Source organism: Odocoileus virginianus, chromosome 2 (genome assembly GCF_023699985.2).
Source record: "Odocoileus virginianus isolate 20LAN1187 ecotype Illinois chromosome 2, Ovbor_1.2, whole genome shotgun sequence".
Taxonomy (NCBI): domain Eukaryota; kingdom Metazoa; phylum Chordata; class Mammalia; order Artiodactyla; family Cervidae; genus Odocoileus; species Odocoileus virginianus.
Window position 1 is genome coordinate 95,097,742 of NC_069675.1, and position 129,257 is coordinate 95,226,998.

Consider the following 129,257-nt stretch of genomic DNA (forward strand, 5'->3'; position numbering starts at 1 on the left):
CACAGGAGGGATCCCCAAGGAGGAAGGAGGGGTGCCTGAGGACTGGAGGGGCTTAACTAAGGGCAGAGTGACTGGTGGAGGGAGCAGGAATGGCGTGCTTGTGGGTCCCAAGGGCACAAGGGCTCAAGAGAGCATTAGGGTGGCCGACCATAGCCCTTGTCCTAGAGGCGGCCTGAAGCTTCAGAAGTTTTACAGAGCAGAGAGGGGAGACCAGGGCTTTCCCGGTGGTACAGTATAAAGAATCTGCTTGCCCATGCAGTGGACATAAAAGTAGGTTCTATTCCTGGGTTGGGAAGATCCCCTGGAGTAAGAAATGGCAACGTGCTCCAGTATTCCTGCCTGGAAAATCCCATGGACAGAGAAGCCTGGCGGGCTACAGTCCGTGGGTTCACAAAGAGTCAGACACAACTGAGGATTGAGCATGTACACACTGAGAGGAGACCAGATCCACAAAATTCACCTGGGCTCTAGGGAACAAAAGACACCGGAGAGGTCCCAAGTTCCCAGGAGAGTGGTGGCAGCCTGGCCCGGGGCAGTGACCTCTGAGACGGAGGGGAGGCTGGCCTTGGACACAACTGGGGAGGTCCAGAGGACAGGAGCTGGTGGTCATGGTGTGGCGGTAAAGGAGGCCGAGGAGGGAAGTGCCAGAAAAGTTCCAGGCTCTGGCTTCTGCAAGGAGGGCAGCTGGGGCTGTCCCCTAAGACAGGGCAGCCAAGGGAGCAGGTTCACAAGAGGTCAGGTGTTTGTGTTGGGCCAGGGTGGGGACAGACTGCAGGAACAACAGCCTGAGCAAAGGCGCAGAGAGGAGAAGGGCAAAGGAAACCACACGAGGACCCGTGGAATATGCTGGAATCTTCCAGAAAGTGGGACTGTGGCTGGTCTTGGCGGCCTTGACTGCAGGCAGAGAGGTCTGAAACCAAGTTATAGGCAGTGGGGAGCATAAGAAGGCATGTTCCAATGCTGGACATGGGGAGGGCACCCAGCAGTGACCAGCAGGGGCAGGGACTGAGCCAATGACAGCTGGTGCCTACACCCCAAGGCTGGAGGTGGGGATGTGAATGACTGGGGTGTGTCACGAGCACACCTCTGGGACAGCCTGTAGGGTGGGTGAGTAAGAGTAACTGTGCGTCTGTCCCTTGCACAGAGTGTCCTAACCTTCACTTGAGGCAGGCCCTGGGGGACACCTCGGAATCCTCCAAGACCAGAGAGTGGTCTGACCAGGCCAGACAAGCTCAAGGGAGATGATTGATGGAGGAGGCCCTCAGCCACCAGTCACAGCTCTGGAAGTCTTGGACGGATACACACACACACACACACACACGAAACCACTGTGGAACCCAGAAGCAGCATCTGACCCCCTCCCCAAAGGAGCTGGGGCAGGTAGTGCTGGGTTATTGGGTTATTGACTGGGGCGGGGGCAATGTCTGTATGTTTTCAACTACTTCAGGGGGCCGAGGAAGCTTTGCTGAAGCAACCCAGGGTCACCCATGCCCACTTCCCACCTTGGGTCCCAGTTGGTCCTCTCCCAGGGTGGGAGGGCAGGTCTGCTTAGCCTGGGGCTGCCCTTAATACAAGGGTCCAGTGGCTCAGCTGAGGCCTGATTCCAGATAGTGGCTGGGGTTGTGGCCTGACCACCTGCAGCTCTGACCTCACCTTGAGAGTCTTGGACCATGTGGATCTGTGGCTTTCCTATCAGTCCTGCTACCTACCATTAGCACACAACCCTCCAGGGTGAGTGCATATCATAAAGTCATGGTGAAGCTGAATGAACAAACTTGAATCCAAACTCGTTGCCTGGCTGGCTGTGAGCACGGGCCTCTTGAGCCTCAGTTTCTTCATCTGAAAAATGGGCATAATAATGGCAGAGGCAAAGAAATGATGGAGGTAAGGCCCTTAGAAAGGAAAAGGGCTTGTCCCAGGTCACCTGTGGCCCTGAAGCTTCCCCATCCGTATGGGCCACAGGTCTTCAAGGTGGAGAAGGATTGGGCTTACCACTATGTCCCACCATGGGGTTGGGTGATGGTATTGCTCCTATCTGCATGTGAGAAGAGAAAGGCTCAGAGAAGTTGGTAACTGGCCCTGCAGGACAGGAAGGGTACAAATTCTCAGGCCTGCTGTCTCCCTGGGATCTGGGATTCCATTCCCACCGCCCTCCTCCAGATTGAAAAACTCAAGTGCAAAATGCATTTCCCCTGCAGGACATCCTCCTCCCTCTCCCCCAAACCCACACAGTGACCCTGGCCTGGCCCTCTGCGCCCAGGAGGAGCAGGGTCCCTATCACGCATCTCGGAGCTGGCTTTCACATCGATGGAGCACAAAGGGGGGTAGCCGGGCAGAGAAAGAGCCCGACAGGCCAGGAGCCGGCTCCGCAGGCGCTTTTCTCCCTGCTTTCTTCCTCTCCCGGCTCTTTGTTAAGCTCCCTTTCAGCTGAGCCGGCAGAGCCTGGGTGTTCCGAGCTGACAATAATTGCTGCGTCTAGACAGTGTCTGGTATGAGGCCTCCCTCTCCCGCGCCTCCCCAAGGCTCGCTTTCCCAGCGCTGCCGGCCCTGCCCCATGCCCTGCGGTTCCCACACCCCTTCCCTTCTTTCTGGCTGCCCAGGGTCCCCGTCCTGCCTCCCTCCTGCTCAGACCCTACACCTCTCTCTCCTTCTCCTCCTTCGGTCTTCAGACACACTCACCCCATTGGGTCCCCAGCCTGAAATCCAGGGAACAAAAGTGGATTTGCATGGACAGAGGAGCCTGGCAGGCTACAGTCCATGGGGTCACAAAGAATTGGACATGACTGGGGAACTGAGCATACCTTCCCTGAGACAAGCATCGTACAGAGTCTGTATGCATATTCATTTATTTAATTTTCTCAACAGCCCTATGAGAAAGAGTGAAAACAAGCCTGTACTTTGTTCCATTTTACAGATGAGGAAACTGAGGTCCAGAGAGGTTAAATAACTTGCCCAAAGTAACAAAGCCAAGGAAGTGGAGGAGCCTGGATTTGAAGCCTCGGAGGATGGCTCCAGAGCCCCAACAATGAATAGCAATAGGAGTATTAAATGCTTACTGAATACTTGAGGCTGAGATTAACATTTTACATGTGCTGTTTCCTTTATCCTCACAACAGTGTTAGATAGGATCCAGGGTTATGCCCATTATACGCATTAAAGGAGAATAGCCCAGGGCTGCTGGGTGTGGCCAGATGGTGACCTAACTCTGTTAGAAAGGCCCAGTAATCCCTGAGCTGCCTGTGAAAAGCTTGCCCTGGAGTAGGAGCTCAATAAGTGTTGCTATTTCATTTCCCACTTCTTCCTTCTGGGCTTTCATGAGCCCCAGCCAGGCTGGAGAAGACAGTGTGGGACTCATGAGATCGTGGCCTAGAAGAGGGACCTGGCAAACCAGTTACTTTCAGTGTGGAGGGGAAATTATGATGATGTGAGTGATGCAGGACCTCTGGGAGACAAGAGGAGGGACCCTGAATCCAAGAAGGCTTCCTGGAGGAGGTTAAATCAACACTGTCTAGGAGAATGAGTAAGAGTTGGGCAGGTTAAGTGACTTCCCTGGTGGTCCAGTGGCTAAGACTCCATGCTCCCAATGCAGGGGGTCCAGGTTCGGTCCTTGGTTAGGGAACTAGATCCCACATGCTGCAAACAAGATCCGGAGAAGCCAAATAAATAAATTTATAATTGGTCAGGTTAAGGGGGAGGGAAAGGGGCTCCTAGCAGAGGGACCCACATGTAAGAAGGTCTCGAAGTCCAGGGTTACCCCAGAGAACCCGAGATCTCTAAGCAGCTTTGTTGGGCTGAACAGATACAGGAGCCAAGGACGGAGCCAAGTGAGCCAAGGCCGCAGCTGCGATTAGGAAGGGCCTCAACAGCCAGGCCACTGAGCACTGGGACAGAACCCAATGCTGGGAGGCCAGTTAGGAGACTTCAGGAGTCTGGGCAAGCAGCGCTGGGATAACTAGGAAGGTGTGGAATGGGGCAGGCTGAGTGAAGGAGACAGAGGCCTAAGGAGTTTTAGAAAGATGGCCTCCTGTGATATAGGGGACTGGCCTGTGAGTTCGCCTTCAATGCCGTTCCAGACAAGGACGCAGCAAAGATGAAGGCGTGGAGGTAGGGGGAGCCAGGTGTATGTCTGGGAGGGAGACAGTGGGGCCTTCATAATTAAGGTTTGGAGGATTAACTGGGAAGATTCATCTAGAACCTTGGTAGGATGGATTAAAGGGGCAAACCTGGAGGCAGGGAGGCTGGGGAAGAGGCCATAAGGAGGCCGCTGCTGAGTGGATTTTCCTTCCCTAGCAGATCGGTCCTCATCTTCAACTGCTCTTCCCTTCTGCAGAGTCATTTTGATTCTGCACCGACTCCCTCCCCACGGGCTGCTCACACCTTCCACCACCAGCTGGAGATGGAAGGAGGACACTCACCATTCAGTCCCCACCCAGGCCATCGACAGAAATGTCAGACGGCGCATCCACGCCTGATCACCTCTCTCGGCCACTGCAGGGGCCAACACCGGCAGGCGCATCGATGAGCTCCCGGCCTGCCACCTCTGGGCCTGCCTCCGACCGATGCAGCTGAGTGGTGGCTTCTCTGGACTTGACTTGGAAGGCGTAGCCTGGACCTCGTCAGGAGCCATGGGTGCTGGCCTCTATCCTGAAACACTGGACTGTGGATCTGATGCCGGGAGTTCAGACTGGAAAAGGAGAAAAATAGGAACCAGCAGGTGATATAAGGCCAGCGGGGATGGTCTGGGAGCACTAACAGTGAAGACCACAGAGGCCCCCCATCCTGGACTCCAAATACCTGGGTACATAGGTTCAGAACTCAGAATTTTCCCAGTTGTAGGAGGAAAGGATTACACGTAGACCACGTATATCCTAATACCCCCAGTGAAGTGTGGGGCAGCCCCTGTAATCAGACACGTTAACAGGTCTGCAGCAAAGCCTATGAACAAAGATATAACCCCCCTTTGAAGCTCACTTTTCTCATCTCTAACATGGAGCAATGGCTGTAGTAGGCTCCCAGGGTTGCCCTGAAAATTTGATGATTTCCATGATACCGGCCAGCCCGCAGGAGACACAGGTTCTTGGCCTGCCCCGAGCCCTTTGGGGTATGTGCTGCTCCTTCCTGGAATATCCATCCCTAAACATCTCAGGAGATCCCTCTCTCACTTCCTTTAGGACTCGCCCCAGCAAGACTTGCCCTGTCTATCCCCATCTCCTCCAGCCCCTCTGTTCTCTTCTCTCCCTTCCCAACCTCTATCATCTGACATATCACTTAATCGATTACCCCTTGTTAATTGCCTGCCCTCCTGCAGTAGATTCCAAGCTCCGTGTAGTCAGGACTCTGCTGTCACCCACTTTGCCCCAGCACTTAGGAAAGAGCTGGCACAGATGGGCACTCTGATTTCTGTTGAATGAGTGACAGTCTGTTAAATGTGCCTTGCGCATCGAAAAGGCTCAATGAGGCCCAGCCCTGTATCATCACCCTTGTTATTATTGATGCTGCTGTTATTATTTATTTTTTTAGTTGCCCTATGGCATGTGGGATCTTCCTGGACTGGGGATTGAACCCATATCCCCTGCACTGGCGGTGGATTCTTAACCACTCCACCACCAGGGAAGTCCCACTATTATGAATATTATTATTAGCATCATTCCTATGTTCCTCAGCTGATCCCAGTCCTTGGTTCTCCAGCCTCTGAAATGAGCATCCTGGGGACTGAGGCATCAGCCGCCAGAAGCAGAAACAGGTCCTTGCTGGAGAGACAAAGAAGGCTGCCCACCCCCCTGGGGGAGCCTGCGCCCCTCACTGGAGAGAGAGGCCTGGGAGAAGCTTGGAGAAGGCACACAGCCCCATTGAACAGGGCTGCCAGAAGGCCATACATAATTCATTGCCAAATGGGGCGGCGGGCGGCTGTGCGCTGGGGGCTCACTCCGCGCCTGGCACTTTGCTGACTGCTCCTCACACGTTGCCTCATTGCATCTTCTTGGATTTGCAGGGTGCGAACCTTCCCCCCACCTCTCCCTTTTCCCCGGGGGGTGGGGGGGAGCCTGAGGTTTAGAAAATGGGGCCATCGTGCAAGACATGCAGCTTCTCAGCGGCCAAGCGGGATCCATGCTCCTGGCCTCTCTGTGGAGGAAAGAGACCTACCCCAGACGGGGCAGCGGAGGAAGGGTCAGGTCACAGCAGGGCAAAAGGAAGGGGGGCGGGGAACCCACAGCCCAAGCCTCCTGCTCTCCGGGAAGACAAGCTCCCTGCTGTGGCCGCTGAGAGTGCTGGCTCTGGAATTTCAAGGGCTCAGTTTGCTCAGCTGGAAAGTGGGAGGAACAGAACCCATCCCCTGGGGCTCCGAGGTCCTGCAGACAGGATGCTGGCTCAGAAAATGGCATCTGCCCAGGAGGAAAGCCAGTCCCCAAAAAGGTTACATCCTCTACGATTCCCTTCAGATAGCATATTTGAAGTCACACAATGATAGTGCGATGGAAGACAGATTAGGGACACGGCGGATGGAGGTGGAGTCGGGGCGTGGTTATGAAAGAGCCCCAGGAGGGATCCTTGTGCCGTTGGAAATGTCCTGCATCCTGCCTGTGACGGAGGATCCACAAACCTGTGATGAAATTGTGTGGAACGAGACACACACACAAAAGCCTGAAAGGGAAACTGGGGAATCGGAGTAAGACTGGGGGGCTGCGTCAATGTCTATATCCCAGCCCTGACACTGTCCTATTCTGCTCGATGCTTCCACTGGGGGAAACTGGGTGAAGGGTGCAGGGAGTATCTCTGTACTACTTCCTACAACTGCACGTCCATCTACAGCCATCTCAATGGAGACGTCAATTTTTAAAATGTCATCTGGGGAATTCCCTGGGAGTCCAGTGGTTAGGACTCTGTACCTTTACTGCTGAGGGCCCGGTATGGTCCCTGGTCAGGGAACTTAGGATCCCTCGTGTGGCACAGCCCCCCAAAAAACAAAAAAATGTCATCTACCTCTGCCCCAGAAAGGATTACGTGAACCATCTCAATCTGTTCTTTCCTCGGCTCTGAATTGTCCTTCCTGCCTCACTCTGAGTGTCCCCAGTCTTTATTCCAGAATGTTCCTGTTGTCTCTCACTTTTGCCTAGACTGGAATTCAATACCACCCCGTGGGAATCTAGACAGACCTGAGAGGAGGACAAGAAGGCCTTTGTCATCTGTCTCCTGTCTGCATCCAGCTGGGAATCATAGCCACGCGGAGGCTCCTGGTCAGGATTACGAAAACCATGAACCCACTGGCCTTGGTCTCCCACTCCGAGAGAGTGGGCCAGTGGAGAGAACGCTGAGTGTCCAGCCCTACGGCTCCCAGACCCAGCCAACCTTCTGCTGCACCATGTGACTTCAGACAATCTCTGTCCTCTTTTCAGTTCCTGGTTTCCTCATTTGAAGCACAAACGAACTGGACTGGATTATCCTTAGGGGTCTTCCAGGCCCGTGAAGAGGCGAGCCTGGCCCCTAATGCTGCTGCCCAGGGGACTCTCCTTGACATTTGTGTGATTGGTTGAGAAGAGCAGGGCCCCAGGGCTGCCTCGGGCCCTCCCTGCCTTTCAGCATCAGTGCGGTGGGAGGTCATTAAGTCACTCAACAGACGTGCATTGAGCACTCACCAACCGCCAAGCACTGGGGAATAAAAGGTAGGGGGTGGGAGGGCAATGCTGTCCCTGCCTTTGCGGAACCTGCAGTCTAGGAGGGAAGAAAGCCACAAAGAAAGACAAAATAGCAGCTGAGATCATGCAAAGAAGCAAAGCAGCAGCTGGGTTGGTATGTTTCAGGGCCATGGTGAGGGCTTCCCTGGGAAGTGACCATTGAGCCACTGAACTGAAGTCTGAGCAAGGAATCAACTCTAAGCAAAGAAGCAGCGAGGTGGCCAAGGGTAGAGGCTTCTCCACGACAGGAGCGGCAAGAGCTGGGGGCCTGTGCAGAGAGAAGGTCTGGAGTAACAGATCATGGTCCAGGAGAGAGCAACAGCTTCAGTGGGTTACACAGGAGAGTCGGAATGAGGGGAGCCAGGCTGAGGAGCCTCGTCTCCATCCCAGACAGAAGGGATCCTGTGAGCTGCGTTAAGCAATGGATTTGTGTTTGGATTTGGATTTTGTGTTGGATTTGTGTTTTGAAAATCTCCTCCTGGTTACCACGAGGAGAGGAGACCTCATGGGTGCTCCTTGTTGCCTTATATTTTTACCATGGTGTTATTGAGGCATGTCCAAGCATTAAATGAAGCATAAGATCCTTATAGCTCTTTTTGAAAATTGTTTTATTTTATTCTCTAATTCTTTCTGTGCTGGGTCTTTGTTGCTGCATGCAGGCTTTCTCTAGTTGCGGCGAGTGGGGGCTACTCTCTGGCTGTGATGCACAGGCTTCTCATTGTGGTGGCTTCTCTTGTTGCAGAGCATAGGCTCTAGGTATGTGGGCTTCAGTAGCTGTGTTGCTTAGGCATGTGGAATCTTCCTGGACCAGAGATTGAACCTGCACTGGCAGGCAGATTCTTCACCACGAGATTGCCAGGGAAGTCTTCCTTACAGTTGTTAGAGCCATAAAACCAAGACAAATTGGTCAAGCAAATACAAAATCAAATCGGATTCGTTTCACGGGACACATCTTTCTTTGAAACTCTGTCACCACCTACAGTGCAGCTATGGCTCTGAGTCTGTGGGGCAGAGCAGATTGGCTTTATAATCCAAGAAGAAAGGGGCAGACAACTCAAGAAAAAAATGGAGGCAATGAATTAAAGTACTTCACCAGTAAATAGCCAGATAACCGGCAAACGCATGATAAAGTGCCCAGCTTCATGACTCATTAAGAGGAAACACAAATTAAGATGACAGTGAATTACCACGTCAGACACAAGAAAACTGAAAGTGAAGAAGACTGACAATGGCAAGTGTTGGTAAGCGCGAGGAGCAACTGGAACTCACACCCCGCTGGCGGGAATGTGAATTGCTACAACCGTGGTGGGAAGCCTGTGTCAGGTCTGCTCCACTTGGGTACATCGTAGTCTCTGACCTACACTTCCTCTCCAAGGCATGTGTCTGTGTGTTCTCCAAAAGATGTGATGGGAAATGTTCATAGCAGCACTATTTGCATAATAGCCCTTCAAAGAATGAATTCAAATATCCTACAATTGTAGAACAATCTAGTGCATAAATGGTCAGCTTTAAGGATGGATAAGGGCTTCCCAGTGACACAATGATAAAGAATCCACTTGCAATACAGGAGCTGCAGGAGATGCTGGTCTGATCCTGAGTCAACTTGCAAGAGGTAACCCAGGTGCTTGGGCTTGACTGATGGGAATTTGACACCAGGAATAAGAAAGGGGCTGGCTTTCCAAGCCAGAGAACAAGAGCTCCTTTGGGGAAAGAGGTCTTATCTGCAGCCCTGGGGCACTGGAGATTGGTGGAGACTTTGGCACGGGCTTCCAGGAAAGGGGAGGGTGCTGGGCAGTGTGAGGCAGCCACACAGACCATAGTCTATTGACCCCAGGCAGCCCTGGGAAAGCTAAGCTCCAGTCCTGGGTTGAGGAATCCATTTGTTTGTAACGTAACCCCTCCCTACCTCCCTCTTTTGAAGCAGGTAAAGAAGGAGGGTTATTCCTTGCCCCTGAAAAGCAGACAAGTAACCTACATGCCAATGAGAAGGGTCCTGACTGTCTGGTATACACCTGTCAGTGAAGACTGGCTGGATGAATGCTCAGCTGGGCATGATGCTATGTGAATGGCTGAGTGGCACCTCCCCATGGGAAGTTCACTGACAGGTTTCCAGGAAAGGGACTGTAAAATAAGTTGAGTGTTTTCACTTAAAAAGCACCCACCATGGGCCAGGCCCTCTGCTCAGAGCTTTGGTGCACAACCTCATTTAATTTTACGTATACACCAATAACTCAGACATGACCATTTAAAAAATCAAGTCTGACAGTATCTGCCTTTCAGCTGGAGAGTCTAGTCCTTTTACATTTAATGTACTTATAATTGCAGGTAGCTTTATGTTTGTCATCCTGCTATTTGATATCTGTCTGTCCTCTTTCTTCATTGTTCCTTTGTTCTTCTTTGACTGCCTTCTGTTGTGTTAATCAAGTATTTATAAACATTCCATTTTGTCTTTTGCTTTTTTAGTTCTGCCCGTTTATAGTTTGGGCTGCTTTAACAGGGATTACAATGTGCATTCTTAAGTTATCACAGTCTACCTGCCCATAATAATGCATTTCTTCATGTATTCTGTAAGAACTTTATAGAAATAGAATTCTACTTGATTTTCTCCTGTCCTTTGTGCTATTATGGTCATTTTACTTGTTAAAAAATTTTTATTTTTGGTTGCACTGGGTCTTTGTTGCTGCATGCAGGGTTTCTCTAGTCAATGTGAGGGGTGATTACTCTTGGTTGCAGTGAATGAAAGTGTTAGTCACTCAGTCGTGTCTGACTCTTTCTGATCCCATGGACTGTAGCCTGCCAGGCTTCTCTGTCCATGGAATTTTCCTGGCAAGAATTCTGATGTGTGTTGCCATTCCCTTCTCCAGGGGATCTTCCTAACCCAGGTCTCCTGCATTGATCAAACCCAGGTCTCCTGCATTGCAGGCGGATGCTTCACTGTCTGAGCCGCCAGGGAAGCTCATTGGTGCATTTGTTTCTCATCGAGGTGGTTTCTCTTGCAGAGCACGGGCTCTAGGTGTTCAGGCTTCAGTAGTTTCAGCACTCGGACTCAGTAGTTGTGCCTCACGGACTCTAGAGTGTGGGTTCAGTAGTTATGGTACATGGGCTTAGTTGCTCCACAGCATGTGGAATCTTCCTGGACCAGGGATTAAACCTATATCCCCTGAATTGGCAAGCGGATTCTTACCCACTGCACTGCAGGGAAGTCCCCATATATTTTACTTTTATAGGTGATATAAATTCCAGAACACACTATCATTTTTGCTTTAAGGGCTCAATTAATTTTTAAAGATGTTAAGAAAAGGAAAATAGTCTTTTGTATCTATTCACATATTCACCATTCCTGGTGCTATTTTCTCCTGTAAAAATTTCCTTGTACATTTTCTGCAATTCTGGTATCATTTTCCTTAAGCCTAAATACTTTTGTTTAGCATCTCTTATAATGCAGACCTACTGGAAACAAATTCTTTGTTTTATATATTCAGGAATGTTGTTATTTTTCCATTTTGAAATATATTTTCACTGATAGCTTTCTAAGTTAACAGATTTTAATCTCATTTGTTGTCAATTGTTCTATTGTCTTCTGACTTGCATTATTTTAATAAGAAGTCTGTTGTCTTCTGCATTATTGTTTTCCTATACATAATTATTGTATGCATTTTTATAGCTGTATTCCAGATTTTCTCTTGATCTTTAGTTTTTGGCAGTCTGTCCATGATGTGCCTGAATATGATTTTCCTTGTATTTATCCTGGTTAGGGTTCACTGAACTTCCTGGATCTGCAGGTTGATTGCTTTTCCAAACCCATTGAACATTCTCAGCCAATATTTCATTAAAAAAAAAATTTTTTTTTTTTTTTGCTGCATTATCTCTCTTTCCACCTCTTGGACTCCAGTTACATGTATATGTTAAGACTGCTTGATGTTGTCCTATAGATTATTGAGGCTCTGTTCACTTTTTCCATCATTTTTTATCTGTGTTTCAGTGGGGATAATTTCTATTGATCTGTTTTTAAACTCACTGATTCTTTTCTTATTGATCGTGTCTATGTGTTACATGTTCCTGTTTATTTCCATATCTGGTGATTTTTTATTTTATTCTGGACATTGTGATGATATACTATAGAGCTTCTGGATTGTGTTATCTTCATCTGAAGAATTTTGTATACTGTTTCTGTTTAATTGTTGGCCATTCACCTTGGTCTTGTGAAGTCCTGGTTTTAGACTTTGTTAGAGCAGGTTTATTCTGGTCCTTACTCCTAAGTAATGGTCCCCCAGGATCTCAGTGAAAAGCCTGGTGTATTTACCAAGCCGCTCTAACTTGGCGAGATTTGAACTAGAAAATCTGTATCCCTAATGCCAAGCAGCTGCAAATATCGCTGCTCAGCTTTTTCAGGCCTCCAGCTGTGTTTTCCCCTGGACTCCTTGGAGTCATGCCCCACTACAGAGCCAGCCAAGAATCTGAGGGGAGTTTTCTCCCTCTGCAGCTCTGTTTTCTGGGATTTTTTTTTTTTCTCTCTCAACTTCCAGCTGCTCGGCAGACCCCGAACTCCCAACTTCTTACTTCTCAATCAATAAGGCTTCTCTGCTTTCTCTTTGAGTCTTACCCCCTCATGTACTACATAAACTAGGAAACACTCTCAGGAGAAAATCCAGATGAATGCGTTTCTCACCAGTAGAGTTTCTTTGTTTCAAGGGTCATAGCTCCTCTAGTTTGTCTGGTTTTGGTCACTCTCCAGTAATTCCAAACAAATCTGTTCTATATATTTCTGTACAGATTTTATAATTGTTACCAGCAGAAAGTTAATCTGATATAAACTACTCCTCCACTACCAGGAGTCTATGCTTTACAAACACTATGTCATGTTGCCTAAGACTTAATTTAGTGCTCATTTTGGGTCTAATTTTAGACTTGACACTGGAAGCAATATGGTTTAGTGGAAGATGTAAGTCATTGTGTTGAGGTCTGGAGCCAGCCATCTCTGTAGTTGAGTCTTGACCCTGATACTTTGCTGTGTGACCTTGAACAAAGTTCTTCACCTCAGTGAGCCTCAGTGGCCTCACTTGGGTAACAGGAAAAACAGTCCCTGTCTTCAGGATGAGCAATGGAAGTAACCTGAGCTAAAAACCCAGCACCATATCTATACATGGCGAAGTGCTGTTATTAGCACTGTTATTAGCAGTGAATTACATAATTCTATTCTTACAAGTAAATATCCTCAATGAAAAGATAACTAGATCCAGTGTTGACCTTGAGTCAGTCCCTACTCTGTCGACATACTTTAAGATACAAGCTGATGTCTTCAAGTTTGATTTCATAGTAATGTCAGAAGCGCATCTTCTAAGTGCAGGGAGAGACCTTCATCCTCTGAGATAGCCCTAACTGTGCCTCCTTGGTGGCAGAAAATCCCCAGGTAGAAGACCAACAAAGACTCCTGTTAATTCATATCTGGGCTAAGTTAAGTCCTGGCCAAATAAGAAGGGCTGGGTTGAGCCCAGCTTGGGTGCATGAGACAAGTGCTCGGGCCTGGTGCACTGGAAAGACCCAGAGGGATAGGGTGGAGAGGGAGGTGGGAGGGGGGACCGGGATGGGGAATACATGTAAATCCATGGCTAATTCATTTCAATGTATGACAAAAACATCATTGCAGTGGCAATGATGTAAAGTAATTAGCCTCCAACTAATAAAAATAAATTGAAAAATAAATAAATAAATAAATCAGATAATGAAAATAAATAAATCAGATTTTTTTTTTTAAAAAAAAGAAGGGCTGGGTTGGGTGATACTCACCAGGCTTAAACAGCAACTCAGATAGGGAGAGTACACTTGGTATTTATGGGGCAGGTCCCCCTCTAAAGGGGCAGATGTCACTGACACAGCAGCCAAAACAATCACCTCGACAGAGGGACTCATTGTCTTCAGGTAGAGCTGTGGAAGCCAAGGCTGCATCCTGGACCAACCAATGGCCATCGGCAAGTCCCCACCCTTCTCTGGATCTCCTTCCACCATCTGTACAAAGAATTAACCTCTAAAAGCCCTCTCAATGGGGAATCAGAAATCAAGTGACTTGACCCCTACCCATGGTCTTGCCTCCAACATAAGAAGTGACGAGGTTGGGCATCTCACTTTAATCACTCTCTGCTTCAGTTTCCCCATCTGGACGTGGGGTACACATGCTCAACACTCTCTTTTGCACCAAGCTGTCATGGATCCCTTGAAAATAACAAAGTATTCTGAAAGCCAGAATAACATATATGGAAACCCAAGATCTACAGCCTTGCACTGTGCTTGGCAAACTCAACAGAGTCTTGCATTATAAGGGCAAGGAGGGGAAATGGAGCCAGCCCACCCTTGGGGGGGAAAAAAAAATGAGAGCTTTCAAAGAGAGACAAATAACTTGCAATTTAAATGCATAAGAGACCAGGCTGTGCCACCGCATATGCAGATCGATGCAAATGATATGCAAATGGCCCAGAGCAAGCCTGGGTTTGCCAATGTCTTCTGCCAAGCAGCCGGTTATGGGGTTCAGCCAGGTCTGGTATGTGCCAGAAGCTCACATCTGGGGCCCAGAGGCCTTGGGGTGAATATCAGATTGCACCTCCTCCAGAAAGCTTTCCAAGACCCAGCAGGACACAGCCCTCTCCCTCCCTTCCCAGGGCTTGGTGCCTGCCTCCAGACTCTGCCAGGGTGCTACCATCTCCCCCTCCAGACTGTGAGCTCCTAAGGGCAGGGCTTTGTCTCATTCACCACTGCACTCCTGGAAACTGCAGAGAGCCTGGCAGCAAGCGGGTGCTCGGGGGCTGCAGGCTGAGTGATCTCAGGAAGGCAGCAAGAGTGGGTAAATTCATTTATAAGTCCTCCTTGATCCAGGGAAGAGGCCACATCCTCTACAGGGGCTTTGGGTTGACCTGTCACCCAACAATAGGTGACCTTCAGCATTAATCCCCTGTTACCAGTAAAGACTAAAAAACTGAAGTTTGCAAATAACAATTTATAAATTAGGAAAGATTCCCCTTTGTTGGTACAGTGACATCCTTACCCCTCTCTTTCATTCTGCTGTCCTTTCCGGGGTGGGCAAGGGCCTGACCCAGAATCAGTGTCCAATAAATATTGACTGATGTTTGAATGAACGCATGCATGCATGAACAAAAGAATGAGGTTTCAGTTCACTTTCCAAAAGTCACCCATAAGCCATAGCCCATTCTATCAAAACACAGACCTTAAGTTGAGCTACTGACTTTGTCTATTTGTTTCTACAAATACAAATTCTTTTCGGTGCCTTTCTAGACTTCAGGGACTATAACAGACACTTCTCTGCCCCCTTATACCCTCTGGTCTCCCCTCTGATTTCAGCTGCAAGAGGTGGACCGTCCTGACTCAGCGTAACTTGTGCCACCTTAAGCAGGAGATTTTCTGCCTCCAGGCTTCTCCCAAGGCCTCCCAAAGCCACTAGACAGCTCAGGAGTGGGGGGTAAAGATCCCCTGAGCAACTTTCTGCAGTGGAAAACAGAAGCCAGCGGATGAATGCTCCCCTTCTCCCATCTTCCAGAAAACAATTCTGGGAGGCAATCTGTACGCTTCTAGAGTTCCTCTTGGAAACCAGCCTTCTCTCACCCAAAAGAGAGAAGGACACCCCTCCCCCCCACCTCGCTCCTCCTCCTTCCACTCCTTTGCTCTCCTGCCTCCTGGGGTCACCCCCAAGTCCTTAATTCAGGCTCTGCTCTCAAAGGATCCCAAAATAAGGCAGCAGTTCTCAAAATCTGGTTGCACCCACAACTGGGCATCTCATGAACATGATATACACGTGAAGGTGGAAGCCGGATCGAGAACATCTTCACAGCCACAGGAAACTATTTCATGGATAAGCCAAAGGTTCAGTGGGGTTGAACAGGAACTCATTCATTCATTCGGCCTACAGCAGGCAAGGCCCCGCCCTTATGCTGCTATAGCCCAGTGAACATTGTGATGAGGACATGAATGGGCCACTGGGAAGGGCTGTGTCTTATTCCTAAATCCTCAAAATGATTTTGTTCCCCTGTGGGCAAAACTGTCCATTTTCAGATGAGGAAATCAGGACCTGTCCCAGAGAAGGTCAGACCACTCATAGATGTTGCAGCAGATATCAAAGCAGGAGCCTGCAGATACACCTGTCTGTCCTGGAGCCCATGTTTGGTGCCCAGGGCTTTGAGAGGAGGAAGCTCTGCTTGGGAATTACGTGGCCCATGCTCTAGACCAGTGCCTCCAACAGAAATGAGATGCCAGCCACAAACACAACTCATGTAGGTAACTTGAACTGTTCTGATAGCTTCATTAAAACAAAGTCAAAAGAAGCTAGTGGAATTCATTCTAATAATATTTGTGTTTAACCTAATACATCCAAAATATTATCATTTTGACATGTCATGAATATTTTAAATTCTTAATGAGATGTTTACTTTTATTTTTTCATACAAAGTCTGTGAACCCTGGTGTGTATCTTACACTTTAGGCACCTCTAGGTTCAGAACAGCCACATCTCAAGTGCTCACTTGGTGGTGGCACCTGGCTCATGTCCACTGGATAGTGCAGCCCTGATACCCCCATCCCGGCTCCAATTCCAAGCCTCCCCCCTGCCCACCCCCACTCCACACACACACTTGCAGAATCCCTTCCCAGTGCGTCTTCATTGGAGGGAAAGTGCTTTGTAAACTAATTGTGAGGGGGTGGTCACCACGACCTTCCTTTTGTCCATGTATCTTGGCAGCAAAGGCACCCCCAGAGACAAAGCTGCTGGGGGGCCACAAATCTGGGGAGACAGGCTCCCAGTTCCCCTTGTCTTCCCAAACTTGGAGCCCCACCCGCCCATGAGAGAGGGAGGGGAGGGGCTGGGGAGAGGAGTCCCTCTTCCCCCTTCCCCCAGGATGTTACAGCCACCAGGCTGTAACAGCTGCTTTAATTTTGTAAAATCCAAACTCTGGTTCTCTGGGAATGCCTGCTCGCTCCTTCACGCATTAGACACACATTTATGGAGCGGCTTCGGTTGTTTACGCTGTTAACCGTGAAGATGCTGAAGACACAGAGAGGAAAGCACCTGGCCTCCTCCAGGGAGTGCGAGCCTGGTGGATGAGGCCGGTCAAGCGAGCAAACAGCCCCTACGAAGCTCTGTGGGCGGCGCTGCAGAGGCTCCTTGTGGGCACCCGGCCTGGGCAAGGGGCCGGGAGCACAAAGTTCAAAGAAGGATGAGACCCAGCTTGTGATCAGGTGTGTGGCTGGCAGTCAGGATGTCTAGGAGGGCTGTCTGGACATCAGACAGTACCCACGGGTTGGTTGAGTCCAGCCCAGGGTAGGTCTTGAATGTTCCCTGAGACTCCTGCTCCAAACAGCAGGACTGCCAGAGAAACTGACTCGGCTTTGCTGTGCCTTTTGCAAAATCGCCAATTAGGTGACTAGGACACCAATCATGGCAATTCAGCTCCCTTTATTCACTGTTCACCGAGGCTCTATTGATGCTCTGCTGTGGGGAATACAGAGATGCAAAAGACAGTAGAAACCAGTGGGGGCAAGGAGGGGGGAAACACCAAAAACACAGGACTTTTATTTCCAAGCAGAATTGTGAGTTACACAGCAGAAAACCACCCTGCTACAAAGCAGGACTCTGAAACGGTGGTGGCTAAAATATAACAAACATCCTTTTAAATGCATGGCTGAGCTTGCAAGAAAGGAAGGGAACTCCCCAGGGATAAAAACAAAGACAGAGCTGAAAACCAGAGCAGGAATCATGAGGGCTAGTGTTGGTGCTGTGTTGGGCGGGCACAGGCAGGGAGGGGCTGTGGGACTCGGCAACCTGGGATTGGGTTTTACAGCCCCTATGGGGACAAGAAATAAGGCTTTGGGCTCCACAAAGCCAGGAGTTGTAATTGAGAACTACCTCCAAGCCAGACTCTTCAGAGTTACATTCTTGGTGAAAAGGTGGGCAAGGATTAAAAAAAAAATGTCCACTCTCTGCTCAAACAGATCACCAGTCTACATCTGCCACAGCCAGGGCTCTGGGAATTTGTAATCATAGACGGAGCCCCAAGGGGGCTGGGATTTAAATTTACACTACCCTGCTTCCCTTGTCTTCAGGAGACTCTGAAACCAAGAAGCTAATACAAAAAGGGGTCCCTGGCTAGAGATGCCTGTGGGCACTGGACAGAAACAAATGCAAACACTCCCTAGAGGGCCATGACCTCAACTCAGGCTGCTCAGGGTTCCCACAGACAAAGGTTCCTGCAGATGAGCTCACAAGGACAAAATTACAAAACAAAAGCAGTCCTGAGACAGAGTCAGTGGGAAAACCAATGATATGCTTGCCCCACTCCCCTCACCGACCCCCACCCACCTCACTGAACCTCAGATGATAGATCCAGGTGATAGAGACCAGAGAATAGCTGTGATTGCAATGACTAAAATGTTTTGGGAAATATGAAAAAGAATTAATATAATGAAAAAAGAATAGCCAGGGTTCCTGCTATAGACAGCAGATTAATATAAGTGCTGCCACAGCAAGCACTAAAGACAGCAGATTAAACACAGGCATTTATCCCTGATCTCTCCTGAAATTTTTCAAAAAGGAGCAGAAAAGGAATTTTTTAAGTATCGCAATGATAAAAAAAAAAGGATAATTTTAAAATTGGAAAGCAGACTGATGAGTGAGAATGGACTTCATGGATGCAAAAAAATTGAGTCCTAAACTGGCAGTGAGGAAAGTCTAGAACACACTAAACCCCCAAAGGTTCAGGAACTGAGTACCAGGTACTTCCAGCAGCACAGGTAAGAAAGCAGAGGGAACCACAGCAGACTTGAAAGAGAGCTTTAAAGAGCAGCTAGTAACCAAGATTCCATTCCCCAAGATGACTGCCTCTACTATATCCCAACAGGATATTATTCCCTGGAGTGGGTAAAACCATGGGACTCTGTGCTGGGGAAGAGTAGACCCAGCTAGGGGCAGGGGCATTGCACTGAAAGTGGGGAAATTAAGTGAAGGTCCTCACAGTGAATATTAATACTCCCAGATGGCAATCAGGTTTAGTATGAACCTCCAGGCAGGAGACTGAAAGATAACTCTTGCAGATCTGAGAAACCTAGGAGGAAACACCTAAAGGCGGTGACATTAGAAGTTGCTCAATGAAAGAGCCTAGCCAGATCACCCTTCAGTGGAGTCTCTGGTGGGAAGCCAACTCTGAGCTCTGAGCTTCTGAGCAGACTATGTGTGCAGAAGCCAAGGGTGACAAAGCACACAAGAGAAGCTCCTAACTCATAGTCAAACAATAACAAACAGATGAAAAGCAACGTGGAGGGAACGCAGATGATGACAAAAAGAAAATCCAAAAAAATCATCATTAGCATCGTCAAAGACATAAGAGCACACATTAAACAAGTACAGGATGTCATTAAAAAGGAATGTTCCGAGAACAAAAAAAATATCTCTTGCATAGCACAAATTAAAAGTTTAATGGAAAGTTTAGAAGATAAAGTTGCAGATTAGGCAATTTCCCAGCAAGTAGAGCAAAAAGACAGAATACAAGACAGTAAAGATGTGAAAATTAGAGAACCAAACTGGGAGATCTCACATCCAAATAAAAAAACTCCCATAAAGAATAGAGAAAATAAAAGAGGAGGGGGTACTCATTCAATAAGTTATTCAAGTAAATGTCTCTGAATTAAATTACATGAGTTTCCAGTTTGAAGACGCCCACTAAGTACTGAACAAAATGGATGCTATTTGCACATGAAGATTTACTATTGTGAAATTTTAGATCACTGAGAACAAAAGAAAAATCATACAAACTCCAAGAGAGAGAAAAACTAGGTTTTGCACAAAGCATCAGAAATCAGAAGGGCATCAGATTTCTTAACAACACCACCAATTTAGACCACAATGCCTTCAAAATCCAGAAAAAAGTATGCATAAAAGTTAGAATTCTATACCCAACCAAACTATCAGTTGTGAGTGTTGAATAAAGATTTTCAGAAATAAACAGTCTCAAAAAGCGTAACTCCCATGCATCTGTAACAGAAGGGCTTCCCTAGTAGTTCAGACAATAAAGAATCTGCCTGCAATGCAGGAGACCCAGCTTCAATCCCTGGGTCAGGAAGATCCACTGGAAACGGAAATGGCAACCCTCTCCAGTATTCTTGCCTAGAGAATTCCATAGACAGAGGAGCCTGGATGGCTAAAGTCAGTGGGGTGGCAGAGAGTTGGACACGACTGAACAACTAACACAGCAACAGCAGAGGTCCTGTAACACAGCAGGACCCTATGGGGCCTTCCTAGAACAGAGTTCCCACTCTCCCCTGCTGCATCCTCCGCCTCCCTTTGGTCTGTAGAAAAACTTTAGTCAAAGAATAAACTTATACAACATTGCAAAGCAGCTATATTCGAATAAAAATTAATCAAAATAAAATAATAAAAAAGAATAAATTTAATCAGAGAAGTGAGAAAAGGCAGAAAGAAGGGGAAAGTCAAGCAAGACAAAATAATAATAGTTTAGCCGTGAAACAAAGCCAATGACCTTTAGTTCCTCCTCAAGGACTGCAGATAATACTCAGAGCTATATATCCTTTGAGCTGTTCTGCAGAAACTTCCAGGTGGAAGGAGTTAACTCTATGCTATCCACAAGCACTTAGACCCCAGCTCGGTTGGAACCAGAAGGTTGATGATGTTGACTCTTGATTACCTCACCACCAACCAATCAGATGAATGTCTAGGAGCTGATCACATACCGCCCCCCGCCACACACCCCACCTCACCCTATCTTTAAAGCTCTTTACCAGAATGTCCTTGGAAAGTTTAGGACTTTTAAGCATTAGTTACCTGGACTCCTTGGTTGGTGCCCCGCACTTTGCTTCCCCACATCCTAGTGTCAATAGATTGGCTTCACTGCACATAGGCAAGTGAACCCAAGTTTGGTTTGGGAATATCCTTTCTTGGGAATTTACTGGAGAATGGAAACCCACTCCAGTGTTCTTGCCTGGAGAATCCCAGGGACAGGGGACCCTGGTGGGCTGTCTCTGTGCGGTCGCACAGAGTCGGACAAGACTGAAGTGACTTAGCAGCACCAGCAGTGGTCCCTAAAACAGGGACTAAATCAAGAAGGAAGTTAAGATGGGAAACTCACGCCTAAGGGAAATATTGTGAGTCCTCAAGCTGTTGATGAAGGGAGAGCACAACAGCCTGGAGGGAATTGGAACAGACCAGGAAGGTCTGTGAAAGAAGCCTCCAAGACGATGCAATGGGAAATGGGCTTGGATGTATCAAGAGGTGGTTGGTGCTGCTGAGGAATGATTTGGGATGGTTTCGTGATAATTAGACAGAAAACGAAGCAAACAAATAAAAACTAGACAGTATCAGTGACAAGCAAAACAAAAGATTGTGAAAGAAAAGAAAAATTGCTAGTGTGTTCTATGTGGGACAAAGGTGAATAGAATTTATGTAATCATAATAATGTTAACTTTAAATTATGATTTAAACAAAACTGGAAGAACAGTGGGACAGGAAGTATGTATGCGCAAGGTAGAGGGACGGGTGTTGATGGTAAAATCCAGGTCGTTCCTCACTTTCTGGTGTGAAAAGTTGACAGATAATGTCTGAAAACTAGGGGTGGGGAATAATAAAGCATGTTATTTAGTGGTACAGAGGTAAATTCCAAAAGCAATAATAAAACAGCAGAAGTTGCCTGCCCCTGGGGAGCAGAAAGATGGACAAATTTGAGGATGGGGGACAGGAGGCTGAAATTTCCATGATAAGTCTGTGGACCTACTTGATGCTTTAAACTATATGCCTATATACAGATGAAAACTTCAGAAACAGATGAGACAGGTGGACAATACACTTCTCATATCCTCTTATGTGCCAGCTTGAATCCTCTTAGCTTCACCAGTCTACAAGAGTCTTTGCCAGTTGTTTAGTCCCAGCCAACTCTGCAAGGATGCTGATCAACTCTACATGGACACAGCCTGATGGCATTTCTGCTTCCTGCCCCCATGGGCTTCTCTATGGCTGCTGGTGCTTGAAATGCTATGGATTCACTCAATGCCCAGACAAGCGCAAGATAGTTCCAGAAGATCAAGCAATCAGTTCTGCTTAACATCAAGCAGTGGCCAGCTCAATAATGTACCTTCACATTGGTTCTCACTCCTTTCCTTTTTTGAGACTGAACTCCCTGAAACATTAAGTGGCACTTCAGCTCAGTTCAGTTCAGTTGCTTAGTGGTGTACGATTCTTTGCGTCCCCATGGACTGCAGCACGCCAGGCTTCCCTGTTCATCACCAACTCCTGGAGCTTGCTCAAATTCATGTCCATCGAGTCGGTGATGCCATCCAACTATCTCATCCTCTGTTGTCCCCTTCTCCTCCTGCCTTCAATCTTTCCCAGCATGAGGGTCTTCTCCAGTCAGTCAGTTCTTCGCATCAGGTGGCCCAAATATTGGAGTTTCAGCTTCACCATCAGTCCTTCCAATGAATATTCAGGACTGATTTCCTTTAGGATTGACTGGTTTGATCTCCTTGCTGTCCAAGGGACTCTCAAGAGTCTTCTCCAACACTACAGTTGAAAGGGATCAATTCTTCAGCGCTCAGCTTTCTTTATGGTCCAACACTCAATACATACATGACTACTGGAAAAATTATAGCTTTGACTAGACGGACCTTTGTTGCCAAAGTAATGTCTCTGCTTTTTAATATGCTGTCTAGGTTGGTCATAGCTTTTCTTCCAAGGAGCAAGTGCCTTTTGATTTCATGGCTATAGTCACCATCTGCAGTGATTTTTGGAGCCCAAGAAAAGAAAGTCTGCCACTGTTTCCATTGTTTTCCCATCTATTCGCCATGAAGTGATGGGACCGGATGCCACGATCTCAGTTTTTTGAATGTTGAGTTTTAAGCCAGCTTTTTCACTCTCTTCTTTCACTTTCATCAAGAGGCTCTTTAGTTCCTCTTTGCTTTCTGCCATAAGGGTGGTGTCATCTGCATATCTGAGATTATTGATATTTCTCTCAGCAATCTTGATTCCAGCTTGTGCTTCCTCCAGCCCAGCATTTCACATGATGTACTCTGCATATAAGTTAAACAAGCAGCGTGACAATATACAGCTTTGACCTACTCCGTTCCCAATTTAGAACCAGTCTGTTGCTCCACATCCGGTTCTGACTGTTGCTTCTTGACCTGCATACAGATTTCCCAGGAGGCAGGTAAGGTGGTCTGGTATTCCCATCTCTTGAAGAATTTTCCACAGTTTGTCGTGATTCACACAGTAAAAAGCTTTGGCGTAGTCAACAAAGCAGAACTAGATGCTTTTCTGAAATTCTCTTGATTTTTCTATGAGCCAACTAGATTCAGTCCAATCCCAGGCAAAATTCTAGCAGGCTTTTCTGTAAAAATCAACAAGCTGATTCTGTAATTTACATGGAAAGGCAAAGAAACCAAAATAACTGAAATGATTTTGAAAAATAAGAACAAAGTTTCAGGATTCACACTACTTATTTTAAGATTTTTTATAAAGCTACAGTTATTAGTGTGGAACTGGTCATGGGATAGATACATAGATCAGTGGAGTAAGGTATATAATCCAAAAATAGAATCACACAAGTTTGGCCAGTTTATTTTTTACAAAGATGCAAAGGCAATTTTATTGAGAAAGGATAACAGGTTCTTGTGTTGTTGTTTTTTCCAACAAATAGAATAATTTGGATAGCTACATTGAAAAAAAAGGGCTTCCCTCATAGCTCAGTTGGTAAAGAATCTGCCTGCAGTGCAGGAGACCTGGGTTCTATTCCTGGGTTGGGAAGATCCCCTGGAGAAGGAAATGGCAACCCATGCCAGTATTCTTGCCTGGAGAATCCCATGGATAGAGGAGCCTGGCAGGCTATAGTCCATGGGGTCTCAAAAGTTAGACACGACTTAGTGACTAAACCACCAGCACATTGAAAAAAAAAGATTATCAATCTTTATGTCACATGTTATACAAAAATTAAGTCAAAATTGATCATAGACCTAAATGATAAAAGTAAAATAATAAAACTTTTAGAAGAAAATACAGGGGAAAAATCTTTTTGGCTTGGAATAAACAAAGCATTCTTAGATATGGTATAGAAAAGTGTGAAATCAAGTGGACCTTAGGAAGCATTACTATGAACAAAGCTAGTGGATGTGATGGAATTCCAGCTGAGCTACTTCAAATCCTAAAAGATGATGCTGTTAAAGTGCTGCACTCATTATGTCAGCAAATTTGGAAAATTCAGCAGTGGCCACCAGGCTGAAAAAGTCAGTTTTCATTCCAATCACAAAGAAGGGCAATGCCAAATAATGTTCAAACTACTGGACAATTGAGCTCACTTCACATACTAGCAAGGTCATACTCAAAATCCTCCAAGCTAGGTTTCAGCAGTATGTGAACCAAGAACTTTCAGATGTACAAGCTGGGTTTAGAAAAAGCAGAGGAACCAGAGATCAAATTGCCAACATCCATTGGCTCATAGAGAAAGGAAGGGAATTCCAGAAAAACATCTACTTCTGCTTCATTGACTACACTAAAGCCTTTGACTGTGTGGATCACTATGGAAAATTCTTAAAGAGATGGGAATACCAGATCACCTTACCTGTCTCCTGAGAATCCTGTATGTGGGTCAAGAAGCAATAGTTAGAACCAGACATGGAATAACAGACTGGTTCAAAATTGGGAAAGGAGTATGACAAGGGTGTATATTGTCACCCTGTTTATTTAATTTCTATGCAGAGTACATCATGCAAAATGCCAGGTTAGATGAATCACAAGCTGGACTCAAGACTGCTGGGAAAAATATCAACAACCTCAGATACACAGATGATACCAGTCTAATGGCAGAAAGTGGAAAGGAACTAAAGAGCCTCCTGTTGAGGGTGAAAGAAGAGAGTGAAAAAGCTGGCTTGAAACTAAACATTGAACAAACTAAGATCATGACTGGAAAAAGTGGAAGCAGTGACAGATTTTATTTTCTTGGGCTCCAAAATCACTCCGGAGAGTGACCACAGCCATGAAATTAAAAGATGCTTGCTCTTTGGAAGGAAAACTATGACAAACCTAGACAGCATATTAAAAAGCAGACACATTACTTTGCCAACAATGGTTCATGTAGTCAAAGCTGTGGTTTTTCCAGTAGTCATGTATGGGTGTGAGAGTTGGGCCATAAAGAAGGCTGAGTGTCAAAGAATTGATGCTCTTGAGCTGTGGTGCTGGAGAAGACTCCTGAGAGTCTCTTGGACCGCAAGTAGATCAAACCAGTCAGTCCTAAAGGAAATCAATCCTGAATATTCGTTGGAAGAACTGATGCTGAAGCTGAAAGCTTCAATACTTTGGCCACCTGAAGATTGGAAAAGACCCTGATGCTGGAAAAGATTGAAAGCAAAAGGAGAAGCAGGCATCAGAGGGTGAGATGGTTAGATGGCATCACTGACTCAACGGATGTGAATTTGGGCAAACTCTGGGAGATAGTGAGGGACAGGGAAGCCTGGCGTGCTGCCATCCACGGGGTTGCAAAGAGTCAGACACAACTTAGCCACTGAAAAACAACAAATAAAAGAAAAAAAAGATAAATTATGTTATATCAAAAATGTTAAACTTTGCTTCTGTAAAAGACACTGTTGGGAACTTCCCTGGTGTTCTAGTGGTTAAGAATTCACCTTGCAATCCAGGGGACATGGATTTGATCCTTGGTCAGGGAGCTAAGATCACACATGTTGCTGAGCAACTAAGCCTGTGGGCCACAACTACTGGGTCTATGCACCAAAACTAGATAATCCATGCTCCACAGCGAAGGATGATACATGACACAGCGAAGATCCCGCATGCTGCAATTAAGAGCTGATGCAGCAAATAAACGAAGCTTTTAAAAGACACTGTTAGGAGAAAAGATAAACTACAGGCTGAGAGAAAGTATTTGCAAATCACATATCCAGAGGAGCGGATAAGAAGAAGATGTAGAACACATATAATGGAATATTACTTGGACATTAAAAAGAATGAAATACCACCATTTGCAGCAACATCAATGGACCTAGAGACAGTCATACTATGAGTGAAGTAAGTCAGACAGAGAAAAAGAAATATTGTATGACATCCCTTATATGCACATTCTAACAAGAAATTATTCAAATGAACTTACTTACAAAACAGAAACAGACTCACAGACTTAGACAATAAGCTTATGGTTACCAGGGGAGGAAGGATGGGGGGAAGGGACAGTTAGGGAATTCTGGATCAACATGTACACACTGCTATATTTTAAATGGATAACAACCAATGACACATTGTACATCACAGGGAACTCTGCTCAATGATACATGTGACAGCGAAGAACTGACTCACTGGAAAAGACCCTGATGCTGGGGAAGACTGAGGACAGGAGGAGGAGAAAACAGAGGATGAGATGGCTAGATGGCATCACCGACTCGATGGACATGAGTTTGAGCAGGCTCTGGGAGTTGGTGATGGACAGGGAAGTCTGGCGTGCTGCAGTCCATGGTGTCACAAAGTCGGGCACGACTGAGCAACTGAACTGAATGGAGATACATGTATACGTGTGGCTAAGGCCCTTTGCTGCCCACTTGAAACTATCACAACAATTAACTGGCTATACTCCAAGATAAAATAAAAAATTTAGGAACTTCCCTGGTGGTCCAGTGGTTAAGAATCCCCCTTGCAATGCAAAGGACTTAAGTTTGATCCCTTGTCAGGAACTAAGATCCCACATGTTACAGAGCAACTAAGCCTGCATCCCACCACAAAAGAAGCCCACAAGCCACAACTAGAGAATCCGTTCACCACGACAAAAGATCCCGCATGCTGCAGCTAAGATCTGAGGCAGCCAAATAAAAAGTTAAAAAAATTAAAATAACAGAATAAAATAGAACAAATAAGAGTAAAAAACAAACAAAACAAAAAACCAAAATGAGATGTGCTGGTAAGTATAAACTACACAGATTTCAAGATTTAGCCAGAAAATATAAGCTATTTTGTTAATAATCTTACATTGATTATACTCTGAAATACTCCTTCTGATATATTATGTTAAATAAAGCATGCTATTAAAATTAGTTTCACCTGTTTCTTTTTAACATGGCTACCAGAAAATTTTAAATAATAATAGGACTCATTATATTTCTATTAGACAGCACAGTTTTGGACATTGTTGGGAAAATATATACCTGGGTATCAATGTCAAAAGTTTAAGGGAAACCAGTTAAACAACAGAAATGCATGTATAATTTCAAAACTATCAAAGAAAAAAAGGATAATAAAGAGAACTGCAACTTTAATAGATGCCATGTGCTGTGCTTAGTCCTGCAGTCATGTCTAACTCTTTGCAACCCCATGGACTGCAGCCTGTCAGGCTCTTCTTCTGTCCATGGATGCTAACACATGAGCATTTAAACAGGTAGTGTAATGAGAACACAAAATAAAATGGTAGAAGTAAGTCTAAATATATCAACAGTCATTATGAATGTAAATTGATTTCATTTGTCTCCTTAAAGACAGAGAACGTCATATTGGATCAAAACAAAACACAATAGCCTGTTGGTTAGAAGGAACACTCTAAAGCAAAAGGAAAAGGAAAGACTGAAAATAAAATAATGGGAAAAGATATACCAGGCAAATAATAACCAAAAGAAAGCTGACGTAGAATACTAATATCAGGCAAAATACACCTAAGGCCAAGAAATACTAAAAAGAGATAAAGAGGGACATGAGAAGATGATTAAAGTCACAAATCACCAAAAAGACTCGCCAGTAATAAGCTTTTCATATGTAACTACTAACCTTGAAATAAGTAAAGCAAAAACTGAAAGAATTAGTTTGAATTGAGGAATCACAAAAGGAATGGCTTCATAGTTGTCATGAATATATGAACATTTATTTAAAAAGTTGTCCCTGTGTTGGGTCATAAATGAAAGCCTGAGCAAATTTTGAAATGGATGTAAAGCAGACCACATTCTCTACCCACAATGCAGCAAAATTAGAAGTCAACAAAAATAGCAAAGGCAGACTAACTACAACTGTAACTTTGAAAGCTAAAAAGCACACTTGTTGTAGGAACATTTCTTTCCTAGTCCTTATATTTCCTTCTTTGCGGAGGGAGCTAAATTAGTGTAGCACTCCCATTCTCTCTCTGCCCCATAGAGGAAGCGTAACACAGCTGGTCAATGTGGAGAAAATAAAATGGGCTGACTTGCTTTACCAGTGCTTTCTCTTGGCAAAACTCTGTTAGCCTTTGCCCTACTTCATTTTGTACTCCAAGGCAAATTTGCCTATTACTCCAGGTATCTCTTGACTTCCTACTTTTGTATTCCAGTCCCCTATGATGAAAAGGACATCTTTTTTGGGTGTTAGTTCTAGAAGGTCTTGTAGGTCTTCATAGAATGGTTCAACTTCAGCTTCTTCAGCATTAGTGGTTGGGGCAGACTTGGATTACTGTGATAATGAATGCTTTGCCTTGGAAATGAACAAAGATCATTCTGTCATTTTTGAGATTGCATCCAAGTACTGCATTTTGGACTCTTTTGTTGACTATGAGGGCTAGTCCATTTCTTCTAAGGGATTCTTGCCCACAGTAATAGATATAATGGTCATCTGAATTAAATTCACCCATTCCTGTCCATTTTAGTTCACTGATTACTAGAATGTCGATGTTCACTCTTGCCATCTCTTGTTTGACCACTTCTAATTTACCTCAATTCGTGGTCCTAACACTCAAGGTTCCTATGCAATATTGTTCTTTACAGCATCAGACTTTACTTCCATCACCAATCACACCTACAACTGGGAGTTGTTTTCGCTTTGGCTCCATCTCTTCATTCTTTCTGGAGTTATTTCTCCACTGATCTCCAGTAGCATATTGAGCACCTACCAACCTAGGGAGTTTATCTTTCAGTGTCCTATCTTTTTGCCTTTTCTTACTGTTCATGGGGTTGTCAAGGCAAGAATACTGAAGTGGTTTGCCATTCCCTTCTCCAGTGGACCACGTTTTGTCAGAACTCTCCACCATGACCTATCTGTCTTGGGTGGTCCTACACAGCGTGGCTCATAGTTTCATTGAGTTAGACATGGCTGTGGTCCATGTGATCAGTTTGATTAGCTTTCTATGATTGTGATTTTCATTCTGTCTGGCCTCTGAGGGATAAGGATGAGAGGCTTATGGAAGTTTCCTGATGGGAGAGACTGACTGTGGGGGAAACTGGGTCTTGTTCTGATGGGTGGGGCCATGCTCAGTAAATCTTTAATCCAATTTTCTGTTGGTGGGCAAGGCTGTGTTCCCTCCCTGTTGTTTGACCTGAGACCAAACTATGGTGGAGCTAATGAAGGTAACGATGACCTCCTTCCAAAGGTCCCATGCATGCACTGCCACACTCAGTGCCCCTGACCCTGCAGCAGGCCACCGCCAACCCACGCCTCCACCGGAGACTCCTGGACACTCATGGGCAAGTCTGGGTCAGTCTCTTGTGGGGTCACTGCTCCTTTCTCCTGGGTCCTGGTGCACACAAGGTTTTGTTTGTGCCCTCCAAGAGTCTGTTTCCCCAATCCTATGCAAATTCTGTAATCAAATCCCATTGGCCTCTGAAGTCAAATTCTCTGGGGGTTCTCAGTCCCTTTGCCAGATTCCCAGGTTGGGAAATCAGTCAAGCTATTTCAAATCCTAAAATATGATGCTGTTAGAGTGCTGCACTCAATATGTCAACAAATTTGGAAAACTCAACAGTGGCCACAGGACTGGAAAATGTCAGTTTTCACTCCAATCCCAAAGAAAGGCAAAGCCAAAGAATGCTCAAATTACCACACAATTGCACTCATTTCACATGCTAGCAAAGTAATGCTCAAAATTCTCCAAGCCAGGCTTCAACAGTACACTAACTGTGAAGTTCCAGATATTCAAGCTGGATTTAGAAAAGGCAGAGGAACCAGAGATCAAATTACAAACATCCCTTGGATCATAGAAAAGCAAGAGAATTCCAGAAAAAACATCTACTTCTGCTTTGTTGACTATGCCAAAGCCTTTGACTGTGTGGATACAACAAACTGTGGAAAATTTTTCAAGAGATGGGAATACCAGACCACCTTACCTGCCTCCTGAGAAATCTGTATGCAGGTCAAGAAGCAACAGTTAGAACCGGACATGGAACAACAGACTGGTTCCAAATTGGGAAAGGAGTATGACAAGGCTGTATAATGTCACTCTGCTTATTTAACTTCTATGCAGAGTACATCATGCAAAATGCCGGGCTGGATGAAGCACAAGCTGGAATCAAGATTGACGGGAGAAATACCAATAATCTCAGATATGCAGATGACACTACCCTATGGCAGAAAGTGAAGAGGAACTAAAGAGCCTCTTGATGAAAATGAAAGAAGAGAGTGGAAAAGCTGGTTTAAAACAAAACATTCAAAAAACTAAGATCATGGCATCTGGTCCCATCACTTCATGGCAAATACATGGGGAAACAGTGAAAACAGTGAGAGACTTTCTTGGGCTCCAAAATCACTGCAGATATTGACTGCAGTCATGAAATCAAAAGGTGCTTGCTCCTTGGAAGAAAAGTCATGACCAACCTAGAGAGCATATTAAAAAGTAGAGACATTACTTTGCCCACAAAGGTCTGTCTAGTCAAAGCTATGGTTTTTCCAGTAGTCAGGTACAGATGTGAGAGTTGGACTATAAAGTAAGCTGAGCACCAAAGAATTGATGCTTTCGAACTGTGGTGTTGGAGAAGACTCTTGAGAGTCCCTTGGACAACAAGGAGATCAAACCAGTCAATCCTAAAGGAAATCAGTCCTGAATATTCATTGGAAGGACTGATGCTGAAGCTGAAACTCCAATCCTTTGGTCACCTGAGGCCAAGAACTGACTGGAAAAGACCCTGATGTTGGGAGAGATTGAAGGCAGGAGAAGTGGGCAACAGAAGATGAGATTGTTGGATGGCATCACTGACTCGATGGACTTGATTTTGAGCAAGTTCCAGGAGCTGGTGATGGACAGGGAAGCCTGGTGTGCTGCAGTCCATGGGGATGCAGAGTCAGACATGACTGAGTGACTTAACTAGAACTAGACTAGAGGATGATTAAAGTCACAAATCACCAAAAAGACTCACCAGTAATAGCTTTTTATATGTAACTACTAACCTTGAAATAAGTAGAGCAAAGACTGGAAGATTTAGTTTGATTTGAGGAATCACAAAAGGATTAGGTTCATAGTTGTCATGAATACATGAACATTTATTTCAAAAAATTGTCCTTGCATTGGATCATAAATGAAAGCCTGAGCAAATTTTGAAGTGGATGTAAAGCAGACCACAATGCAGGTATCCACACTGCTACCCACAGTGCAGCAAAATTAGAAGTCAGCAACAATAGCAAAGGCAGGCTAACTATAGCTGTAACTTTGAAAACTAAATAGCACACTTGTAGGAACATTTCTTTCCAATCCCTATGTTTCCGTCTTGTGGAGGGTGCCAAATAGTGTAGCACTCCCAGTCTCTCTCTGCCCCATGGAGGAAGAGTAACTCAGCTGGTCAATGTGGAGAAAATAAAATGAACTTTCTTGATTTACCAACTTCCTTTCTCTTCTTGGGAGTGAGCTGCTTATAGGCAGTGTTCATTCTCTGTCCCCCATCCACCACCGACAGCATCACAGGGACTAGGGGTTTAGGTTGCCATATCCCCATTTTCAGTATTTGTTGTTATACAGTCACTAAGTCATGTCTGACTGTCTGCAGCCCCATGCACTGCAGCACACTGGGCTTCCCTGTCCTTCACTGTCTCCCGGAGTTTGCTCAAACTCGTCCATTGAGTTAGTGATGCTATGTAACCATCTCATTCTCTGCCGCCCTCTTCTCCTCCTGCCCTCAATCTTTCCCAGCATCAGGGTCTTTTCCAATGAGTTTTTTGCATCAGGTGGCCAAAGTATTGGAGCTTCAGCTGCAGCATCAGTCCTTCCAATGAACATTCAGGGTTGATTTCCTTTTGGATTGACTGGTTTGATCTACTTCCTGTTCAAGGGACTCTAGGAGTCTTCTCCAGCACCACAGTTCGAAAGTGTCAATTCTTTGGTGCTCAGACTTCTTTATGGTCCAACTCTCACATCCATACATGACTACTGGAAAAATCATAGCTTTGACTACATGGACCTTTATCAGCAAAGTAATGTCTCTGCTTTTAATATGGTGTTGAGGTTTGTCATAGCTTTCCTTCCAAAGAGCAAGCATCTTCTAATTTCATGGCTGCATCACTGGTATTAGGAAACACATTTGACTGTCATATCTACCCTCCTCCTCATCTTCCAACCTTCTCTTAATCAGTTAAAAGCAAACACAAAACCCGCCCCTCACTCTTCACCTTGGCTCTGAGTTCAGAATCTAGGCATTTGAGAGAGGAAAGGGAAGTTGTTTACCGAGCACCCCCGCCCAAAGACATCAACAGAAATTGCAATGGGAATTATGAAATATTTGGTACTGAGGATAAAGAAAAAAAATACAAAACAAGACTTGTAGAATGGAGCCACAATGACACTTGTAGAGAAATATATACTCTTAAGTACATTCACTCTAAAACAAGAATGATTTAAACATAAAGGAGTAAAGCTTTCAACTAAAGAAGCTTAGAAAAAAAAAACAACAGTTGAAGGCAGTAAACAGCACAAGTGAAAAGGAAGCAATCACAAAAATGATCAACAAAGCTAAAAGTTGTTTCTTTGAAAAGGCAGTAATACAAACATCGAGCAAAATTAATCAAGGAAAGAAGAAAAAAGGCACAAATATCTAATACCAAGAATGAAAGGAGGATGAAACTACATATATAGAAGATTAAAGAATCATACCATGAGCAACTTTATGCCACTGTGTATGAAAACATGAAATAGAGAATTTATAGAAAAATAGAGATGATTAAAGTTTACTCAAGAAGATGAAAAAATAAATACATTAGTGACCATTAAAGGAAAAAAATAACATTTTTAAAATCACCCCTATAAATTGGGGGCTGCGGTTGACATAGGAACTGTACTCAGTACTCTGAAATGGCCTATGTGGAAAAAGAATCTAAAAATGAGTGGATATACGTGTATGTATAACTGATTCGTGTTGCTGTTGTCCTGAAACTAAGAAAACATTTTAAATTAACTATACACCAATAAAAACATTTTACAAAGTCACCCCTTCCCACCTCCCCAAGGAAACCACATAGACAGTGGAGAAGAATGAGACAGGGCTCTTCTTTAGAAGCAGAAAGCAGCAGGCAGGAACAGCGAGAGACCTGGACGACCTCACTGAGGTGTGCTCTGTCCCTGCCCTTGTCACGATCTGGTTTCACACTTGAGCTCACAGGGCTTCCCAGGTGGCCCTAGCAGCAAAGAACCCGCCTGCCAACACAGGGGATATGAGAGACGAGGGTTCCATCCCCCAGTGGGGAAGATCCCCTGGAAGAGGGCATGGCTACCCACTCCAGTATTCTTGCCTGAAGAATCCCATGGACAGAGGAGCCTGGCAGGCTATAGTCCATGGGGTTGCAAAGAGTTGGACATGACTGAAGTGACTTAGCATGCATGCATGCACTGAGTTCATAAGTTTCCCATTTTTCCTGAGCAAATTCAGCCGGATTTCTGTCATAGGTGTAGCTTGAATACAAGCAGAGATACCACATGTCCCATTATATTTTGAGAAATAAAAGCTGCAAGAATACCATAGAAGTGGGGAGTTCCCTGGTGGTCTAGTGGTTAGGATTTGGTGCTTTCACTGCTGTGGCCTGGCTTCAGTGCCTGGTCAGGAAACTGAGATCCTGCAAGCCACGTGGCATGGTCAAAAAAAAGAAAGAAGTGGTGTGATGTCTTACCCAGTCTTAGGACTCCCCAGTACATACATGCTCTTCAAAATCCCACATTTGTGGCCTGACTCTCCTTCTCTGTTTTTCATTTTAAAGAACTGATTTCATAGCAAAAATTAACAAAGCTAAAAGCTGGTTTTTTGAAAAAATAAACAAAATTGACAAACCATTAGCAAGACTCATTAAGAAACAAAGGGAGAAGAACCAAATTAACAAAATTAGAAATGAAAATGGAGAGATCACAACAGACAACACTGAAATACAAAGGATCATAAGAGACTACTACCAGCAGCTCTATGCCAATAAAATGGACAACTTGGAAGAAATGGACAAGTTCTTAGAGAAGTATAACTTTCCAAAACTGAACCAGGAAGAAATAGAAGATCTTAACAAAACCATCACAAGCAAGGAAATCGAAACTGTAATCAGAAATCTTCCAGCAAACAAAAGCCCAGGACCAGATGGCTTCACAGCTGAATTCTACCAAAAATTTAGAGAAGAGCTAACACCTATCTTACTCAAACTCTTCCAGAAAATTGCAGAAGAAGGTAAACTTCCAAACTCATTCTATGAGGCCACCATCACCCTAATTCCAAAACTAGACAAAGATGCCACAAAAAAAGAAAACTACAGGCCAATATCACTGATGAACATAGATGCAAAAATCCTTAACAAAATTCTAGCAAACAGAATCCAACAACATATTAAAAAAATCATACATCATGACCAAGTGGGCTTTATCCCAGGAATGCAAGGATTCTTTAATATCCGCAAGTCAATCAATGTAATACACCACATTAACAAATTGAAAGATAAAAACCATATGATTATCTCAATAGATGCAGAAAAAGCCTTTGACAAAATTCAACATCCATTTATGATTAAAACTCTCCAGAAAGCAGGAATAGAAGGAACATACCTCAACATAATAAAAGCTATATATGACAAACCCACAGCAAGCATCACCCTCAATGGTGAAAAATTGAAAGCATTTCCCCTGAAATCAGGAACAAGACAAGGGTGCCCACTCTCACCACTACTATTCAACATAGTTTTGGAAGTGTTGGCCACAGCAATCAGGGCAGAAAAAGAAGTAAAAGGAATCCAGATAGGAAAAGAAGAAGTGAAACTCTCTCTGTTTGCAGATGACATGATCCTCTACATAGAAAACCCTAAAGACTCTACCAGAAAATTACTAGAGCTAATCAATGAATACAGTAAAGTTGCAGGATATAAAATTAACACACAGAAATCTCTTGCATTCCTATACACTAACAATGAGAAAACAGAAAGAGAAATTAAGGAAACAATACCATTCACCATTGCAACAAAAAGAATAAAATACTTAGGAGTATATCTACCTAAAGAAACAAAAGACCTATACATAGAAAACTATAAAACACTGATGAAAGAAATCAAAGAGGACACAAACAGATGGAGAAATATACCGTGTTCATGGATTGGAAGAATCAATATTGTCAAAATGGCTATACTACCCAAAGCAATCTATAGATTCAATGCAATCCCTATCAAACTACCAACGGTATTTTTCACAGAACTAGAACAAATAATTTCACAATTTGTATGGAAATACAAAAAACCTCGAATAGCCAAAGTAATCCTGAGAAAGAAGAATGGAACTGGAGGAATCAATCTGCCTGACTTCAGACTATACTACAAAGCCACAGTCATCAAGACAGTATGGTACTGGCACAAAGACAGAAGTATAGATCAATGGAACAGAATAGAAAGCCCAGAGATAAATCCACGAACCTATGGTCACCTTATCTTCGACAAAGGAGGCAAGGATAGACAATGGAACAAATACAACCTCTTTAACAAGTGGTGCTGGGAAAACTGGTCAGCCACTTGTAAAAGAATGAAACTAGAACACTTTCTAACACCATACACAAAAATAAACTCAAAATGGATTAAAGATCTAAATGTAAGACCAGAAACTATAAAACTCCTAGAGGAGAACACAGGCAAAACACTCTCCGACATAAATCACAGCAAGATCCTCTATGACCCACATCCCAGAATTTTAGAAATAAAAGCAAAAATAAACTAATGGGACCTAATGAAACTTAAAAGCTTTTGCACAACAAAGGAAACTATAAGCAAGGTGAAAAGACAGCCCTCAGATTGGGAGAAAATAATAGCAAATGAAGCAACAGACAAAGGATTAATCTCAAAAATATACAAGCAACTCCTCCAGCTCAACTCCAGAAAAATAAATGACCCAATCCAAAAATGGGCCAAAGAACTCAACAGACATTTCTCCAAGGAAGACATACAGATGGCTAACAAACACATGAAAAGATGCTCAACATCACTCATTATCAGAGAAATGCAAATCAAAACCACAATGAGGTACCATTATACGCCAGTCAGGATGGCTGCTATCCAAAAGTCTACAAGCAATAAATGCTGGAGAGGGTGTGGAGAAAAGGGAACCCTCTTACACTGTTGGTGGGAATGCAAATTAGTACAGCCACTATGGAAAACAGTGTGTAGATTTCTTAAAAAGCTGGAAATAGAACTGCCATATGACCCAGCAATCCCACTTCTGGGCATACACACCAAGGAAACCAGATCTGAAAGAGACACGTGCACCCCAATGTTCATCGCAGCACTGTTTATAATAGCCAGGACATGGAAGCAACCTAGATGCCCATCAGCAGACGAATGGATGAGGAAGCTGTGGTACATATACACCATGGAATATTACTCAGCCATTAAAAAGAATTCATTTGAATAAGTTCTAATGAGATGGATGAAACTGGAGCCCATTATACAGAGCGAAGTAAGCCAGAAAGATAAAGACCATTACACTATACTAACACATATATATGGAATTTAGAAAGATGGTAACGATAACCCTATATGCAAAACAGAAAAAGAGACTCAGATGTATAGAACAGACTTGTGGACTCTGGGAGAAGGCGAGGGTGGGATGTTTCAAAAGAACAGCATTGAAACATGTATATTATCTAGGGTGAAACAGATCACCAGCCCAGGTTGGGTGCATGAGACAAGTGCTCGGGCCTGGTGCACTGGGAAGACCCAGAGGGATCGGGTGGAGACGGAGGTGGGAGGGGGGACCAGGATGGGGAATACATGTAAATCCATGGCTAATTCATTTCAATGTATGACAAAAACTACTGTAATGATGTAAAGTAATTAGCCTCCAACTAATAAAAATAAATGGGAAAAAAAAAAGAGAACTGATTTATTTATTTAGTTTTGGCTGTGCCAGGGCTTTCTCTAGTTGCAGCTACCGTGTTCAGACTTCTCATTTCAGAGGCTTCTCTTGTGGCGGAGCACAGACTCGAGGCACAGGGTCTTCCGTAGTTGTTGCCTACGGGCTCAGCTGCCCCAAGGCACGTGGAATCCCCCCAGACCAGGGATGGAGCCCGGGTCCCCTGCATTGGCAGGTGGGGTCTCAACCACTGTACCACCAGAGAAGCCTTCTCTCTCTTCCTCTGCTTTTCAAACAGCTCCATAGGGTCCCTCACTACGAGCTGGTCCTGTTCTTTCTTTTTTGTTGCCACACCATCCCAATCCTGAACTGAAGGTCAGACTGTGGTCCCAGCAGTTCCGTCCCTGGATGAACCCAATTTTCTAACGCCCTCCCGTCATGTAGTTTGACCATGATGATAGCTGGGGTTAAGTTACAATCTGGAAACCAGTAACCAGTTGAATGTATGCAATAAGTATATTTTCAGTCAATAACGATGTAATTGGGCTTAATGAATGAAGTGAAGCTCTAACCTTCAGACTAATCCTTTATCACTGCTCCTGCCTGTGGTTCTAAGATGTGCAGAGGATCTCAGGTCTCCATGCCAACCACCCAGTCCCATTGCCCCCAACCCCCCACCATGTCCTGGGAAATGCTGACCAATGGTCCAGCCTCTGCCTGACCCATAGTTGGCCCCTGCTCAATATATGGTAGATCACCTTCCCCCCACCCCCATGCCAACACAGCATTTAGCCCAGAAGTGCCTCCTCCAGGAGGAGATTTCCCCTATTAGAAGGCAGAAGGAAGTGGAGAAGCTCTAAACGTCAGACTCATCCCTTAGAGGATTACTGAACTCAGAGTTTGAGGGGACCTCAGGGACCCACTCACTTCTCAGATGAGAAGTGTAAAGGTCAAGACTTAAGGCTGCAGGAGTGGTAACCAGGCCACTGCCCATCTTCTGGATGAGGCTGGCAGGCATGGTCCGTCTTAGTAAGTTCCCAGCATCCAAAGAAGCCACAGGACAGAGAATGGACAAGACCTGAGGACCATTTGGAGTCCTTAGAATTGATGTCCCCAGCAGACCGTGGTCCCAGCAGTTGGATGAACCCAATTTTCTAATCGCCCTCCTGTCATGTAGTTTGAACATGATGATAGCAGGGGTTAAGTCACAATCAGGAAACCAGTAACCAGTTGAATGTGTGCAATAAATATATTTTCAGTCAATAACTATTTAATTGGGGCTTAATGAATGAAATGGAGAAGCTCTAATCTTCAGACTAATCCTTTAGAAGATTACTGAACTCGAGTTTGAAGGGACCCACTCAGGGATCCACTCACTTCTCAGATGAGAAGTATAAAGGTCAAGATGGGCCTGCCTGATAGCGCAGTTGATAAAGAATCTGCCTGCAATGCAGGAGACCCCAGCTCAATCCCTGGGTCTGGCAGATCCCCTGGAGAAGGGATAGGCTACTACTCCAGTATTCTTGGGCTTCCCTGGTGGCTCAGCTGGTAAAGAGTCCACCTGCAATGCGGGAGACCTGGGTTCAATCCCTGGGTTGGGAAGATCCCCTGGAGAAGGGAAAGGCTACCTACTCCAGTATTTTGGCCTGGGCCTGGAGAATTCCATGGACTACAGTCCACGGAGTGGCAAAGAGTGGACACGGCTGAGCGACTTTCACTTAGGGAATGAATGTTCACAGGGCGTTCGGGATGCTTGGGTGAATGGCCCACTCACAGAGAAGAGTTTCTTCCCTGTTAGCACTGATATTTTAAGGCATTCATATTGATCAGTGTATGGTTCTTCTGTGTATTCTTTCTACCTCTTTTTAATTTCTTCTGCTTCTGTTAGGTCCTTGCTATTTCTGTCCTTTATTGTGCCCATCTTTACATGAAATGTTCCCTTGGTATCTCCAATTTTCTTGAAGAGATGTCTAGCCTTTCCCATTCTATTGTTTTCCTCTATTTCTTTGCATTGTTCACTTAAAAAGGCTTTCTTATAGCTCCTTGCTATTCTCTGAAACTCTGCATTCAGCTGGGTATATCTTTCCCTCTCTCCCTTACCTTTCACTTCTCTTCTTTCCTCAGCTGTTTGTAAGGCCTCTTCAGACAACCACAAATGCCTTCTTGCATTTCTTTTTCTTTGGGATGGTCTTGGTCACCGCCTCCTATACAATGCTACGAACCTTCGTCCATAGTTCTTCAGTGTGATGGTCATAGTTCTTCACTGACTGACCCGTGTGATAGATCCCAGGAGGTTAAATTTGCTGAAAGTGTACATGAAAATTAGTGTGTGATCTTGTGTGACCCCCCACCTCTCTGCACACCCCTCTTTCTTCCTCCCTTCTTCCAGGAACATCAAGGGTCTGAGAGAACCGCTCTTGTGTGAATAAGGCTCTCATGGACTCCTCACATTTGACTCAGACTGAAAACTAGGCCTTGGGACTGGGAGAGCCATGAGGCACGTTTCTCTCTTATTCGAGGCTGTACCCCACTCCCTGGTGCAGGGCTGCCTGCAACTAGAAGCCTAATAAGTTTGGTCGAACGCATGAGCGCAGAACGAGCGCAGAACGTTAGACTCACTTCAACGTCAGGGTCACAGGCGATTAGTCTCTCGGCTTCTTGGACTGGGAGACCTGGAGAGGGGAGTGGCAGCCACATCGTTCAGGTGCAAAACTGAGATGCTGGGGCTTCCAGGCTCATCCTGTGAGGACCCAGAAGACTGACCTGGGCTGACTTAGGCTTCATTCTGCCCCTCCCCCCCCCCTCCCGCCCCTCCCCCACCTTGGGAAATGCCAGCTGGAAGTTTTGACAGAGGCTACAGTCCATGGGGTCGCAGAGTCGGGCACGACTGAGCGACTAACACTTTATGTAATTGCTGTTCTCCAAGTCACCTGCCATTCCCTCTCAAAAGTTCCACGGAACTCACGTGTTGGGGGGGTCATCATTTTACTGGGGCGGGTGTGCAGCCCATGATGACTGAGAAAGAGCTTCAGCAGGTGGCTGGGCCCCAGCCCTCTTTGGACCACTGTTTCCCTGTCAGGAAGATGAGCTGTGGATTGGAAAAATCTGAGATGCCTTCCAGTTCCGGTTCCGGTATGCTAGGATTGCCTTTTATTAGGCACCCACTCCTTAGCAACAGGGTTTTGAGCAAGTCGCCAAAGCCCCTGCTAGTTCATCTATAAAATGGGTGCCTTACCGGAGGCAGCCTGTCAGCTAGAGTGGATTCTCACCCCTTGCTGGGGGTTCACTGGGTCCACCTGCGAGGTGGCCCCTGGCGCTTAGTTATGAGCTCAGACCTTGGTGTCTGGCAAGGCTGGCTTTGGTTCCAGCGTCACCAAGGACTGACTGTAAGACATCTTAAACTCTCTGACTCTCAGTCTCCTCACCTGTGAACAAACAACCTTAGCGGATCCTTACTTCCTAGCCCTGTTAGGACACCAGATCCACAAGCTTACAGCACATGCTAAGTGTCTAGTCAACGCTAACTGTCACTTCGCTAGTGGCTGAGAGCTGCAGGGGTCAAGGCAACCACACTAGCCTGGAGCAAGTCACCAGCTCAGAGACAGAGCTGGGATTCCCTTTGATTGCAGACCAGTTCTTCCTTTTCTTTTTTTTTTGGAATTTTTGACCCCAAACTACCCTTTTGGATCATTCTTTCTTCTTTTCTTTTTATAAAGTGAAGTATAGTTAATCAAACCAATCAGTTCTAAAGGAAATCAACCCTGAATATTCATTAGAAGGACTTGCTGGAATGGAATCCAATACTTTGGCCACCTGATGCTAAGAGCCAAATCACTGGAAAAGACCCTGATGCTGGGAAAGATTGAAGGCAAAAGAAGAAGGAGGCGGCAGAGAATGGTTAGATAGCATCACTGACTCAATGGACATGAATTTGAGTAAATTCTTGGACAGAGTGTAGGACAGAGGAGCCTGGTGTGCTGCAGTCCATGGTGTCAAAAAAAGGAGGACACAACTTAGTGACTGAACAACAACTAGTTAATTTACCATGTCGGGTTAGTTTCTGTTTCAGTTTTATATATATACATAACTTCCCAGGTAGCGCTAGTGTAAAGAACCCGCCTGCCAATGCAGGAAAGATAAGAGACATGGGTTTGATCCCTGGATCAGGAAGATCTCCTGGAGGTGGGCATAGCAACCCACTCCAATATTCTTGCCTGGAGAATCCCATGGGCAGAGGAGCTTGGTGAGCTACAGTTCACAGGGTGGCAGAGTGGGACACAACTGAAGTGACTTAGCATGCATGTATTTATTCTTTTTCCTATTCTTTTCCATTATGGCTTATTACAAGATATTGAATATGGTTCCCAGGCCAATTCGTGAGGCCCTGGGGAGGGCCACCAAGGCAACAGCGAGCCCAGGATGTTCTTGACCCCCGTCCTGTCCCTGCCCCACTTGCCCTTGGACCGTTTTCTAAGTCCAGGACCCCACGGGCCCCAAGCTTCTGTAAGGGTGTGATTGATCTCTGGAGGGGACCAGCCTGACAAGCCTCCATCCCACCTGATCTGTCTTCCCTCCCTGGTCTGTGCTGCTGGGTTCACAGAGGTCGGCCTCCCCGCCCTGGGAGGCAGCAGCAGGTCCTGCCCACTACTTTGCTGCTTCAGAGAAAACCCCGTTCCAGCTCGGTGGCAGGAGAGCCCTTCAGGGTAACAGCTTCCTGAGTCAAGTGGCCCAGCTTCCCCAGATCCCCTGGTTAAAGGAGAACGGCAGCCTTGAACTTGGTTGGTCCCTGTTGCGTGTGCACCTTGGAGAAGTCACGCTTTGAGTGTAGATGTGTGTACACCATGACATACGAGCCAGCCCCACCCCATATCACCCTGCCTTCTGAAATCTTGCTTAGGCTTCTGTAGTGGAGAATCTTGCCACGCACTTGAGTTATTATTGGTGGACTCCTCCAGAGCCCTAACAGTAATGAAATGTCCCACTGAGTGAGCGCCACTGTGAATGGTGCCAAGAGCTACTGGTGTCTCTCCTTCAATCCACCCAGGCAAGCCTGGGAAAGTGGCTCTTGCTGCTACCCTATCCCCGTTTGACAGCTGGGCAGACGGACCGAGGTTGTGAAAGTAGCTTGCCCAAGGACACAGACCGCCAGGAAGTGGGAAAGCAGAATTTAAACCCTAATCCACTGGACTCCAGGTTTTGACGTCCTTACTGGGCAGCCTCCACCCTGCCTGCTGGGGCCCGAGTTCCCTGAGGGCTGAGGCTGCTTCTGGTGCTGCCTCCAGGGCCCAGGGCAAGGCCCAGGAACTGGCTGACATCTAGTTGGCATCGAATTAATAGTGTCTACCGGGAGAACCAGTTCAATGAAAGAAAGAGCGTATTTCACAGGATAGATGGGTGTCTGGTCAGAAGCCCTTCAACCCCCAGACTGGCGGGACCCCAGGGGCTGGGGAGTTTTGACATCACTCCCTACCTGCGAGGCTGGATAGGACCCAGGGGTGTAAACTAGAACGTAGAGGTGGTAATAGGGAGCCACAGATGGTGTGGGAGCAGGGGAGTGGCGCACACAGTGTAGACCGACACTGCTTACCCAAGTGGGTACCGGAGAACAGCCCAGTTCTTAGAAAACTGGGCAGACTCGGCAAGCCACGAGGGAAGACGAGGACGGAACTCAAGAGGCTACCCCACTTCCCGTCACTGTGAACACGCTGGATCCATCCGGTCAGCCCTCTCCGCAAGGCCTGGCCCCAGCCACCCACTGGCCTTCTTAGGGAGACGGGGATGGTCAGCGGGAAGGCCTGGAGATTAAGATTTGGGAAAGTGGGGTTCTTTCATCTGCCTTCTAAGGCTGTGATGGAGGCTGTGAAGGTGAGTTGACGCCCCAGAGCGCAGGGGCTGGGCACGCGGAACACACAGGCTCGGGCTCCGTGCACCGGGTAGGTAGGGCACACGCTCAGGCGCACAGGCTAGGGGGCTCCAGTTGGGATGCACGGGGCTGGGGTGCAGGGACCCGGGCGCACAGGCTGGGGAGAACTAGACTGGGGCGCTCGGGCTGGAGTTCAAGGGCCTGGGCACCCGCTGGGGCGCAGCATCCGGCGCGCACCGGGGAGCCGATCCCCACGCCCTCGAGACCGGGACGCCGGGCGGCGGGCTGCTGCAGGAGGTACCGCTCGCGCCGCCGGCGTGTAACCTGATATTTTTCAACACGGCCCCCCAGAGGAATTTTTCCATTACCCAGGCAGCACCGCACGCCGCAGCCTTTCCTCTCGGCCCGCCTGGCTTGCCCGCCGCCCCCCGCCATCCCCCGCCCCGCGCAGCCCCTCCGGGCCGCGGAGCCCAGGCACTTTGTGCAAATGTAACCTTTCCGCAGGCCCCGCCTCCGCCAGGAAGCTGCGCGCCGGGTTGCCAGGAACGCGGCTCGCGCTCTCGGAGCTGGAAGGCGGCCCGTTAATCAGCGGCGGCTGACAGAAAATCAGACAGCCCGGGCGGCCGGACGGCCTCGGGCCTCTCCCTCCCGGCGCCTCCGCGCCTCGCTCGCTGCGCGCCGGCTCTTTGTTCCCCCGGCTCGCACTGCTCTTCCCGGCGAAGGGCTGCGTCTCTCCATCACGCCCCCCTTTTCTCCCCTATGCTCTGTCCTCTCCTCTCTTGCTTCCCGCTCTCTCCCCATCCTGCCAGATTGCCTCATCCTCGCTTCCTTTCCTTCTCCTGGACAGCAGCACTCCAAAGAAAAGGCGCTCACTCACCCCGTTCTTCGCCAGCCTCTTGGGGGGAGGCTGGGCTCCCCAGAGTGTGACTCTTGATAACATCTTCCCCACCATCTCCCCTGGGATCTCAGGGCTGGCCCCTGCCCCAGATAGAAAGATCTTCGCCAGAGCTTTATGAATGACCTGAAGGTAGAGGAATGCATGAAACCCTTGAAATTATATGTCCCACTCTGGGTGCTTGGCGAGGTGGCAGGTAGCGGGTGGGATGTCCAGAGGTTTCCTGGGTTTTTCAAAGTAGTCAGTGACTCAGAAAAGTTAGAAATCACAGCCCTAGAGATGCTTCCCTTGCATCTTCATTATTCAGCACATATTTATGGAGACCTGCTACAGGCCAGGTGCGTGCTAAGTCCTGCAGCTACAGCTGTGAACTCCAGAGGAGGACTCTCATATTAGATATACTACAAGTCAATGACATTACAGGTGCCCTGGAGCTACGCAGTCACCGGGGAGAGGCTGAGCGCAGTGACAGGTGAGTCCAGCCTGGGCTGGGGCAGGGGTGGTGTCTGAGGACTTCACAGGTCCCCTAGGTCCTACTCAGCCTGCACCCCAGCCTCCCCACTCGCAGAGCAGGGGCCAGGCCAAGGCAGTGCCTCTCCACCTCTGTTCCCACAGCCACCATAAGAAGTACTCAAAGCATGCAGCGGAGGATGGGGGGGAGTGGCTGGGGTGAGGGGTGGGGACCCTAGGACCTCCGCCTGTGCTCTCTTCAAGGCAGTAGAGCTGGCAGAGTGACTGACCCAAAGGTCACCATGTTCTAGGTGGACAGTCTCAAAATGTGAGTGTGGGTTTGTTTTGTTTTTAGTATTTATTTGGCTGCGCTAGGTCTTTGTTGTTGCATGCAAACTCTTAGTTGCAGCATGTGGGCCCTGGTTCCCAGACCAGGGATCAAACTCAGGCCCCCTACATTGGGAACGTGGAGTCTTAGCCCCTGGACCACCAGGGAAGTCCTTGGGTTTGTTTAGTAGTAAGAACACTTGCTAGCATCCATGGAGCGACTGCTCTGCAACAGGCGCCACGCTAAGTATTTTGCATGCATCATCTTTCATTCGATTACTCCTTTGCTTTCTAGGCACCCTGCCAGACGTTGGCAGGGGGCACTTCTTGCCCTCATGGAGCTCACAGTCTGCTAGAGCAGAGACAATAGACAATTAATAAATGTTACAGCCAGTGACAAGGGCTGGGAATGAAATACGCAAGGTAATGAGAGAGATAGCAACCAGTGTGTATGACTGGAGGCAGGTGGTAGCTACACTGTCTAGGGATAGTCAAGGAGGCCATCCCTGAGGAAGGGGCATTCAAACAGAGATAAGGGGGCGAGCAGAAGCTAGTCCCCTGAAGGGCTGGTTCCCTGAAGAGCCAGAGAGAAATTTTGCAAGCAGAAGGACCAGCCCACAAAATGTTCTACCATTCTTACAACTACCTTGGGAGATGGATGCCACTACTGCACCCATTTTACAGATGAGGAAACTGAGGCTCAAAAAATAAAATTCCTTCTGGCCGCGGGTTACCCCGCTAGGAAGAAGCAAAGCAGGTCCTGGAATCCAGGCCTTCCCCCAACACTTTCCACTTTCTCCTCCTGCTGCCCCACTCCCCACGTCCTTCCTGGTCAGCAGGCCCTCTGTAGAGGGAGCAGTGGGTAGCAGTGTTCAGTGCAAAGTGCTCTAGTCTGGACCAGGAGGCCTGAGTTCTAGTCCCTTCTCTGCCTCTTCCAGCAGGGTGACCTTGGGCAATTCACCTACTCTCTCTGGAGTTAGGTTCCCCCTCTGTGTACAAGGATAGTAAAGGCACGCCTGTCACAAGGTTGTAATCCAGTGAGGTCAAGGGCATGGAATGTTTAGCAGAAACACTGCACCCAGAATGGAGAAGAAAATGGCAACCCACTCCAGTATTCTTGCCTGGGAAATCCCATGGACCGAGGAGCCTGGCAGGCTACAGTCCATGGGGTCGCAAGAGTCGGACATGACTTTAGTGACTAAACCACCACCACCTGCACCCAGTAAGTGATCAGTGTGATCCTAGATGACACCAGATTAAATGAAGGGTTGTACTGAAGTAAGCGGTTTCAGGGACTTCCCTAGTGGCCCAGTGGCTAAGATTCTGTGCTCCCAAAGCAGGGGGCCCAGGTTTGATCCCTGGTCAGGCAACTAGATCCCACCTGCAACTAAAGATCCCACAAGCCGCAATTAAGATCTGGCTCAGCAAAATAAATAAATACTAAAAATAAAAAAAAAAAACCTGGTGAAAATTAGACAGGATTTTTTGTTGCTGTGAACGCCAATGCTAAAGGGCCCATGGTGAAGCTGCCCGATGCCCCTTCCTCACCACCTTCCCAAGCACCCAGCCTTTGTCTAACTGTCCACAAGCTGCCCCAGCGATGCTGTTTGCAGGTTTGCCCATAAGAGGTGGCAGGGAGATTTTGCTCACGGCACCCCGGCCTCTTTTTTTTTAAAAAAAGAATTTATTTTTTACAATCCCCCTCCCACTCCTGTGCTCCTGGGCTGGATACAGGAGAGATGAAGGGCAAGGAATCCCTGAGGAGGATGGGGAACTAAATTCTGAGGCTACAGAAAGAGGAATCACAGCTGGTGGTTAATTTCCAGTGTGCACTTGGAGCCAGGCAGACCTCAGGTCTGTGAATGACCTCCACCCTCTTGTCTATAAAATGAGGGTGATGAGAAGAGCAGTTCCTTTGTAGCTGATCATGTTGGAAAGGCCTTAGCGAGTTCCTGGCCCCAGAGAAGGCTCTGCTCTTGTCGGTAAACCTTTTTTATGGTGGTGTTTCTGCCCTGGGAGGTTGGGAAGACAGGATGGAGGAGGACCATGTGAGCTCAACACTGTAGGACAAAGAACTGGAGGGCTCAAAGGAAGGGAATGACATCAGGAGCTTGGGGTGAAGACATGCACACTACTGTATATAAGATAACCAATGAAACCCACTGTAACAGCCCAGGGCACTCTGCCCAAGACTGTGTGATAACCTATATGAGAAAAGACTCTTAAAAAAAAAACAAATATATGGGACTTCTCTGGTGGTCCAGTGGTTAAGAATAATAAATTAATAAAACTTTTTAAAAAAACTTTAAAAAATAAGAATGTATGTATAACTGTACCACTTTGCTGTACATCTGAAACGAACACAATTTGTAAATCAACTCTAATAAAATTAAAATATTTTAAAGCAACAACAAAAAAGAGGGACTTCCCTGGTGGTCCAATGGTTAAGAATCTACCTGACAGTGCAGGGGACATACGTTTGACCCCTGATCTGGGAAGACCCCCACATGCCGAGGAGCAACTAAGCCCATGAGCTGCAGTGACTGAGTCCACACTCTAAAGCCCATGCTCTGCAACAAGAGAAGCCACTGCAATGAGAAGCCCGTGTACCCCAACAAAGAGAAGCCCCGTCTTGCTGCAACTAGAGAGCCTGCCTAGCAATGAAGACCCAGCATAGCAAAAATAAATAATAAAAAAATTTTTTTAAAAGAAGAAGAAAGGGATTGGCAGCAGAGAAGCCCCTCGGGAATGGCAGACAGGCAAGGGGGAGCTGAGGAGGGGGGAGAGGGGTGGGACTGGATCTGAGCAGTCTCAGGGCACACTGGGCAAGCCCCCTGGACAACTGGCTGTCTTTTCCACACGCTGCTCCAGTGAGGATGCTTCTGGCTGCAGGTAACAGGCATCTTGACTCAGGCTGGCATAAGTATAAGCTAGTTTGCTAAGTCGTGCCCAACTCTTTGCAACACCTGGACAAAACATGCAGCCCAGTGTGGGGCCGGCTGCCGGGTCAGGGCTGTCCCTTCTTCACCCAGAGCTGAATCCTCAGGGAACAGTGGAGGCCACCTGGTTTCTTCCTGGAGTCCAGCAGGAGGGAAAGAGGGCCTCCCACAGCCAGAGGAGAGTGAAAATGCTAGCTTAAAACTCAACGTTCAAAAAACAAAGATCGTGGCATTTGGTCCCATCACTTCATTGCAAATAGATGGGGGAAAAAATGGAAACAGTGACAGACCTTATTTCCTGGGCTCCAAAATCACTGTGGATGGTGACTGCAGCCATGAAATTAAAAGACACTTTCTCTTTGGAAGGAAAGCTATGACAAACCTAGACAGCATATTAAAAAGCAGAGACATCACTTTGCCGACAAAGGTTCATCTAGTCAAAGCTATGGTTTTTCCAGTAGTCATGTATAGATGTGAGAGTTGGACCATAAAGAAGGCTGACGCTGAAGAATTGATGCTTTTGAACTGTGGTGCTGGAGAAGGCTGCTGAGACTCCCTTGGAAACAAGGAGATCAAACCAGTCAATCCTAAAGGAAATCAGTCCTGAATATTCTTTGGAAGGACTGATGCTGAAGCTGAAGCTCCAATACTTTGGCCACCTGATGTGAAGAGCTGACTCATTGGAAAAGACCCTGATGCTGGGAAAGACTGAGGGCAGGAAAAGGGGGCGACAGAGGATGAGATGGTTGGATGGCATCATCAACTCAGTGGAAGGAAATGGGTTTGAACAAACTCCAGGAGACAGTGAAGGACAGGGACGCCTGGGGTCTGCATGCTGCAGCCCACGGGGTCACCAAGAGTCAGACACAACTGAGCGACTGAACAGCACAGCCTAGATCTCAGACCCAAACCAGTGCTGCTACACACTGGCGAGGGTTGGGGGCACCACACACAGCAGGAAGAAGGGTCTTTTGTTTTACGAAGACCATTAACCTTGGGGTCAAGGGCTGGGAACCTGATCTCTACCCCTTGCTGGGCTCACAGCATGATGGGCTGGGTCCACCTCACCTCGATGTCCACAGTGTCCAGCCCAGGGCCTGGTATACAGTAAATGCTCCATGAGGACTTGTTAAATGAATCGTGCCCTATTTCTGTAAGTTCAGAGAATCAGGAGAGAGCAGGCATCAGTTAAATAAACAAGCCTTCAGATCAGGATTTCTCAGGACAGTGTCTGGAATCACTAGGAGGATGAGTGATAGGCTGAATAACTCCTAAAGACACCAGGTCATAGTCCCTGAAACCTGTGAATGCTTCCTGATAAAGCAAAGGGGGTGCTGCAGATGTGATTAAATGAAGGATCCTGAGATGGGGGAAGTTATCCCAGAGTGTCTGGACAGGCCCTAAATGGAATCACAATTGTCTTTATAAGAGGAAGACACAGGAGATTTGATGGGAGGAAAGGTGATCTGAAGACAGAAGCAGAGACTGGAGCGATGGGGCCACAAGCCAAGGAATGCCAGCAGCCTCCCGAAGCTGGAAGAGGCAAGGAACAGATTCTCCTCTGGGGCCTCCAGAAGGAACTATCCCTGCTGACACTTGTCTGAGCCCAGTAAGACTCAGTTTGGACTTCAGCCTCCAGAACCATGAGAGGATAAATTTCTGTTGTATTAATATTAAGCCACCCAGTCTGAGGTCAGATATTACTGCAGCCCTGGGAAACAAAGATGGGACGGCTATTAAAATGCAGATTGTTGTTGTTTAGTTGCTAAGTTGCATCAGACTCTTTGCAACCCCCATGGACTGTTGCCTGCCAGGTTCCTCTGTCCATAGGATTCTCCAGGCAAAGAATACTAGAATGGGTTGCCATTTTCTTCTCCAGGGACTCGAGCCAGGGATGGAACCCAAGTGTCCTCCACTGGCAGGTGGATTCTTTACCACTGAGCCACAAGGGAAACCCTACAATCCATGTTAAGTTCAGTCCAGTTGCTCAGTCATGTCTGACTCTTTGTGACCCCATGGACTGCAGCACGCCAGGCTTCCCTGTCTACCACCAACTCCCAGAGCTTGCTCAAACTCATGTCCATCGAGTCGGTGATGCCATCCAACCATCTCATCTTCTGTTGTCCCTTCTCCTCCTGCCTTCAGTCTTTCCCATCATCAGGGTCTTTTCCAATGAGTCAGTTCTTCACATCAGGTGGCCAAAGTATTGGAGCTTTAGCTTTACCATCAGTCCTTCCGATGAATATTCAGGACTGATTTCCCTTGGGATTGACTGACTGGATCTCCTTGCAGTCCAAGGGACTCTCGAGAGTCTTCTCCAACACCACAGTTTAAAAGCATCAATTCTTTGGCACTCAGCTTTCTTTATGATCCAACTCTCACATCTATACATAACTACTAGAAAAACCACATCTTTGACTATACAGAACTTTGTCAGTAAAGTAATGTCTCTGCTTTTTAATATACATCTAGGTTTGTCATAGCTTTTCTTCCAAGGAGCAAGGAGAATGGAAATCACAATTACAGAAAACTAACCAAACTGATCCCTTGGATCACAGCCTTGTCTAACTCAATGAAACTGTGAGCCATGCTGTGGAGGGCCACCCAAGATGGACGGGTCATGGAGAGTTCTGACAAAACGTGGTCCACTGGAGAAGGCAATGGCAAACACTTCAGTATTCTTGCCTTGAGAACCCCATGAACAGTAGGAAAAGGCAAAAAGATATGACACTGAAAGATGAGCCCCCCAGTCGGTAGGTGCCCAATATGCTACTGGAGATCAGTGGAGAAATAACTCCAGAAAGAATGAAGGGACGGAGCCAAAGCAAAAACAATGCCAAGTTGTGGATGTGACTGGTGATGGAAGTAAAGTCTGATGCTGTAAAGAACAATATTGCATAAGAACCTGGAATGTTAGGACCATGAATCAAGGTAAACTGGAAGTGGTCAAACAGGAGATTGCAAGAGTAAACATCGACATTTTAGGGATCGGAGAACTAAAATGGACTGGAATGGGTGAATTTAACTCAGATGATCATTATATCTACTACTGTGGGCAGGAATCCCTTAGAAGAAATGGAGTAGCCCTCACAGTCAACAAAAGAGTCCAAAAGTACTGCAGTACTTGGATGCAATCTCAAAAAACAACAGAATGATTTCTGTTAGTTTCCAAGGCAAAGCATTCATTATCACAGTAATCCAAGTCTATGCCCCAATCAGTAATGCTGAAGAAGCTGAAGTTGAATGGTTCTATGAAGACCTACAAGACCTTCTAGAACTAACACCAAAAATCCACATTACTGGGTTCCAAACTAGAAACATGGGATGCTGGGCCAGAGACTCTACATTTTAAGCAAGTTCTTCCTCCTTCTCCCCTGCCCTGCACACTGAAGCATGAGGAAGCTCTGCCTCGGAAGAGAAAGGTGACTGGGACTTGATTCACACAGAACACGGTCCTCTTTGGGGTCCAGAGAACCCAGTCCTGTGAAACTCACCAGCTCTCCCAGGAGCCCTGCCCCAAGGCCACAGATATGCTGGGCCTGACCTGGGCCTGCCTGGGCCCCCTCTTCTCCTCTCATTTATTGTTCCCCTCGTCTACCAGTCTTCAGCATCCCTCATCACAGATCATAGCACCAGACTGTGGTTCCCCACTAAGGGCTGCAAGCACCCCACAACCAAGGCAGGATTGGTCCTATCCTAACCATCACGGGTCCCCAAATTATTTCTGGCACACACGGAGGGCTCAGCAAACACTTGACTGTGCCCATGATGTCATTGGCCCTTCTGTACCCCCCAGACCTTCTGGTAGTTAGTGAGACAGAAGCTGGGCAAGAGCTGGGGGCTGGTTCCCTGGTCCCAGCCCCTCCTGTAGAAGCAGGCCAGACCCCCAGATGCTACAAAGGAATGCAGGCAGAGCTCCTCCATCCCCTCCCTGCCTGTACCCTGTCCCCCCACCTGCACGACCCCGTGCGGCCTGCCAGCAGGTAAACAGAAGAGTCTGGGAAGGAAGAACCCACAGCAGCCTGGCTCTTCAGGGCTGGAAGGGAAGAGAGTGGAGGGGACCCAGCACTGCCTTTCCTTTGGGACACTGTTTCTCACCTGTGCCCGCCTCTAAGTAGCTGGGGGACTGGCCGTGAGCCCACCCCCTTCCATCCCAGGTCCTCCATCCTTCAGCCAGTGGGTCTCAACACCAGGGTCCCCCAGAGTTCAGAAGCAGGATTCCTGCATTCTTTCAGAAGGCATGATGTCCAGAGTGTTTTGTTTCAGTTTTTTGGCCGTGCCAGGCAGCATATAAGTTCCCTGACCAGGGATCAAACCCGTGCCCCCTTCAGTGGAAATAGAGAGTCCTAACCACTGTACCATCAGGGAATTCCCCAAATGTCTTGTGTGGGGACATGACTACTCCCCAGTTCAAAGCAGGTCTGCTGCTCCCCGGCCGTGTTCGCTCAACCTGCGGCTTTCACTTGCTGAACTCACCCAGCTCTGAAGACTCGTGGGTCTTCCCTCACTCTATACTCGGGCCTAAAGCAACCTTGCAAATAAGTGGGGCTATTTCCCAGCCCATGGAGGGCTGATGGCAAAATGATCAAGTCTAGCCCTTCTTTCTACCAGCCCGGGATAGACGGTCGCTGCTGACTTCCTCCGTATCATTCTCTTAAATCCTCCATAGCTCCCTATTGCCTACAGCAGTCATTTCCAAACCTCCCTTTTCTATACCTGTGTTTATAAAACAGATGAAGACAGCTGCTCAGGTTGAGGCAGGAGTGGAGACAAGGCTGAACTCTGCCCCCACCCTCCTGTCTCCTGGAATGGTTTGCTTATGTTGGCAAACCATTAGCCAAGAGATAAGGCAGATACGACTGTAGCCCGCAGATCTCCCACCCCTCCTTGGCTGGCCTCTTGGGACAGGGGTCATGGTTGCCGGAAGCCTCCCCAGAAGAGGCTACACTTCTGAGGCCAGCAGAGTCCCCGCCTCCCGATGCCTACAGTTGTTGTTCTTTAGTCGCTAAGTTGCATCCCACTCTTTCAACCATGGGGACTGTGGCCCACCAGGCTCCTCTGTCCATGGGATTTCCGTGGCAAGAATACTGGAGTGGGTTGCCATTTCCTTCTCCAAGGGATCATCCCCATCCAGGGATCAAACCTGCGTCTCCTGCATTGGCAGGCGGATTCTTTACCACTGAGCCCCCGGGGAAGCAGTGCCTACAGAAGCACCCACAAATATCTGAGGGACCACCACCCCACACCAGGCCCTGTGCTAAGCGCTAGGGTACACGAGGCAGACGTGATTGCCTCCAGACAGCAGGAGCCTTTGGGTAAAGGCCTGGCATCCAAGAGACAAGTCCAGGGACAGATGGACGCAAATGGCAACAAGTGCCATAAAGACGACAGAGGCAAGAAGAGGAATGTGGCATGAGGGCTGGGGGACAACGTCAGACCAGGGGATCAGGGGAGGCCGAGATCTCTGAGAGGTCCAGGAACAGAGCGTCCAGACAGACATAACAGCGTATGCAAAGGCCCCGAGGCTCTATGTGCTTCTAGTCAGGAATCAGGGGATGAATAAAAGCGTCATATCAAGTCTCTCCCACTCCACAAAGAACAGGTAACACAGTAACCTCACTCATCAGTCAGAGACCAGAAGTTGGAATAGCCATTGACGGGAGATGGGATAAATAAATGGTGACATTCAACTGAACAACAGGTACTCATGTGCTCAGTGACATAGATGAATCCCCAAAATATGTGGAGCGAAAAAGCCAGGCATAGGGACTTCCCTGGTGGCCCAGCGGCTGAGACTCCAGGCTCCCAATGCAGGGGGCCACGGTTTGATTCCTGGTCCGGGAACCAAGTCCCACTAGCCTCAATTAATCGAAGATCCTGTGTGCAGCAACTAAGACCCACCGCAACCAAAGACATGAATACCGTTTTTTAAAGCCAGGCATAAAAGAGACCCTCCTCTGATTATGCTGCTGCTGCTGCTAAGTCACTTCAGTCGTGTTCGACTCTGCGCAACCCCATAGACAGCCCACCAGGCTCCCCCGTCCCTGTGATTCTCCAGGCAAGAATACTGGAGGGGGTTGCCATTTCCTTCTCCAATGCATGAAAGTGAAGTCGCGATCCCATAGACTGCAGCCTATCAGGCTCCTCTGTCCATGGGATTTTCCAGGCAAGAGTACTGGAGTGGGGTGCCATTGCCTTCTCCGTCCTCTGATTATACTTGTGTGTAAATGGAAAGCAAGCTGTCCTGGTGAAGGAGAGATTAGCAGATCCCTGTGGGGTGGAGCATGACGGGAACATCCCCAGGTGATGGAGCCTGGATCCTTGCCCAGGGTAGTGATCACACAGGAACAGACATGTATGAAACCGCGGAGCTGTTTGTGTAACCCGAGAGCGTTCCAGCTTCTGTAAAGTACACGGCAGGGAAGTACCGAAAGGCAGAGACACACAGTTTGCCCTGTTTGGAAAGAAAGCCTCCCGCCTCACCCCAGCCCACCTTGTGCCAATCAGGAGTCACCCTCCAGATTCTGTCTGAGATCACACCCCGGGGCAGAAAAGTCCTGGGTCCCCTCCCAGGAAAACAAAAAACCCACCCAAACCCCGTCTTGTCCCATGCGTACACGAGGACCCGGACCCCGCTACCCCCAGATTTTCCATCCTCTTCCCCGCTCCTTCCCCTCGAGGCCCGAGGGCCCCAGGGGATCCCAGGGCAGGGACCAGGTGGACCCGGAGACCAACCTTCCGGAATGTTCGGTGTCAGGCTGGGAAGGGCCCGACTCCTCCCCAGCACCTCGACTGTAACCCGAGCCTCCTCGCTTAAGCGGATTTCTCCCGGGGGCAAGACCCCCCCCCCCCCAGGTTCTGGAATGCAGCCGGGGTGTGGAGGGTGGGACCGAGCAGGGATAACAAAGGGTGAAACCGCTTTGAAACTCTGCTTCCTGCCCCCCCTCGACCAGCGGCAGAGCTGAACAAACCGGCCCTCTCCTCCCGGCTAGGCCTTTGTTGGGAGGGAGGGGGGGGTCCGTCTGATGCCCGCCCCTCCCCAGGCTGGAATTGCAGTTCCACCCCCGCCCCCACCCTCCAGGCCCAGCTGCCCCCGCCGGCTGCCTGGAGCCCGCGCCCTCCAGTTCCCCGGGGGCCAGAGCACAGATCCAGCGCTTCCTCACCAACTCGTCGGCTTCCAGCGTTGGGCCCACCCGTTGAGATGAGATTCAGCCCCACCGCTTGGAGTCCGGTGGAGGGAGGCATCAGGGCCTCCCACAGTGGTTGAGGCTTCGCGGTGAGGCCCAGACTGAGGTCGTGGGGTTAAAGGCCAGCCTGGGGGAAGCAAAACCACCCCCCAACCCCCCGCCCGGGTGGGCTTCTCCCCTTGTCCGCCTCATGAGGCCTCCATGCCTGGGTTCCGCTCCAGGATTCTTGTTCTCAAACCGGGACAGGCTGAGACAGGGGCTGTGAAGTGTCCTCAGAATGGTTTTGTTTAGTTTCAATAAGAGGAGCCACCTTGAGACTCCCCTGGAGATCCAGGGGTGAGGACTCGGTGCTTCCATTGCAGGCGGGTGCAGGTTTGATCCCTGGTCAGGGAACTAGGATTCCATCAAAAAATTTAAAAAATCAATTTAAGGGGACACACCTTTATTTCAAGGGGCTTCTCTAGTGACTCAGACGGTAGAGAGTATGCCTGCAATGCAGGAGACCTGGGTTTGATCCCTGGGTTGGGAAGATCCTTTGGAGAAGGGAAAGGCAACCCACTCCAGTATTCTTGCCTGGAGAACTCCATGGACAGAGGAGCCTGGCGGGCTACAGTCCATGTGGTTGCAAAGAGCATCACACCTTTATCTGGAGCACTTCCCTGAATCAAGTGAGGATGGGATGGGAACACAGCCCACTGGGGCCCAGTTCTCAATCTCACCAAATGAATAGGGAGGGGAAGGGGCAACAGTGAGGCTCCAGCCCCTCTCGTCCTGCCAACTTCTCCAGAGGTGATGGGGAATGGCTAGGGAGGGCCCTAGTAAGGAGACCTTACTGCGAGAGGACGGGGCCTTCAGACGGGAGCCATTTACCCAGCAGGCATGAGCAGGGGGAACCACCAGCATACATGTGCAATGACACACGCACATGAGGACACACCTAGGCACCCGGTCCCCGGCTCCCAGGCCAGTCCCAGCAACTCGATCCCCCACAGGGTCCTCCGAAAAGCCCCCATGGCTCCCACCACTCTCCCAGAAGACCCCCGCCCCACCCGCTGCCCCCACTGCGGTCTTCCCTGCTCCCCCTCTCTCTGCCCTCCCACTGCTGAGCCCAGCTTCACCTCCCAGTCCAATTTCCATCTGCACTGGTCACACAAGGCTCCTCCAAGCCCAGGCCCAGATGGTCTCTGGAGCTTCTCCGTCCTTGGAACCTCCCCTCGGACAGGATCTTCACCTCAGCTGGGCACCCATGGAACCCCAAGGGAGGACACCCTGTCCCATCCTCAGCCTGCACCTTGGCCTCCCTGGACCCCTTCCTGATTCATCTTGTCCGGGGGCATTGCCTGGGGGCCAGGCACTGGAGATGGGGCAGGAGCTGGCCAGACCACTGGAGGAAGTCCCCTGTTGTATCTCTTGGTGAAACAGCAGTGGGCTTGATGCTTCATCCCTGTCCTCAGAGATGTTACAGAAGCTGAGGGGGGTGGGGTGGGGCCGAGAACCCTACAAGGCCCCCACATCCCACAAACCAGCAGATGTGGTCTGGCCGCATGGGACCTGCCCATCTCCTCTGGGGCCTGACCCTCTCCAAGCAGCCTCAGCAACTCCACCAAGCTGGCCTGGGGGTGGGGGTCTCCTCTGCACTCCCCTGGCAGCACTGACCACTCTGGACTGCCCTTGTCTCTGCAGCTCTGCCTCTCCCGCACCGGCTGGGTTTCCAAGATTCTGCTCACTGTCAGGCACAGAGAGAGAAGTGGATTCGTGAGTGAGTGAGTGACTGAATCAATGAAGGGGTGAAAATGAATGAAAAGGGAAGAGCTTTTCCACCAATTGTTCATTTACAGGCTTCCCTGCCCTTGCAGGTCATGCCCACACTCAGGGGAAGAATTTACCCCCTCCCCAGTTAGTGTTGGTCATTAACTCAGTGCCTAGACTGCCTGGTTAATGAATAATTAAAGTGGACAAGGGCTGACCTCAGGCTGACCTTGAGCCTCCTCCTGCTCAGTTCCCACCACAGTCAGACGTGTGACCGCTTCAGAGCGACCCTCCTCCTCCGGTGCTCTACTGGTGGGATCTGAATCCTGGGGAGACACCAGGCACAGAGAAGCAAGCCCTGGTCCCAGTCCCGGAGTGCCCCAGCCCGCCCATGAGGCTGCCGTTCAGGACATGGGGAGTGGGGACTCCTTTTTCTCCACACTCCCTACCAAAGCCCAGAATCACAGAACTGAGTTGGCATGTGGGCCTCAAGCTGGACTCTGCAGATGATGCGCCAGTGATGAGAGGGTGACGGGCAGGAAGGCCAGGGGTCTCCAAACGGAGGAAATAGGCTGCAAGGGTCAGACATGTTTTCTCTCTTCCTTAAGTGGCAGGTGGAAACAAACTACAAGTGTCAGATTTTTTTTTTCCCTTCTCTATACAAAATTAAAAGGAGGTTTCTCTTAAAATTCCGTGTTGCCATGACGACACCTGGTTCCACCTGAACTTAACTTTTCTCAAACCTTGAGCTAACCCATGTATTTTTCTTATGGAAATGCTTTTCTTAAGCTATGTTAATGAAACTATGTATTTGCTTTGGAATTTGCCTTTCTTCCAAATGGTTCCACCTAAGACTAACTTTTTTTCTTTTCTCAAACCTTGGGCTGGTAATAGCTCAGCAAACCAGTATTCATATCAACTGTTTTATGGCTGGGGAATGACACGCCTCATTCCATCCTATTTCAAAAATAAATATTGTGGGAGAGGGGCCTGGTGAAACCCCCTCAGCCTGGAGGTGTCCCTCTTATCTGATTAACGGCTTTCTAACAGAGATAAAACAGCTTGCTAAAAACTAGCAAGGGGCACTCTTTCTGCTCGCTTCTGATGTCTAGGTCAGGAGGTTTGTCTATTACTTTTATACTTTAATGAAACTTTATTACACAAAAGCTCTGAGCGACCAAGCCTCGTCACTGGCCCCGGATTGAATTTCTCGCCTCTGGAAGCCAAGAATCCTGGTGTCTTTCATGGCTCAGCAACAACTTTTTAGTGACCTGAGGGTCCAGCTCTCCCCCACCACTGGGCCTCGGTTTCCCTATCAGTCAAACAAGGGGGATTGGTTCAGAATGACAGCAAATCATGCTGTGATGCTGTGGAAACAGGCAAGTGTTGCAGCTGAGCCAGAGGACCCCAGAGACCACGTCATCATGTGTAGTGAGGGCCTGCAATCACACAGCAAGTGGGCCAGTGGGGGAGGGCTAGGAGGAGGACACAGACTCTCGAGCCACAGTCCTGGTCTTCCTCCCCTTCGTGGCAGCCCTCCCTGTGGTCCATTATGCTCTTCCCTTCTTGTTATTCATTCATTCAATGGATAAGTTAGGAAGGGCTCAGCATGAGGGGCCAGGGTCTTGCCCTCAGGGAGGCCCAACCTTGGGGACACAGTCATCCCAGGCACTTACGATCCAGAGCTATTTGTGAAGGTTTGCAAAAGAGAGGGGTGGGAGGGCCTCCCAGATAAGGTGGAGGAGAAGAAGGGAAGAGGGGAGACAGGAGTAACAACAAAGGCTCCACAGGGCAAGAATGATCCCTTGGGAGAGTTGCATGCAGTTCAGTTTGGCTGTATCAAGACCCAGGGAGCCACAAGCAGGAGTTTGAAATTAACTCCAAGATGATGAGGAGTCAAAGGATTTGAACTAGGGAGCGGGATGGTCAGACTGCAGTCTGGAAAGATGGCTCTGGCTGCTGCCACGTGAAATGACAGGACAGAAAATAAAAAGCCCAGGAGGCTGTGGGTGTTATGCCAGGCAAGAGCCACTGGGGTCTGGATCCATGGCAGGGGTTGGGAGAGAAGGAAAGAGATTCAAGAGTTACTAGGAAGTAGAATCATTAAGATTTGGTAACTCACTTCTGATGAGAAGGTTGGATGGCTTCACTGACTCAATGGACATGAGTTTGACCAAACTCTGAGAGATAGTGAAGGACAGGGAAGCCTAGCATGCTGCAGTTCATGGGGTCTCAAAGAGTCAGAGCAAACTCTGGAAGATGGTGAAGGACCAGGAAGCCTGGCGTGCTGCAGTCCATGGGGTCACAAAGAGTCAGACACCACATGAGCAGCTGAAAAACAAGGACAACTGACTTCTGCTTCTGGCCAAGATGAAGTAATGGAGGCCAGATTTCCTATCCCACCTGAAACAACCAAAAACTTCAGACAGAAGAAAAAAAAAAAATAACAGTGGTTTTCAAGAAAGAACTCTATGAAAGGATTACAGGGAACTGTGTCTGATGCTCACACAGGGCTGGGAATACTGCCTGTTCCCACCAGCCAGACTGGAAAAGTCATAATTCACAGGGAAGAGGGGAGAGCACTTAGGAAGGTCTTGTCTCGAGGTGGGGAAGAGTTAGTCCTAGCAGTATTGCTAAAAACCCACCTAATAAATCTTCAAGCAAGACCCAAAAACATCAATTGGATCCCAACTAATTTAACTGTTTCCCAGAAGAAAGCTCAAGAAGATTTATAAGAATACAAAAATATCCCAAAATCACAATGTCTGGCATCCACTAAAAATTATCATGCATACAAGGAAGCTGGAAAACATAAGCCATAAAAAAAAGAATAATCAGTCAATGGCAACTGACCCAGAACTGACACAGATGTTAGAATTAGCAGAGGAGGATTCTAAAACAGCTTTTATAACTCTATTCCATATTTTCAAAATGCTAGAGACATGAAGATAGACAAAAGACCCAAATTAACTTTTAAGAGTTGAAAATTGCGATGTCTGAGGTAAAAAATACACTGAGTGGGATCTGTGGCAGATTAGATAAGGCAGAAGAAATGTTCGTGAACATGAAGGCATAGCAATAAAAACTATCCAAAATGAAACATGGAGAAAAAATGTTTTTAAAAATGAGAAGAACAACAGTCAGCTGTAGAATAATTCCAAACAGCCTAATATATGGATAATTGGAGTCCCAGAGGGAAGGGGGAAGGGGAACAGAAAAATATTGGAAGAACTCATGGAATAAAGACTTCCAAATTTAATGAAAGTATCCAAGAAGTTCAGTGAACCCTAAGCACAGATGCTTGGTGACTGACTGGATGTGGAAGGTGGGGGAGGAGAAGCAGACCAGGGCGATGTCCTGACTTCTGGCCCAGAAGACATACATGGCTGGGGTACCATTCTCTGAGGGGGAGGCCTGGAGGACGGGAGGGTGGGATTGGGGTGGGAAGGGCCTGCGTGGGCTTTAAGGACACAGAGGAGATGTCAAGGGCAGCAAACACGGTGGGTCTAGTGTTCAGAAGACAATGGATCTGGACTGGAGATAGACGTCCAGAAGGCCATGGTATTGGAGATCTAAAGTGGCAATGTGGTCACTTAGAGGTGAAGTCTGGTGAGGCTGGCTTGGCCCTACAGGGGGAACATCTCAGGACACTGCACAGAAAAGGGTAGCTGTCCTGAGGATGGTTGGGACCAGAGGGGTCTGGAAGAAGGTGGCAAGCATGAAAGACTCACAAAAGCGTGAGGGCTAGATAGGTGGGAGGTGGGGTGGAGGCAGGGATGTCTGAATTTCGGACCTCAGAAGTACAGGCATGCGAGCGATGACCAGGTCAGGGTGGACCACGGTGCAGGAGCCAAGCCAAGTGCCCCGGAAGCAACAGGATGGAGAAAGAGGGAGCCCAGCGTATTGGCCAGGGGTTCCTGGTGGTGCTGGAGGGGGACTGAGTGAGGAAAGGAGGGTTGTTGTGGGAGGCCCCAACGTCTTCTGAGAATGAAGCATTGTGCGGGGTGAGGAGGGGCCCCAGGGACCAGGGTACAGCAACCCCAAAGGGATGAGGGAGTCAGATGGGGATGGGGGGGAGAAGCAAGCTGTGGTGGGCAGAAGACCATCACAGCCCTACGTCAGGAGCCACAGAGGTTCCCATGGACAGAAAAAGCATGAACAAGCTCGTTTTCTGCACACCGGGCTTCGTCACTACCACCCAGGCCGGCAACTTAAGGAAGGATGCACTGGGACTTCCCTGGTGTCCAGTGACAAAGACTCCACACTCCCGATGCAGGAGGTCCAGGTTCGATCCCCAGTCAGGGAACTAGATCCCACATGCCACAACTAAAGACCCCACGTGCCTCAGTGAAGATGGAAGATCCTGCATGCTGCAACTAAGATCTGGCACAGTCAAATAAATAAATACTTTTTAATATTACTCATCCATAAAAAGGAACGCCTTTGACTCAGTTCTAATGAGGTGGATGAACCTAGAACCTATTATACAGAGTGAAGTAAGTCAGAAAGAGAAAGACAAATATACTCTAACGCATATATATGGAATCTAGAAAAATGGTACTGAGAAATTTATTTACAGGGGCAGCAATGGAGAAACAGACATAGAGAATAGACTTATGGACATGGGGAGAGGTGAGGAGAGGGTGAGATGTATGGAAAGAGTAACATGGAAACTTACATTGCCATGTGTAAAATAGATAGCCATGGGAATTTGCTGTATGGCTCAGGAAACTCAAACAGGGGCTCTGTATCAACCTAGAGGGGTGGGATGGGGCAGGAGATGAGAGGGAGGTTCAGAAGGGAGGGGATATGTATACCTATGGCTGATTCATGTTGAGGTTTGACAGAAAACAGTAAAATTCTGTAAAGCAATTATCCTTCAATTAATTTTTTTTTTTACTTTAAAAAAAAAAAAGGAAGGATGTTCTTGCGCATCTTGCCTTCACCAGAGGCTCCAGCTGCTTAAGAGGAGAGCCTTGATGCAGTCCCAACCTGAGCCTTGAAGCCAGGGAGATGGGATGGAGAAAAAGTCGAGAGGAGCCAGGCTCCACCGCCTGCCACTGGAGCCTATGATGCTCGCAGCAGACAGGCCGGGGCACAGGTGTGAGAGGCCTGAGCAGGGAGGTGGCAGGCGCGGCCGACCTCTCTAAACTCAAAGGCTCAGGAAAGCCTCCCTTGGCAAGGGGCCCAGGGGAGGCCTCAGCCTGCTCGGCAAGGCCACCTGCTGCGTCCTGCCCCTGCCATCCCTAGAGGCCGGGAGGAGGTGCGGGGAGGAGGCCATTTCCCTGGATCCCGGCTGGGTGCAGCAGGCAGCTGGCAGTCCTGGCCAGCTTCTACCTCCCTCTTCAGCATCTTGTACCAGGTAAGCGGCAGCCAAGCCCTGCCTGGGTCTCTCTGTCTTTTCTCGAGCTCTGCTGAAAGATGGGGAAGCACCCTCCTCCCCACAGGAGTGTGCTGTGCTCCCTAATGGATGTGGGGTGACACACACCCAGGGCGCTGTGTGCATGCTCAGAACGGGCATGCAGGCAAACACAGACACAGGCACGAACATACACAACCTCAGAAATGCACATGCACTAGGGAGGCGCTCCCTACACCGACGTGCACACACATAGAGGATTCGCATGGGCACACACAAACACAAGGAAGGCCTGAAACCACAAAGGTGTGTACCTGCCCTGCATACACCTGCATACCCATGAGTGCCATCATGCACACATCATACACTCAGAATGCAAGTACATAGCCGGTGTCCAGACACACAGCCCCTTCCGGCACATCTCTGCACCTCTGTCCATCCACAGAGATGCCCATCCTGTGTGCTTCTAAGCATTCACAGAGATGTTCAATCCCCTACACAAATGTGTGCTGAAAACCAAGTATAAACAGATGTACACAGGCACGTGCAACACACATAAAGATGCACATTTACATAAATGAACACATGCACACACATACAGTTATTCATGCCTATACGGTGCTACCCACGCTTATACATATGTGTGCACGCAGACTGAGCAGTACGTATACACGTGTACAGCCACGCCCATGTACACAATGCACAAATACACACATGGTGGGTTGGCCAAAACGTTCGGACAGGTTTTTTTGTGCCATCTTCTGGAGAAATCCAATACGGAGATGAACACATGTCCTTGTATGTCGTTGTTGTTTAGTAGCTAAGTTGTGTCCAACTCTTTGAGACCCCATGGACTGTAGCCCACCAGGCTCCTCTGTCCATGGGATTCTCCTGGCAAGAATACCAAAGTGGGTTGCCATTTCCTTCTCCAAGGCATCTTCCCAACCTAGGGATCGAACCCACGTTTCCTGCATTGGCAGGCAGATTCTTTACCACTAAGTGACCAGGGAAGCTTGTCCTCATCTGTACCTGCGTGTTTATAAAAGCCTAAGTAAAGGTGCTCAACACATTCAGGCGACACTGAAAGCGCCCCACGGGCAGGGACAGTGGGCCCTGGTTCACAGTTGCATCCCTGAAGCCCAGCTCAGGGCTTGGTGCCCAGACGGTTTGCAGGCCTGCAACATAGGGAAAAGCTCAGAGGCAGGAGGGCAACAGTCTGGGGAGTGGCCAGGGGTCCCCTGTGAATGAATGAGGCTGGGATGGGCCTGGTGGCTGGGGAGGGGGGGGTGTTCAGGACAGTTACCCTTGACTTCTTCCTCCCCTCCTTCCCCATTCGCACTCCTCTGTCCACCCTCCTGCATACTGATGGCGGGTGGGATGTCAGATGGGGTAGGAGGGAGAGGAGTGTCAGAGAAAACATAGGGCCTTGCAGCCGGGGAGACAGGTCTTGTTTCAGATCCGGTTCTGTCTTAGTGCTGGGGGACCAGGGCACTGACTGTCTCTGGGCCTCAGTTACACTCTAGGCATTCAGAACAGGATGAAAAGGCAAAAAGATATGACACTGAAAGATGAACCCCCCAGGTCAGTAGGTGTCCAATATGCTACTGGAGAAGAGTGGAGAAATAGCTCAGGATGGAAAGAGGAGGCTGAGCCAAAGTGAAAACAACGCCCAGTCGTGGGTATGACTGGTGACAGAAGTAAAGTCCAATGCTGTAAAGAACAATACTGCATAGGAACCTGGAATGTTAGCTAAGATCCCATATGCCTCCAGGCCAAAAAACAAAAATATAAAACAGGAGCAACATTGTAACAGATTCAATAAAGACTTAAAAAAAAATCCCCAAGAAGAAGAAATGCAAAAAGGCAAAATGGTTGTCTGAGGAGGCCTTACAAGTAGCTGTGAAACGAAGAGAAGCAAAGACAAAGGAGAAAAGGAAAGATACACCCATCTGAATGCAGAGATCCAAAGATAGCTAGGAGAGGTAAGAAAGCCTTCCTAAGTGATCAATGCAAAGAAGTAGAGGAAAACAATAGAATGGGAATGACTAGAGATCTCTTCAAGAAAATTGGAGATACCAAGGGAACATTTCATGCAAAATGGGCACAATAAAATACAGAAACAGTCTGGACCTAACAGAAGCAAAAGATATTAAGAAGAGGTGGTAAGAATACACAGAAGAACTGTAGAAAAAAGATCTTAATGACCCAGATAATCACGATGGTGTGATCACTCACCTAGAGCCAGATATCCTGGAGTGGGAAGTCAAGTGGGCCTTAGGAAGCATCACTCTGAACAAAGCTAGTGGAGGTGACGGAATTCCAGTCAAGCTATTTCAAATCCTAAAAGATGATGCTGTTCAATTGCTGCACTCAATATGCCAGCAAATTTGGAAAACTCAGCAGTGGCCACAGGACTGGAATCCAGTCTCAAAGAAGGGCAATGCAAAAAAAAAAAAAAGAATGTTCAATATATTTTATTTATTTGAAAGTCAATCAGTTGTGTCTGACTCTTTGTGACCCCATGGACTGCACAGTCCATGGAATTCTCCAGGCCAGAATACTGGAGTGGGTAGCCGTTCCCTTCTCCAGGGGATCTTCCCAACCCAGGGATCGAACCCAGGTCTCCTGCATTGCAGGCGGATTCTTCACCAGCTGAGCCACCAGGGGAGCCCAAGGCTGTTCAAACTACAATTGCGCTCATCCCCAGTGGCTCAGAGGTTAAAGCGTCTGCCTGCAATGCAGGAGACCCGGGGTTCGATTCCTGAGTCAGGGAAGATCCCCTGGAGAAGGGAATGGCAACCCACTCCAGTATTCTTGTGTGGAGAATCCCATGGAGGGAGGAGCCTGGTAGGCTACAGTCCATGGGGTCGCAGAGTCGGACACGACTGAGCAACTTCATTCACTAATAACATGCTAGTGCTCAAATTTCTCCAAGCTAGGCTTCAACAGTACGTGAACCAAGAACTTCCAGATGTTCAAGCTAGATTTAGAAAAGGCAGAGGAACCAGAAATCAAATTGCCAACACCAACTGGATCATAAAAAAAAAGCACGAGAATTCCAGAAAAACATCTACTTCTACTTCATTGACTACCCTAAAGCTTCTGACTGTGTGGATCACAAGAAACTGCGGAAAATTCTTCAAGAGATGGGAATACCAAACCACCTTACCTGCCTCCTAAGAAACCTGTATGCAAAAAAAAAAAAAGAAGAAAAGAAAGAAACCTGTATGCAGGTCAAGAAGCAACAGTTAGAACCGGACATGGAACAATGGATTGGTTCCAAATTGGGAAAGGAGTTGTATATTGTCACCATGTTTAACTTATAGGCAGAGTATATACTAGGGTCTTCCCTAGTAGCTCAGATGGCAAAGCATCCGCCTGCAACGCAGGAGACCTGGGTTTGATCTCTGGCTGGGGAAGATCCCTGGAGAAGGAAATGGCAACCTACTCCAGTATCCTTGCCTGGAGAATCCCGTGGACAGAGGAGCCTGGCAGGTCACAGTCCATGGGGTCGCAGAGTCGGACACGACTGAGGGACAAAACATGCACACACACAGAGTATATCATGGGAAACGCCAGGCTGGAGGAAGCACAAACTGGAGTCAAGATTGCCGGGAGAAATATCAATAACCTCAGATACACAGATGACACCACCCTTATGGCAGAAAGCGAAGAGGAACTGAAGAGCCTCTTGATGAAAGTGAAATGGGAGAGTGAAAAAGCTGCCTTAAACCTCAGTGCTCAAAAAACCAAATTCATGACATCCGATCCCATCACTTCATAGCAAATAGATGGAGAAACAATGGAAACAGTGAGAGATTTTATTTTCTTGGGCTCCAAAATCACCACAGATGGTGACTGTAGCCATGAAATTAAAAGACACTTGCTCCTTGGAAGAAAAGCTATGACCAACCTAGACAGTATATTAAAAAGCAGAGATATTACTTTGCTGACAAAATTTCATCTAGTCAAAGCTATGGTTTCTCCAGTAGTCATGTACAGATGTACATGAAAGCTGAGCGCTGAAGAATTGATGCTTTTGAACTGTGGTGTTGGAGGAGACTCTTGAGAGTTTCCCCTCTGCAAGGAGATCTAACCAGTCCATCCTAAAGGAAATCAGTCCTGAATATTCATTGGAAGGACTGATGCTGAAGCTGAAACTCCAATACTTGGGCCACCTGATGTGAAGAACTGACTCATCGGAAAAGACCCTGATGCTGGGAAAGATTTAAGGCAGGAGGAGAAGGGGATGACAGAGGATGAGGTAGTTGGATGGCATCACTGACTTGGTAGACATGAGTTTGAGTAAACTCTGGGAGTTGATGATGAACAGGGAAGCCTGGTGTGCTGCAGTCCATGGGGTGGCAAAGAGTCAGACACGACCAAGGGACTGAACTGAACAGTCACATGCTAGGTATTCAGCTGTAAGAATTTTCACTAAGTAAACCCACCTGTATAACTAACCAGCATGCAAACCAAGAAATAGAATATATCCTGCTCCCCAGCGTGGATGAGGGTCAGTTTTCATTGTTGTCGTTGTTGTTGTTTCTCTGCAACCGCATAGACAATAGCCCACCAGGTTCCTCTGTCCATGGGATTCTCCAGGCAAGAATACTGCAGTGGGTTGCCATTTCCTTCTCCAGGGGATCTTCCCCACCCAGGGATTGAACCAGGGTCTCCTGCACTGCAGGCAGCTTCTTTACCAGCTGAGCTAGCTGGGAAGCCCCCCGACCCTTTTTGTAAATGAGGGTCAGTTTTTACAGAATATAAGGCAGCCCCAGGCCCCATAGGCCAGCCTGCAGTCCCTGCTCCCCATAAGTTTCTATTTGCCCTCAAAGACAGCAAGGGGGCACTGGTCTCCTCATCTCAGGACCCCTTTGCCAAGGTCCCTGCCACCCACAGGCAGAAGAGGCAGAATCAGCCTGTTAGCCTCCAGTGGTCTGGCCTTGCGTCTCCTCCAGTATCAGGCCAGGGCTACTGTGGCCTGCGGAGGGGCCACATCCCCTTCACAGCACCACCTCTGGGGATCTCCCAACAGTCCAGTGGTTAAGACTCCTCACCTTCACTGCAGGGCGCATGGGTTCAGTCCTAGGGGTCAGGGAACTATTAAAAAGATCCCATATGCCCTGTGGCAGGGCCAAAACAAACAAAAAAGAAAAGCACCACCTCTGGAGTCCCGTTTGGCGAGCCAGGAAATCTTGGGAGAGGAAGGACAAGATGCTAGGCCACTCTGCCCCTTTGATTGAACCACGTGTTGATAGTACCCAACGGGCATGGGTGCACGCGTGCTAAGTCGCTCAGTCGTGTCTAACTCTTTGTGACCCCACGGACTGTGATCCACATGGCTCCTCTGTCCACGGGATTCTCCAGGCAAGAATACCGGAGTGGGTTGCCATGCCCTACTCCAGGGGATCTACCCAACCCAGGAATTGAACCCACATCTCTTACATCTCCTGCATTGGCAGGCAGGTTCTTTACCACTAATGCCACCTGGAAAGTCCCAGCACCTAAGGTACTGTAGCTTTAAAGGAAGACTTGAACCCAGGGCTAAACCAATCCAAAGCCACTGCCCTTCCCTTGGTGGAGATCATTATTTCCATTTTACAGGGGAGAAAATTGAGGCGCAGAGAGACCAAGAACAGAGTCAGGACTCCAATGCAGGATTTCTGCACATCAGGCTTCCAGCCATGGGAGTGAACCTGACCCTGCCATCCTCCTCCTCAATGCCCTTTGCTGGGACACTGCCAAGTTCTCCATGCTCAGACTCTGCCAACCTCTCCCTGGAGGGACATAAGGTCCAAATGCTTTTTTGTGGAAGGCCTGGGACAGGGTCAAGGGCATCCCCAAAGTCACATTCAGGTGAGTGGAGGGACAGGGTTAGGGCTCAGATACCCTGCTTCCCAGCCTGGAGCCTCCTTATCCCCACCCCTCAGCCTAGTCCTGGGAAAGAGAGAGGCCCTCCCCGGCTCCCCAGAGGCTGCGGAGCCCCAGCTGCCCTGAGCCACATGGTCTTAAAGGAATTGACCTGACCCCCCCCCCCCTTCCTCTCTTACCACCCCCTCCGCCTTTTGAATGTCAGCACCCACTGAGAAGACCCCCCACCCCCCCCCACCCCCGCCCGCCAATCTCCCCTCTGTTAGCTGGGCTCTAGTGTCATGGGGCCGCCCCATTGGCTGTATGGGGTGGACAAGGCACTTCCCCTCTCAGAGTTCAGTTTACTCATCTATAAAATGGGGACACGAGAACATGACACATGTCCTAGAGTCGCTGGGAAGAATTGGCGATATAAACGTGAAATCAACCCTCCAACACGCTTCCTTCCAGGCGACCAGCCCAGGCACTCCTTCTTGAAGCCTCCGATTTTACCCTCTCAACAAGCAAGATGTAGAACTGCCCAGCTTATAGGGGAGGAAACTGAGGCTCGGATCAAACACTTTCCCAGGCAACAGGGCTCCAAACCCTGGCTTACCGGGAACAAGCTTTCCTCCACGCCAGCTCGCTGGGGCTCTCAGGGGCGGGGGGCAGGGCCCGCCCTGGGGGTGCTCTCAGCACTCAGACCGGGCGCCGGGTGCCAAGCCCAGGAGGCGGGGCGGCCGGTGCTGGGGGCGGGGGACGCCCGTCAGCTCGGGGTCGGCTTTGGGTCGAAACCACGGCGGCGGGATGAATGGGAGAGGAGAGAGGCAGAGAGGCCGGGAGGAGGGTGCAGGGGAGGAGGAGGAGGAGGTGGTGGAGGAGCGCCGCGGGGAGACGGAGAGGGAGGGGAGAGGGCGGGGGAGGTCCCCCCTTCCCCCCATCCTTGCCCCCTCCTCGCCGCACCCGCCCGGCGGGCCGGGCTCGGGTCTGCAGCAGTCAGCGCCGAGCGCGGCCCCGCGGCCCCGCCGAGGGATCGATAACTAATTTCACCGCAGCGGCCGCCCCAGTTTTTTCCCGATAATTGTGCGCCGGCAGCTGCGAGCGAGGCCCCCAGCCCGGCGCTCGGCCCCCGCCCGCGCCCGATCAATTGACACCGCCACCGGGCGGCAGGAAAACTCATTTCTTTCTCCCTCCCCGGCTCCCGGTGGGCGCGGGCGAGGCTCCGCCTCGGGCCGGGGCTGGGGGGCGGCGCGGGCCGGTTCCCGGACTGACTCGGGTTTGGGAGGGAGGCTTCCGGGGAACCCGAGGCAGGGAGAGTACCTGGGTCTTCCCGGTCCACAAATAAGGGGCGTGGCCGGAGGCCTGGGGGCCGGACTGACCCCCGCCCCTCTGGATTGACCCTCGGCCTTGCCCTTTGGTCCCCTTTGGCAGCTGCTCCCGCCACCCCCATCCCTGCTGGGAGGGCGGACCAAGAGCGCAGGCCCTTGGGCTGGACCTGTGGGTTCGAATCCAGCCTCCACCGGTTGCCGCTGCGTGACCTTAACTCTTCCCTCCAGGCTTTCCCTCTCTGGGCCTCAGTTTCCCCATCTTCCCAAAGGGGATGGCACAGTCCTGGGCATGCAGGGCTTGCTAATCAGAGGCCGTGTGCAAGTATTACACCCTCCATAAATAGCTGCTGTCAGTAGAGAGCAGATCTTCATTCATCAGGCATCTACTGAGCACCCATTGTGTGCCGGGCGCCAGTTCCGGGCTGGGGGACCCAGCAGTGACAAGAGGCAAAAATCGCTGCCCTCGGGGAGCTGACCTTCTAACGAGGGGATGAACAGCCAACCACACCTGTATCCTTGCCTGGAGCATCCCGTGGACAGAGGCGGCTGGGGGGTTACAGTCCATAGGGTCACACAGTCGGACACGACTGAAGCGACTTAGCACACACACGCAAGTGAAGTAACTAGTGAGAAGATGAGAAAAGCCAGGGAGAAAAGGAAACTCGGGGCTTGGCGTAGGGTGTGGGGAAGGGGCCAGCAAGGACAGTGCAGCCTCCCAGGACCAAGAGAACAGGAAGGCTTCCAGTTACAGTCACCGGAGGCCCTTTTGCAAAGCTCTGAGCTGCAGGCTCCCAGCCTGCTATCTGCTCAAGGTCAGGGAAAGCTGCAGACCTGGCATTCTGAGGAGGGTGGGCAGGAGACGGGAGAGCAGAGTGGGGAGAAGGCAAGATGGGGAGGGGGAGGGTGGCATCCAGAGAGAAAGGGGGTGTGCAGGCGGAGGGAGACGGGAGAATAGAGCTCCAGTGGCCAGGAGGCCTGGAGGGTCAAGGTCAGAAGGGACTGAGAGAGCCAGCCACCCCAGCTGGGGCCACGGAGGCTTAGAGAGGGCCAGAGGCCTGCTCAAGGCCACAGTACTTGTGCCGAGTCAGAGGAGAGTTCCTGGGTCTTGACTCCAGACCCTGCAGGAGGGTGAGAAGGGCCCGAGAGGAAGACAGGAGAGACTCATCCAGGGCAGGAGGCTGGGGGCAGCCCACAGGCCCAGCCAGAGGGGTCCTGGGCGCATCTTTGGAGCAACGTGGGTTGAGTTAGGACACCTTTGGGAGGACTGGAAATGACTCAGGGAACCCAATCTGCTGACCAACCGCCCCCCATTCCCTTACTCCCCCTTCCAACCAGTTACCAAATCTGCCAGAGGAGACCTAAAGCCTTCCCATGGTGGTGGGTGAGCCAGGCAAGGGTGGGGGCCTTTGGCTGCTGGGGAGGTGGGCCGTTCCGGGGCTGAACAAACCTCAGGACCCTCCCCCTGCCTCGGTTTCCTCATCTCGAAAATGGAGCTAGTGGTGAAGTTCTGAGGTTCTGTTTCCTCCTCTCTGGATTCCTGGCACGCCCAGCCCCATCACGGGGTTGGAGAGCAATGACTCGGCAGAAATGAAAGCGGGAGACGGCTAGCAACCAAATGAGGTTAGCAAGGGGAGGGAAGGGCTGGACTGGGTGGTTGGGATTTGGAAAAAACGGAGCTAGGCCGCAGCTACCTACCTGTCTGTCCGTTTGTCCATCCATCCTTGCATTCAGTCATTCAGTCATTCAGCACGTACTTAGTAAGCACCTACTATGTGCGGGGCATTATGGAGGGGAGCGGGCATAAGGTCCCTGCCTTTCCCATCCTCTTGCTCTTCCCACAACCCCCACGCTTTCCCTTGAGGAGTGGTGGAAGGAACACTGGATTGGCAATCAAGGTGGGGCTCAGGCCCACTGGTGGCCACTCTGTGCCCTGGCTGGACTAACAACCCCGTTGAGGGCCAGGACCCCAGCATCTCGTTCAGTCCCACAGTCCTCCTGAGGCCCGATGAGGGGACAAAGACAGGACTCACCCAGGGTTGTGCATCCAGAAGGCTGTGTCTGACCCAGAGCCCAGTCCACCTGTCCTGAGCCTGGGAGGTTGTCGTTGTTGTTGTTTAGTCGCTCAGTCGTGTCCGACTCTTTTAGGACCCCATGGACTGTGGCCCACCAAGCTCCTCTGTCCAGGGGATTTCCCGAGCCAGAATACTGGAGTGAGTTGCCATTCATTTCCTTCTCCAGGGGACTTTCCTGACCAGGAATTGAACCCCCATCTCCTGCATTTGGAGACATGTTCTTTACCACTGAACCACCTGGGAAGCTGAGCCCGGGAGGAATGATGGTCTATCAAGAAGGATTTAGGGATCCTGGGCAGAAATCAGGCTTTGGGAGTTCACAGTCACCTTGTCCTCCCCCTCTGGCTGCCAGTTATTCCAGAAAGGTCTCCGTGGGTCAGCCTAGCAGCTGCCCGTTTGCCCACACCCACTGGTGGCTGTTGCCCTGGGAGGCCATGCAGGGTCACTTCGGCCTCCACACTATTCCCTGAGCCGGCCCAGGCAGAGACCAAGCCTCCCTTTTTAGGGAGATGTGTGCTCCGTCGTCTGTCACACCTCTCAGAACACCACAGCCGGTCACATCCTAGGCCTTACACAGCTCTTCATCTGGAGACATGGGACCCCATCCCCCCTGGGCCTTGGACCAAGGGCCCGACTTTATGGCAAGAGAAGGGCGGGAGCTCAGCAGCCACCATCTGTCCCTGGAGCAAGGGCCTGACGGAACGCGGGGGCAAGCAGACCCAAGTCCAGAGCCCACAGCCAGTCGGTGGTGCTGTGTTCCCAAGGACTAGGACACCCGGGCCAGAGACAAGCTGTGGAAACAGGACTGCCTGTCTGGGATGTCCCTCCGCCCACCCAAACCCCCTCAACAGTCTCAGCAGTCGTAGGAGATCAGCTGTAACACCTTCAGGGCAACCCTTGATCCCAGGGAGCAGGAGCTCTGGGATGCCTCCTCCGTGGTACATCTCATAAGGAATCTCAGATAATCCCGGGGCCTGGGCACCCAGGCAGCCTAAATGGGGAACTCCGGGAACTCGAGAATGCGGGTTTGTGTTAGTTCTCGTTTCTCTTTTATTTCACCCTCCCCTCTCCCACCCTCACTCTTTCCCCTGACAAGCTACTTATACCTCAGCCTTTGTTTTAGCCTGTGTACACGGAGCCCAGACCAAACCGGTATTAGGGGCTGAATTAAGTCCCTCCCCCTCTCCCAGGGCTTCCCTGATAGCTCAGTTGGTGAAGAATCCTCCTGCAGTGCAGGAGACCCCAGTTTGATTCCTGGATTGGGAAGATTCGCTGGAGAAGGGACAGGCTACCCACTCCAGCATTCTTGGGTTTCCCTTGTGGCTCAGCTGGTAATGAATCCCCCTGCAGTGCGGGAGACCTGGGTTCGATCCCTGGGTTGGGAAGATCCCCTGGAGAAGGGAAAGGGTACCCACTCCAGTATTCTGGCCTGAGGAATTCCATGGATTGTATTGTCTGTGGGGTCCCAAAGAGTCCCCCCAAATTTGTAGGTTGAAGTCCTAAGCCCCAGCACTTTAGCTGTGACTGTGTTTGAACATGGGGTCTTTAAAGAGGTAATTAAGTTAAAATGAGGTCACCGGGGTGGGCCCTGGTGCAGTGTCTGGTGTCCTCCTAAGAAGAGGAGATTAAGACACAGGCATGCACTGAGCAAGGACCACATGAAGACACAGCGAGAAGGCGGCCGTCTACAAGCCGGGGAGCGAGGCCTCAGAGGAAACCAGCCCTGTTGATAACTTGCTCTTGGTTTCCAGTCTCCAGAAATAGGAGAAAACTAATTTCTGTGGGTTTAAGCCACCTGGCCTGTGGCAGTTTGTTATGGTAGCCCCAGGAAATACATAGGGATATTCTATCATCATTCTCATTTTACAGCCAAAGTAAAGGAGGCTTCGAGAGGCAAAGGGCTTGCCCAGAGTCACACAGCTAGTGAGAAGCAGAGCCTGAATCAGACAGGGGCCTCTGAGCAGCAGAGTGCAAGCCCTGCACACTAGGGATGCTAGGAAGCCTGTGAGTCCTCAGACCCCCAGCCCAGAGTCCCCAGCCTCCCCTCCCAGGTCTGGGAAGCCCCTCCTTCCAGCCAGGCCCACCCCTCCTTCTCCAGCTTTGACTGCAGTGGCCTTGGGAGGCTTCTTTCAGCTCCCGCCTCTGGGCCTCTGGTTCCACTGCTGCTGCAGCGCTCAGCTCTGCCAGCTCACTCCCTCCCTCCTCTCCTCTGAAGTCTCTCCTCCAGCAGCTGTACACACACACACACACACACACACACACACACACACGTGTGCACTCAGCACTCACCCTCTTTCGGCAGCCACTCTGAGGCTCTTTCTGCCACCCTCCCCAATGCCCGCTGCAGACCAGCCACACAGCAGTTTCAGGGGCGCCCCCTGAAGACCACGCCCCTGTTGCTCCCTGTGTCCCAGTTCCCCAGTGAGCGCCCTCCTGTCCCAGCAGGGGCGCTGGGCACAGAGCGCCTCCCTAACTCCTACCCTCTGCAGCAGGGACTAGCATTGCCTCCATCTCCCATATGAGGAACTGGGGCCCAGAGAGGGGGCAGGCGCTGCCTAAGGATGCACAGCAATGAGTGGTGCCAGGATTCATCCCAACCCTGGGGACCCGGGTCTCTCCAGCTGAGGCCAAACTCAGAGAATAGGATGAAGTCCAAAATGTGGCAAGCGCAGGCCCTTCCCTGAAAGCAGGCTATGATGCCAGGCAGAAGGCAGGGACTGGGTGTGGGCACCCAGAGGCCATCCCCCTCCCGGCCACTGTCCTGATCCCCCCTCAAGGGTGCGCCCCTCCCCCAAGGTCACGCATGAACCTCCACCCAGCCCACACTATGCCCAAGTGGCCGCCTGATCTTTGGGTATGGGCACTCTGCAGCGCCCCTCAAAGACTCCTGCTATGGAAGGGAAGATGCCAGCAGTGGCCACCCTTTATCAGGCAACTCCTATGTGCCAGCCTCTTCACTGTTTTGTAGCTATGTAAGAAGGAGCCAGGCCAGGCCTGACCTCCAGGAACACACGGTCCCAGTGGGGGACACACACACACAATGATCCTGCAAGCAGGGGGAACTTTCTGATCACAACAGACGCTGGGAGAGAGATGCAGTCAATAATGGAGTGGGGACTGCGCTGGCGGCTCAGTGGTAAGAATCTGTCTGCCGATGAAGGGGACATAGGTTCGATCCCTGGTCTGGGAAGATCCCACATGCCTCAGAGCAACTAAGCCCGTGCACAACTACTGAGCCCAAGCTCTAGAGCCACGAGCTGCAACTAGCCCGTGCTCCGCAGCAAGAGAAACCACTGCAATAAGAAGGCCGTGCACCGCCACAGAGTAGCCCCTGCTCATCGCAACTACAGAAGACCCAGCAAAGCCAAAAATGAAATGAATCAGTTCAGTTCAGTCACTCAGTCATGTCTGACTCTTTGCTACCCCATGGACTGCAGCATGCTAGGCCTCCCTGTCCATCACCAACTCCTGGAGATTACTCAAACTCATGGCCATCGAGTCGGTGATGCCATCCAACCATCTCATCCTCTGTCATCCCCTTCTCCTCCCTGCCTTCAATCTTTCCCAGCATCAGGGTCTTTTCCAATGAGTCAGTTCTTCCCATCAGGTGGCCAAAGTATTGGAGCTTCAGCTTCAGCATCAGTCCTTCCAATGAATATTCAGGACTGATTTCCTTTAGGGTGGACTGGTTTGATCTCCTTGCAGTCCAAGGGACTCTCAAGAGTCTTCTCCAACACCATAGTTCAAAAGCATCAATTCTTCAATTGATGCTCAGCTTTCTTTATAGTCCAACTCTCATATCCATACATGACAATTGGAAAAACCATAGCTTTGACTGGACGGATCTTTGTTGGCAAAGTAATGTCTCTGCTTTTTAATGTGCTGTCTAGGTTGGTCAATAAATAAATATTTTTAAAGAAATAATGGGGTAATTTGATCCAGTCTCAGGAGAGGTTAAGGAGGGCTTCCCAGAGGGTGGGGCCCTAGAAAGGAGACCTGAAGACTGAGTGCCAGTCACTAGTTAAAGAGGGAGGGAACAGCATGGCAGCTTGAGGGAACAGCATGTTGTGTTCAGAGGGCCTGTACAGTGAGGACCAGGAGAGGAGGGGCAGAGAGAAGGCCTGTGTAGCAGAGCTGCTGGAGGCTTTCGACGAGGCTGGAAGGGTTCCCAGGGGCTGGCCGTGTGGGGCCCTGTGAGCACGTCACACTCCAGTCTATCACAGGCAGACGCTTGTGTTTCGAGACCCCTGCACCAGCTGCACGGGAGGGAGAACAGGGTCAAGGCACAGAAACAGGCAGAAGAGCGAGAGGCCGGCAGTGTGTCCAGAGGAGAGGGCCTGGGGATGTGTGAGCTAGCATGAATATTTTCTAAAAACGACCCAAAACTCAGCACAGCAGAGACAACGTTCCAGGAGGAACCTTGGAAAGTCTTAGTTTGTGGACTTGCAGTTTGACACATAAGGAAACTGAGACCCGCAGACAGTAAGTGCTTTACCCCACATGAGTCTGGTAGGGTTTATTCTTTTAAGATATTTTTGGAGCACCTACTTGGTGCCAGAGGTAGGGGACATAAATATGAGCCAGACAGACCTGTCCCACTGTGCCAGGGGTGTGCTGGGGCCAGACCTGCATGGCTCTCAGCGCAGGATGGCCACGGCCTGGGGCGAGGAATGGGGGGTAAGGGGGTGATGTCAATGAAGACAAAATTAAAGGCACTCAGCATCCTCCAGCACCAGACACCGTGTCAAGCCTTCTGTAAACAAGATCTCATTAATTGCTACAATGCTGCAAGGGAGGGCTGTGGTGCCATTGTGCAGATGACAGGGTCAAGGGTCAGAGAGGTGGCATGATCTGCCTCACCCAGGCATGAGGGAGGGACTCAGCAGGCAGGCGGTGGTCTAGGCTAAGAGGCCCGGCCAGCCCTCGCCCCCCGACCCCACCCCAGGTTGCCCTTCTCCTGGCCTGACCGGGTCCTCCCCAGCACCCGGACCAGAGCTGGGGGGATGGTGTGGGGGTGGGGTGGGGGCCCGCCTGGCTTGGTGTCCCCTGGGGACACTGGGAGGTCTCTGCCCTTCCCCCCATTCAGTGGAGGGCCCAGGCTGGCGGATGGAGGTCACGGGGAGGTCAGGGAGGAAGGAAGGAGCCTTTGGTGCTGAAGGCTGCAGGGGTCTGCCTTCCTTTTACCTCTCCGCTCTCTCCTCCCGCTCCCACAGCTAAGTCACCTCCCTGAGTCCAGGTCTGCGCAGGGGAGGGGACCACGAGGGAAGCGGAGCACGCTCTGGCCTTCCCCTGCTCCAGCCCCCTCCAGGGCACAGTCGTGGTCCCACCACCATCACTCCCGGCAGGAACACACATGCTGCACACCCCTCCAGCAGCGAGCAAGCACGCATGTGCACAGGTAAGTGATAGCAGCCTCCTCGCTCATGCACCCAGACCTGTGCATTCACCCACTCGTTCATTCATTCAACAAAGTTCTGAGTACCTGCTCTGGGCTAGACTCCATGCTGAGCTCCGGTGACAGGGAGAGCAAGGCATTCTAGGTTTCTGCCCTCAGAATAGGCCCTCAGAAGGAGGAAGGATGCTCACGAGCGATTATCCAACCCGGTGGTTAGTGCTGAGGCCAGGGGAGCACATAGGAAGGAGGTGCCCGTGAGGTCAAAAGTGGGATAATCATCCCATGAAGGTAGCAGTCAGGGAAGGCTACCTGGAGGAGGTCATCTTCTCAAAATCCAGACTGATTAGGAGCTAGTCAGTGAGGAGCAAAAAGAGAGACATATTCCAGACGGAGGAATACTTTGCACAGAACAGCATGTGTGAAGGCCTGGACACCCACGGGAACATGACCCACTTAAGGAACAGAGAGGAGGCAGGCAGGGCTGGATCCCCGGGTGCAAGCTGGGGAGTTGGGGAGGCAGAGAGGCTGCAGGTGCCAGACAGTGCTGGGTCCCGGAGGCCACGGTGAAGACGTGACCTTCTCCCTGGGGCAGTAGGGGGCCTACGAGCAGGGCAGAGACACGTCCAAGTTGAATTTCAGAATGCTCATCCAGGCTGCATAAATAACTGCACAAGGTCCCAGCACAGGCATACCTATCATGGGCACCTGGACACGCACACCTGCCCTCCTGGAGACATGCAGGGTTACACCTTTGTGCCTGGCCCTGTGCGGAGCTCGTCACACACACACGACATCCAGGTGGACACTGCAGGTAAGTCCCGCTGCTTCTCTGCATTTTACAGAAGAGGAAACTGAGGCTCGGAGCGGTGGGGGGACCTGCCCAGAGACCATGTGATGGCTTGGCAGGGCGGAGAAGCAGTGCCTGGGCACCCTTTTCCAGCTCGTGACTCATGGGCTTGACGGACTCGTGGTGAAGACGGGCAGCTGCAGGGAGCAGCGCAGCAGGCCCCACTTTCTGCTCTGAAAAGGCGCTCTTCTGTTTCTCCTGCTCACATTGCAGACCCCCACCCTGCCCCACCCCACCCCACCCCCAGCCAAAGCGAATGGTTTCCTTTCCTGGAGAAACTATAGATGACCCCGCGACCTCATGAAGCTCCCACCCCTGCCTCTTTGTAAAGCAGGGTCACGCATATTACTTCTTGTCTTTCTGGAACAGCAGGGCTTGCTAAGACTTGGGAGAAGAGCTGGTGCAACACTACAGTATGGGCTTCCTGTAGCTACCACTGCAAATAACCACAGATTTAGTGTGTGCGCTAAGTCACCTCAGTCATGTCAGACTCTTTGTGACCCCCATGGACTGTAGCCCGCCAGGCTCTTCTGTCCATGGGATTCCCCAGGCAAGAATATTGGAGTGAGTTGCCACGCCCTCCTCCAGGGAATCTTCCCAAGCCAGGGATTGAACCTGCATTTCTTACATCTCCTGCATTGGCAGGCAGGTTCTTTTATACTAGCGCCACCTGGGAAGGGGCAAGTGGCTTAACACAAATTCATCTCTTTCAGTCTGGGGTCAGAAACCTGAAGTTCAGGTGTCAGCAGTGCTGTGTTCCTTTTGTGGGTCTAGAGGCACTCTGTTTCCTTGCTTTTTTCCAGCTTCTAGAGGCAGCCCACATTTGTTGGCTTGTGGCCTCATCCTTCTCCTTCAAAGCCAGCAGCACAGAGGCTCGCTGATGGTCCAGTGACTGAGACTCCCGGCTCCCAGTGCAGGGCGCTTGGGTTTGATCTCTGGTCAGGGAGCTAGATCCTGAGTGCCTCAACTAAAGACCTCACAAGCTGCACAGAAGACTGAAGATCCCACGTGCTGCAACCAAGACCCAGTGCAGCCAAATAAATAAAATAAATTTTTAAAAAGCCAGCAGCACAGCACCTTCCAATATCTTCCTGATTCTGCCTTTCTCACCTTGCTTGTGATGACGATGGGCCCACCTCTCCCAGCCTGACTGTAAACCTCCGGGGGGCTCAGCAGGGCTTCTCCCACATCCTTCCTCCCCCAACCCCCACCCAAGGCCCAGGATAGACATGAGGCTTCTCACCACTGCCTATAAGACAGGGAGCCCCATCCAGGCTTCTTGGGAAGGAGTCAAGATGCTCCTGAGGACTCAAGCTCTCTGGCTTCAAACAGGAGCCCCACCTCTCCCTTGCCAGAGACAGCTGGCTAAGCAGGAGTTGCAGTTTGAGTTGGTGAGGACCCACAAGTCCTGTACGAATTCCCTTGGGCCTGACTGGTATCTCCTGCTTTGGGGAACAGTGCCAGCAGCCAATTAGCTGGGCCTCACCAGGCTCTGGGAGGCGAAGAGGGAGGGGGACTCCAAGACCTTGGACCAAGAACATTCTGGGAAACTTGGAACAAGGAGTCCTTACTCTGCCATATCCCTGCTGGGCCACCCGTGGGGAGTCTTACTCCCTCTCTGAGCCCCAGGGGTCCATTGGGAAGATGGAGCTCATCTTGGAGCCCTCCTCCTGTGTTGCGCGGGATTCAGGACAACTGCTTGAGCGAGTACTGAGTATTTAGAATGGTTCAGGGACTTCCCTGGTGGTCCAGTGGTTAAGACTCTGCACTCCCACTGCAGGGGGAGCGAGTTCCATCCCTGGCGGGGGAATTAAGATCCTGCAAGTCTTGCAGTTCGGCAAAAAAAAAAAAAAAGAACGGTTCAAACTTGCAAAGCAGCCAGACATGGGCCTTCGAGGGGCCCTGGTTTACTGGGAAAACAGCAACGTCTCCACCTGGATCCTGGAGAAGGTGATACACAGTGGAGCTGCAGGTGAGCAAGAAAAGCTTTGTGGTTATGACACCCTGGAGAAACGGAGGCTGTTTGTTACCACAGCATAACCAAGCAAGAGCTGACCAACACACACTCTCTCTTTCCCGCTGGAACCACTTCCAGCCGAGCTGCTCACTCTCTCCTCTTCCTGACCACCCTCTTCTATCAGGAACCCTAGTACCCAGCATCCCAGGCTGGAGAAACCAGGAAGTAAACTGGCTCCTCCCTCTCCCCCTGTTTCCACATTTCATTGGTTAGTGGGGTCAGGTGATTCTCCCTGGAGTCTAGGACTCCTCCCCTTAGCTACTTGGCCCCTCCCAGAACTCCATGTCTGGTGATATGCTGTCCATACCCCAATTATTGGAGCAGAGCTCAGTTCAGTTCAGTCACTCAGTCCTATCGGACTCTTTGCGACCCTATGGACTGTAGCACGCCAGGCTTCCATGTCCATCACCAGCTCCCGGGGTTTGCTCAAACTCATGTCCATCCATTCGGTGATGCCGTCCTCTGTCGTCCCCTTCTCCCCCTGCCTCCTTCAACTGGAGCACAGTAGGAAACCTTAAGCTAGGGTGCAGCGTGGATAGAATTCAGGGTGACCATCATGAACTTGGGTGGGAAAAGAAATTACATCTTCATTTTCACTGCCCTTTAACTATACAATTTAGCATTTCCTTCAGTGAGGAACTTACCCAACATGCCCTGTATTCAGCAGTACCTGCGGCTTTGTTTCCAGTAGGAATCCTTGATATCTTCAGACCACATCAAAGTTGATGCAGATTTCTCAATCTCACTCATCCCTTCTTCTCCATTTTAGACCTGCTGCTAGATCTTGTTAATGGTTAATAAAGTAGCATATTTATTGTTCCATCACAAATGTGGTTTTAAAAAATATCTTGATACCGGCATTTCAGATTAATTGGCTTCCAGTGTAATCCTATGTATTTTCTTCTACATTTACAAACAAGACAGGGTGTGGAGGTGCCACCCAATGCTGTGGTGGCCCATGGCAGAGAAAAAGTCACCATCCGCCCCTGCCCCTTCTCCCCTGCCCCAAGGGAAAAGGATTGAGACCTTGAATTCTTGAAGAAGTAGGGCCAGGAGTGCAGCCAGGAATTCTGCAGGGGGGGTGGGGGGGGGGCAGGAGACTTGGCAGGGGCCCAGTGGATGGGTGGCTGGTGTCCAGGTGGGGTTGGGTGCGGGGAGAACGAGTCTGTCTGGTTCTCTGGGCCTCTCTCCTTGAGGGATGGAACCTCAAGGCTGAGGCTGGACGTTTCCAGGGGCTCCTCTGCACCAAACCCAGATGGACTGAGTAGGAAAATGTCCCCAGGAAGAGCCCCACGGAGGCAGCCACCACCCAAGGGAGATGCTGGAAAAATGCTGATGAGACAACATCCCTGGGTTCCTGCAGGGCCAGGCAAGAGCCGACCCCACCCCCAGACTCTCCTGCCTGCTTCCCCAGGATCAGGATTCCCCCCACTGCCCCTAATCCCAGGAGTCAGAAGTTTGGGTCGGGCCATCCCAGCTAATGCCCTGCCCTGGGAAGATATTCTTTTCACAGAGATTCAGTCCCAGTTTTTGAAGGAGGCGGGAGGTTGCCGTCATGTCGCCTCCCTCCCTCCCCACTCCCTCCATCACAGCTGTCCCTGCCCCTTCTTCTCTTCCCAGGGGCAAAACCCCTTGTCCCGCCCAAGAGCTGGCCTTGCCGAGTCCCCCTGCCTCAGGCCAGGCTCTGTCCTGGAGGCCACAGCTCAGGTCCTGAGCCAGCCCAAGTGGGAAACCCACATTGAGGGATCCCCAGTCCTTTTTTGGGCTGGATCCTCTGGGTTCCCAGGTCTGGCAAGGCCCTACTCAACCAGGACCCTGCCCAGGCTCCTTGGTGCCCCTGGCCTCTGCCCTTCCTTCCTCTAGTGAGTCCTTCCTCTCTCTGCCACTCACACAATCCAGCCCAACTATTGCACCCTCTGCCCTTCCCACCACTCACTCTCCCCTGCCCTGGCCTTTGCTTTCAATTCATCCACGCCACTTCCTCCAGGAAGCCTTCCCTGATATCTGTCTTAGAACTTTTTCTCAGAACTGTCTGTAGTTCCACCATCATAGCCTGTCTTTATGGGTCTATCTGTTCATGTCTGCTCCCCACCACCAACTAAATGATGACTCTATCCTCTCCCCAGAGGCATCCACAGCACTCAGCACAGGGTTGGCACAGAGTAAGCGCCCAGCAGACATTTATTAAGGGAAGGAAGTAGGAAAATTACTCCAAACCTCCAGGAAAGGGGAGAAAAGCGGCTGAGAGGCTTGGCCCAGGCAGGAGTCGGGTCTCCTGCCCCTGGGGTTAGCTGTTCCATTCTCTCTCCCTTCTTCCCTCTGTCAGCCTAACCCAGCAGCGAGAGGACCCTGGGGTGGGGGTGGGAGCAGCTGGAGGGGTGGGAGGGAGCTGCAGGCATAAGACCCCATCCCCTGGGGAGGCAGAAAGCTGGAGCTGGAAGAGAGAGGAGGCTGAAGCTCACATCTGCTGTGGCCCACCCAGGCCACACATCCACGCCTACAGCCCCCCTAACCAACCCTCCTTCTCCCCCTCCTGGGGAAGCCCTGGAGGGTCCTTTCTGAGCTGCCCTGGGATCTGTGTGCACGTACAGCCAGTTCCATGGTGCTGTGCATGCAGCTAAACATCAGTTCCGGAGACCTAACACTGAAGCCTGTCTTGAGGCTTGTGGCCAATTTGTTCCTGTGTTTAGTATGTGAAAATCCACCCCCTCCAAAAAAAAAAAAAAAAGGATGGTGCCTGGACCCTCTCAGGCTCCCAGATGGCCTCAGTTGAATGGAGTCCTGCGTTTGAATCTAGCCTGAGCATGGGGCTCCCTCTCTTTCCTGAGGCCTAATACTGCCTGCTCCATACCCCAGCCCTGGGCCTCCGTGTCCCGTCTGCAACTTGGAACTAAAACTCTGTCCCCAGCCTGCCTCTCTGGGAGGCTTGGAGAGGCTGAGGGAGTCCTCTGCATGGGCAGAGGCCTCGGGTCTGGGAGGCAGCTGCAGAACATCATGGGACTCTGGGCAGGGAGTCAGAAGGCTGGGGCTTTTGGGCGCTGTCAGTGGTTGAGAGTCCCTTGGACAGCAAGGAGATCCAACCAGTCAATCCTAAAGGAAATCAACCCTGAATATTCATTGGAAGGACTGGTATTGAAGCTGAAGCTCCAATACTTTGGCCACCTGATGGGAAGTGCTGGCTCATTGGATAAGACCCTGATGCTGGGAAAGACTGAGGGCAGGAGGAGAAGAGGGTGACAGAAGTTGAGATGGTTGGATTTCATTTACCAACTCAATAACATGAGTTTGAGCAAACTGGGGGAGATGGTGAGGGACAGGGAGGCCTGGCATGCTGCAGTCCATGAGGGTCGCAGAGTCGGACACGACTGAGCGACTGAACAAGAAAAGTTGTTGAGCTCCTCCGTAGTGAGTGAGGGCAAGGCCTGGCCTGGAGGCGGGGAGAAAGGCCAACCAGCCTTGTAATGGGAGGACAAGGCGTATCGGGAACCTGGAGTGTGCTCGAGGAGCCTGGAATCCTCTGGGCGCCCCACCCTCCACCCGCGCACCAGACTGGCTGCCCCAAGCCGCATTATTATGGCTGCTGTTACTGAAACAGTCCTTCTCCCTGTTTCCCAAGCACGTTCCCACGGATAATCAGGCAGGGTGCAGGGAGCGAGGTGGGGGCCAATGTGGTGGTGGTGGGTGGGGAATGCGAGGATGCTGGTCCTGAAGCTCATAGCCAGAGGCCTGGGGTGGGGGTTACCAGAGCCTGTGCTGCCCTGGGAGGGGGGGGGTCCCCCCGCAGTGGCAGCGGACCAGGAGGAAGGCACCAGGCAGGGCTGGGGCGCGGTTCTGGAAAGGTCCAGAAGAAGAGATAAAGCCCCAGCCTAAGACCTGACCCTGAGGCCTGGAAGGAAAAGCTGGGAAGGGCGTTTGAGGCAGGAGGAACAGCATCTGGTAGGTCATGAGATCCAGCGACACCTGGGAGCCAGTCACTGTCCGGCCCGGGAGCGCTGAGTGGGGGCGTCGCAACCGGTGGTGCAGGCAGCGCACCCGCCTGCGGGGCCTTGATTGCCGACGACAAGCCGCTTCCTGGCTCCCCTGAGCGGGGCTTGAACCCTCCGCACCCCCTGCCCCGCCTCCTCCCCTCCGCGGGACGATCCCAGGAAGGCTGCACCCGCGGCTGCCCTTTCAAGTCGGCCTCCCTGAGGCTCCAAGCCGCCCAGGCAGAGGGGCCGCAGCTCCTCCGCCGACATCAAAGCCGGCCGCCCGGGCCTGATCCGGTTGCGGGAGGGGCGGGCGAGCCGGGAGGGAGGCAGGTTTGGGCGAATTCCCCTTTCATCCCGCGGCTGGGCCGGCGCAGACCTCCGGGAGGCCCTGCAGCCCCTGCGGGGCGTGTCCCTACAGGGCCTGGCGGCCTGGGGAAGGCAGGGGCTGCGGGGGGCGGGGTGCCCGGGAGGCTGCGCCTTGGGACCCGGCGGGTCAGAGCCTCCATCCTGGCCGGGCTGTGTGACCTCGGGCCTGTCGCTGCCCTCCTCTGTGCCTCGGCTTCCCCAGCAGCCCTCCTCCCTGCCCAGGAAGCCCTGGCACTCGGTAAGATTCTGGGAAGATTCCCTAGTGTTTGGTTTACTGAGAGCTAGAGCAGGAAGCTGGTGGGCTGCTATGGGGTCTGTGGGGTCGCACAGAGTCAGACACGACTGAAGCGACTTAGCAGCAGCAGGAAGCTGGGGCTCACCTTGGCGGGCAGCCACCCTAAAAGACGCCTGTACCTAGCACCCCCAATTTACAGATGGGAAACCCGTGGCACTAGGAGCTCACACAGCCAGCTGAGAAGCAGAGACTTTTATGTTGTTGTTTGGTGGTGGTTTGGCTGCGCTGGGTCGTCGCTGGGCCGGCTTTCTCGGGTTGTGGCAGGCTGGGGCTCCTGCTCCAGCTTGGTTCACGGGCTTCTCAAGGCTGTGGCTTGCCTTGCCGCAGAGCTCGGGCTCCAGGGTTGGGGCTCAGTAGCCGTGGCCGGAGGGCCTAGCCGCCCCACGGCATGTGGAATCTTCCCGGACCAGGAATTAAACCCGGGTCTCCTGCTTTGGCAGGTGGACAATCAACCACTGGCTCACCAGGGAAGTCCTGTTTGTTTTTGTTTTTCTCCAGAGACTTGAAGCTTAGCTGCTGCCTCTGGGATGAGAAGAGAAGAGCGCTTTATCCCTAGAGCCCAGGCAGGGAAACATCTCAGTCAACCCTAGAACCCCAGCTGGGAAGTTCTGTTTTTATGCCCACTGTAGTGAGGGACGGAGGCACGGAGAAGTGAAGGGTGGGCCTTAGTCTCACGGAAACTGACCGAGTCACAATTTGAACCCAGCCTGTCTGGCTCCTGAGCCGCGGTGCCTGACTTGATAGCTTTGGCCCCCAGGGCATGGGGCTGTCACCACCACCTTCCCCGACCCCTTGGGCCAAACGACACAGTCACAGAGCCTGGCAGGGCTTCTCAGTGAGGGACCTCGTCTGCCAAGAGGGCAGTTTTCATGGCCTCCCCGGGATGTCAGGTGCACTCGGGCTGGTGGGATGGGATGGGTGCCCGGGGATCAGGCAGATGCCACCCCAGCCCAGAGATTTAAAATTCCTCCCTGGAAAATCAGATAATCAAGGAAGTCAAATACCGTGAAATGAGTGTGATCCTTGCCAGAAACCCACAGGGAGCCGCAGAGAATCATCACACGGCAAGTGCAGGAGTGTGACCCACCCCCTCATCTTCTAGGCAGGGAAACTGAGGTGCAGGACACAGCAGGGAGCCCCTTTGGGGGCTCCTGGGTGGCAGGGTCTGGGCAGGAACCTGTTCAGTCCCTGGGCTCCTGGAGCTCGGGGTCTGCTGAGAGTGGTCCTCTGTGTGCCAGCAATGTTACCGTGGTTCTGGGCTGATCCAGGAGGGCTTCCCTGAGGAGGAGACTTCCAAGCTGAGACCTGATGTTAAGCAGGAGTCAGTGAAGCTAGTGGGAATAGCGTTTCAGGCAGAGGGGAAGGCAAGTGCAGAGGCCCTGAGTGCATGAAGAAAGTCTGCTTCCTGCCGAGGAGGGGAGAAGCCCGCTGGAAGACTGAGGGGCAGGACCTCAGCTGGGGCTCGGAGAAGCCTGCCTGGGCCGGATCAGTGCCACGTGGGGCGGGGAGAGGAGGCTGACAGCCACCTCCGTGGCACCCCAGGACTTCAGACCTCCTCTGGGGAATGCTGGCCAGGAGCAGGATTGAGAAGGGAGCTGTCTCCAGCCCTGTTCTAAACCCAGTTCTGTTGAGCCACTAAGAGAAAAAAGAAGGGAGATCAAAAGGGAAAATTTGCAAGTTAGATTTACCCTCAATTCTATTAAACCACCACAAGCTGTTGGGAAATAGTATTAGGGTCTTAACTCCACAGTCGCTGGAAATCCCAGCCTGGAAGGCCCACGGAGGCCCCAGGCCTGTCCTGCCTGCCCTGGGAGCTAGAGGCCCGGGATCGGGAGTGGGCGGCCTGACCTGGTCTGTCTGGCTCAGCCAGCTTGCAAACTGCGTGGCTTCTGCAGACAGGGTCCGGGCTTCTTAGAAATGGGCTGTGTCCAGGGCAGAGCTGTACACGGTCTAGTGTTTGCCTTGTTTGTGGAGGGGTGGGGGTGGGAGGAGAAGCAGGAGAGAAGGAGAAGAGCAGAGAGAAGGGATGCAGGGAGGATGGAAGGGAAGGAGAGAAGAGGGGTAGGGAGGGGAGGCGCCTGTCTGTGCTGGGATGGCAGCCCGCAGGGGTGTCTGCACTGGGGGACCCCCACTTTGGTCCCTTCCCTCACAATAATATCAGCTCCCTGGATGGTGGAGCCCCCCATGCTAGCCTCAAGAGAAATCTCCAGGTGGATCTCCTCTGATCTTCACAAAGCCTGGCCCCCAGCCACCAACCCTGGTCAGACCCCCAAGCCCGGGTGCGACCTGGGGCTCTCCATTCTAATCCACAGGTGTCCCAAGGGGCCAGGCACCATGCATTCGTGTGTGCGTGCACACTTGTGCATGTGTATATGTTAGGCTGAGAGGACAGACTGGCTGGACTGGTCAGGCTCAGATCCAGGCTGAGCCCCTTACTAGCTGTGTGACCTTTGGTGAATGACCTTCAATCCTGGGGCATATGTGAGTTCATCAGAGAAACCCCGAGGTACAACCCCTGAAACAGTAACTGCTCAATTTTAGCTACTACTGATTGTTGTTCCTTATTATTCCAAAAAGGCTGACGGTGAGATTCCTCTAAGAACAGGCTCTAAACTGGAGGAAGTGGTCCGAGGATGGGCCAAAGAAGATCCTGGAAGCTCCCAGAAGTGAGTGCAGAACTTTGTGTGTGGGTACATTTTTTTGGACAGATAAGGTCCTTAGCTTTCATCAGAAGGTTTCATGAGCCCCCTCACAAAGTGGCGCCTCCTTTCACCAGCATCAACACCCCCAGTGCTTGGAGGGCCCCCAACTTCTGGGGCTGCCTGTTGCCTGGGGTGGCTTGACCAGGCAGGTGGGTGTCCAGCTGTCCTGCAGACCCACCAGTGGCACCCGCACTTCGGGGGCCATGTGTGCCCAGGGACACTGAGCCCTCAACTCAGGAGGAATTATTTTAAAGGCTGAGAAAACTGCTTCGAGTTATCCCCAAACCGGTTCCCTTGTCTGGGATGAGGGAGGCACGAAAACAGATTTCAAAGGCGAGCTTCGAATAAACAAAACACAGTAAAAATAACGCTTCGAACCCAAATGCTGAATCGCAGCCCCAGGCACATTCAACCAGCTGATGCCAGCCCTCTCAAGCGACAGGCCGCCAAGGGGTGCGTGCCAGGAGCCTCCATGCAGCTGGGGCCTGGGGGCCAGGCACCCACACCTGCCCCCCCCCCCCCCCCCCCCAGCAGGCCACCTGGCCCAGCCCCGCCCTCCAGGCCTTGCTGGGACTCCCGCCAGCTCCATCCTGGCGGCTTTGTCAGGCTGGCAGGGTCCTTCGCCCAGTTCTCACCTGCTGGATTCGAGGCCTTCCCATCTGGCATAGGGGAGGTTGTGAGTATATGACAAGGGGCAGCTCCCCACCACCTGGGGAAATGTGATCCTGCTCATGGGAGGCACTGCGGCTTTGCAGGTCTTGGCCTTTGTTCAGCTGTGTGACCCCAAGACAGTGGCCACACCTCTCTGAGCCCCATGTAGAAATTCAGATCATCGCAGCACCTCCTTCACAGAACAGAGCTTTGGCTCCCTCCACGGCAGTCCTTGAAATTAGGACAGGAGAGGCACTGGCTGTCAGCGATGCCTGGGCAAATACGAGCACGTGGAGGGACCGTGGGCATCACAGTGCCATGGCCAGGAGCTGTGCCTGGGCCACCAGAACACCCCACACTTGCTGTGACATTCTGGGTCCCAGTTCCTCCATCTCTCCAATTCAATGACCTTGAAAGAGCCTTCTCTGAGTTTCCAGTTAGACTGTCAAGTGGGAACACCAACAGCAGAAAATGTGTGCAATACAGAACATATATATTAATAAAATCGACACTACACCAAAAAAAAAATCAGTGTCACAATACAAAAATACACGAATGTACGCACTTCCTTGTACAGTGCAAATAACTCTGGAGGGTGTCCAGGAAACGGTGTTACCCAGTGGGAGGGACCAGGGCTGGGTTGGGGATGGCTAGGCGGGGCTTTCTTCTCTTCGGCTCCAGCTTACGACTACCAATGCTGGGCATGCATTATCACTGAGTCGATACAGACATGCAGGGGTGGTTTTAAAGTCCCTTGGGAGCTTTGCTGGTCCTGACCTCCTGCCTGATGCTGACTGACCCAGCTCCTAGGGAGCTGCCTTGAGGGATCTGGGGACCCAGGATGGGATTTGGGGTCAGGACAAAGCCCACACCCAGGCTGATCTATGACTGCCTCTTCCAAGAAAGCTTGTGGACCCTCTGGCCAGCCCTCCTTAATGTCTGTGTCCAGGACTAGCTCACAGTTTGCAAAGGCTCAGGACAACATGAAAACCTAGGGCTCCTTGTTCAAAATTGGTTACGAATCTCCAGATGTTGGCTTTAAATCCAGCTGAAGGCCCTTCCAGGAAGGGGTCCTGAGTGTCTCACTGCAGGAGTCACTCACCTGTGAGCCCAGCCTGTTTGTATCTGCCCGCCTAAGATGTGGGCTCCTTGAGGCGGAAGTGCCTCTGTCTTGTTTCCAGAGCCTGCACACAGTAGATGCTCAATAAATGTGTTCTGTGAATGCAGGATGAGGAACAGAACAGAAGTGTGGGCAGAGTTTACCATCAATAGGGCAGCCTGTTTATGCTGGCTACAGCCCTGCCCTCCTGGGCCTTCCCCTTTGGGCCAGAGGAAAGCTGGGCCCGGTTTTTCTGGAAGTAGAAATCTCCATCTCAGAGGAGGTGGCTGCTCTGTGCTCCCCAGCATAGCTTCCTGTCCGTCCCTCATCACAGCACTTCTCACAGCCCTCTTACCTGGAGCCCAGCTGTGTGACTCTCAGAAAGTGACTTAACCTGTCTGTGCCGTGGTTTTTTCATCTGTAATACGGAGCTAAGGGCACTTCCCTGGCAGCTCAGACGGTAAAGAACCCACCTGCAAAGCAGGAGACCCACGTTCAATCCCTGGGTCAGGAAGATCCTCTGGAGAAGAGAATGGCAACCCACTCCAGTATCCTTGCCTGGAGAATCCCATGGAGAGAGGAGCCTGGTGGGCTACAGTCCAGGGGGTCGTAAAGAGTGGGACACGATGAGCAATACACACACACACATACGGAGCTAAGGGCATGCCTGCTTCAGAAAGCCGCACCCTCCTTCACGGATCGGGAAGCTCGAAGCATGGCAGTCTTTGGATCAATGTCCGTGCAAGGACCTGCTCAGTAGCTTTGTCACTATGCCTCTGGGGCCCCAGTGGCCTCTGAGCCCCATGAGGGCAGGGCCCGGGTCTGTTTCACTCACATGGATTCCCAGTCACCCTGGTTAACGCTGTGGGATGGCTGTGGGAGGCACTGCCCCTGGAGAACGCGATCCAGGGGCTCCGAGCTGCCTGGGCCAGCAGGTTCCTGGAAGAGGGTTCTTCGAGGTTTGCCGGGCCCTGCAGCTGGGGGAGCTGGAAGCCAGCCCAGAGCCAGATGGGGGCTCCCTGGGAGCTCGCAGGCGCCACCGCAGCCCCCAGGACTGCCAGGCGCAGACAGTAAACCCGGGAAACCCTGGCGGGTGAATCATTAAGGCCCCCAAGGCCTCATGACGGGAGACAGCAGATGAGCTGCCCCTGGCTCCTTGGGTCCCAACTGCACTGTTGAAGAGGGTTCCAGAACCCCGTCTGATGTGTCCAGTCTCTGCTTCTGGCTCGGACCCCACCCAGCATCCGAAGCTGGCTCTGATGAGCCCATATGGCACAGCGACCGTTATCAGCATCACCCCTTTTCCTGAGGCTGTTTACAGGGAATGTTGAGGCTTGGGGAGCTGCTTGGAGGTGGCAGCATGCATTGTCTCCATGGAAGGGTTCGAGGGCCTTCTGCAGGAGCCCCTGGAAGCTGCAGACCATCTGTCAGTTGGGCCATATTTGGGAGGGAATGACAACAGGATCCCAAAAGACAGGAATGCCAGGGGATGGGAGGGTGTGGTGGGCTGGGATGGCACAGACAAAGGCAATTGGAACGAGCAACTCCAGGTGACTGGGGCAGGGGTGTGTGTCTATCTCGGCTGGGGTAACTCTGGCCTTCCCCCTGCCTCATCAACAGCCCTCCTGGGCCCCTTGCCCCACCGCCAGCCCATGTGAAGAAGTGTGACACCAGTTTGATGCGGGGCCCACAGCAGTTGCCTCCCTGCCCATCCCCCTGGTCCTCTGTCTGGGTCTGGCCACGCCTCTACGTCCCTGTCATCACACGGCCCAGATGTCTACCCGGCGCCTTAAACAGCGGGTTAGGTCCTCCCGGGCCTCCCCCATTGCCTCTGCCACTGTGTCCTGCAATCACCCACTGGAGTCCACGTCCCCAGCAGACAGTAGGTCCGGACGGCAGGGCTGCCCGTGGTGGGGCCCACTGTGTGCTCAGGGCCCAATGTGAGTGTGGCGCACAGTAGGTGCTCAGCGAACTGTCTGCAGATGAAAGTGAAAGAGCCCCTGGACAGCTCATATCCCTGGAGCAGGGCAGGCTCTCGGGTTCCACATCTCCGTGGCTCCACCCTGACACCCAGACTCTTGGCCCCTCTCTGACCCTGCCTGGAGTCAGCATTCCTGTCCCCCCTCCCCGGGGGCCCAGGCCCGCCTTCTAGGGAATTCTTGAGACTCCGGCTCTCTGGACCCTTTGCTCCAGCCCTGTCATTTGCCAGTCTCCACAGCCTCCCCAAACACCACCTTCTAATACATCTCTCCCTCCCTGGCCTTGCCCGGGTTCTCCCTGCCTCCCAGGGGCCCCAGTGCTGGAGGAGAGACCCCAGGGCAGGAAGGGGCTCCAGACCACCCTGCTTGCCCCGGGGAGAGGAAGGCTCAGGATCCTATGTTGGCCTCTCATCCTGCTGAATTTGAATCCTGACTCCAACACATAAAAAAGAAGTGACCTTGAGAAAGAGATGAGCCTGTCTCGGTTTTGGTTTCCCAACAAGGAATGGTTGTGAGAGAAGGTCCAGGGTGGGGAGGTCAGGGGGTGTGGTGGGTTGGTGGTGGTGATGGTGGGGTGGTGGGGTGGCGGGGAGGGTGAATGGGGGAGGGGGGGAGGGGAGGGGGGATGGGGAAGGGTGGGGGGTGGGTCTGGTCTGGGACATACATGGACCTGGCTCCAGTTCCAGCGGTAGGCACAGCCTGAACAAGACCCCGTGACTTCCCTGGCCCTCAGTTTCCTTATTTGCTAAGGAGCTAAGGAAATGCCCTCGAAGTGGATGGAGAGGCCCAGTGAAGGGGGACTCCCAGGAGAAAGGGGGGGTGCTTTTCCTGCTTCTCCCATCACTTCCTTCTGCACTGGGTTGGGAGTCTTTCCTCCCCCCTGCCCCAAACTAACCGCAGCTCCGGCTTCCAGCCCTGATTTGGCACAGGTCTGCCCACGGCCCAAGCAGGTGGTCCAGGGTAGGGGGTGGAATGGGGTGAGTGCTACTATGGCTCAGAGTGAGGAGGGCAGACAGGAACTGGAAGAGACCAGCGCGTGGGGCGGAGGGTGGTCCACCTGCCTCGCCCCACCCTCCGGAGATTCAGGCCACAGCTGCTTCCCGGGGCCTTCCAGCCATGCTGCTCCCTGAAGCCCGGGAGGGACTGGCCACGTGCCAGTCCTGAGTGGAAATGTACCAGCAAGAAGGACCCCGCAGGGAACCCTGGGGTGGGGTCGCTCCCCTCCCTGAAGCAAGTCCCTCCCTCCGGCCCCCTTCTTAGTCACCCCACGTCCCAGCTCTGTGTGCGGAGAGGCAGGGGCATGCTGGCAAGGCCTACAGAGGACCGCGGTGGGGGCTGCATCTGCGGCCTCCCAGGCAACAAGTGCACCCAGAAGGCGGGGGTACGGTCGCTGGCAGATCCGCCGCCGTGGGAGGGTATGTGGGTGTTCCCTGTTATGTGGGGTTTCTAACTGTGTGGTGTGGGTCTTGGGATGTGGTGCCTGTGTGTGTGTGTGTGTGATGTGTCTGTGCGTGTGTGATGCGTGTGTTTATGTGCATGTATGTGTGTGTGTGTGCGCGCGCGCGCAGGCACCTGTCCGCAGCTGTCCCCGTGTGTCCCTGCGTTTCTGCTGGGAGTGGCGGGAGGGGAGGCTCGGGGCCGCCGCTCAAGGTCCTCTTGTCACAGAATCCGTGTCTGTCGAGGAGGGAGACAGGAGGGAGGACGAGAACGCGGAGGGAAGGAAGAAATGGAGGGCTGGGGTGGGGACCCCGGGGGAGGGGGACGATGCGAGCGGAAGGGATGCGAGGCGGGGCGTGGCGGGGTGGGGGCGAGGAGCGGAGGGGTCCCCGACAAGCCGCTCTGCGGGACCCCGCGTGGCCGCCCGCCGGGGCCGCGCCACCCCGCTCTGGGGGGCCCAGACACCTCGACTCCCGCCCCTGTGAGCTGCACGCGGGACTCCATCTCCAGTGCTCGCGGCTGACCGCGCTGTTACAAGCTTAAGCAGATTTTTTGCTTTGACGACAAAAAGCGAGAAAGAGCCGTTGGGGGAGGGGGTTGGGAGCGTCCCCCGGGCTCCCTGTCCGCGGTCCGGCGCAAAGAGCTCGCGCAGTGGGCAGGACGCCAGGCGCCAGCGCCGCGCGAGGGGAAAAGTTTCCGACCCTTGAGCTAGAGGCTGAGAACTTTCGGCCGCGCCGGGCGGCGCCAAAGCCAGGCCAACACTGCCCCCGCGTGGGCGCGGCGCGGCGCTGCAGCCGGTGGCCTCCTTGGGGTCGGGGCGACTCTGCGGGGGTACATCCACACTGAGGCTCGAGCCGGGGAGCTTGGCTTGCGCAAAGGCCAAGAGGAGGAGGTGCAGTAGAAGCAAGTCTTCTCCTGGACTCGCAGGCTCTCCAGAAAACAGAATTACTGCTGGTGGAGTGGGAGGGCGGGCAAGTCAGAAAGTGGGGATGGGAGAGATTAAATCATCCCAGGGATTGCAATTCCCCTCCGGTCCCATCCCCCACAGGGTTTGTAGATCCATGACTTGACAGTCCCTTGGACTGCAAGGAGATCCAGCCAGTCCATCCTAAAGGAGATCAGTCCTGGGTGTTCATTGGAAGGAATGATGCTGAAGTTGAAACTCCAATACTTTGGCCACCTGATGCGAAGAACTGACTCATTGGAAAAGACCCTGATGCTGGGAAAGATTGAGGGCAAGAGGAGAAGGGGGCGACAGAGGATGAGATGGTTGGATGGCATCACCAACTCAATGGACATGAGTCTGAGTAAACTCCGGGAGTTGGTGAAGGACAGGGAAGCCTGGCGTGCTGCAGTCCATGGGCTCGCAGAGTCAGACACGACTGAGCAACTGAACTGAACTGAACTGACCCGAACTGACCCTTTTGTGGAGGCAAAGTCCTCCTTCAAAACAGCGCCCTCAACTTCTATTACCATATGTAAAATAGATAGCCAATAGGGAATTTGCTGTCTGGCTCTGTAAACTCAAACAGGGGTTCTGTATCAACCTAGAAGGGTGGGATGGGGAGGGAGGTGGGAGGGAGGTTCAAAAGGGAGGGGATAGATGTATACCTATGACTGATTCATGTTGAAGTTTGACAGAAAACAACAAAATTCTGTAAAGCAATTATCCTTCAATTTTTAAAAAAAATGTTTTTTTAAGAAAGGAAACAGCGCCCTCCTCCATCCACAACCCGTCCTGGTCCCACGATTCCCGGCGGCCCGTCCAGCCCAAATCTCATCCCTTGGTCTTCAGCGGTGCACCCAGTGGGTGTGGGTTTCGTGGCTGTTCCCTTGGTGGCCAGGAGGTGGCGAAAGAGACCTCGACGCTGGCCTTGGTGAGGGGTTGGCGCCACAGCGCGGCTCCAAGAAGGGGAGGGGGCTGAACCTCTGCCCAGAGGTGGGCACGCCGGTGTGTGGCAGGGCCAAAGCGGGCACACAGGCAGAAGGAGGTGGCGCTGCTGGGTCAGTGCAGCGTCAGAAGGACTCCAAGCGGTTCCTGCCACCTTGTCTTTCACCGCCTCCTGATGTGACTCCAAACACTCCCCCACTCCTGATACCAACCCCCGCCCCAACTAGGACAGAAACATCTGGCCCCTGCCCACCCAGGTGCTTGCCCTCCAGGGACCAGATGGTGAAAACTCGGCCTGGGGAACACAGAAGACGAATGCTTCTCCCTTCCGCCACAGTCAGGATGCCCTTACCCTATCAGGGAGTTCCACAAGCAGCCTTTCCGTTCAGTCGCTCAGTCGTCTCCAACTCTGCGACCCCACGGACTGCAGAACACCAGGCTTCCCTGTCCATCACCGACTCTCTGAGCTTGCTCAAACTCATGACCATCAAGTCGTTGATGGACCATTTCATCCAACCACCTCATCCTCTGATGTCCCCTTCTCCTCCCGCCTTCAATCTTTCCCAGCATCAGGGTCTTTTCCAACGAGTCAGTTCTTTGCATCAGGTGGCCAAAGTATTGGAGCTTCAGCATCAGTCCATCCAACGAATATTCAGGACTGATTTCCTTTAGGATGGACTGGCTGGATCTCCTTGCAGTTCAAGGGATGCTCAAGAATCTTCTCCAACACCACAGTTTAAAAGTATCAATTATTTGGCACTCAGCCTTCTTTATGATCCAACTGACTACTGGAAAAACCACAGCTTTGACTATACAAATCTTTGTCAGTAAAGCAATGTCTCTGCTTTTTAATATGCGTCTAGGTTTGTCATAGCTTTTCTTCCAAGGAGCAAGCATCTTTTAACTTCATGGCTGCAGTCACCATCTGCAGTGATTTTGAAGCCCAAGAAAATAAAATCTCTCACTGTTTCCATTGTTTTCCATCTGTTTGTCATGAAATGATGGGACTGGATGCCATGATCTTAGTTTTTTTGAATGTTGAGTTTTAAGCCAGTTTTTTTTTTTTTACCCTCCTCCTTCACTTTCATCAAGAGGCTCTTTAGTTCCTCTTCACTTTCTGCCGGCAACACTTAGCAAGTCCCTTATCCTGAAGCTGGAGAAGGAAATGGCAACCCAGTCCAGTGTCCTTGCCTGGAAAATTCCATGGACTGAGGAGTCTGGTGGGTTACAGTCCATGGGGTCGCAAAGAGTCGGGCATGACTGAGCGACTTCACTTCACTTTCTGCCATAAGGGTGGTGTCATCTGCATATTGGAGGTTATTGATATTTCTCCTGGCAATCTTTGATTCCAGCTTGTGCTTCATCCAGCCCAGCATTTCACATGATGTACTCTGCATATAAGTTAAATAAGCAGGGTGACAACATACAGCCTTCATGTACTCCCTTCCCAGTTTTGAAGTTTTAACTGTTGCTTCTTGACCTGCATACAGATTTCCCAGGTGGCAGGTAATGAGGTCTGACATTCCCATCTCTTGAAGAATTTTCTACAGTATGTTGTGATTCACACAGTCAAAGGTTTTAGAGTAGTCGATGAAGCAGATGTTTTTCTGGAATTCTCTTGCTTTTTCTATGATTAACAGATGTTGGCAATTTGATCACTGGTTCCTCTGCCTTTTCTAAATCCAACTTGAACATCTAAAAGTTCTTGGTTAATGTACTTTTGAAGCCTATTATGGAGAATTTTGAGCATTACTTTGCTAGCATGTGGGATTGAATGCAACTGTGCGGTACTTTGAGCATTCTTTGGCATTGCCTTTCTTTGGGATTGAAATGAAAACTGACCTTTTCCAGTCCTGCAGCCACTGCTAAGTTTTCCAAGTTTGCTGGCATATCGAGTGCAGCACTTTCACAGCATCATCCTTTAGGATTTGAAACAGCTCAGCTGGAATTCCATTGCCTCCACTAGCCTTGTTCATGGTGATGCTTCCTAAGGCCCACTTGACTTCACATTCCAGGATGTCTGGCTCTAGGTGAGTGGTCACACCATCATGGTCATCTGGGTCATTAAGATCTTTCTTGTATAGTTCTTCTGTGTATTCTTGCTACCTCTTCTTAATATCTTCTGCTTCTGTTAGGTCCATACCATTTCTGTCCTTTATTGTGCCCATTTTGCATGAAATATTCCCTTGGTATCTCTCATTTTCTTAAAGAGATCTCTAGTCTTCCCCATTCTATTGTTTTCCTCTATTTCTTTGCATTGATCACTGAGGAAGGCTTTCTTATCTCTCCTTGCTATTCTTTGGAACTCTGCATTCAGATAGTTTTATCTTTCCTTTTCTCCTTTGACGTCAGCTTCTCTTCTTTTCTCAGCTATTTTGTAAAGGCCTCTTCAGACAACCACAACCATTTTGCCTTTTTGCATTTCTTTTTCTTGGGCATGGATTTGATCACAGTGTCCTGTACAGTGTTACAAACCGCCATCCACAGTTCTTCAGATCATCTGTCTATCAGATCTAATCCCTTGAATCTATTTGTCACTTCTACTGCATAATTGTAAGGGATTTGATTTAGGTCATACCTGAATGGTCTAGTGGTTTTCCTTACTTTCTTCAATTTAGGTCTGAATTTTGCAATAAGGAGTTGATGATCTGAGCCACAGTCAGCTTCCAGTCTTGTTTTTGCTGACTGTATAAAGCTTCTCTATCTTCGACTGCAAAGAATATAATCAATCTGATTTCTGTATTGACCATCTGGTGATGTTCATGTGTACAGTCATCTCTTGTGTTGTTGGAAGAAGGTCCTCTTCCAACAACAAGCAGCCTTTGGTTCCAGTCAAAGATGGAGGCTGGGGGGATGGTGGTTCAGAGCAGATGCCTGTTTCAGGTGTGGGCTGATCTAGGTTAACAGAGGCCTGGTCCCAGGTTTGAGGTGTATGGCAGGGTTTCCCACCTCCCAGAATGGTTCACTTGGAAGAAGCCTGACCCCTAAAAATGCCGCACTTCCTCATCTTCTGTGACCCTACCCCTTCCATACCCCCTGGTCCAGGATCCCCGAAGACTAGTTTTTGCAGGGTGAGACCCGACAGCGGACACAGCCACCTGGGATGCACGTTTATTTGTGGGTCAGGGAAGGCCTCTCCTCACCCCTCACCCATGTCCATGGCTGGGCTTGGACACCCAGAGTGACCATTCACCTCTGGGTGTGACGTGATGCTGACGGCAGGAGGAGCTGGTACCCCTTGGGGCAGTCTCGTTTCAGGACCGTGTGCAGCACCATGCTGGGCAGGAAGGACTCCTAGAGCGAGAAGGAGGGCCACTTTCGGGGGCCTCTGGGAAGGAGACAGGGTTTCCTGGGCCCAGGGAGCTCTATACTGCAGCCCGAGGGGGCAGGCACCGCGGTCGGCCCCATTTTACAGGTGCAGAAACTGACATAAAAAAGCCCCCACCTATAGCAGGGTAAGAGCTGGAATCTGACCCCCAGTGGTCCAGCCTGAAAGCCCGCCCCTTAGCCGAGCACATACAGAGGCTTTACCCAGAGGCCAAGCCACCCCACTGGGCATCCTCCCAGCAGGCAGGGCGCTCCAGGTGGCTGGCCGCCGGCAGATGCTCACCAGCTTCTGGCTCCATGAGCAGGGCAATTTGCCCACCTGCTCCAGAAAGGTTTTGAGGTCCCCCCGCTGCCTCTGGGTGGTGGCTCTGGGGATGAAGGGCAGGCTGCTGTTCATGGAAGTGTCCTCAGAGAGGTGGCCTTTCGGCTCCAGGGTGGACCTGAGGGGGACAGGCGCCCATGAGCTGCGTGGACCCTGAGTCTCAGGTTCACACGTGGCTGGCAGGACCCTCCAGGGCCCAGACCACCGCTGGACAGGGAGGTTTCCAGGGGGAGGAGGCACGTGCATCCCGTCCCCTTCCACAAAGCCTCACAGGCCAGGGAAGTCCCAGCTGAAGGGGCTGGCCGCAGTCTCCTCCTTGGCCCTCGAGTACAGGGCTTTGGGCAAGCTCTCCAGCCATCTCCCGACACTCCTGAACACCCGATCTGATGCTGTCGACCCGGCCTTGGCTGTCCTGTTCTCGAAGATGCCCTGCCGGGCTGAAGGACAAGGGGCATGGGTGAGATCTCTTCCCCGGGCGGGGCCACCTGTACCCCACCCTCCCCCCTCTTCCCTGTGACAGGCAGAGCCCTGTCTCCATGGCAACCCAAGGCTCCCCAGCGCCTTCTGGCTGCCTCCAGAGAAGGCTGTGGTTTTAAAACTATCCTGCATGACTGTTTCCACCTTTCTTATCCAAGCTCTGCCCCCCCCCCCCAATTCTCTCCCCATATACCTACTCTTGTTCCAGCCCAATACAGGCCCCTTTTCCCACCATGGGAAGCCCAGTGGCCCCACAAGGGAATAAAAGCGATGATGCTGAGAATCCTATAGGGTTGGAGTTTTTCCTGCCCAACAGCTGCCCCTCTGGCTGGTCAGGAAGCCTGAAATCCCCGCCCTGGTGCCCCGAGGGGATGGCCAGCGGCTGCCAAGGAAGTGTCTCCTGTGCCAGCCAGCTACCATTCCCAAGAAACTTTCTCCAGGCCCCCCTCCCTTTCCTGGCACTCCCAGTGGTGGCTGGGGTGGACTCTGACTTCTCAGCTGCTTGTCATCTGCTCTTGGGGCCTTGGCTTCCCCCATCAAGTAAAACTGGGCAAAATTTCAGCTTCCACCTCCAACTTCCTGCCATCCTGAGGGCACTGGGTCGGGCTCCTCCTGAATCGGCCAAGGTCCTGGATTTTGAGGACTTTACCCCCAGCAAGGGCAGGAGGAGAAGGGGGTGACAGAGGATGAGGTGTTGGAGGGCAGCATCGACTCAATGGACATGAATTTGAGCAAGCTCTGGGAGTTGGTGAAGGACAGGGAAGCCTGGCATGCTGCAGTCCATGAGGTCGCAACGAGTCAGACACAACTAAGTGACTGAACAGTAACAATCCCCAGCAAGGCTTTGGAGCAGCTGTTCTCTGAAAGTGCACACAGTTGGTGCTTAATAAATAGATGAGGCTGTTGGATTGCTGGATCCTCAGAAGAGAAAGGGCTGGGCAGATGAGGAAAGGGGGTCTTAGGAAGGGTCATACTAGAGCGAGGATGTATATTCTTCCTGCTTGCCTCTTGTGACACCCACTTCAGAAAACACTGGAAACTGCCAGCACTGATATGACCACATCCATCACCCAAGAGCCGAGAGCAAAGTTCTCCCTGGGGAACCTGGGACTGATACTCGGTCCTGAGCTTCCTTGCTGGACCAGGCAGTGCCAGCCTCCCGCAGAGGTGTGATCTTCTAGAACTTTCTGGACACCTCCTCAGCCAGGCCCCTGAGGTCTGCCTTCATAGATCTGGGAAAAGCTTCGGGTGTCTCAGTTCCCACCTTCTCCAGCCCCTGGAGGCCAGATGCGGGGTCTGCAGGCTGTGGGTGTGGGTTCCAAGGTGGGCAGAGGATACAGCACGTGGGAACCCTTGGTAGGGAGCAAGCCTTCCGTGATGGCCAGGCCTGGGCACACCTTGTTCTCTGGACCCAGCTGCTCCCTGGCACCATCTGCCTTGAGCCACCTCTGCTGGACCTCAGACCCTATACACGGTCCTTGAAGGTCACCCTAAGAGCCTCTGGAAAGGCCAGTTCAGGGGCCTCCTCTGCGGGGCCAGTGGCTGCTTGGCCTTTGCAGTACCAGGGCCCAGTCTCTGCTGGCCAGGTTTCAGGCTGGAACTTTCTGGAGTTCCAAGGCTCCCCCTCCTGTCTGCTCACCGGCACAGCTGCGCTCCCAGTAACGGAGCACTGTGTCCTGCAGCGTCTCGTCAGCAAATCTCACTCGGAAAGGGCAACATCGCCTGCGGTGACCTGAGCCTTCCCCCGAGGAGTTGTGGGTGAGCGCAGCCTTGAGCTTGGGGACATGGGTAGCCTGGGGCCTGGTGAGAGAGACGAGAGGGGCTCAGCTACCAGCCTCCGTGCCACCCCGCCAACACACACCTCCACCAGAGCTCTCTGTGGGATCCTGACCATCCTTCCTGAGCACTTCCTGCCCCCCAAAGCGATGGATCAAGCATGTAACAGGCATCAGCCCACCAAACTCACACAACCCTGTGAAACACGATTATTAGTCCCATTTTACCGATGAGGAAACTGAGGCACAGAGATTTTTAGATTTTTTTTTTCAACTTGCCCAAGATTGTACAGCTGGTTAGGGGTGGGACTGGGCTATGAATCCTGGTTCCAGAGCGGGTACTCTTGTATATCAAGCAATTCAGCAGAGAGAAGAAGGATATGAACTCAGGAGCTGGGCAGTCCCTGGGTTTCAATTCTAACTCTTGGAGCCTCAGTTTCTTTGTCTGTAAAATGGGATCATCGTGCCCACAGTACAGGGCTGGGAAGACATGAAAGAGACTGAAAAACACCCCCACCCCGCCACGGTCTGCAGGGCCAAGAGTAAACATCTCTGAGAACTGTTCCCATAGTCGTCAATTTCAACTATGAAACATCCCAGTCCTGTGACATGGGGCAGACTACCAGCAGATCTCCCCTTTAAATGATGTACTGTCTATTGTGGGCAGGATAACAGCATCCTTATAAGGGTTTGCATGAGTGCATGCTAAGTCTCTTCAGTCGTGTCAGACTCCTTTGCGACCCTATGAAATATAGTCCACCAGGCTCCTCTGTCCATGGGAGTCTCCAGGCAAGAATACTGGAGTAAATTGCCATGCCCTCCTCCAGGGGATCTTCCTGACTGGCAGGCGGGTTCTTTACCACTAGCGTCACCTGGGAAGCCCTGTAAGAGTTTGAGTGCATGTTAAGTTGCTTCAGTTGTATCCAATTTTTGTGACCCTATGAACTGTAGCCCGCCAGGCTCCTCTGTCCATGGGATTCTCCCGGCAAGAATACTGGAGTGGGTTGCTGTGCCCTGCTCCAGGGGGTCTTCCTGACCCAAGGATCAAACTTGCATCTCTTTTATCTAACCTGCATTGATAGGCGGCTTCTTTACACTAACATCCCCTAGAAGTGCTCTAAGAGTTTGGTGAGCATTAGATAAAATGTGAATCATCTAGTATGGAGCCTGGCCAGGGGCCGTGGCTCAGTAAAGGGGATCTGTGATTATTACATTTATTGTTATTCATTTCAGCCTCCAGAGCAAGGCTGCAGGACGGTGTGCTTGATTCATTGATGGCTCTGTTATTCAGAAATGCCATGTTCGATCTTAAGTACATGCCTATGGATATACCTGTCTCCATTTATCTGACCACATCTTTATGTCCATGTGAACAGAGAGGACACTTTTCATGAGTCCCTTAAAGAGCCAGGCAGCCAGGAGATGACCAAGACGGTGTTGGCTACACGCACTGGGACCTAGTTACACAACAGTGATGTGCATCCATAGGCGGTGTCTTCCTGGAGCACTGAGTCAAGAAAGGTTCTGAGGCTCAGTCGGGGGAGAAGTGCTGTGCTCAATTAGTAATGTCTGCCATGGGTCCAGGGTGAGAAGGAATGGCATGTCTAGTGTATGTACTGTCCCTGGTCTTTAAACTCAAGGACGATGCTCTTCACCTTTCGTCCAGGGTTAAGCAGGAGGAACTACTTCTGCATTATTTTCTCCCTCCCTTAGAGCTACTGCATCCAGGTCCAGCTAGGTTCTAGTGCCCAGGCTCTTCCGACTTCCATTCCTTATTCTGTTTCTCCCAATATTTGACATACGTGCTGTGCTCAGTCGCTCAGTCATGGCCGGCTCTCTGCGACCCCATGGACAGTAGCCCACCAGGCTCCTCTGTCCGTGGAACTTTCCAGGCAAGAATACTGGAGTGGGTTGCCATTTCCTTCTCCACTGACTTCTTCCCTGGTGGCTGCTTCCCTGGGTCTTCCCTGGTGGCTCAGAGGTTAAAGTGTCTGCCTGCAATGCAGGAGACCTGGGTTCAACCCCTGGGTCGGGAAGATCCCCTGGAGAAGGAAATGGCAATCCATTCCAGTATTCTTGCCTGGAGAATCCCATGGACGGAGGAGTCTGGTGGGCTACAGTCCACGGGGTCGCAAAGAGTCAGACACAACTGAGCGACTTCACTTTCTCCATTGACATGGAGAATCAAAGTAAGAGGAAGAGATGGATGAATGAATGGCAGGGTGGGTGAAAGAATGGGTTGGTGGGTGGGTGGGTGGATGGACTGATGGATGAATTAGTGAAAAGGTCTTTTTTAATTGGCACACCACTTGGCTTGCAGGACCTTAGTTCCCCAACCAGGGGTAGAATCCAGGCCACAGAAGTGAAAGCATTGAGTCCTAACCACTGGACTGCCAGGGAATTCCCAAAAAGGTCTTAATAGAAGGTTTGGATCTTAGGAGGATAGGTAGATGTATGGATGCATAAATGGATGAATGATTATGTAGACTGGTATGTAGATTGGCTTCATAATTAGATTAGTTTTTGATGGACAGTATCCTGGATTTACAAGTGGATGGAAGGATTGGTAGATGATCAATCATTGAATTCTTGGATAGGTGGATAGAATTGTGGGAGTTTGTGAGTAGCTGGATGACTGGCTGGCTGGCTGGCTGGCTGGCTGGCTGGCTGGAGAGATGGATTAATGAATCAACAGGAGACCTGATTCATGAGTGGATGGATGGATGGAGAGATTCATGAATAGATTGTAAAAGACCTGGTTCACAGATGTGTGCAATGGTGGATGGGTGAATAGGAGAATGAATATATGAATGGATTCATCAATGAATTATGAATGTGTGGGTAAAAGACCTGATTAATGGATGGGTGGATGGATTCATAGATGTTGATGGATGATCCTTAAACAGGTTGGGAGAAGACCTGATTCATGGATGGACATATAGATGGATGAGCAGGTGGACAGATGTATAAATTCTAAAAAGACATAGGAAGGAAAGAAATGTTCTTTCTCCCCACCCCCTTTCCCCCATCCTCCTGCAACTCACTGATTGGCCTTGACCGTGGTGAACTGCTGGTAATCTCTACTCAAGGGCCCCAGGACAGGTGTCTGATGAAGCAAAATCTTCTTAAGGCTATTCTTGAGGTAGGATGACTGGCCCCTTGAAAACAAATAGGCCATACCTGATATGAGTGATCAGGGTCCCCCATGGTCGGAGCGTTGATGACAACCCTGTCCCCACGAGGAGGTCACTGACGCTCACCCAAGGTCTGGGAGGAAGTGGGAGCTGGAACACCGAGGAGGACTTCCGTTGATCTCTGACGTAGGATGCCTTTGATGTTGAGATGCTGAGGGTGCTGGAGTGGGGGCGGGGGGTAGGATGAAGTAGAAAGAGTTATGAGCCTTCGCTTGGGGCCAGTCTCTATTAGGGTGTTCCTGGTTGCATGGCCTTGGGCCTGTTTATTCATCTGTACAATGGCAGAACCGCCCTCAAGCGGTGGTTGTCAGGATTCTTCCAGCCCTACTTCACTAATACAAGCATCCTTCTATGCCAGGTGCTGTGACCCCCACCCCGACCACCCCCACTCCGACCACCCCCACCACCGGAAATGACGCAGCCCCGCATTGCCCCGCCCCCTGGGGGCCGTAGGGGCCTCACTCGGTGGGAGGAGCCGTTCCGCAGACTCAACCCTGAACTGTCGCAGGAACTGCTGGAACCGGCCCGGGAGAACTTCTAGGAGGGAGCCCAAGGAATCGGAGGTCTCCTTGGCTGAGCCCCTGCGAGGGTCCTCGCGCTCTCCGAGCTCGGGGCATGCGGGCGCCGATTCGGGGGGCTCGCCGGCCAAGAGCAGGGGCGGCAGCAGCAGCGACCTCAACCCTGTCCGGCTCCTCGCCGGCCGCTGGGCCACGGTGGGCAGGACCGGCAGGCGGGACCGGGAGCTCCTGAAGCCCAGCCCGGGATCGGAGTACAAGGACTCACAGGCGGGGTCCTGCCACCACTCGGCGCCGCTCTCCGAGGCCCTCAAGCCCCCGAAGGCCCCCGTGCCCGAGGCTGCTCGGAGCTCGGGCGGCAGCAGCCTGGGCAGCCGCGGGTTTCTGCGCCGGCGATCGCCACCGCCGGGGAGCCCCTCGGGCGCCACCTGCTGGGCCCAGAAGCTGGGGCGACGCCGGGTCATGCCTGGCCCTGCGCTCAGCTCAGGGCATCCTCACGCCTGTGGGGGGCGGAGGGGGGGTGCCGTGGGAAGTGGACAGAAGGGCGTAGACCAGCCCCCCCCCAGGCCATAGCGCCCAGAGCGCGGCAGTGTGCTTCGGGGGGTACCACCACTGGCCCGCCAGACAGTAAAAGTGGCTTCAGGCTAGAGCGCCCCGATCCTCTGTTTCCTCACCTGAAGAAACGGTGACGGTAACAGTACCCACCTTCTCAAGTTGCTGTGACGTTTAAATGAGCCAGCAGATGTAAATGGCTTAGAATAATGCCAGGCACGTTGTACGTGCTTAACAAAGCCTCACTGCTATTATTATTTAAAATTATTATTTAGAATTTAGTCTCAGCTCCATTACTTACTGGGGCTTCCCGGTGGCTCAGACAGTCAAGAATCCCCCTGCAATGGGGGAGACCTCGGTTCCATCCCTGGGTTGGGAAGATCCCCTGGAGGAGGGCATGGCTACCCACTCCCGTATTCTTGCCTGGAGAAGTCCATGGCCAGAGGAGTCTGGCGGGCTCTACAGTCCATGGGGTCCATAAAGAGTTGGACAGGACTGAGCGCGTTCACTGCCATTACTTACTAGCTGTGCCCTTGCGCAAGCCAGTTAATTGCTCTCAGTGCCCCCATCTGTAGAATGGGGTAACCCAGGGCCTGCTCCTTTGTGAGAATGAAACCGCGCCATGTGGAAAGCACTTAACACCTGGAGTGTTCAACTTGTTCTACTGTTAATAGCCCTCAGGTGGAAACTGGGAAAGCTGGAACCAGCTTAAAGGGGTGGCTTGCCCTGCAGTTGCCCATTCCTACTGGAGCCCCAGAGTCCCTTGAGTGGGAGCTTCTTGAAAATACAGATGCCTCAGATTCCGATTCACTGGGTCTGGGGCCAGGTCAAGACACTTATTTTTAACAAAATTCCCCTTTGGAGACAGAGCCCCAGACACCCCCCACCCCCCCCCTGCCCCCACCCCCACCCCAGCTTCTGACACTGGGATCTGAGCCTGCTTGCTCCCTACCACACCCCACTCCCCAGATTGCTGACAGCTCTGAACCGGCTTCCCAGGTGGCACCGTGGTAAAGAATCTGCCTGCCAAGCCGGAGACTCAGGCTCAGTCCCTGGATCGGGAAGACCCCCTGGAGGAGGACACAGCAACCCACTCCAGTATTCTTGCAAGGAGAATCCCCTGGACAGAGGAGCCTGGCGGGCTGCAGTCCATGGGGTCGCAGAGAGTCAGACACGACTAAGCGTGCACCCACGCACACGTGCACCGACCAGCTGCTAGTGTCACACTCACCCTAGGAGGGCCTTGGGGGTGGGGCCAGAGACGGCCCCCTGAGTTTAGAGCCCCCTAGCAGGTGGGCTGGTCCTTGGGGGAGCCCATCTTCCCGGCCTGGTACCTCTGCTGGCCCCTCCCTGCCGCCTCCATGCCTTTCCAGAGTGACTGTGACCTGCCTGGCACTCAGGGCCAAGTGGACGCTGAGGCTGCGTGTGGTGGAGGGCAGAGGGCGGGTCTGTCATGCTCAGGATGTCAAGGCCGCAGTCACAAACGGGCATGGGGCTCCCCGTCAGGGCAACCAGGCCCGAGGCAGGGATGAATGGCTGGGGGGTTCAGTTACCCCCTCTGGACCTGGGAGGCTCAAGTGGGTCAGGTTTGGGCTGGGGTGGCTCTGGAGTTAGAACTTGGAAGTCTGGGCAGTAAGAATGCGGTGGGCCTGGAAGCTGCGAGAACCAGCTTTGAGCCTGCGCTCTGCTTCTGCACGCTGTGTGATGCAGGTTAAGTCTCTCCTTTCTCAGGGCTCCATGATAATATGGACAGTTGGGCTCCATCTGTGACTCTCGGTTGGAAGGGGGCAGGGAGGAAGCTTGTACTAAAACTTGAGTGAGGAACAAGGGTAGTTTGGGCAGTGATTTCACTGGCCTGGTAGGATTTTACAATTTGAAAATGGAAAAAAAGATGACTTTGAATTCACATTATAAGATGTCTGCCTGGAGGAGGCATCCCAGATAATGTAATGGATTTCTTTTCTTTTCTTTTTTTAAATTAGTTATTTATTTGGCTGTGTTAGGTCTTGGTTGTGGCATGCAGACTCTCCATTGCCTCAAGCGAGATCTCTTGTTGTGATGTACAATCTTTTGTTGTGACTTGTTGTGACGTATGGACCCTCCAACTGGGGCACGCCGACTCATTTTTCTCCTCAGCATGTGGGATCTTAGTTCCCCCACCAGGGATTGAACCCATGTCCCCTGCACTGCCAGGCAGATTCCTAACCCCTGGGCCACCAGGGAAATCCCAATGTAATGTATTTCTGCAAAGACTCCTCAACCAGGGATGGAAGAGCATCTTTCCTTGGGAAGTTAGAATATTGAGTGGGGAGGATGAGAAATTTTTTCTATTTATTCTAAGGGTGTGTAAATTTTTAGAAAATGAATGAAGAACACCAGACTACCTAGATGATTTCTAAGGAAGCGTCTGGCCCATACATGCTGCGGACATTTATTGAGTATCTACCATGTGCAAGCCTTGGGAATTCAGTGACTCGAGAGACTTTGGAGGTCAGCGGCCCAGCCAGACCTGGAAAAGTCTTGGAGTCCAGATGCAGGGAAGGGACTTTGTCTTCCATGGACAAGAAAAAAAAAAGGTAGAGGTGAATTTTTAGGCACCCCTAAAAGATCTAGACTCAGAGCCACACCCACAAAGATTATAGAAATTTCCTGATTGAGGCTGCCCAAGATTTATCCTCTTGCCGTAGAGGTGTGGAAAATGAAGCTTGGGAGACGGGCCCCAGGCCAGGGAACCAAGCCTTAACTGGAGTGCCCTAGGGAGTCATGTATGGATGTGAGAGCTGGACTATAAAGAAAGTTGAGTGCTGAAGAACTGATGCTTTTGAACTATGGTGTTGGAGAAGACTCTTGAGAGTCCCTTGGACTGCAAGGAGATCCAACCAGTCCATCCTAAAGGAAATCAGTCCTGAATATTCATTGGAAGGACTGATGCTGAAGCTGAAACCCCAATACTCTGGCCACCTGATGTGAAGAGCTGACTCATTGGAAAAGACCTTGATGCTGGGAAAGATTGAAGGCAGGAGGAGAAGGGGGCAACAGAGGATGAGGTGGTTGGATGGCATCACTGACTCAATGGACATGAGTTTGAGTAAACTCTGGGAGTTGGTGATGGACAGGGAGGCCTGGCATGCTGCAGTCCTTGGGGTGGCAAAGAGTCGGATATGACTGAGTGACTGAACTGAACTGAACTGAAGGGAGGATGCTACATAATATGAACAGAACTGGGGACTCAATAGCAGGTCAGGGGACTTCCCTGGTGGTCCAGTGGCTAAGACTCTGTACTCCCAATGCAGGGGACCCAGTTTCAATCCCTGGTCAGGGAACTAGATCCCAAATGCAACAACTAAGAGCCCACATGCTGCAACTAAGACCCAGCTCAGCCAAAAAAAAAAAAAAAAAAAAGCAGGTGGGGTTTTCAGGGCACCCCACTTCCCCAACATAGCTTTCACTTCATTAGAGCAAACACACTTTAAGAACCTCCTGTGTGCAGTGTCCAGGAGGCACTGTAAATCTAAGCCAGGATGTTAGTTTAGGAAGAAAGAATTTATGATAAATATTGTGAATATTATGCTATACATGAATATTGTGACAAATATTATGAATCAGTTTCTATTTACTGACAGCCAGCTCCAAACACAGGGCTGAAGGTTCAACTCACAATATCCCACAGATTAACCCTCCAAGCATTGAAAAATGACTAATTATTCTGTGCATCTGGCAGAAGTAGACTGAGGCTTGGAGAGGTTCACAAGGTCTTCTACCTGCAAATTCACATGTTCATCTCGGCTGCTTCAGGGACCAATTCAGAATTTGTGTATGGGAGGAACCTAGGAGAGGGCAACCTTTCAAAATTGAAACTTTATGGACATGTTCTGCTTATTTGGAGTGGCAACCCCTTGGCACTGTCAAGGATGTTTTTTTCTTTACCTATTTATTTTTTTGGATCTGTATATTTTAAGGATGTTAATTGTTATGGGTAGAGTTAAGGCTTGAATAAGGCTCTCCCCCCCCACCCGCCTCTTTTTTTGCAACCCAGGGGAAGACCCACAAAAGGCTCTTTTTAAGCCGCCTCCAAATGAGCTGGTGCACAAGCCAGAGGCGGGATAAGCGCTGCGCTACAGCTCTGTAAAGGCAGGGAAGTTCTCGAGTTAGGGCAGGAGCCCAAGGGGGCAGGGGGGCGGGGACAAGTCGCGCGGGGGCGGAGCCCGGAGCGGCCCCGCCCCCAGAAGCCCGGAAGTGACGTGAGTGGACAAAGGGGGCGCGCGCCGCGAGGTGTCGCTTCCAGCCAAGGTTGGACGGAGCTGGTCGTAGTCAGGTGGGGGTCTTCGCTGTTGCCGCCGCCGCCTCCGCCGCCCTCTTTTCCGCTTCCTCGTCCTCTTCTCCCTTGTCCCAGGAGCCTCCACCCGCGGTGAGTAGCGCGAGGTGGAGCGGGGTGGGGGGCGGAGACAGCGGCCGCCTGGAGAGGGGAGGCCTCGGACCCCAACCGCCTCGGTGCGGTGAGGCCTCCCCGGCTCCTCACGTGACCCGAGCGCGAGCGGGCTAGGCCCCACGTGCGCGCTCGTGGAAGGTCCGCCGGCCGGCCCTGGGCCCCCGGGGGCCCAGGCTGGAGGAAGGCTGAGACCCCGCAAGCCTGATCAGGGAACGGCCCCCACGCCAAACCCCGCCGCCCGCCAGTTCCTTTCCCTGTCTGAACCTCAGTTTCCCCTGTGCCAGACGGGTAAGGCGCGCGCCCGCAAAGGAGGGTGGGTGTGAGGATTCAGGAAGAGCGCTCGGCTCACAGTCGGGCACAGGGTATCGTGCTCGTTACACAGGCGTCGCTCTCATATTTCACCTTGGACCCGACCCCAGTGACGGCTCAACAGAGGTGCTATTTCTAAAGACAGCCCGCCGGCCCCCTGAGCCCTTGGAGCCAAGGTCAGCCTGTTGGCAGAGAGGCTGCCATAAATCTGAAGGCCCAGGCCCTGCTGCCCCGTCAGCTGCGACTCTCTCTGGATCTTGGTGTGTCTGTGCGACAAGGGTTAGAAACAGCTGGTGTCAGAGGCCCTGCCGGTGGGGCCGGGCTGTACTGCACGTGGTCTGGATGTATAGAGTCTGCTCAGTGAGATGGCCTGAGCCTCTGGGCGAAAGGGGACCTTGAGCGGGGTCAGAAGTCTGGATTCTGTCCTTGTTCTGTTTCTGGTTTCCTGTGTGTGTGCATGGCTTCATCTTAGTGGATGGTTTTTCTCTCTGTGTGTACCAGGGACTGTGGGAGGGTTGGAAGTAAATACATGTGGCATGCTTTGGTGGCGACCAGAAGCCCTAGAGTCCCCAAAACCTTGGGGGTTTCTGTGCCTACGTGGTCAGAGGCTTGCTCCCCTCTGCTGCCATTGGCAGAGCCATTTGAGCGACTGGCTTGACCACCCTGCAGTAGCAGAAGTAATCCCTTAGGTGTGACAGCACACCACGGTTTATAGGGCCTTTCAGCACAATTTCTCATTAGATCTTCACACTTAGCAGAGAGAATTGATGAGCATCTCACTGGACAGAGGTTTTTTGTGGGTTTTTTTTTTTTTTTTTTTTTTCAGATTAATATGTGCCCAGCAGTGTCTGGATCACTTTTCACTTTTATATCCACGTTTAATCATCACAGCCCTCCTGTAAAGTCAATATTGTTCCAGTTTTATAGATAAAGACACCTACTTAACTGAGGTTGTGTCTTATCTGAGCTTACACAGCCAGGGAGAGGCAGAGCCAGCATTCAGACCTGGTTCATTCACCATCAAGAGTTTAATCCCCTCCCCTCTTTTTTGCGTCTTCCTTGTTCCCTTCCTTATGACATGATTCCTTTTAAGTGTCAAGGTCCCCTGAATAATCTCATTTACAAGAATTCCACTTACAGGCGATGACAGTTTAGACACCATTCTTTGTCACAGATCCTGGAAGAAGAGTGGTTGCTGGGACGGCTGCCCAGGGTCACCCTACACACCGTGGGGTGGGGGGGATGACCATGAAGGATGCCCAGACACATTGCACTCTCTGAGAACCAGAAGTTCCCTAACGAGCCAAGGGTTTCTTTTCTCCTCTGAGCTCGTTTAGAGCACTCACAAAGCCAGACTGTGCCCAGGCCCCTTCCCACCCCTGCAGCCATGTGACTCCTTCCTGTGATCTGGACCGAGTGTAGGACTTTCTTGCAGTTTGATCGATAACCCTGCTGTCCCCTCTGACTCCTAGGGACCTCCTGCCCACCCCGTCTGGATGCCAGGAGGTCCAGGGTAGACAGAGCCCAGGAGGCATGTTTACTAATGAATCCAAGCTGTTAGAACAAATGTCAGAGTTACCCTTACCACTTCCCAGCCTGGATGTGCCTCCCTGGCTTATTCCCAGACTCTGCCTGTAAGTGGAATTCTTGTCAATGAGAGTATTCAGGGGACCTTGACATTTAAAGGAATTGTGTTGTGTGGCTTTTGGTAAAGCAAAAAATTATACTGTCAGTAAAGGGCTTCAGTGTTATCAGATTGGAATGGTTACATCTTTGTAGGATTTTCTGAAGAAGTACAGAATGGCTGTAGCCGCACAAAGGTCCTTCTTTGATTCCTTCAGCAACCAGTTAGCATACTGCCACCGTGTATCAGGTCTGAGGCTAATGGTGTGTCAGGCAGTGTCCCTGCGCCCAGGAGCCGTGTCTGCTGGGGGGGAAGGCAGACAACAGGCAGAGGGAGAGAGTAGAGCCCCGGGGCGTCTGGCCCACAATTATTCTGTTCCTTTGATCGGCAGGGAATTTTGTTGACTACCTATGAGCTATGTGGAATGCAAGAGAAACACAGGGAGGCATCTCAGGGTGTCGCCACTGCTTTCTCAGGCTGTTCCCAGTCCAGTGGTGAGAGGGACTCAAACACGGAACCAGAGGTTTGTCTGAGGGGGACAGGGTCAAAGTACCGGAAGTTTGTCTGAGGGGGAGCATTGCTGCGTGGTGTGGAAGAGCGGGCTTTGGCACTCCCCTTCCGGGGTGGTGGCTGGGGGCGGGTGGGACGCTGTGACAGGGTTGCTGTGGCCTCTGTTGGCCAGGGCGTCCACTCGGCCTTGCCGACCCTGCCCACCTAAGCCACCCCCAAACCCAGTCAGGTTACACAGTGACATTCGAGCTGGTGGCCCACTCTCCTGTTAGCTGTCAGGGAGCCTCAGGGATGGCCACTCTGCCGCAGCTCGCACGCTTGGGGACAGGCAGGCCTCTGTGTCTTTGCTGTGCGTGTCCCTAAAGGCTAGAGGGACAGAGTCCATCCTCACAAGCAGCATGCCACGTCCTCCTCCTGACTGGGGAGTGGTCGCTGCAGGGGTCGGGACACAGGTGTGGGACACCGCCATGATTGGGGTGGGGGGCAGTATTTGGAGCCCAGGCCCCCCAGCCTGTTACCCCAGAGGGCTCTTGGGTTGGTGCAGTAACTGGAGCCATCGTCACTGGAGTCCCAAGCCCCGCAGCTGCCCGGGGAGATCAGTCCTAGAGTTGATTCAGGAGTCCGCAGAAGGGCTGGAGCAAGGGTCTCTGGGGGCACAGTGGAAGGGGCCTCCAAGGGTGGAAACCTTAGCCGACCCGGGTCGGACACGTGGATCTGTTGGCCCTCATCTGTTCCTCGGAAGGCCAGTGTGTGACCTGGCCCCTGAGAAAGCTGGGATCCGTGGAGGAGGCGGCCCCCTGCCCAGCAACTCTCACCCGCCAGGCCGGGCTCTCTCTGGTGACCCCACTCACCGGTGGGGTCTCCGGAAAGGGCTGTGTCACTGAGTTGTTTGGGTGGGGTACGCCTGCTGCTTCTGGAAGGTTCCTTCTGGGACAAGTTCAGAATCCAGGTGTGGGTTGGAGGCTGGCGACAGACACAGGAGTGAAAAATCTTCAGCGCGCCTCATGTTTTGTTTCCCTTCTCTCCTCCTAGTCTCCAGACTGCGTCCTGGAGGCCCGTGCTGTCCTCGGGCACTTTCCCATTACTTCTCAAAGCATTCCTCGGTCTTCGGGGGTTCTCACCTCTTTTGCAGGACTGTACCGGAGGGGCGGGGTGGGCTTAACTACAGCCCCGTGGAGTTCTGTAAAGCGGGCGGAGTGAAGCCCCGGGAGCACAGAAGCACACAGCTTTCCTATAGGCCTGGGGGGCATCACCTCTGCACCCAGTGACCCCTGTGGGCTCGGTGCTGGGACGCAGTGGTGAAAAGGCCCTGCCTGGGGGCTTCCGTTCCTGGAGGCCAGGCAGTCAGTAAACAGCTCATTTCAGAAAGAAACACACACTCTGAAGGCAGCAGCCGTGGGCAGTGGATAAGGGTGTGGGAGGGAGGCGCCTCCGGCAGGTCAGGGCAGGCCTCTGGGAGGAGCTGACACTCAGGCTGACACGAGGTGATGGAAATGAGCTGCCCACGTGGGGAGGCCTAGGGCGTGGCAGGTGCACGGGCCTCCTGACCTCGGGCAGGATGCTCACGTGTGCGTCCACCCCCTCCTCTGCACGGGGCTCCTGGGGACCCTGACCTGGCCCTGCCTTCCCACGCTGGGTGCCTGCACACACTCACCCTTCAGAAACTCAGCCGATCGCTTCCCCGTTAGTGACACACGGCAGCCAGCCAGGCCAGCCCTCTGTGTGGCATGCATGCCACGCCATCTCCACTCTGTCCCTGTCCCCATCTGGAGTGTTCCTTGTCCTCAGGGTTTGCCTTCTCTCAGCCGCTGCCCCGTCTGCCATTCGGAAGGGACTCCTTCATGCCTCCTTTCTGTCTCAGCGAGAGGCCTCGTTTCTGCCTGGTGTTTGCATTGGTTCCATTCGGGGATCGGGCTTTATCTGGACCAGCCCTGTGCACAGAGAGCATCTGTAAACCAGTGTTGTCCTGGGGAGAGGTGTGCCCCTCCCTGCCCCGCGTGGCGCACCAGCTGGCAGGTGTGGGGCGCTGGGGGCCTCCGTCCTGCTGCGGGGGCCTGGCTGTCTGCCCGTCCTCTTACCCCGGAGTCCACTCAGCTGCCAACATTGCCTTCCGGAATCTCACGTCTCAGGCCACTTCCTGCTTAACCCAGAGTAGTGGCAGCTCGCTGCCCTTCGGGGTGAAGGCTGAGTTGGTAACCGTGACCTAGAGGACCCCGGGTTTCCCCTGGAAGAGCCCCTCGCCCTCACATCTTCCAGTTGCTGCGCGAACGCGTCCTCCCTGCTGTCGGCTGCTGTGTCACATCCCCTGGCGCCCATCGTCTGCCCGCCCCATGCCTCTCTGTGGCCCTCACACACGCACGATGGTGTGTGTCTGCTGCCTGTCTCCGTGTTCACAGCACTGCACCCCACAGTGAGCCTGTCCATGTGCTCGTGACCGAAGCTGGGAGGCGGGGTCCTCGGGGTTCCAGAGAGGAGGCTTCAGTTCCGTGCTTTGCTCTCCTTTAAGTGTAGATCAGGATCCTGTCTACCCTGGGGTCAGAAGCCGCCAGGTCTGGTGTCCTGTCGGGAGAGGAAGGATGGAGAAGCCGGGATGCCGGGTCTCCTGCTCTAACATGAAGATAGCTTTGCGAAATGACTCGAATGCAAGTCAGGAGGCACTGCCCTCCAAGGGGTAGGAGTGGGCGGGGGTTGGGGGCGCCCCTTGGTATCAGACAGGATCATGTGACCAGCAGCAGCCGTGCCAGGAGACCAGGGCCCGAAACCTGGCTGCCTCACCCACGTCCCTTTCCTTCTCAGGAGCCACCGCCGCCGAGTTTGGTGCCTGAGCAGAGACGCGGCTGCTGACAGCATGACGAGCGAGGTGATCGAGGACGAGAAACAGTTCTACTCCAAGGCCAAGACGTATTGGAAGGAGGTCCCGGCCACCGTGGACGGCATGCTCGGGGGGTATGGCCACATCTCCAGCATCGACATCAACAGCTCCCGGAAGTTCCTGCAGAGGTTTCTGAGGGTAGGCAGGTCTGGTGTGCTCTCCAGGAGGAGAGCCCACGTCCACCACCCAGGCCTTGATGAGCGGGTGGGGCGGGCCAGCTCGTAGGCTTTGCCGCAAGGTCCCCCGCCAGGAGCTGGCTGTCATGCTGGGGCCTCCTGGTGCCGGCACAGAGCAGCCTTCTTGCAGACTGTCCGTTTTTCCAGAGGCGGAAACCTTTGCCCTCCTGCCATGTTTGCAAAAATCTGGGCTGTGGGTGTTGGCAGGTCTGCTGAACACAGGCTCCCAGTTTCTCGTTCTGCCGCTGCCTCTGGGGCAGCCTGGCAGCGCTGTGGCCGGAGCCTCCCCAGGCCCGCCTCCCTGCCTCTCCCTCAGCACACACCGAGGCTGCTGTTGCCCCTCGCTCTGCCCGCGTGCCAGCCTCCCAGATGCGTTCACTGAGTGCCCGCTTTCAGTGCTTCTCTCCACGGTCCTTCTGACGGGAGTCTCGGGAGACAGAGCAGACGAGCGTATCTATTCGGGTTAACACCTTTAAGCGGAGGTTGGCTGTCATTTCAGGAACACGTGGCCCAGAGAAAGGCTGTGCTGTGCTCACACCAGCCGCCAGCCTGTGCTGATCTGAGTAGTTCCAGGGGCTCTCAGGGAAAGGCCCCTTTGCAGAGACAGGGTCCCTCTGGTTTCCTAACCCTTCTCTTCAGTCTGTCTGCTCTGCTGCTTCAGGAAGGCCCAAACAAGACTGGGACCTCATACGCCCTGGACTGCGGAGCTGGCATTGGGAGGATCACCAAGCGGCTGCTCTTGCCTCTCTTCGGAGTGGTGGACATGGTGGACGTGACGGAGGACTTCCTGGTCAAGGCCAAGACCTACCTGGGCGAGGAGGGCAAGCGAGTGAGGAACTTCTTTTGCTGTGGCCTCCAGGACTTCAGCCCCGAGCCACAGTCGTACGATGTGATCTGGATCCAGTGGGTGATAGGTGAGCCTCCTGCGCCTCTCTGCGCCTTCCTGCCCGTCTCTGCTCCTGCAGGTGGGGGGCCAGCGGGGGCTTCTCAAATCCTCCCTCCCCAGGGCTCCACCTCGAAGGTTCATTTGTTTCCACATTTTGTTTCAACTCCGTATCTGCTGCGACCCATTTGGGGGCAGTTTTTTTGTTGAAAAAAATTTTTAATTTTCAAGTTTCAACTGCATTCAAAGAATGTGGAAATTAGTTTTGTTAAGGAAGGGGTTTTTAGGAAAAGTGGAAGCCTCGCACCCCCCGTGCTGTTTGTGGGGAGCGAGCCCTGCCGTCCTGTCCGGCTCCCGCTTAGCCTGACGGCACACTCAGGGTGCTCTTCTCGGGCTGCCCATCTGGCAGCAGGCCTCCCCACTGTAGGCTGGGCGGCCCTGGCCTGCCGGGAGCCCACAGGGTCCAGCCCTGAGTTCTGTTCGGGGTTGTAATGTAGGTGAGGAGCTTGGCTGGGTGCACGCCCCTGGCTCAGGCTAGGAGGGTTAGGTGGAGGGCAGGTGTGGGGCAGGTGACTTCTGAGCCCATTTCCGCTCAAAGTGGGGTTTGGTGAACCCCTCTGGGCTGTTGAGAGCCAGCGCGTCCTGTGTGTTCAGCACAGTCAGCGCTCAGGAAGTCAGTAGCGGCACCGAAGGCCATGGGGGGCCTGGCGGGCCCGGCTCTCCCCAGTGACGGCCTCTGCCTCCCCCAGGCCACCTGACCGATCAGCACCTGGCCGAGTTCCTGCGGCGCTGCAAGCGGGGCCTGCGTCCCAACGGCATCATCGTCATCAAGGACAACATGGCCCAGGAGGGCGTCATCCTGGACGACGTGGACAGCAGCGTGTGCCGCGACCTGGACGTGGTGCACAGGATCGTCCGCAGCGCAGGCCTCAGCCTCCTGGCCCAGGAGCGGCAGGAGAACCTCCCGGATGAGATCTACCACGTCTACAGCCTCGCCCTGAGATGAGTGGGCCGGCGGAACGAGGGACCAGTGTGGGGCCGGGGGATTGGCAGCCGGGCAAGGCCCAGAAGCGCCACGTCGATGGTTCGGGAGTGTTGAGCAGGGCCACTAAATACACCTGTCTGCCGTCCACTGCCAAACAGGCTCTTTTTCAGAGAGGCGTAAGGGAACTCGATCCGGAGGGGTGCTGCTGGATGGGGCAGTGAGGCTGGAGGTGGGGACTGGGCCCTGCAGGCCCGCCGACCCCTGGGCCCCTGTGCTCCCATCAGAAGCGAGAGTGAGTCCCTCACCTCCAGGACACCAGCTGGCCTTCCAGCCACAGGCCTGGCTGCCTCAAGAGGAAGACAGTGACCCTTAATGCAGCTGCTGAGGACTGGGCCTCGGGGTAGGAGGGGAGCTTTGCCTGTGGGGCCTGCAGCTCTGGACCTCCTGGCTGCCAAAGCCCACGCGGCACCTGCTGAATCATGGGGCTGGGGCAAGTCCACGTTCCTGGTGCTGCTGGGAGATGGGGGATGTCCACATTTCTGGTGCTGGTGGCGATCGGCCCTGGCGCCCTAACGTGATGGTCACCACGGCCTGTGTCAAGGGGGAGGCCGGAGCATCGGCCCTGGCTGTGCCTGGTGGCTCCTCCTCGGTGGGGGGGGGGCGTTTCCAGTCAAAAATAAAGGGGCGAAGCCTCTACCGGAAGGGTCTCACCCGTCTGGATGGTGCTCGTCTTTACTGGGACAGCTGTGTCGTGTGCCTGCCACCCCTGCCTCCCAGCTGCCGTGGGATCCTTCACCTTGAACTCGGAAGGTGGTGGGTGTGTGTGTGTGACTGTTACACAAGGACCTTTAAGGCCAAGAGAAATCAGTTTTAAGTTTATAAATATATCCTTTTAGTCGCCTCGGCTTATCTCCAAGGCAGTTACACAATTCACAATGACCACCTCGTGTGACCCACAGGCGGCCTGCTGAGGGCTCAACACAGGGCGGAGGTTGGCTTTCACCCTTGGTAGCTTTTCCCATCAGATGAACCCTCACGATGTGAGACATTTCAGAAAGACAGCGCACAGTCATGCATAATTGCTTGTTAGAAGGCGTGGTCCCCAAACCACAGGTTTGGCACAAACAGCTGCCACCCGAGCAGGGCCCTGGCCCTTGCTGGGCAGGGTGGTGGGTGGCTTGGCCCCAGAGCTATAGAAGCTGGCTGGAGTTAGCTCAGCTCTCCCTGCCTGCCCCGAAGCGCTTATTTTTTTTCACAGAATCTTGGGTGAAGAGTCAATGGTCTTGGCCGGGCTGCACCCCACAGGCCCCTCCTGGCGTCTCCACGCAGGCTGGGCCGGCTTCCTGTGGAGGGCCGGGGCGTGGAGCCCCCTTGCTTCTCAGAGCGCCCGGCACTCCCTCCCATCAGGAGGGTCCGTGCTTGTCCTAAACCCTGTCCCCACTTCCACTGTGGGCCGAGGCTCAGAGTCGCTGCCAGGGGAAGCGGGGGCAGTCTCCCTCCAGAGAGGCCTTCCTCCGCTGGAGCGCTTGCCGCCGCCGGGCTCCACCCTGCACCTCTGACAGGCGGACGGAAGGCTGTCCCCTCGGGCCGCCCAGGTACTTGAATCACCCACATGCCGATGGGGCTGCCCAGACCCCGCCCCCTAGCCCAGACGGTCAGATGTCGTCCTCGACGGCGCCACTGTGCTCGCTGAGGAGGTACCACTTGAGCCTGTCGGGCAGAGGTAGGGCCTTGACCTTGGCATCCACGGGCCACGGCTGAAGGTAGAGGCGGATGTACACGCGGCATAGGTGCTTTAGGGGCGGGGGGTAGCTCTCCAGCTGCCTCAGGGAGAAGTGCAGGGCCTGGATCTTGTCCGCCAGGCTGCCCACAGGGTGGATGTCAAAGTTTTCAGGCAGCTGGAGCTTCTGGGAGTTGGTCACCATGAGATCCAGCACGGTCTCCGCCTTGCGCAGAAGGTCCGCGTGGCTCTCGTCCTCCGCACAGCCCGGGTGGGAGCAGAGCCTCTCAAAGATGATGTGGAAGCCAGACCAGCAGGACGCGCCGTGTAGGGAGCAGTTGTAGGCGGCTCCTGACTCCAGCAGGAAGCGCAGCAGGGGGAAGTGCAGCTTGAAGCTCTTGAGGCAGATGTGCATGAGGGACTCGTGGGCCGGGCACTCGCTGGGGTCGGCACCGTGGGCCAGCAGCAGCTGCGTGACTTGGAAGCAGAAGCGGTTGATCAGCTGGGCCTCCTCTTTGTCGCCTCCCACTGTCTCGCCCAGCAGGAAGATGATGCAGGTGAACACTGTGTCCCCGTCTTTGGTAGTGGCCTTGACGTCCGCCCCTAGGAGAGCCAGGAGGGGGAAAGAAGGTGGGAGGAGGCCTTCAGCCCTGGCGGAGCCACGCCTCACAGTCCGGGGGGCCGTGTGGAAGGCTGGGGCTCACCTCCTTCCAGCAGGAGCCGGATGTTCTCGGTGTTGTGGACCTGCACCCCGTCACTGCTGGCCAGAGCATGGAGCAGGGCTGTCTTACCTAGGGAGGGAGAGCCAGTGAGGCAGGAAGTGGGAGGTGGGGAAGCCAAGGTCAGGCCAGGCCAGCCCAGGGGTGGGAGAGGAAACACAGGCCCTCAGGACCAGAGAATGAAGGTTAGAAACAACTAATCTTGGGGATTTCCCTGTGGTCTAGTGGCTAGGACGCTGCGCACCCAATGCTGGGGGTCTGGGTTTGATCCCGGGTCGGGGAATTAGATCCCATATGCTACAACCAAGACCCAGAGCAGCCAAATAAACCTTAAAAAAACCAAGACTGATCTCGGGCTTCCCTGGTGGCCAGTGGTAAAGAATCCACCTGCCAGTGCAGGAGACACGGGTCTGATCCCGGGTCTGGAAGATCCCACATCAGCGGAGCAGCTAAGCCCGTGCTGCAGGGCCTGGGAGCCGCAGCTACAGAGTCCACACGCCCCGGGACCCGTGTTCCACAAAAGAAGCCTCCGAAATGGAAAGCCTGCACACCACAACCAGAAAGCAGCCCCCATTCACCACACCTAGATAAATGTCCACATACCAACGAAGACCCAGCACAGCCAAAAATAAATTATTAAAAAAAAACAAAACAAAACACCAAACTGACCTCCCAGCTACAGCTGAGGGTGACAGGTTTCTGGCCGTTTTCTCTCCACTGACACAAACACAGGACCAGAAGGGCCAGGAGAAGTAGGATTTTTCTGGACCCTGAGATGCTACCTGAGACCCAGCCTGGGTGGAAGGAAGCCCCGTCACTCAGAAGCTGAGCACACAGGTCCAGCTCCTGCAGACGCCCTCGTGGGGCCAAGATGCACCGCCTCCCGCGCCTCTGTGAGTCAGCAGAAGACACCAGTGCACACCCAGCCGTGCTATGTCATCAGACGGGTTGCCTCCAGTCCACCTGCCGAGCCATCACCCAGCAGGCTCGGGGTCACCTCACGAGGCGGTCTGGCTCGGCCTGGCCTGCTTTTCTCCGTGGGCACCCACCATGCTTGTCAGCCGCATTGACATCTGCTCCGAGGTCCAGGAGGCGTTGCAGGCAGGGCAGGCGCTCTGGCTCCTCGCTGGCCAGGTCCAGGGGGCTGCTCTCATGGATCTGAGCCGAGAAAGCACAGCCAGGTTGGCCCCGGGGCCTGTGAGCGGCTTGGGGCCCCGACCACTCCCCTCCTGTAGAGCAGGGCTGGCCCTCACCCGGTCCCTGCGGTTGACGTCGGCCCCGTGGCGCACCAGCAGCTCCACCATGTCCGGCTGGTTCCGTAGGACGGCGATGTGCAGCGCCGTGTAGTAGGTGACCGGGTCTGAAGGTGCAGACACAGCTCACATCAGCCCTGCCTGTCGGCACATTCTCACGGGATCCCAGGACCAGCCTGGCAGCCCGGCCCCAACGCTCTGACCCAAGGGCTCCCGGCACCGCGAGGGGTCAGGACACAGCTGTCCTCGTCGGACACTAGGGTACTCAGTCAGGCCTAGGTTCGGGTCCTGGGGAGGCGTTCCAATGAACGGACAAGGTACTTAACCTGGGTTTTAGTCCCTTTTATGAAATAGGACCTAAAACAAGGCTGTGCGGAGGAATACCCACAAATGCTCAAAGCTGGGTCTCCCAAGTGACTGACTGCAGAATGCCTCAGGCGCCTCCCCCAGCTCCTTGACCTCCCAGGAGCCCAGCAGCCTCTGAGCCTGTCCTCCAAAGGGGAGGAGAGACATGCCCGGCACGTCCTGTATCAGCACAAAAACCCCCACTGGGAACAAGTCAGTCCGGGGTATCTCCTGGCTGACCTTGCCTGCCCCCCCAGCCCCCACCCAGGGCGAAACAAAGAGGGAAGGAAGATGGCTCCATCAGCACTCCTGGGCACACCAGTGAGATGCCAACACTGGCTGGCCATGATTTATGCCCAATGTGTCTTATCTGTTTCCCCCTCTCCCCATGGCAGGAACCAGCATGCAACATGGCTCAGAACCAGTGGCAGAAAATTACTTTCTCTTAGCTCTGGGCACAGCACCAGCAGCCCCATTTTGAAGCAAGGATTTAGCTGGGAGCTGGGGGAAAGTTTGCTAAGTCAATCACCTGATAGAAGCAGTGACAAACTTGCTCCTAATCAGAGGTGCTTAAGAGCCACTGGGAAACCTGCAAGGGGATGGGAGGCCACCCAGTGTGGGCTTCCTTAGTCATCACCCATAGCACAGATGAGGGCAGCACCTTCCAAAAGCAGGGTCTGAAGGCTGGACCGCCCACCCCCAGCAGGGCCACACTTAAGCCATCCATCCTCCCCAGCCCTCCAGGCTCCGGCGGACCTTCAAAGTTGAGGTTGGCTCCATTCCGCAGGAGCACGGCGGCCGCGCGTGCCAGCCCCAGCTCGGCCATCTTCAGCAGGGCGTTGCTCACGCCTTCCTGGTAAAATGGAGAATGGGCTTTTCTCTCAAGCAGCTCGGTGAGAACAAGGATGCGGCTCTCCTCACTGGCGGCATAACTGGGCCTGGGGCAGGAGAGAGGACCAGCTGAGGGTGGGACCTGCTGGCTGGGCACCCTGTAGGGTAGGTGGCCTTTGGTTTCCCGCAGTCACCCCCACTTTGCCCCACCCCCACCCCCCCACCCCAGGCAGGGCCCTGGCTCCATGGGGCAGAAAGTCTCTTTCGAAAAGGTTGGTGGGAGAAAGAGGACCAAGCTGGATCTCTTCAATGGAGCAGACTCCTCAGGTTTGCTAAGAAAGGATTGGGGCTGTCATCAACCTCCTTCCAAGTCACCCATACAACCTGGCCCCTGGCTTGGGTACAAAGCCTCATACACCTGCGCTGTCGGCACTGAAGGGAACCCTTGTGGCCAAGGGCAAGAACCAGACACCGACTGACCCGGGGCTGAAGGTGCTGCACCCCAGCTCAGGCCACCCCGCAGCCACAGCTGTCAGCAGATCTCCCGAAGCCCGATCACACTCAGAGACGTTCGGTCCACCGAAGGCAGAGGGACCCAGAAAGCCCTTTGCACCACAGCCCGAACCCGCTTATCCACCTCGCCAATTCCAACTGATGCCCGAAACACACCCCCATCCCCCTCTCGGCTCTTTTCTCCGCTCCACGTAAGGCAGTATATACCACTTTAACCACTGTCAGCCTCTCCTCTCTGGGAGCACGATCACCACGAAGATTGAGGGTTTTAGCTCGCCGATGTAGTCTCTAAACGATGCGCTTTCTGAACAGCCTTCCCACAGGTTCACGTATGACAGACCCGCGCCTGTCTATACCAAACGGGAAACACGGGGCTACAGAAAGCTCATCCCGCGCCGCGTTTAGCGACTCCACCCTGCTCTTCTGCAACTCCAGGTAGAGAGCACAGGACAGGCGGGGGGGGCGCAGGGCGGCGCGCTGAGGTGGAGGCCCTGCCGCCACCCCGCCCCACGGCCCTCCCTGAGCGGGCTGCGGCCGCCTCCACCCATTCCCGCCCGCCCTCGGTCTCATCTGACAGATGAGGACACCGCCCGCCATGTTTGTGGGGACAAGGAAAGGGGTGCCGCGCCGGTCTGAGGCGGGGAAAAGCGCCAGTTACCCGTCCAAGGGCTCCTGCCGCTCGGGGTCCTGGATGCCCAAGGAGTCCAGGATAGCATCCACGAGCGGCTGGTACTCGAAGATAATCCTCCGGAAGCCATGCAGGAATGGCATAGCGGCGGCCGCACCTTCCACCGAGGCCGAGACGCCGACTGGGGTGCGTCGCGCGGCCCGCGGTCGTAACCAGGTTCGGCCACTCGCCGGGTCCAGTCTCCAGCCCCGCGCCCGGCCCGGTGCACCGCCCAACCCGGGACTAAGCGCCGGAAGTCACCCGCGCGCTTCCGGCCTGCTCCGGCCCGGGGAAGGGAGCGCGGGGGCGGCGATAGCGCCCTCTGCGGGTTCGGAGGATCGCGGTGCGATTGGGCGCGCACGCGGGGGGTGTCTTGGCTGGGCCGCCCCACGGGATTGGAGGGTGCGGACCCGCAGCCAAGCCAGATCCCAGCCCTAGGCCCGCAAGCCCCGTTCCCGGCCCGGCCTGGCTCCGCTTTGCTATCCCGCCCGCGGCCGCTGGGCGCCGTCCGAGCTCCGCCCATTGAGCGAGCACACACCGGCCGGATCCTTGCCCAGCTCCCAGGAAGGCTGAGCCCCCGGTGCCCCGGATTTAGGTCGGATTTGGGCTCGGACCACAGCTGGGCCTGGCTTTCGCTTTCTTCCCACGCTGACTGGACCACACCCACCCCGACGGGCGATGGGGACGATTCCTTAGCCCTGCAGCTTACTAGGGCTTCTTCCACTTTCTGCCTTGATGGACTCAATGAACTTTACTTTCTTCATCTGTGTAATGGGGATAATCAAACCCACACAAGATCTTGGGTCAAGACCTCTGTTACTGTCAGTTGAGTCTAACAGGAAGGAGCCCAAGGCTGGGGCCGCTTTTCTAGGGAGTAGCGTCTGGCCCTGGGCCTCGCATTCCAACGTCCACAACGTTACAAGGTTGTTATGCAGATCAAGGGACAAGACTTTAAAATCCCCATCAGGTCTCAGAAAACATCATTTTGGCCCCCTCCCCCCATTGCCTAAAGGAGCGAGAAAAGTGGGGAGTGGGGATCAGCAGGGAGACCCAGTGGTCCGGGAGACCCAGGTTCCATCCCTTTGCAGGAAGATTCCCTGGAGGAGGAAATGGCAATCCACTCTGGTATTCTTTCCTGGAGAATTCCATGGACAGAGGAGCCTGGCCAAATATAGTCCATGGGGTCGCAGAGTCAGACATGACTGAGCGACTAACACACACACACACACACACACACACATACACAGAAGGCTTGCCGGAAGGGGCTCCAGACCATACAGTCCCTCAGTCCCAGCACACATCTGCCTTGTTTCTCACTCCAGGGAGAAGTATCTTCTCCTTAAGTGAAACTGGGAAGTTTATTTTGTTCACAAAGAAGTGGAGATTTCCAGCTTGTCCTGTAAAATCGGAAGATGGGACACCTGAGCCCAAATTCCTATCTGGCAACAAGGCCCCTCTGGATGGGGCCCTTGCTCCGGTGCACCTCAGTCTCCGCAGGAGTTCCCCTGGGGGTCTGGGAAAGGATTCACACCCCACCCCTCAATTGATCCCCTGGCCCTGAATAGCACAGGCGCCCCCAGGTGACCCCTGGGTTTCATAGCCCTGTTTGATCCCGAGTCACTTGCTCCATGGCACAGGTGAGGGGCCTAAGGGACCTGGAGAAGGCTAGAGCACGTGGTCAGTAACCGCAGGAGGCCCATCTTCTAGACCATTCTATGGGGTCCAGGGCAGAACTGGGAGGGGTGGACACAGCCTGGTCCGAGGCCAGCCACTACCCTGGCTTCGTTCATTCCCTGAGACTGTGAGAACAAAGCACCAGGAACCAGGGGGGTTAAAACAACAGAAATCTGTTCTCTCCCAGTCCTGGGAGCCAGAACTCTGACCTCAAAGTGTTAGCAGGGCCATGCTCCCTCTGAAGACAATAGAGAAGGTTTTTAGCATCTCTGGGCATGGCTTGGCTTGCGTTGGTATCACCTGATCTCTGCCTGGACATGGAACAATAGACTGGTTCTAAATTGGGAAAGGAGTACATCAAGGCTGTACATTGTCACCCTGCTTATTTAACTTATATGCAGAGTACATCATGAGAAACGCTGGGCTGGAAGAAGCACAAGCTGGAATCAAGATTGCCGGGAGAAATATCAATAACCTCAGATATGCAGATAACACCACCCTTATGGCAGAAAGTGAAGAAGAACTAAAGAGCCTCTTGATGAAAGTGAAAGAGGAGAGTGAAAAAGTTGGCTTAAAGCTCAACATTCAGAAAACTAAGATCATGGCATCTGGTCTAATCACTTCATGGCAAATAGATGGTAAAACAATGGAAACAGTGACAGACTATTTTTTTGGACTCCAGAATCACTGCAGATGGTGACTGCAGCCATGAAATTAAAAGACACTTACTCCTTGGAAGAAAAGTTATGACCAACCTAGACAGCATATTAAAAAGCAGAGACATTACGCTGCCAACAAAGGTCCGTCTAGTCAAGGCTATGCCTTTTCCAGGAGTCATGTATGGATGTGAGAGTTGGACTATAAAGAAAGCTGAATGCAGAAGAATTGATGCTTTTGAACTGTGGTGTTGCAGAAGACTCTTGAGAGTCCCTTGGACTGCAAGGAGATCCAACCAGTCCATCCTAAAGGAAATCAGTCCTGAATATTCATTGGAAGGACTGATGCAGAAGCTGAAACTCCAATACTCTGGCCACCTGATGTGAAGAGCTGACTCATTTGAAAATACCCTGATGCTCGAAAAGATTGAAGACAGGAGAAGAAGGGATGAGATGGTTGGATGGCATCACTGACTCAATGGACATGAGTTTGAGCAAATTCCGGGAGTTGGCGATGGACAGGGAGGCCTGGCGTGCTGCCATCCATGGGATTGCAAAGAGTTGGACACGACCGAGTGACTGAACTGAACTGATCTCTGCCTACCTCTGTCTTCACGTGGCCTTCTTTCCTACATCTGTGTCTGTGTCCAGATCTCCCTGTCCTTTCTAAATGGCACCTGTCACTGGACTGAGGGCCCACCCTAATCCAGTATGAATTCACTCTACATTTGCAAAACCCTTATTTCCAAATAAGACCAGTCATAGGTTCCTCAGGATTAGGATTTAAAATATCTTCTTGGAGGATACACAGCCACTCCAGTGGATGACTCCAGGCATGACCCTTCTGGACACTGGGCCTCAGTTTCCCCACCTGTAACCCAAAGGCCTTCAGCTCTGACAGAGCTGGAGCCAATGAAGAGATCCTTGATGTCGCCAATGTTACCAGCAAGAAAAGAATAATTGTCTAGTGATTAGAACAGTAACAATCGCAAGTTAACTTTTATTTACTGAACCTGTTCTATAGTAACGTTTGACATGCTAATCTTAATATACCCTCCTAAAGGGGGTGGCAGAGGATGAGATGGTTGGATGGCATCACTGACTCAATGGACATGAATCTGAGCAAACGCTGGGAGACAGTGAAGGACAGGGAAGCCTGGCATGCTGCAGCCCATGGGGTCGTGAAGAGTCAGACGTGACTTAGAGACCGAACAGCAATAAGTCGGTGTTGGTATTACACCCTTTCAACAAGGAAACTGAGGCTCAGAGAGGTTTGAGTGCTCGCCCAGTGTCGCTCAGCTGGGCTGTGTCGTTAACCCACGTTTGGGGGTCTCTTCCATATACCTGGCCTCCAGGGCTCAGGTGCCTGCCGCTCCTCTGCTTCTGGGCCTGAGAGGGTCTGGACATGCAGAAGGGAGGGGCTAACCCCTGCTCTGTCCCAGCCCCTGAGCACCACACCATGGAGTGGCCCTGCCGCCTGCCCGTCTCCCAGATTCCTATCTTTAGAAAGCTCCATGACCCGTGACCTCCTTCCCATCAGCAAGGGCAACTCTGTTTCCTCCATCTGCCTCCCATTAAGGCTCTGTCACTCAGAGCCTCTCCTTTCAGCTCTGAACCTTCTCTTTTTTTCCCTGCCTCTCACTACCCTGCCAGTCCAGCCACTTCCTGCCACCCAACTCCAGGCTTCTTAGCAGGCAGTGAACCTGGGGCCAAGCACCCAGTGCTCAGAGCCTAGCAGGGTCTGTCCCTGCCCCCTCCTCCCCAGGGAGCTTGGGAGTCGCTCTGAGTACCCAACTCACAGAGAGGGATAACCTTCATATATAAAGAACTGTTGAAAATCAACAAGAAGAAAATGGAAACACCAAGAGAAGAATGGTCAAAGGACATGCACAGGCATGTCACAAAGGATGAAAAAGGGTTGACCAAAATAAGGAGAGAAGTGTAGCCTCTCCAGCTTTTCAACACTAACGGTGAAGACAGCTGACATATGGGACTTACCACGTGCTCGACTCTGCTCTGTGGAAGCTCAGCAAAGTAAGTTACATAACAGTAGGTGCTGTCTGATCCCACTTGGGGAAAAGTGTGTGTGTACATGTGTGCATGGAAAGGACTAATTCTTTTCTTTATTTTTAAATTTTTCGCCATGCTGCATGGTATCTGGGATCCTTGTTCCCCAACCAGGGATCAAACCCACTCTCTGTGCATTAGAAACACAGGATCTTAACCATTGGACCACCAGGGTCATCCCCAGGAGTAGTTCCCGATGGTCCCGTACTGAGATGCTCAGTCAGTTCAGTTCAGTTCAGTCGCTCAGTCGTGTCCGACTCTTTGCAACCCCATGAATCACAGCACACCAGGCCTCCCTGTCCATCACCAACTCCTGGAGTTTACTCAAACTCATGTCCATCGAGTCGGTGATGCCATCCAGCCATCTCATCCTCTGTCGTTCCCTTCTCCTCCTGCCCCCAATCCCTCCTAGCATCAGGGTCTTTTCCAGTGAGTCAGCTCTTCGCATGAGGTGGCTAAAGTTTTGGAGTTTCAGCTGCAGCATCAGTCCTTCCAAAGAACACTCAGGACTGATCTCCTTTAGGATGGACTGGTTGGATCTCCTTGCAGTCCAAGGGACTCTCAAGAGTCTTCTCCAACACCACAGTTCAAAGCATCAATTCTTCGGTGCTCAGCTTTCTTCACAGTCCAACTCTCACATCCATACATGACCACTGGAAAAACCATAGCCTTGACTAGATGGACCCTTGTTGACAAAGTAATGTCTCTGCTTTTTAATATGCTGTCTAGGTTTGTCACAACTTTTCTTCCAGCTGAGATGTTAGTGGTGACTATTTCTAGGGGCTGGGATCAGGGAAACTTTGATCTTTGTGCTTCTGTGTATTTTCCACCTTCTTACCAAGGACCGTGTCTTACCTGAGACTCAAAACGCTAAACCAGCCAGAGGCAGGATCCGGCCCTGAACACTCTCACTCCTGGGGTTAAAGGGAAGACCACTGAACACCAGAGCAAGGTCTGTCCACAAAAACTTCTCTCCTCCTGGGACTTCCCTGGTGATCCAGGAACTAGGACTCTGTGCAGGAGGCCTGGGTCCAGTTCTTAGTCAGGGAACTAGACCGCACTTTAACCCCACATATTGGAACTGAAGATCGGGGCTCCTGCGTCCTGCGACTGGGACCCAGCGCAGCCAAATAAATAAATTAATTAAAAACACTTTTTCTCCCGACTTCACCTAGGGACATCCTTCCCAGCACACAGGTCACCTCCCCTGAGGCCCTCCTGAATGCCCCTGCCTCCCCTGACTGCCTCCCCCCCACTGCTTTCCCCATCCTCTGGTACCGTAGGGCCTGGGTTGACTGCATGAATGACACATTGGTGACCTCAGCAGCCTCTGGTGGGGGGCATCCTGGGCCCATGAATCAGATTAGAAGCTCCGCATGGCTTCCCTTGTGGCTGGTAAAGAACCCTTCTGCAATGCAGGTGACCTGAGTTTGATCCCTGGCTTGGGACGATCCCCTGGAGAAGGGAAAGGCCACCCACTCCAGTGTTCTTGGGAAGTATTCTTGGGTTTCCCTGGTGGCTCAGCTGGTAAAGAATCCGCAGCGTGGGTTCTGGGTTCAGTCCCTGGGTTGGGAAGATCCCCTGGAGAAGGGAACAACTACCCACTCCAGTGTTCTGGCCTGGAGAATTCCTTGGACTGTATAGTCCTTGGGGTCACAAAGAGTCAGATGTGACTGAGCGACTTTCACTTCACTTCACTTCACATGGATGTCTCATTGACTGGTCAGAACACTCCAGGAAGGAAGCGGCAGCAGCATTCCTGTGTCATAGTCCGCGAGACCAAGGCCCGCAGAGAGGACTGACGAGCTGCAGGGCAGCCGGCCGGCAAGCAGCTCCCCAGGACCCGAGCCCGAGCCCGGCCCTTGGCATCTCCCTGGAAACCCACCCCTTGCCCAGCCATGGTCCCCCACATTCCCTCCCGCTCCCCTCCCCCCCACACTCCTGCTCACCCTTTTACACGCTCACACATGCTCACACACACTCTCACACACAGGCGCCCTCACACACCCACACGTGCTTGTGACACTGCATTCACACTCGTAAGACATTCTCGCATGCAAACACTCACTTGCTGAGACACAATCATGCACACGCGTTCACACACGCACACTCAGGGCAGAGGCTGCAGGATGGCCAATGTCATGGCCCCAGCGCAGCACCCCACCTTCCCAGTGGCCCCTGTTGGCAGCCAGTTCCGTCTGTTATAAGGCCCTGGAGGGGGGAATTGGTAAAACTTCCCCCTTTCCCCTTTTATTTCTCTCTCTCTCTTTTGATTTGACAGAATTTGCTTAAAGTAAGATACTTGGTATTAGTTAGCCACTCAGTCCTGTCCAGCTCTGCCACCCCATGGACTGTAGCCCGCCAGGCTCCTCTGTTCGTGGAATTCTCCAGACAAGAATACTGGAGTGGGTTGCCCTTTCCTTCTCCAGGGGATTTTCCGGACCCAGGGATCGAACCCGGATCACCTGCATGCAGGCAGACTCTGTACTGTCTGAGCCACCACTTGGAGAACGCAGCAGCTGCCACAAGGACCAGTGCCCCTCCTCCCCTCGGTGGGGCTGCCAGCTGCAGGCCTTGTGGTCCTGGCAGTGAGGCGCAGAGGGGTGGACTGGGCGGACCCCAGTGGCCGTGGGGCCGCCGCCACCACCCTGGGCTTTCTCCTGTGTGCGCCCCCCCAAACTCTTCTCTATCTCCTTTCCCCTCACCGACGCCTGACCCCGCCCTGACCCCCCCGCAGCCCTCACAAGCAGCCCAGCCTGCTTGGCTGCAGTCCCCACACTGAAGGGCCTGGCCGTCTGTGGGACTCAGGGGCAGCTGAGGGACCAGAGGACCGGGAGCAGGAGTGGCAGGGAAAGACTGTCCTGTCCCCTCCCTTGTTCTGTGTCTCTCCTAGGAAGCACCCAGAATTTTCAAGACCCCCCCAACCCCCAGGGACATCTCTGCCGCCATCTTTTCCCCGCTTTTTCCCCACCACCTGCCGCCCTCCGGGAAATCCGGCCCTGCTGGCTAGAGCCCCTGCTCCCAGGGCAGCCTCCTCCCTGATGTGTCCCTGCCCCATCCCGCATCCAGACACTGCCAGGTGGTCCTGACGTGGGGCCTGTGAGAGCCAGTCATGGGCTGGGCTAGCCCCTGACGAAGCCCCAAGATGTGCAGCCCAGAGCCACAGAGGGGATGTTGAGGGACACCCCCCTTTCTCTGCCATCCTTGTGATCCTTGTGTGCCCACGTCAGAGGCCTCACCAGACCCCCAGCCTCTTCCAGAAGAGGTGAGTCCTTATGGGTAGAAGGAGAACAGGGAGAGAAGGTACTTGCAGCCTGTCTTAGCTCAGGCTGCCGTACAAGGCACCATAGGCTAGGTGGCTCCAGCGACAGACATTTATTTCTCATAGTTCTGGAGGCTGAGAAGTTCAAGATCAAGATGCTCGCAAGGCAGGTTTCGTTTCGAGGCCTCTTCTTCCGGCGTG

At 52.0% G+C, this 129,257-nt stretch overlaps 3 protein-coding genes, 3 long non-coding RNA genes and 1 other non-coding gene across 19 annotated transcripts; 3 read left to right on the top strand and 4 right to left on the bottom strand.

The window, feature by feature from the left end:
• Positions 1–2,830: 2,830 nt before the first annotated feature.
• Positions 2,831–68,506, bottom strand: LOC139030833 (uncharacterized). Of its 4 annotated transcripts, none has more exons than XR_011483248.1 (5): positions 67,969–68,506; positions 43,471–43,614; positions 38,831–39,033; positions 4,416–4,684; positions 2,831–3,633 (listed from the first exon to the last, which is right to left on the bottom strand). It is a non-coding gene; the product is annotated as an uncharacterized lncRNA (long non-coding RNA). The 4 variants fall into 4 exon arrangements; XR_011483244.1 differs by lacking the exon at positions 43,471–43,614 and adding an exon at positions 39,350–39,470 and having other exon boundaries at positions 67,969–68,503; XR_011483247.1 differs by lacking the exon at positions 43,471–43,614 and adding an exon at positions 39,350–39,402 and having other exon boundaries at positions 67,969–68,501.
• Positions 55,473–61,833, bottom strand: LOC139030832 (uncharacterized). The gene is made up of 3 exons (XR_011483243.1): positions 56,590–61,833; positions 56,359–56,466; positions 55,473–56,117 (listed from the first exon to the last, which is right to left on the bottom strand). It is a non-coding gene; the product is annotated as an uncharacterized lncRNA (long non-coding RNA).
• Positions 67,264–77,194, top strand: LOC139030835 (uncharacterized). 2 transcript variants are annotated; one of them, XR_011483250.1, is made up of 3 exons: positions 67,264–67,358; positions 75,966–76,150; positions 76,990–77,194. It is a non-coding gene; the product is annotated as an uncharacterized lncRNA (long non-coding RNA). The 2 variants fall into 2 exon arrangements; XR_011483249.1 differs by lacking the exon at positions 67,264–67,358 and adding an exon at positions 69,632–70,300.
• A 14,171-nt stretch (positions 77,195–91,365) lies between these two features.
• On the top strand, positions 91,366–116,090 carry NTMT1 (N-terminal Xaa-Pro-Lys N-methyltransferase 1). 7 transcript variants are annotated; one of them, XM_070454473.1, is made up of 4 exons: positions 91,366–91,486; positions 113,230–113,443; positions 114,143–114,395; positions 115,114–116,090. In XM_070454473.1, exons 2-4 carry the CDS (start codon positions 113,282–113,284, stop codon positions 115,368–115,370), a joined length of 672 nt encoding a protein of 223 aa, XP_070310574.1. In that variant the 5' UTR covers positions 91,366–91,486; positions 113,230–113,281; the 3' UTR covers positions 115,371–116,090. The 7 variants fall into 7 exon arrangements, with proteins under 7 accessions (XP_070310574.1, XP_020730532.1, XP_020730530.1 ...); XM_020874873.2 differs by lacking the exon at positions 91,366–91,486 and adding an exon at positions 102,968–103,057; XM_020874871.2 differs by lacking the exon at positions 91,366–91,486 and adding an exon at positions 105,073–105,271.
• Positions 96,495–103,473, bottom strand: C2H9orf50 (chromosome 2 C9orf50 homolog). The gene is made up of 7 exons (XM_020874899.2): positions 102,957–103,473; positions 102,561–102,654; positions 102,345–102,458; positions 99,165–99,325; positions 97,320–97,485; positions 97,010–97,166; positions 96,495–96,693 (listed from the first exon to the last, which is right to left on the bottom strand). Exons 1-7 carry the CDS (start codon positions 103,471–103,473, stop codon positions 96,589–96,591), a joined length of 1,314 nt encoding a protein of 437 aa, XP_020730558.2. The 3' UTR covers positions 96,495–96,588.
• On the top strand, positions 106,812–106,884 carry TRNAG-CCC (transfer RNA glycine (anticodon CCC)). The gene has a single exon. It is a non-coding gene; the product is annotated as a tRNA-Gly (tRNA).
• A 123-nt stretch (positions 116,091–116,213) lies between the features above and the next one.
• Positions 116,214–121,660, bottom strand: ASB6 (ankyrin repeat and SOCS box containing 6). Of its 3 annotated transcripts, none has more exons than XM_020874947.2 (7): positions 121,389–121,479; positions 120,938–121,080; positions 120,143–120,324; positions 119,042–119,148; positions 118,838–118,946; positions 117,774–117,860; positions 116,214–117,672 (listed from the first exon to the last, which is right to left on the bottom strand). In XM_020874947.2, the coding sequence occupies exons 3-7, from the start codon at positions 120,210–120,212 to the stop codon at positions 117,005–117,007; spliced, it is 1,041 nt and encodes a 346-aa protein (XP_020730606.1). In that variant the 5' UTR covers positions 120,213–120,324; positions 120,938–121,080; positions 121,389–121,479; the 3' UTR covers positions 116,214–117,004. The 3 variants fall into 3 exon arrangements, with proteins under 3 accessions (XP_020730606.1, XP_020730604.1, XP_070310548.1); XM_070454447.1 differs by lacking the exon at positions 120,938–121,080 and adding an exon at positions 118,458–118,582 and having other exon boundaries at positions 117,478–117,672; positions 121,389–121,660; XM_020874945.2 differs by lacking the exon at positions 120,938–121,080 and having other exon boundaries at positions 121,389–121,655.
• Between the last annotated feature and the right edge of the window lie 7,597 nt (positions 121,661–129,257).

Coding starts and splice junctions, on each gene's coding strand:
- C2H9orf50 (XM_020874899.2), bottom strand. CDS start 103,473: ATGACCCGGCGTCGCCCCAGCTTCTGGGCCCAGCAGGTGGCGCCCGAG. Junction 102,459..102,560: donor CACTTCCTCCCAGACCTTGG/GTGAGCGTCAGT, acceptor TTTGTTTTCAAG/GGGCCAGTCATCCTACCTCA. Junction 97,486..99,164: donor CTGGGAGCGCAGCTGTGCCG/GTGAGCAGACAG, acceptor CTTGTCCTTCAG/CCCGGCAGGGCATCTTCGAG.
- NTMT1 (XM_070454473.1), top strand. CDS start 113,282: ATGACGAGCGAGGTGATCGAGGACGAGAAACAGTTCTACTCCAAGGCC. Junction 113,444..114,142: donor TCCTGCAGAGGTTTCTGAGG/GTAGGCAGGTCT, acceptor CTGCTGCTTCAG/GAAGGCCCAAACAAGACTGG. Junction 114,396..115,113: donor CTGGATCCAGTGGGTGATAG/GTGAGCCTCCTG, acceptor TGCCTCCCCCAG/GCCACCTGACCGATCAGCAC.
- ASB6 (XM_020874945.2), bottom strand. CDS start 121,501: ATGCCATTCCTGCATGGCTTCCGGAGGATTATCTTCGAGTACCAGCCG. Junction 119,149..120,142: donor AGCCAACCTCAACTTTGAAG/GTCCGCCGGAGC, acceptor CTGCACCTTCAG/ACCCGGTCACCTACTACACG. Junction 117,861..118,837: donor CAATGCGGCTGACAAGCATG/GTGGGTGCCCAC, acceptor CTCCCTCCCTAG/GTAAGACAGCCCTGCTCCAT.